This window comes from Rhea americana, unplaced genomic scaffold (assembly GCF_003343005.1).
Source record: "Rhea americana isolate MKP2758 unplaced genomic scaffold, rheAme1 scaffold_338, whole genome shotgun sequence".
In the NCBI taxonomy this organism is placed as follows: Eukaryota; Metazoa; Chordata; class Aves; order Rheiformes; family Rheidae; genus Rhea; species Rhea americana.
Window position 1 is genome coordinate 55,166 of NW_028186466.1, and position 144,179 is coordinate 199,344.

At 37.7% G+C, this 144,179-nt stretch overlaps 2 protein-coding genes across 4 annotated transcripts in view; one reads left to right on the top strand and one right to left on the bottom strand.

Annotated features, from left to right (window-relative positions):
• Window positions 1-42,079: 42,079 nt before the first annotated feature.
• Window positions 42,080-90,147, top strand: NTF3 (neurotrophin 3). 3 transcript variants are annotated; one of them, XM_085311280.1, is made up of 3 exons: window positions 42,080-42,273; window positions 83,906-84,386; window positions 89,036-90,147. In XM_085311280.1, the coding sequence occupies exon 3, from the start codon at window positions 89,057-89,059 to the stop codon at window positions 89,828-89,830; it is 774 nt and encodes a 257-aa protein (XP_085167406.1). In that variant the 5' UTR covers window positions 42,080-42,273; window positions 83,906-84,386; window positions 89,036-89,056; the 3' UTR covers window positions 89,831-90,147. The 3 variants fall into 3 exon arrangements, with proteins under 3 accessions (XP_085167406.1, XP_085167405.1, XP_085167407.1); XM_085311279.1 differs by lacking the exon at window positions 83,906-84,386; XM_085311281.1 differs by lacking the exons at window positions 42,080-42,273; window positions 83,906-84,386 and adding an exon at window positions 79,342-79,430.
• A 45,419-nt stretch (window positions 90,148-135,566) lies between these two features.
• ANO2 (anoctamin 2) overlaps window positions 135,567-144,179 on the bottom strand; it is a 181,839-nt gene continuing 173,226 nt past the window's right edge. Inside the window, 3 exon segments of the mRNA XM_085311278.1 lie at window positions 135,567-135,939; window positions 137,516-137,621; window positions 143,722-143,903. Coding sequence (XP_085167404.1) covers window positions 135,658-135,939; window positions 137,516-137,621; window positions 143,722-143,903 — 570 coding nt within the window. The 3' untranslated portion in view covers window positions 135,567-135,657.

A 144,179-nucleotide genomic window follows, 5' to 3' on the forward strand; every position in this document is an offset into this window, starting at 1 on the left:
GGAAAAGAAACATGAAAACTGAAATTTGCAATATAGCAAACCTCTTCAGAAAGAATAAAGGTTATCCCTGTATGATGGGATATTATGTACGGTATTACTGTATTATTCCTAGCGTGTGACAAATTGCCCTGCACACAGTTTACTGCTTCACCTTTCCTGTCAAACTGTCCTTAGTTTCCTCTCTACCTATTTCTGCCTTTTCAGAGGTGCAGCACCTAATCAAATAGCTTCTTGGTGCCTTTTGCTCATCTCTTTGGCATGCCAGTTCAGCATTCCTTTTCCTTAGACTTCAACCGACAACTTGTGCAGAACCATTTTTGAGCCCGTCATTCAAGGGAATTTGGAGAAGTGTGACACTTCAGTATATTGGATTCATCAGGAAAAAATAAATCTCTCTCCTTTACTGAAATTAAATGAAGATGTTGTTTATGAGATTCCAATCCAGTTCTTAAAAATACACTATTTAATAATTTATGACATTTCATACATTTTCCCCTACGTACAAATTTTTTACAAATCAACTTGAAAATTTATTTCCATCCAATATTTTTTCTTAGCTATTTAAAACTTGAAAATTTCTGAAAGATTTCAAGTTTTGCATTTTTCCCCATAGATACCCTTCTGTCAAATAAAGTCCAATAAGAACAGTTCCACTTTGTATTCATAGGATAGAGAGGAAACTAGAAAGGAAAATAAGATCACTGTGATTGAAGCTGTATTGTTTGAACCCCTCTGGCCATCCATTTACATTTTTATCCCAAATTGTCTTCTGTTATAACTAGGCTGAACAGACAAAATTGCCTAGACAACTATGTAAAGAGAAGGAGACAGGAGGTGGGGAGGGAAATCACTTAATCACTTGTGAATTACTTTTGCATTCTTTTGGCAAGTGTCAAGTGCCAAGTGCCTTGAGAGTGATGCTTCTACTATGTAAGGGACTTCTGAGGAAACCTAGCATTCTGGGTGACATTCACCTTTACTGCATACACCATTTTTAGTGTCTTGTCTTGTGGTCCTTGTGCGCTTCAAAAAACCATTCAATAAAGTAGAAATTTGGGATTTCTAAATAATTTATTACCAAGATACAAATGTTTAGTAGCCTACAGCAAGATGATCATAGGCACTAGTGTGGATTCTGTAAATATCGATCTCAAGATTCACAACAGCTAAACCACAAATCACCTATCATAAACATGGAATCGAGAACTTTGGCTGAATGAAGATTTTTTTGTATATTTTAATTCTTTGTAGCCAGAATTCTCAGAATACCATTTTAATAAATGGACAATGTGATTTCCTATTACAAAATTATTTGGAAGAAAAGCCTTCCTCTCAACTGTAGTCATGACAGCAACTAAGATCCTTAGAAAAAACCTTGGGAATTTCCTATATCAGTGGCATATTTTTTTCTACAGTTTGTTAATAAATTTCATCTAAATATCAGAAAAGTTACATTTTACATCTGCCCTTCAGAAGAGGGGATTGCAGAAAGAATAGTAAATCTGGTTAGTTCTTAAGAATTTGAATTTTTACTGTATACTAGAAGGTATTAGAAAACATTAGCCGAAAAGCAAATTCTTCTAATGTTTCTTTCAAATGTTCCATAAATTAATATATCTCAAGTAAAAATAATGTAAATACATAGCACCAAGCCTGTGATCTGACTTTTATTCCATACAACTGCTTTGGTGACTACTTTTAATAAAACATATATTTGCTGACATAGTAAATAAATACTTTATGAATGACCAGAAAGTGAATCAAGATGGACATCCTTTTTTTTTACTTATCTAAAGAAAATATAATATTCATTTTTCAACTAAAAAACTATGTTCTTTTTTTTTCCTAAAACCAAATGCTACTTCTTCATTACATACTGCTAAAAGAAATATTATTCATTGCTCCCTGAAACTCTTTTAAAAACTGTTTTCAGGACTCAGGGTTTTTTTATTATTAATTTTAATTTTTATGAAGACCTCAACATTTTTATGTCCCTCTCCAAAATAATAATTAAGAAAAAGAAGACATTTACAATATGTAAAGTCTCTAAAAGTCTCTCAAATGATTTTTATAGGAAGATCTGTGTCTGTCAAAATTTTGATTTGATGAGCACTATTCAGTCAGGCAGATTTGCATACCTCTAAACCCTATGAAGCCTGTATGGAGCTGTGTATATAACCTAAAGAATGGGATGTCAGATTTATTTTTAACATTTTAAAAAACTCCATAGATTTCCTTTTATACACTTTTCCTGTCTAATCCTTCTTTTCTGAATTAAAATATAGTTCCTTTTTATAAATACACTTAAGAAAAATTAATAACTGCACTTTCTAAGATTATTCAGACACACTTGTAGATTAAGATGAATTCTTTCCAAACTAGTGTTAAATTTTAACAGTGACCTTTCCCTCTAGGCTAGGCCTGGACATTGGATTGATTTCATTGACATTATTTTTAACTTAAAACAGTAGGAAGACAGAATTGGGTCTCTCTGTGCAACCATTCCACATAGTTATTATAACATATTATCCTGCAGTCTATTAGGTCAACAGCTATTGACTTAAGCAGAACACAGACAAAGAGATTCTTGCTGACTTGCAAGTTGTTGAGTGCTTTTATAAAGAGTGTGTGATACTACTTAATATAAAGGGAAACATGACAGCAAGAGAGATGGAAAAAATGCCAAAACTTATCATGTCAGAAGACTCATTCATTCATTCACTCATTCATGTTAACATTTAATAGATTTAATCATTTAACAGTGCTCTCCTGCTTCTGATTATTACTTGAAGACAATAAAAACAAAATAATGCACAGCTGATGGTTACTGTGTTTATTAGCTAAGCTAAATCTCGATTACACGAAATTGGTAATGAAACACAAAGGAGTGCTGCTTGAATGCTTTTACCAATCATTAGCTATTTTCTTGCTGTTTGCTTGCTGTTTCCATAGTTAATGAGATTACTGTCCTCTCACATTAACTTGTGGATATATTGGATATAATCAGATTCTACTGTGAATGTCCAGCAGCTTTGACTGGAAGTGAATTTTGTTCACTGCCCCAGATTCTCTTCTATACTTTTTCCCCAAGAAAGTTAGAGAAAAGTAGAGCCCCTTTTCTTTTGAGTAATTTCTTCCAGCTTACAGTCAGACTTGCCAGTGATATTTAAAAGGGGGAAAACTATACTTTAAAACCTAATGCCCCAAATTTATACAGATGAGTAGACTAATCCTCATGCAGAAATGGCCTTGCTCAATCCGAAAGCTTGGTTGAAGGTAATTAAAGGAAAAAAAGAGAATGTAATACTAACTCTATACAAGTATAGAAATCTCTCTGTAAACCTTATTCATCTAGTGAAAGGCAGAAGGAATGACAAATGTTGCAGTATATAGAATATAAATTATCTATAAAATTATATTGTTAGTGTGAATAGTGTTACATCATATATTGAGATTGAACCCTATCCCCTTTATTACAAAGGGTATGCTCGTGTTCATACAATAGCCAAGGTGAAGATTCTCTCATTACAAACTCCTGTTTTCATATTTTCACTTCTTTCTGGAGGAAACATGTTTAGGATGAAGTTTCTTGCAAAATCTCTGTCTGCAGCTTAAGGTGTAACCAATTTTCAATTTATTATGTGAAGTGAAAAAAATTTGGCTGTGATATTGTATATATCCTGAAAATTTTTAACTCTGATAGCTACAAGAACTTCTAATGTGGAAATATGGAACTGAAGTTATCTGTAGTTCTCACATGTTCTCTAATTGTAACCAGCCTGGAAAAAACATTGCTTGGATACCAAAAAGGTGCTGACCATTTAAGGGTTTATACCAGGTAGTCACAGTAGGAAATGTTATTAAGTGTGAGAGTTCTGTACTGGGATGAGAACAGTGTATTAAGAAGAGGAATTTCCCATTGACTTGAGTGAGAGAAACAAGGAGGAAGACTTTCTTGGATATGGATGTGTGAGGACCTGGGAGCAGGGAGCAGAATTTGGGTGCCAGAGTGCCTCTCCAGTGAAGGAAACAAAATGCAGTCATAATGTGGCAGGCACTTTATCCCTACCAAGAACCAAAACTTTTTACTCATGGCAGAATACTATTCCTATGCTAATGTGCAGTAAGGATGAAGGAAAGGGGGGGACATCCAGGCCCTCGTAAAAGATACCAAAGGAGAGATTTTCAATAGCTTGAAAGCCTGCAGTGACCCAGAAATCATTTAAGGCATTGGAGAAGGGAAATTCCTTCTTCACTCCCTTTGGGCAATGAAACAGCATTTAAAGGGAAATAGACCTAAGCTGCATGAGCCTTGAGCCAAAAGAGATACTACACACAAGTGTAAAAGTACAGTTATGAGCTGGCATACTCCACAACAGGTTGGCTGATCCATCCTTTCTTTGCCAGAAAGGTTGGAAGACAGTGAGGTTTCCTCCTGCAGCTGCAGTGCTGATCCTGAGGGCATGGCAAGGTCAGGCTGTCTGGTGGAGAGGGTACTCGGGAACCAGTACTCTTATCTTGCTGTAAAAGTGCAACCTTTACTCACTCCTCACGTTCAAGTACCAATGTATAAGTAAGGGCTAAACAATCATATTTTGTAAATGTATAATGTGAGCATTACATCACTTCTCAATTTGAACATGCTAGCAGTTCCTTTCCCTGTTCCCTAAACAGAGTTCTGTTGGAGTTGGTTTTTACAGTCTGAAGGACATCTCTTTTTTCTTTTGATCAAAATAAAAGATGAGATACTGTGGCCAAAGCTAACAACAAGGTCTTTGTGAGCTCAGTTTACACTTTACTTGCTTTTGACAAGTGAAAAGAGCTGTAGATCTTACCTAGAAAGCTTGCTCGAGATGAAAGATTTCTAAGAATAACATTACCCTCCAGCTCCCTCAGAGAGGTCTGGCTGCAGTATTCTCTGTAGGATGTAAAGTAAGCCTAGACAGCACCAAACAATCAGGGCTAATTGTGCTTCGTGTTGTATCAGGTCTCCAGCAGGATTTCTCTTCTCCAGAATTCAGAGGGCAGGTACTTAGAACTCACTGAGTTCTCATCAAGTGCAACTCACCAAGTGCATGGAAATGTGCCACTAATGTCCAGTGTTGCTGCTGTTGCTTCTCTGCCAAAAGCTACCTGTCTGGAGTTATGTTTGCATTCTGATTTGTGAAAAACTTCTGCCTGCAGCTGCCAAAAAGACTGGCAACTCATCTGAAATCACTCATTTGGATGAGAGATTTCAGGTGCCTGACAGTAAATATGGTCATGAGTCTTTCCATTTTGTTTAGGTATCATTTAGAAAGATTTGTTTTATATACACAGTATTTCATGTATTATGATCCCAAAGCTGGAGTTCCACATTTGCAACCGTTATTCAACTCTACACACAACTTGATCATTTTAAATATTTTTGTTTCTTTTGAGATAGAAGTTCTTTAGTTTTAATGTTAGCTCAGAATATTTCCAAGTTACTGGGAAATATAGATTTTTGTTTTCTTGAATTCTGCCAAAGAGACAAATGTTTGGGGGATGGGGCCCTATTTGGAATTCAGGCTAGTTTACTGGTGCTTTGCTTGAATTTGATATATCTAAGAATAAACACATAACTGACCACAAATACAAGCAACTCTATCTAAAAAGTAGCTCCAGCTGCGTGTTAAAAATTCTAGTGAGCAACAAAATGAACATATTCCAATGACAATGGCACCAAGGATCAGTTCAGTGATTTTAAACAAATAAGGAAGCCTGTGTGTCAACCTCAACAATACACTTGAGAGGAAAGATGTCTTTCATCTGCTAAAAAAGGGCAATTATATCAGACGACAACAGTTCTGGTAGTTGAAGATGACAATGGTGCACACAGCATTTGATGTTATACTAATACGCTTTAATCATTTTTTTGATTCTTTGTTTTGTCATTTCAGTTTCAACTGGGTGGGTAATCTAAGTTTCTAACATTAGTGACTGTATAAACTCACTTGAAATAAATCAGCATGGCCTTATTAACTTCAAAGCATCTAAGTTGATTTACATGAACTAAGGTGGTGGCCTAGGCTTTATTAATGAATCCATGTAACTATTCCTACATGTTTCTGACTGCCCATCTGTTACACACACAATAGCTTTCAAGACCCAGAACAAAAGTTTATTAAAAGTAACATGAAAAGAATTATTAACTTAAAGTTTGACTCTCAAAATGCTAACAGCTAAGTGTTCACCTTACTACCCCAAATAAAATCAAGGGAACTACATCAATTTAGAACACTAAAAAATCGGACCAGCAGCTGCCTCTCTCTTAAAAAGTTTTGATTATTTTTCCCCTGGAGGAATATCTCCATTATTTCTACTTCTTTCTTTAAATATAAATTCCTTGAGGACTGCAGAGTAGAGTTCTGTTTTTTGCAGAGTTTAAACTTTTATTCTTTTCTTCTTTTTTTGATTCAAAGTACAAAAGCTGAAGTGCTAAACTTTATGAGGCCTGTAATAGCTTCTTGGCCTGCAAAATAATAAGGAATAATAATAATTAATAATCATATAATACCAAGCACTGATGTCATACCTTTCATCTGAAGAAGTAAACCACTTTATAAACAGCAATGAATTAATATTGGAATGTTTTGCCACAGGAAAAAAAAAAAAAAAAAACGAAACAAGAAACCATCCCTCTGCTCCCCGCTGCTTCCTTGGCTCCAAAAAAGCAGTAATTCTGTGAGTGAAAATTATACTGCTTTTTAGTACTTATTTCTTAGCACTACTGGAAATTTGGATCATGCTGTTCCTTTACACAATGTTTCACTGTGCAAGCAGCCATGTGGTGTGGCCCAAGTAAATGTTGGGCCTCTGTAATCTTCTTTTCTTAGCTTTTCTGTTGTGCCACTGAATACAAAGGAGGATATGCAAATCTTTTATGCATTGATTTGTTATTGTTTTGTTTCTTCTTTACTGTTAGTTGCCTATCATTGAAAATAGCTATTCTTCCTTCTTTGCAATAATGTTTCCATACTGGAAGGCTGCTATTATATCTGCCTTTACTCCTCTCTAGACTTAATGTCCTCAGTTCTTTTGATCTTTCCTCACAGACAATGTCTTTTAGTTCTCTGATCATTCTTACTACTCTGCTCTGGACTTTTTCCAGTTGCTCCCTCGTCTTTCCTGAACATTGTAAATAGGATGAAGAATAACGGACTTCAGCTACAGGTGGAACATTAGCAATGTCTGGAACTTATACCATGTTAATCTACTCATGTTTTAGAGGTTTTCCCAGTCCAAAGTCAATCCTGCTCCTTTTGGAATCTTTTATCAAGTCATCAAAGCAAGAGGAATTTAAAACTGCATTTTCAAAGTCTTTCCTCCTGTAGGGAAAGTTAGATGGGATTTCTTATTTGCTGCTTTATATTATACCACATGCAATATGCAGATATCCAGGAAGGTTGGAATACAAACATCAGTGGTATAGAATTTTCCACTTACAAGTAAGGAGTGAGACCCTGACCCTCTTGCACAAATGCATTAGCTATATATAAACTAAAGAAGTCATTCAGACATTGACTGTCCATAGAAATGACAATGAAATGCTCTACAGGAAAAGAGACTACATATATTCTACCTAAATCATTTCCATCTAAAATATTTTCCACTATGTGAAGTTTTTTCTTCTCTGAAAACTGTTTACTTGTGACTTCTAGTACCTTTTTATTTCTAGTGTATGCATCCCAGGACTTCCTATTGGCCCAGAGACAGCCTCATATTCAGAAGTGCTTAGAATTCCTTCTAACTATGCAGAAACTTCCACATTTTCAGTAATAACTTCTGCTTTTGATTTCTTCTGCTGTTTTGTGCCTTGCACTAGATATGTTTGAACCTAGATTTCAAGACTAAGACCTACAATCAAGACTGCCATTAATTTCCACAAGAATAGTGGGTAGTGTTAACCGGAGAGTTGCTCATGAAAATGAATAAAATGTTCTTTTTTCCAATATTTAGAGGATTTTTGTTTGTGTAAAAGTATTATACAGATTTTTCTTGGCAGATATGACAAGAATCCACATAACCTGAGCTTGGAGATGTATCTATCCTTTTCCTTTGTGTGGTGATGATGAAAACATTAAGAAGATTTTAAGATACAAATTTAAGTGTTACCAGAACATATAAGTACTGCAAAGTGGCTTGTGTAAGAGAACAGAAAATGCTCTGGATAAGACAAAATAAAAATGAAAGTGTGTCTAAATAACCAACCTTAGCCACCCAGCCAGTTCTTTGTGAGGTAGGTTATTCCCTTCGGGTTTGCTGTCAGATCAGAAAATTCTAGCAGATTCCTGAGTTTCCACAAACTCTGATCAATTCATTAGAAAATCTTTGCCTCTTGACCGTCTCTGATCCCTGCCTTCTGCAGGTGTTTTTCCATGAAGCTCCTCCAACATAAAGCTCCTTCCCTGTATCTCATGGCACTGAAGATGACTGCCAGTCATACATGCCTCATGCTTTTCCTCAGGGATGCAAATTTCCTTCCTTTCCTCTGATCCAGAGTGCAGTAGCTAAGACAAACTGAGAAAGATCTGTCTTCTTACTGTCCAGCCTCAGTTTGTCAACACAGCAGGACATACAGCAAATGGATGAGCACAGAAACAAACCAGATACCATTTCACAAAAAAATTAAGCACAAATTTTGTGCAAGACTGGTTGTCAAAACCCTCAAATTATCATTTATCAGGAGTGATTGTTGAATATACTAATTTTTTTTTTTGAAAAAAATCCCCTCTAGTCTTAGTTAAAAGCACTCAGTGCCATGGCGTTGCAGTATAGACTTGGAAAGAGTTGAGGATTCAAACACTTGGTAACATATTTTGGGAATTGCTGGTTATGTACCATATGAAATCGTTAAAGACAATAAGGCTCAATATTTCTACAGAAATATTACTAGCATTGAATATCAACTACAGAATTCAGGAAAAGAAATGAGAATTGAATGCAGTGTTGCAAACCATTAAAGTAATCAGTCAACATAAGATCCATGTTTAATTATTGATGGGATGGAAAGGTGTAAGCACCTACAATCCAGCTGTATTTGTACAAAACACAGGAAGCAGAGTGACTCTGAATTCATTTTATGTGTAATATGAGCTGGATCCAATAGATGAAGCATCCAGGCCTTGATATTTTACCTCTGTTTGTGGTGAATAATAGTTTCCCTTAAGCACAGGGAAAGCTCTCCAGAAGGACAGTGAAAAAAATCCTCAGACTAAGTGGGAAAACTCCCGGAATTTATTAAGACACGACTCCAGACAAGTCTGAAATATCACCCAGTACCCAGAGATGATGTACCTGAATGAGGACTGCAAGTTAGCACCATAATAAGCTTGCTCTAAAATTTTTTTCTGATGCACATTTTGACCCCTATAAATCTTCACTTTCTTTCTACACAGTTAAAAGCTTCAGGAGGGCAGGAAAAACACATTACTGCTACTGCTTATAACCTGAATAAAGTCCTATTCTGGGCAAGATGAATGTATCAATTTCAGTCTTTTATGCTGAGGAAGATCTTGGAAACAAGTCTTTTGCTCTCTGGGCCAATGTGCTACTCACTCATCTAATATAAAAAGTGAGCCCCCATAGCATTCCCACTGCCTAATATCTGGACCCTAGCAGTGTTCTATTGGTGTCTGGATCCAGCCCACAGCAGCTCCAGGAGCGTGCAAAGCCAGTCATATACCTTGGAGGTATTTCAGATGTTTACACAATTTGGGATCTAGATATCTGCATCATAAGCACAGTAGAGCTGTGCTTTATCACAGCCAAATGAGGTTAGACAAATATATAGAAATGTCTCTGCTGAGACAACCTTTGTAAGCACAGAATATTTCACTTACATTTAACGGCAGTTTTGTTGCTCGTTCTGGCTCTGTGCCCCTAAAACACTCATCATGCCATGGAAGGAAAACTTCATTCCACCAGCCATCAATCAGATGTATGTTTGGAAATTTTTGTTTTTTGTTTTTGTTTTTGTTTTTCTTTTTCTTTTTTTCTTCCAAGAGCACCAAAGCCTACTCTTCAGGCAGCTTTGTTCATCTCTCCCTGAAGCAGTGAACATGGTCAGATTTAAAGTCAAATTTGTGTTGACTACACCATATCTATCAATAAAAAGCAGAATAATCATTGTCCAAACAGCTAGGGTCTTGAGCTGAGTAAAGACGAAAAGACAGCTTTGTAACTCCCCTCAAAATCTTCTTTAAGGCTCTTACTCAGCAAAGCACTGAAGCACATCAGCAGCTTCAGGGCTGTGACTGATCCCATTGGCTTCAGTGGGATTATTCAAGTGTTTAATTCCATGCATATCATTGAGTACTTTGTTGATTTGACTCTTAATTCCTCCTATGAATTTAAAGAGTTCACAAAATGACATTCTGAACTGGTGGGGAATGAAATGTACAAAATGTCTACCTTTCCATGATAGCAAAAGTAAAAAGCTTCATAAATAGATCATGGTGTCTCTGCAGCAATTTCTCCAATTTTTGTGTGTAATACATAGTTCTGTATGAGCAGTTGACTTGCTGGTTTTGTGCCAAACAAAACAAAACAAATAATAATAATTCTATTTTCCTCAACTTCCAAACACTTTTCTATATTTTCTCCCCTCTCCCTAAAAGTTCTCAAACCTGTTTACATGATGTAACTTTTAATCCCAAAGGAAATGATTAGGCTTGTACTTTGGATATTTATCCTTTCTAAAGTTTCAATTAAATTCATTTTTTAATGAAAAAAACATTCAGATCTGAAAAGCCAAAACATTTTCCATTAAGAAATCTCAACAATAAACTTTTTTTTTTCAAAATTGATATTATTTTTTTTCATTAGAAATAATTTATTATGTCTTTATTTCATTAAAATAAAAAAAATGTTTTTGTGTGCCTAGCCCTATTTCTAAGAGCTTATAATTTCTTTAATACCTAAATTTAGTATAAGCAATTATTTTATCCAATTTACACAGACCTTTAAAAAAACAAAAGCTTTTATGATTTTCCTTTTGTGACTGTTTTGATGGCTTTTTAGCATTTCATCTGCCACTTCAATCACTGAAATTCAATTATAACATTTTTCTTAAGATTATTTTTATCTCCTTACCTATCATTCATGGACATAGCCTTCTTCTGAATTTACAATGACATATAGGATTTTTTAAACTATAAAATTACTCAGTCTGCAAAATGCCATTAGCAGTACAGATACAGAACATGTTCTATCAGTTTTTTATGCATGAAGATGGTCTCATTCAGATGTTCATGCACATAACAGTTCATAGGCTTTGGCTTTTCATGAGCAATGCTTGCAAAATACTGTATTAATGCAAAGAACTAGGGGGGTTAATTTGGGAGGAAAGTGGATGACTAGTAAAGAGGTTGATTTATTAGAATGTTTAAGCAACTCCTAATCATTCAATAGTGAGCATGGCTTTCACAGTTTTATTCTAGTGGCAATGAGAGAGATTACTTCAAGGTAGATTGACAGATACAGAATTTATTATGCAATTATCTTGTCAAGAGAAGGAATTTAAAATGGTCTGAAAAATCAAGTTTTTTTCAGTTTTGCCCATAATTTTTCAAAACTTGTAAAACCATTGGATTACATTTTTAACTGATAAGATATTGGTACCTGATTTAGGAAGCCTAGTTTGGCTGGTGTTTAAGCAATTTTTACCCCAACATTGAAGATTCAGTTTTCTGTAATAGATATAAAACCCTTAAACTTTGAAAATTTGAGTCAACTCTACTTTTCTAGTTCTGTCATATTCCACCAAAAAAATAGTGAAAAAAATGCTTCTTATATTACTGTTCCCCCAGACTGTTCTCCATAGTCGAATAGTCATAGTAACCCTTATTGTACTGTATAAACTTGCTGCCCCATCTTACTCTGCCTCTCATGTGCGCGCATGCATACACATGCAAAGGCTTTTTATGCCACTGCGTACCTTTTCCATGTATTGTACACACTTCTGGTCACTGAACCTCAGCGGGAATTCCGTAGTTGTGGAGCAGACCTACAGAGGGCTAGCAACGTAGGCCAGAGAGATGGAATGGCTTCCAAAAAAAGGAAAGATTGGACAGGCTACATCTCTTCAGCTTGGAAAATAGATGTCAGAAGGAAACTACGATGAAGTAAGTAGTGAATGGTATGACAGATCTGGATAATAGTATGCTATGACAGATAAAGAAGTGAATGATGTGAATACGGTGTTTAGGTAATGATTGCYCTTATTTCTCATTGAAAAGAACTAGGGAATACCAGGGGGCAGGTTTTAAGCAAACAAACAAACAAAAAAGTATTTTTTAAGAAAAAACTAACTTATGTAACTCATTACCATAGAAGTTTATGTAAGCCATATACATAAATACACTTTAAAAATACATAGATAGTATATAAAAGTTGTGTTGAAAATATATGGACACAAAATTAGATTTAATTTTCTTTTTCAAAAATTCCATGACGTCATATGTGAAAATATCATATCAGATAAACTCTCCTCTCTGATCAGGTATCTGTCACCAGAGAATTTTGAAATTAGGTTAAGTCAACATGCATTAGAAAGACAGTTAATGTATTTTTATTGCAAGATAAAATTGTGATTCAGAAAATTGCTTCCTCAACAGATACATTTAATATTAACAGTGATATATCAGAAGTTAAGTCAACCATTTTATGGGCTATATCTTCTCAGGCGGTTAGCAAATAAATAAATAAATAAAATAGTGACCAGGAATGTCTCAAAGAATTAGGTTGTAGACTAAAAGACCTGAAGTTGGTTCAGAAGAAATGCTTAGTGTTACTATCTGGGGAAAAAAGAGAAAAATCCAAAAATCATGTTCCAAATAGAACAGGAGCTCAGTCTTCTACATGATTTTATTCTACATGTATTGTATTCTACAGGATAAGTGATGTGGCTGATTCACCACAGTGCTTTTTTTTTTTGAAAGACACAGGATAGGTGTAAATGCAGAGGAATCTAATAAGAGTATTTCAACTTCTGATCTAGAGATAAATGATTGGTATCTTCAGTATCATGGTACACAAATGATGCCACCAGGTGATTAAGGATAGTAAATTGGTCAGGCAAACCAAACAGTCTGGGCTTGCCTAAACAGAACTACTGTTTCTGGCTAATTGGTATTTAAGAAATATCTTCAGTATCTTCAGTATCATTCAGCATTTATGTCCCTGGAAAAATGCTGCTCCAAATAGATGTAGGTACAAAACTGAATGTGCAAAAATGGAAGGAAATTCAAGAAGCCTTCAAAAATAAGMGGAGAGATACTGAGATTGGCTCGTGCTATTTTGTGCTGTTAGCGTCATCACGCAAGCCATTTTGGACATGACTCACACCAGTACCGAGAATCTTATGCTGGTGTAAAACCAGTATCTTTCAGCTATGCTGGAAAAGAGGGAGATTTTCCAGGAACAGGAAGAAGACAGATGTAGAAGAATCTGGTTGCACATCATATTCTAGTTTTTATGATGGAGCTTAGCAGCAATCCTGAGAAGACCCCTGCAGTCAGTGCGTGTTAGAAATGGCCAAATGATTTAGGAAAAAGAAAAAAAATAACAGAACAAACATACAGAAAAGCAGTAATTCAGATTTCAAACCAAATTAAGCCCCCTTCAAAAAGTGCTTAAAATGTACCAAAAAGTCATAGAATCACAGATTTAGTAAGGTTGGAAGGGACCTCTGGAGATCATCTAATCCAAACTCCCTGCTCAAGCAGGGTCACCTAGAGCATGATCAACCTAGAGGGTTGCGTCCAGGCAGGCTTTGAGTATCTCCAGAGAAGGAGACTCCACAACCTCTCTGGGCAACCTCTTCCAGTGCTCTGTCACTCTCACAGTGAAGAAATTCCTCCTCATATTCAGGCAGAGCTTCCTGTGGTTCAGTTTGTGCCCATTAGCTCTTGACCCATCGCATGGGAAAACTGAAAAGAGTTTGGCCCCATCCACTTGACACCCTCCACTAAGGCATTTATAGACACCGATAAGATGCCCCCTCAGTCTTCTCTTCCCCAGGCTAAACAGGCCCAGCCCTCACAGCTGTTCCTCATAGGGCAGATGCTCCAGTTCTCTGATCATCCTCGTAGCCCTACAGCCGAACTCTCTGCAGTAGCTCCATGTCTCTCTCGTATTGGGGAGCCCAGAACTGGACACAGTACTYRAGATGARGCCTCASCAGGGCTGAGTAGAGGGGCAGGATCACCTCCCTCGACCTGCTGGCAACACTCTTCCTAATGCACCACACGAGACCACTGGCCTTCTTAGCCACAAGGGCACATTGCTGGCTCATAGTCAACCTGTCATCCACCAGCACTCCCAGGTCTTTCTCTGCAGAGCTGCTCTCCAGCAGGTCAGCCCTCAGCCTGTACTGGTGCCTAGGGTTATTTCTCCCTAAGTACAGGAATCTGCACTTGCCCTTGATGAACCTCAGGAGGTTTGTCTCCCACCTGACTCTCCAGCCTGTCCAGGTCTCTCTGACGGGCAGCACAGCCGTCAGGTGCATCAGCCACTCCTCGCAGCTTGGTATCTTCAGCAAACCTACTGAGGAGGCACTCTGTCCCTTCATCCAGGTCACTGATGAAAAAGTTGAACAAGATGGGACCCAGTGCTGAGCCCTGGGGCACTCCACTAGTCACAGGCCTCCAACTAGACCCTGCACCACTGAGGACGACCCTCTGAGCTCAGCCTTTCAGCCAGTTCTCAATCCACCTCTCTGTCCACTCGTCTAACCCACACTTCCTGAGCTTGCCTAGGCAGATGTTATGGAAGGCAGTGTCAAAAGCCTTGCTCAAGTCAAGGTACACATCGTCCACTGCTCTCTCCTCATCTACCCAGCCAGCCATCATAGAAGGCTATCAGATTGGTTGAGCAGGATTTCCCCTTGGTGAATCCATGCTGACTGCTCCCGATCACCTTCTCTTCCTCAATATGCTTGGAGATGGCATCCAGGAGGAGCTGTTCCATCACTTTTCTAGGGATGGAGGTGAGGATGACCGGTCTAGAGTTGCCTGGGTCCTGCTTCTTGCCCTTCTTGAAGACTGGAGTGACACTGGCTTTCTTCCAGTCCTCAGGCACCTCTCCTGTTCTCTGTGACCTTTCCAAGATGATGGAGAGTGGCCTGCCAACAACATCCACCAGCTCCCTCAGTACTCATGGGTGCATCCCTTCCGGGCCCATGGATTTGTGGATGTCAAGCTTGCCCAGAAGATCTCTAATCCTATCCTCCTCAACCAAAGGGAAGTCTTCCCTTCTCTGGACTTTCTTCCTCACGTCCAGGCTTCAGGATACATGAGGGCTGCCCTTAGCAGTGAAGACTGAAGCAAAGAAGGCATTCAGTAATTCTGCCTTCTCTATATCCTTCGTCACCAGGACAACTGCCCTATTCAGTAGTGGGCCCACATTTTCCCTAGTCCTCCTCTCGCTATTGATGTATTTGAAGAAACCCTTCCTGTTGTTCTTAACGTCCCTTGCCAGACTCAGTTCCAAACGGGCCTTAGACTTCCTCGCTGCATCTCTACATACTCTGACTGCATTCCTATAATTCTCTTGAGTAGCCTGTCCCTTCTTCCACGTTCTGTGTATTTTCTTCTTCTGTCTGAATTTGGTCACAACAAAATAAAACATGCCCACAGGCAATATATGAAGATGAAAAAGAGTTTAATATTTTTAATTTATATGAATAGCATTAGTGTTATAAATTATTTTCCAGGCTCTGATAATTATTCAGAGACTGTCTATTCAATTAACATTTATTTATCTATTTTGTCAGAGAGACCTCAGAACACAGTATATGAAAATTAGCAGAAATGTCCATTTCATGTGTGCAAAACATCCAAAACCTTATGAGCACATGCATAATTAATCTTTGTTCATACAACTAATCCTAAGGAGTTTTAGAGTATTACTCTAGGGAGTAAAATTAAGCCCTGTGTGTTTGGATGGGAGAAGAAATTTTTAAACATCCTGCACATAAGGCCATTGCTTATACCTATACTTAGGAAAATTACTTGTTTCATTTTTTTTTCTTAATGTACTCCAGCCGCACAGCATTTAGACACATTTACAAAACAACACTTATGTTCCTTTGCTGGTTGCAGAAATATTAGTATAMAACACTCTAGAGATAAACTAGATGGAGTTCAGAGGAAAAAAACAGTATTGATTGAGGGGGCTGGGAGAACGTGATGACAAAGATAAATAGCCTAAGTAAATGTTGACTAAGGTGGAGGGAATGTCTATCTAAATACACAGAATTTATCAAAATAAGCATAATTCAGGATGCTACAATGGAGTGAGAAGTTTCATAGAAAAGAATTCACCCAGTTTTTCATTTGTTTTGACTGTGTGAGAGAAAGTGACCCAGAAATAACCAAGCTCTTTCAGAGACACATTCTGGAAAAGTTCTTGTTTTCATGCTTTTTTGCTGAAATTTCCTTATAAACAACCTGAAAATATTTCTTTTAATTTAGAATTGAAACATTATTTTGTTTGTGACTGTTGACAAAGAATCTGTTTTAATAACTGAGTTCAGGTTATTTTCTCTCTTTTCTCTCTGTTTTATATTTTCTCACTTGCAATGTGGTTAGGGAGATGAGAACCTAAGACAAGGGAAAAGCTCCCAGAAAACAAATAAATAAATAAATTTCATGTTAAGAAAAATAGAAAAAAATATGTCCAATACCTACTAAGTGATACAGCAGCTCTACTGGATCCAATGCCTGACAAGCAGAGGGGAAAGGCTAAATGAGAAGACGACTGTAGCCGTCATATTTAGTCAGTGTCTGATACAAAGATCAGACTTACGTTATTCAGACCAGCACTGGATTTGTTCCTCATCATCAGCAGAAGAAGTTGCAACAGCAGCAAGTAGAGACTGACTCGAACTGCCATAGAAAACCATGATTTGACTCCTTTACTAGGCATAGTCCCATAAAATCTTTTCACTGGTCACTATTTTTGAGAATAGGTTGTTCACTGAAAATATGTGGTCCGGTAATAAAACAGGCAAGCCAGCATGCACAACAAAATTAAAAGCATGAAAATAAAATTATGTCTAAAATGTCACAATATTTTATTAGATAAAGTGTCTGCATTTTGGTTATAATAGCAGTATCTAACACATAAACCCTCTTTGTTAATATGTAATTTATGCAGAGGGAGTAACCAAATGTATCTCCAGCATGGTGCTCTCAGACACTCTCCTATGCCCACCCCCTTCCCATATGCCTAAATGAATCTTTACAACGCTAGAACTTCAGCTCTTATGTGGTAGGTGACAAGGTTAATGGAAAAATCAAAACCTGCTATGTGCCCAGAGCACATAGCAATGCCATTAGCCAAAAAAGTTCCCTCAGCTGCAGGTAAGCAATATTCGTTCAAGCCAGTAGGAATTCCACCCTGTGGCTGAAAGCCAGAATTTAATTATTCCCTGGGCAGCACCTTCCACAGGCCACCAGCTATATTGTATGGCAGTTTCATTAGGGCTTTGCAATGTTTACAGAGTATTTCATTACTTTCCTCTTTTGCACCCCCATTTTAAGATTTGTTTAATCATTTGTGTCTGTATCTCTAATGGAGATTAAGGTTTCAAAATGGGCTAGTAGCCAGAGATGTAAATGAAGGGCACAATATATTGCTTCCTGAAGGATGACATGGGTGAAGGGGGATGGAGAAGAGGAGAGAGGAGTTGGAGAAAGGAAGAGGGATAATATGTGGGAAAATATGTGTTCCTGAGATTCAGGCTAATTGAACATCAACAGAAGAAGATAGATGATCTGCTCGGGCAATTAGCAAGCTAAGCAATATTAATAAAAGACACTCTTAGAGGAGACCTTTAGTAGAGATAAAATGGCTCAGGTGAAGGAGCTGGTAAGGACAGCTGTGTAAGAGGGAAGTGAAATGCACAGAGCAGTCATTAATGCAAAACGGCTAGATTTGCAGCATTAGAACAAGTAAAGGGAAAGGTGATGTGTGATAAACAGGGTGGCCCTCTGAGCATCACTAGCATGCAGTTCAGGGGGACCCAGAGACAGAAGCAATTCCCAAAGTGCTGGGCCAAGGAACAGAGATAACAGTGGATTCATTGACAACAGGGAGCAGTTCTTCGTGGTGCGCTTAAGCTTGCTGTAGCCCACTAGCCACAGACGCAAATGACCAGCAGACACAAACGACCAGTCCTACAAGTAAAGAGAGGTCACAGATTGAAAGCTAGCTTCTGGACTATTTATTTTTTTGCTGTTTTTTTGTCCTTTTTTCTTTTTTTCTTTTTCTTTTTCTTTTTCTTTTTTTTTTTTTTTTTTTTCTTTTTTTTTTTTTTTTAGAACCATGGGACAAAGGATTGAAAGAGATTTTTCATCAATTCCTAACTGTTGCAATCTCAGGGAACATCATATAATCTTGGTAATAAACCCAAACAACGCTATCCTAAAAATTGCTTAGATTTTTGCCTCACATCCTCTTTGCTCCTACTGGAAGGTTGTTGTAAGAATCTCTCTGAAAATTTAGCAATGCTTTTCACATTTCCAACCTCAGTGTATTCCTATCTAGGTTATGCCCATCTGTTCTTGTGCTAATGTTTTCGTATAGTTTAGTCACTCTCCTCTCTCTCCTGAGTTTACTTAAATGCTTTTATCTGTTTGATTTAAGAGCATGTTATATAGTGGTTTTAACTGTCTTTTAGTTTGTTTTTAACTAGTCTGTACAATGCCCCAAGAGGTTTGGAAGGGGTTTCTGTTGTTATAATTCTACTATTATTATTCTTTATCCCACAAACCATTCCTCTGGTTAAAGGTACATAGAAGCAGCCCTGCCATGGTGAAAGTGCTCGGATCAGGTAATCAAATCCAGAATATTCTATTAACCAAGTCCCAATCCCATTTACAGCTGTGAAAATTCATAATTCAGATGGTATAGGACCCTAGAAAATTGGTACTGAGTGAAGAAATTAGCCCTAAAATTTAACAGTGTAGGGAAGATATTTTTGGTTTAGAGCTACTTCTTGGTCCAAGGAAAAAGTGTATACTGTTCAAATTACTATGGCTGTTATTCAAATATCATTGAAGTCAATGTAGAGTTAGCTTTCAACAGATATTTCCAGAAATAAAAAAGTTACTGGTTATACTCCTGTAATTGTTTAAAAATTTATATTAACTAAATAATATGCACATTTTTATTGGTTCAGACTACAAGAATGCCTGCCATTTTGTCTATCCTACATATTGCCACTGCTTTACCAAGCCTGCTTTGTACCAGAAGATAAACTGCCCCTTCTCTTCATCTACATAATGAAAAGCAATTCTTACACCTGGACCAGAATGACTATGTCTTTTACAGTGATAGTATCTAAACTAACAGCAGCACAATGGAAGGGCTTTATATACGAGAAGAATCATATCAATAAACTGTCTGTGAGACCGATGTCTTCCACTGAAGCAGTATAATAGTTCCCCCACACAATAAGTTTATGGTTGTCCTCTTGTTCTCCCTTTACTGCGACCCTAGTGGCTGATTCTGCTCCACTGAATTGGATTCTGTGTGAGCAGATAAGAGATGGATGCTAGTTTTCCAAGTACCAGTGTCTTTCTGTGTCCCTGCTTCTGAGCCAGTAGACAACATATGTGTCTAATTTATTTAATGAATGGAAGTCCAATTATAAGGCAGAGGAAATCTCTGAAGCATGAATTTATAGGCTCCCTGAGATCACTTCCCATATTGACAGTAATTAATGGGAGGAATTAATGTTATGGCAGCAGTAAAGGTACAAGGAAGAAGAATATACCTGTAGGTTTTCAGTGTCTCCTCCTGGGTGAAAGAGGGACCATACTGGACAGGGCTGAGGATGTCCCAACAACAGAAGAATCTCAGTTGACAGTGTACATATCGCCTTGAACCCAGGATGTTATGACAACTGAAATTGGGTAGAGAGGTAGTCAGTAAAACACAGCTCAGGTTGGAGGGCCTCCAATGGGTGCATGCAGCTGGGGATGTGTATGTGAGACATGGCTATGGGGTACCCTCTTACACCCCTTCTGGAAAACCTGCATGCATGACTACCTCTCTGAAATGCCTGCACACCAATGCACACAGCATGGGGAATAAACAGGAGGAACTGGAGATCTGCGTGCTGTCGCAGGGCCATGATCTCATTGCAATCACAGAGACCTGGTGGGATAGCATGCATGACTGGAATGCTGTCATGGATGGCTACGTGCTTTTTAGGAAAGGCAGGCCAGGAAGGTGAGGTGTTGGAGTTGCTTTTATGTGAGAGAGCAGCTGGAATACATTGAGCTCTGCCTAGGGGTGGAGGAGGAAGCAGTTGAGAGTTTATGAGTGAAGATCAAAGGGCAGGCTAACACAGGGGGACACTGTTGTGGGTGTCTACCACAGGCCACCTGATCAGGAAGAGAAAGTCGATGAGGCCTTCTACAGACAGCTGGAAGTAGCCTCATGATCACAGGCCCTGATTCTCATGGGAGACTTCCATCACCCTGATAACTGTTGGAAGGACAACACAGCTAGGCACGAACAGTCCAGTTCAGTTTCCTGCAGGAAAGAAGCAAGGCAACAAGCAGGATTGCAACCCTGGACTTCAGGGCAGTGGACTTTGGGCTCTTCAGAGAGCTAATTGATGGAATCTCATGGGTTAAGGCCCTAGAGAGAAGGGGGGTCCAGCAGAGCTGGCTAGTATTCAAGCACCACTTCCTCCAAGCTCAAGAGTAGTGCATCCAAGGAGATAGAAGTCCAGCAAAGGGGGCAGGAGACCTGCACGGATGAGCAAAGAGCTCCTGGCAAAATTCCAACAGAAGAGGAAAATATATAGAACATGGAAGAGGGGACAGGCTACTTGGGAGTGCAGTCAGAGTATGCAGAGATGCAGCGAGGAAGTCTAAGGCCCGTTTGGAACTGAGTCTGGCAAGGGACGTTAAGAACAACAGGAAGGGTTTCTTCAAATACATCAATAGCGAGAGGAGGACTAGGGAAAATGTGGGCCCACTACTGAATAGGGCAGTTGTCCTGGTGACGAAGGATATAGAGAAGGCAGAATTACTGAATGCCTTCTTTGCTTCAGTCTTCACTGCTAAGGGCAGCCCTCATGTATCCTGAAGCCTGGACGTGAGGAAGAAAGTCCAGAGAAGGGAAGACTTCCCTTTGGTTGAGGAGGATAGGATTAGAGATCTTCTGGGCAAGCTTGACATCCACAAATCCATGGGCCCGGAAGGGATGCACCCATGAGTACTGAGGGAGCTGGTGGATGTTGTTGGCAGGCCACTCTCCATCATCTTGGAAAGGTCACAGAGAACAGGAGAGGTGCCTGAGGACTGGAAGAAAGCCAGTGTCACTCCAGTCTTCAAGAAGGGCAAGAAGCAGGACCCAGGCAACTCTAGACCGGTCAKCCTCACCTCCATCCCTAGAAAAGTGATGGAACAGCTCCTCCTGGATGCCATCTCCAAGCATATTGAGGAAGAGAAGGTGATCGGGAGCAGTCAGCATGGATTCACCAAGGGGAAATCCTGCTCAACCAATCTGATAGCCTTCTATGATGGCTGGCTGGGTAGATGAGGAGAGAGCAGTGGACGATGTGTACCTTGACTTGAGCAAGGCTTTTGACACTGCCTTCCATAACATCTGCCTAGGCAAGCTCAGGAAGTGTGGGTTAGACGAGTGGACAGAGAGGTGGATTGAGAACTGGCTGAAAGGCTGAGCTCAGAGGGTCGTCCTCAGTGGTGCAGGGTCTAGTTGGAGGCCTGTGACTAGTGGAGTGCCCCAGGGCTCAGCACTGGGTCCCATCTTGTTCAACTTTTTCATCAGTGACCTGGATGAAGGGACAGAGTGCCTCCTCAGTAGGTTTGCTGAAGATACCAAGCTGCGAGGAGTGGCTGATGCACCTGACGGCTGTGCTGCCCGTCAGAGAGACCTGGACAGGCTGGAGAGTCAGGTGGGAGACAAACCTCCTGAGGTTCATCAAGGGCAAGTGCAGATTCCTGTACTTAGGGAGAAATAACCCTAGGCACCAGTACAGGCTGAGGGCTGACCTGCTGGAGAGCAGCTCTGCAGAGAAAGACCTGGGAGTGCTGGTGGATGACAGGTTGACTATGAGCCAGCAATGTGCCCTTGTGGCTAAGAAGGCCAGTGGTCTCGTGTGGTGCATTAGGAAGAGTGTTGCCAGCAGGTCGAGGGAGGTGATCCTGCCCCTCTACTCAGCCCTGGTGAGGCTTCATCTTGAGTACTGTGTCCAGTTCTGGGCTCCCCAATACGAGAGAGACATGGAGCTACTGCAGAGAGTTTGGCTGTAGGGCTACGAGGATGATCAGAGAACTGGAGCATCTGCCCTATGAGGAACAGCTGTGAGGGCTGGGCCTGTTTAGCCTGGGGAAGAGAAGACTGAGGGGGCATCTTATCGGTGTCTATAAATGCCTTAGTGGAGGGTGTCAAGTGGATGGGGCCAAACTCTTTTCAGTTTTCCCATGCGATGGGTCAAGAGCTAATGGGCACAAACTGAACCACAGGAAGCTCTGCCTGAATATGAGGAGGAATTTCTTCACTGTGAGAGTGACAGAGCACTGGAAGAGGTTGCCCAGAGAGGTTGTGGAGTCTCCTTCTCTGGAGATACTCAAAGCCTGCCTGGACGCAACCCTCTAGGTTGATCATGCTCTAGGTGACCCTGCTTGAGCAGGGAGTTTGGATTAGATGATCTCCAGAGGTCCCTTCCAACCTTACTAAATCTGTGATTCTGTAAAATATGGAAACTTGTATGAAAGGTCCAACATATTCTGACAACAGCTTGTCCCACAGTTTGGATATAACATGAAAAACTGAGTCTTAAAGGACAGAAGCTATACAGTGCAACTTTGTTCCCATTTTTGGCTTCATCTTGAATTACAAAATTGCAATGACTTCTTAGAAAGGAAAGCCTTTGCTTTCTACTAATATGCTGTAATATTCCTGGAAGGAAGCCAATGTGTTGATTTAAGAACCGTTTTAAAGTGCGAAGGACTGTGGTATTTCCAAGTTACAATGTCAGTTTGAGTCCTTCTGGTATGTGTGCCAAAGTCTTTCCATTGACAAGAATACCGTACATTAAGCGTATCATCCCTATGCTGGCACTCCACTCCTGTGTCAAAGGAATCTCATTTTTGTTACCCTTCATTCTTGGATCTCATTTCTCAGCCTTACAGAAAAAATTGCTATGGAAAGTCTCCTTCTTTTACACATTAGTATGAAATGAAAAATTCTCATATCTGACTTTATAGAGGCAATTATGCATGGAGAATTTTAATGCCACATTTTTTTTCAAAACCTGAATGGTAGTAAGTGTATGCAGATTGAAAGCATGATCTTGTTAAGTATTCATCAGTGCCACATATGAAGAATAAGCCCTGCAAAGATTTTTGTAAGTAAGCATAAGACCACATTAAAGTATCCTATTGAAAAGCAGTAGAAATTTTTTTTTTTGAGTATACAACTGATTTCTGAAAAACTTTCTGAGATAAATTTTGTTCATCTATAAGAACCAGCTACAACTTATTATTTCTATTGATACAACCAGTATTTAGACATCTGGTTAACCATCATGCATTTGTGGTTTCACGGGAATAAAAGGATAGTCCATATCAAGGCCTGACTGACTGAAATTCAAGCCCTTAGAAGAATAATATTACAGAATCACAGAGTGATTGAAGTTGAAAGGGACCTCTGGAGACTATCTAGTCCAATATTGCCACTCAAGTAGGGCCACCTAAAGCATGTTGCATAGGATTACATCCAGGTGGGTTTTGAATATCTCCAGAGAAGGAGATTCCACAACCTCTCTGGGCAACCTGTTCCAGTGCTCTGTCGTCCTCACAGTAAATAAGTTTTTCCTCATATTCAGATGGAACTTCCTGTGTTTCTGTTTGTGTCTGTTGCCTCTTGTCCTGTTGCATGGTACCACTGGAAAGAGTCCAACCCCATCCTGTTGACATCCTCCCTTCAGATGTTTGTAGACACTGACAAAATACCTGCRCAGTCTTCTCTTCTCCATGCTAAACAGGCCCAGCTCTTGCAGCGTTTCCTCAGGGGGCAGATGCTTCAGTCCCCTAAACGATCTTCATAGCCCCACGCTGGACTCTCTCCAGTAGCTCCAGTAGCTCTCTTGTATTGGGGAGCCCAGAACTGGACACAGCACTCCAGGTGTGGCCTCACTCTAGGGCTGAGAAGAGGGGCAGGATCACCTCACTCGACCTGCTGGCAACACTCTTCCTAATGAACCCTGGGAGACCATTGGCCTTCTTGGCACCTTGGCACCTTGCTGGCTCATAGTTAACTTCTTGACTACCAAGATTCTCAGATCTTTCTCCACAGACCTGCAGGTCCAGTAGGTCAGCCCCCAGCCTGTACTAGTGCGTAAGGTTAGTAAGGTTATTCCTCCATAAGTGCAGGACCCTGCACTTGCCTTTGTTGAACTTCATGAGGTTCCTCTCTGCTCAGCTCTCTAACCTTTATGGTAGCATAGTCATTATATTAGATATATTTTCAAATTATGTCAAGATTTCTAATCCTTGTCTATGATACTACTCCAAGATCAGTAATTATAGAAGAGAGGAAAAATTCTATCCTTTTTTAAACTAGATTTTTTCTTCCATTATTTCTTTTTAAAATAAATTTATATAGCTATGGGCAGAAAATAATTTTTTTCATTACTAACATCTCAATGTAAAAACAAAACAAAATTAAACTAAGCATTCTAGATATGAGGGAAGAAAAAGTCCAGATTTTTCATAATTAGAATGAGTCATAATACCCCCTAATTTCAATTTAGAGTGCTCCTCTGCAACATGGGAAACCTAGACCTGATACTTAAGCATCTCCCCCACTTCCAGAGACTGTTCTAATATACAGGCTATGGACTGCTTTGCATGTTCTGCATTGTTTTCACTGGATTCCTGTTATGGCCTTAAAGATGGTCACCAGTAAACTGCTATATTAATTATAAAAACTGAAGTCATTTGTCATATCTTACAATTTTAGACTTTGGCAATGATGAACTCATGTTTGAAGCTAGAGTGTGCAGTTATTAGACGAAGGCTTCTAGCATGCATACAGAAGCAACACTTGTTTCATTAGACACTTTCAATATTTTTTCTGCTAGATCATCATAGGTCTAAAAAAAATACAGGTCTCACAACTTAAGAGCAATGGAAATTCACAGAAACTTCATATTGATGTGAAATTATCAGATAGGTAGAAGTCTTTCGAGAAACTAGGACTAATAATCCTGTAAAAAGTAACAGCTTTATGACCCACTGGAAGCCCACAAATATATTTTGAAGTATGATGTTTATTTGCAGCTTGGCTTGTTCTGAGGTCTGAAAGATGAGATCTACTACAATCAACATAGTGATATTTCACCCCATAGTTGGCTGTGATTTTAGAATCATTCCCAAGGGATTATAATCTCTTATAACTGACATGCCTTTTTGTGTGGTGGTTTGGTTTTTGCTTTTGCTTAAAGTGAACAAACAAACAAAAAGTTTGGAGTGAAAAAGAATAAAGTAACCTGGAGCTCTGATGCCATTATAAAGGTACATCAGTAAGGCAGAGGTTATTTAAACAAGCTGAGCAAAGACACAGTTCTTGCTTAATTCCCAGTCTCCAGACTTTGAATCCTGGTCCAGTAATTTCAGGAAATTCTGTGATGGGACAAATAGTTTTATAAGATGATTAGTTATTCTATTGTCAGTTTTATTATGAGAGGGTTTTTTTAGAATATGAGGGCAGAATCTGATTTTACACTAGGTTTTGCGCAGACAGACTTAGACAAACTGATTTCAGATGATATGTAAAAGATAAACAATTCTAAACTACATTTAAACACCCATATGTCATATATACACATTGACATAGCTCATAGACAGAACTCTCTTCATTTTTGCTGTCTTTGTTGAGAGAGCTGGGAAATTCAGGCAACATTTTTTTTTAATACCTTACTCTTATTTTATAATTGACATAATAATATCCATTTTTCTTCCTTGTTAGATCTTTGAAGGATATTTTTTTTTAATTAAGAGACACAGTAAAGGCAAGAGCCTTCACTGCTGTAAAGCAAAATGGCCAATTTAAATGGAATGATGTTATTTTAGACTGACTGATGATCTATTCTGAAGTGTTTAGCATATGCTTTCTCCCTTTTGGCCAGTTATGGAAAAAATGAACACAACTAGATTTCTGCAATCACTTAATCTCGCAGAAAGGTAGCAGTTTTTGCTGAGAAAGAATACAAATATATATATTAAACATACATATATTTAATACATTCCTCAGGAATAGTTGCCTATTCACTTTCTGATTTAATTTTCTGAAAAATAATAGCAGGTGAATTTAATGAACCTGATTTGCAAAAATTTTCAGAGAAGTGAATTTTAAACTTCCATTCATTAAATATTCACTATAAGAATATTCACTAAATATTCTCAGTGTCAAACTTACTCGCAAAGTTCAGTTCACCCAATTTAGGAGATGGGGAAAAAAATTCCTGACTGATTTTGTAGCCAGGAAAAGCTATAGAACAACAAAGTTCAAAATCTGGGAACTTACATGTGCACAGAAAGGTGATGACGAATAACTTTGGAATGTCATTTTTCCAAACGTTCCTCAAGCATGATTTTCATCCAGTAATAAAACTGAAAAAAAAAAAAGCATATAATTTCAATTAACAGTCTTTATTTTGAAAGAAAAATAAGCTTTCTATAATGACTATCTCTGCCCTTGTGCCCTTATCTGTAGAGGTCCTAATCTTGATATCTGACACAATCTTTGAAGGTTAGGTCTCCACCATTTTTCAGGAGGGAGGAGTAGAAGCAATTTTTTCTAAATGAATGAAGCAAATTGCTTATAACCCATCAACTACATGGCGCATCCATGGAGAAATTCTGAGTTCGCTTTCCACACATTCACTGTTTCTACAATATGCCATATCTTAGGCTGTCCTAGAAACCCTGCAATCTCTCCAGAAGTAGTCACACTTTCTTGTCAGTAACATGGGTGAAAGTCTAGAAGACTATTTTGGAATTACCCTGGATTTAACTCTTGGTTTGGCATTGACTACCATGTGAAATGATCTTGTAGGATATTGAGTCTTGCTATTAAAATTAAAGGACTTAATTGTGATTTTACGCATACTATCTTTTCATTACCACATTTCCAATGATCTAATTGGACTTATTCTTGGTTTATGTCTATTAGAGATCTTTATGTGACCAGCTGAGTAAAGAGAACTTCTTGGAGGACTGGGCCTGTGGTTTGTTTATGAAACTCTGATATGGGGCTGCAAGGTTGGACCAGCAATTAAAGACTGCTCGCTTGTCTCACTTCCATTCTGCATGCCAACATCAACAGTAGAGTTTGCTTTCAGAATCAAATCTATAATTGAAAGTGGTCAATGACTTTAAGCAGAAGTCAATGAACAGGATTCCTGTCAGCTTCCAGACAGTATAGGCATTTTATTCCTTTTGATTCTAGATTAGCCAGATTACGCTTGTCTCTGGTGTTCAGAGCAGTTCTGAGATGCCACAGGAAACTGATGGGAATGTTTTCAGAGCTTTAGCACAGTCCTCAGAGGAAAAGGAAAGCTATCTACTCTGTATTATCTCCTTCCTTTGTTCTTCTCCAACACATTCCCAACTCTTCCCATCTCCTAATTTAATTCTACAACTGAATGACATACTACAACTTATTCCATTCATGTCCTCACTTCTAAAATTTGAATGCTTACATTTCCTTATCCATGCCAAATAAAAAAAAAATGAGATGCAATAAAGTACCTTCATTGCTTATGTTTTTGTGTGGTGGTGGTAGAGAAATAGCAATACTACAGGTAGACAAAATTAAGCAGAGTTTACTTTAATAACTATATATATATATATATGTATGTATGTATGTATTTGCATGTATATATATGTGTGTGTGTGAGAGAGAGAGAGAGAGAGAGAAAGACCGTCAAGTCCTATAGAGGCAGATGAATATTCTAATACACACAAATGTTTGTAGAGGGCTGTACAGCTCCTAGTTCTTCATCAGTGAAAGATGTTATGGGAATGGAAATGAACCTTTGAAAATCACCAGGCAATTTATATCCTATACTACTGATGGGTAAAGGAAGAAACGAGTGGTTACAGTAACAGTAGAAAGGAGCTCAGAGGCCAGCATGCTTGAAACTCAAAGGTGATAGAGACTGTATCCTTGCCTGCAATAAATCAATATTATCAGTTGTCCCATGTGACAGGACAAGAGCCAATGGGCAGAAATTGAAGCATAGGAAGTTCTGCCTGAATGTGATGGTGAATTTCCTCACTGTGAGAGTGATGGAGCACTGGAAGAGGTTGCCCAGAGAGGTTGTGGAGTCTCCTTCTCTGGAGATACTCAAAGCCTGCCTGGATGCAACCCTGTCTAACATGCTCTAGGTGACCCTGCTGAGCGGGGAGGTTGGACTAGTGGATCTCCAGAGGTCCCTTCCAACCTTACTGATTCTATGATGCTATGAATATGCTTTTCCTTAGATCAGCAGAACTTCTTTAATTCCATACTCTTCCTACAAAGTAATAAAGTGTTTCTTTGTAACTGTTTCCCAACAGAAATAGGGAAGAAAAGGTTGGCAGTATTTTATTTGGAGAACGCAAACCAAAAGGTGTAAATTTTATTGTTATGAATTCTTTTGGTTCCACTGAAGCCAAAGGAACAGCTGCTTACATCTGCTGCTGATCTAATATAGCTTAGCACCTTTCCAAAAACATATTAAAAATATTTGCTAATGTCTCCAAGTACTTGCTTGAGGTTTTGTTTTAATTAGATAGGAAAATAAAAACTCTGGGAAGATAAAGGGACTGGCTCAAAGGAACAGAATAGAATTCAAAGATAAAAAAAATGATAAAAGATAAAAAGATATAAAAAGAAAATAAATTAAGATTTAAGATTATAGGAGATACAAAAAAGGCAAACAGGAAAATTAGCCTGTGAGTATAATGAAACTAATTGAAAATTGCAAAATGCTAAGTTTAAAACATTTCCTAAATTTTGGAAGTGACCCAAAAAGGGATAAAAAATAAAAATATCTGAAAAAATGCATAAGAATTGTTACTATATGTAGCATTTCAAAAGACTAGATGCTTTTATAAAGATGATATTAATGCAATTTATTGATTAAATATTTTTATATTGATTGATTAAAGATGGTAATAAGGCAATTTATGATCTTATAAAGATGGTATTAATATCCAGAAGGATCTCAACAGGTTGGAGAAATGGGCAGAGAAGAAACTCACAACAAAGGGAACTGTCAAGTCCTGCACCTAGGGAGGATAACCTCATGTACCAGTACTGGCTACGTGCTGACCTGCTGGAAAGTAACTCCACAGAGAGAGACCTGGGGGTCCTGGTGGACAACAAGTTGACCATGAGCCTGCAGTGTGCCTTTGTGGCCAAGAAAGGCCAATGGTATCCTAGGCTGCATTAGGAAGAGCATTGTCAGCAGGTCAAAGGTGCTGATCCTCCCTAATCAAAGGAGGAGACCTATCACTGATGAGTCCACACAAGTGAGTGTTGTGTCCGGTTCTGGGCTTCCTCAGGACAAGGATAGCATAGATTTACTGGAAGAAGTCCAGTAAAGAGTTACTAAGATGATTAAGGGCCTGGAGCATCTCTCATATGAGGAAAGGCTGGGACAGCTGGATCTGTTCAGCCTGGAGAACAGAAGACTGAGGGGGGGATGTTATCAGTGTGTATAGATAGCTGAAGGGAGGATGTAAAAAGTGTGGGGCCAGACTTTTCTCAGTGGTGCCCAGCAATAGGATTAGAGCCAATAAGCACAAACTGAAACACAAGAAGCTCCATCCAAAAACAAGAAAACATTTCTTTACTGTGAGGGTGATTGAACACTGGAAGAAGTTGTCCAGAGAGGTTGTGGAGTGTCCATCCTTGGAGATAATCAAAACCTGACTGAGCACGGCCATGGGGAACATGTTCTATCTAGTCCTGTTTAAGCAGGGGGGTTAGACCAGATGATCACCAGAGCTCCCTTCCAGTCCCAACAATTCTGTGAATCAGTGATCCTGTAATTTGCTTCATGTTTTTGCAAAGGTAACAAAACACTATTCACCATTTCTCATGTGCATAATAAGAAACTAGAATAGCATTCTTAATGCTTTAAAGATTGTTCATAACTGAAGTTCTTATGCTAGAGGTATTTAATACTGTGAAATAAAAAAAGGGCCTATATGGGTGATAAAGCCAAAATACTGCTTTTTCATTTATATTTTTCATTTAATTTTCTAAGAAATATTGAAATATTGATAAACAAAATATATGGTTTTAATTTTTCAAAATAAACATATTTCTTTTCATCTTGGTTCAACACAAATCTCCCTCTACGCAAGACTTCTGTATGGTTTTTAGGGGTTGTACTTTAAAGTCTTACTGCCACCATTCTTTTGTAATACAGGTTAAACACTATCTCCTGTAATATATTTTGCTCCTCTGACTTATGTGACCAAAATTTTTTATACCTCAAGGTTAAATTCAATCCATCAAATAATGAATTTGGCCTATATAGAAGACTAAAATTATAAGATATTTAAACTACAGTTCCCAGGAATTTTGCAGAAGAAAAAGAGAGCCTGACTAGCATGAAGCTGCTCCTCAAATAATCATTTCTGCTTGAAAAATATTTCAATACAGTCAATACGAACCCAAGAAGAAGGTTTTACTTTTCTCCCCTCAGATGAGTATACAAAGAGTTTCAGGAAAATCGTAACCATCTGCTTAAAAAAAATATGATGTTTTCTACAGAAACGCAGAAAACTAGTCAAATGCATGAATCCCATTTGCATTTTGGTAGCATGAGGAAAAAAATACCTCCAGGTAAAACTTCCAGGTTTATCCATTATATGTTCTGCTGAATGTAAAACAATTTTATTCTCAGTAGGAATTAAACATTTTGACACTAACTTTGAAGCATAGGTTTCAGCACTGACTAAAACCTAATAAACAGACCATGTTACCTCTCTGCCAATCACAAAGCAGTTAAAGCAGTTAAAGTGTCAGTACGCAGAGTGGTCAATGGTCATAACACTGAAAGACTTCAATAATTGTATCTAGTGGAAGGAAAAGGACTGTTTGCTTGTCACGTTTTTCCTCTGACAGCCCAGGCAGGATGCTTCTCACCAGATCGGACACTCTCAACAGCAGATGATTAAGATGTTTACCTACCTCTCTGGGAGCTAAAGAGAGCCTTTCCACTGCTGCTCGTTATGTTGACCTCTAACATCAATTGTTAGTCTTGTCTTCTTTCTGTACAGCACTAGGGTGATATTAACAGGGGAGCTGTAGAAAAAGAAAAAAAAAAAGATGAATTGGGCTTTTTGAGGCAAAAGAATAAAGATGAAATATTTGTGCTTACTTCCTAGTGCTGTCCTGTGATTGCCAGAGATCTTCTGGCTGGGTTATCTCAGTTATGTCCATCCATTATGCAGGATGTCCACCACATAATCCATGTTTTGAAAGTCCCGGACATTTTGTATAAATCTTAGATATTTAGTTCTCAAGAGGAGACTTGCCATTGCTATTCTGCTCAGTCAAAAGAATCAATGTACAAGTTAATAGACCCTAATACCTTTCCCATTCAGATAAATAATAATATTCAGGGTAAGATTTGCTGCATTATTTGTATTGCTTTACACCAGAACAGAGTCAACAAAGGATGTTAATATTCTTATAAAAGCTATGTGGAAATATATTCACCAAAATACAATTTTTGCAATACGTAAATAAGTTAATATTGCAGTAACATGTCATTCTCATTCAAATTTTCCAGTTCTTCAGCTTGAAATGCTCATTGAACATCTTTTCAATATCTGATCCAGACTAATTTTACTGATAACCAATAATTTAGAGTGGATTTTGAAAACTGATCTTTTCGAGTACAAATGTTTCAAAAACTCAAGAAATCTTTTAAGTAGTGGTTTCAGGTTTTTTTTAGTCACATGCAAAACCATATTTTTTCTCTGAATTTTTTCCATATGTGCAAAATTATTTTATAAACTTATTTAAATAAAATACAGTAACAAATCTAAGATTTCTTTTGAAATCTTGGGAATTCTCAGCACCAACTGTGTGTTAGTAACCTAGGAGCAGTGGCAAAAGACTGTATTTTCAGGTCAGGGCTAGACTCTGGATGCATTTCTGAATATAGAGGACGGCTTTTCATTTCTAACTTTTAACAACTGGCCTGAGTAGAAGGTAATATGGATATTTCTAAAAAAGATTGTGCCTCAGGTCATTGTAGGAGAAGCAAATTCATGCCTCATCATCTTCATCTATTAATTTTGTAGCCTCAGTGTGCAAGAACAGAGCAATATCTGTGTTTCTATCAATTCCTCTGACGGTACTTATTTTCATGCTTTTAAGGAATGTTTATTTCTTCACTATCCCCTTCACTCTTTGCCTTCTTCCTCCTCCCTGCATATTATCACTGTACTTTACTTTTTCACACAAAACACAGAAACAGTCTTATGAAAGGGTAAGTGTGCACTAAGGGCTTGGTTGGGACCAAAGAGTCCCATATGCATGCAACACAAGAAAATGAAACTGTCTATAATTAGGAGATAGTGATAGTAGCCAACACACTGAGGAGTAGTCACAATGGGAGCCATTGTAGATCCAGCTCACTTGTGCTGGGGGATGAAAAAGAGACATGAATTGAATACATCCTGGAGATTTCAATCCAAGGCATTCATTACGTGCAGCCCTTTCCTGAACCTCTCCTCTCTGAAGCAGAATTGATAAACATGCGTTATTCCATACAGACACACTGAAAACACACAAACCACACAGCCCCACCCAGCACCTGGGCAGTAAAGACCTACTTTGTGTCTACTACACTTTAATAAGTGACCCAATGATAATTCCATAAAAGTTTTGAATGCTCCTCATTTTATTAAGCTGATTCAGAATACCATCCCTAGGAAAAACACCCTGAAGCATGGAAATTGTCCTTAAAGAGCTTAAGAAGGGACTGCAATAGAAGTGACATGTGGCATTTCTCTCACTGCAGAGTAAGGTATGTTGCATGGTTACTTTTTTCCAAGCAAAACAGTTACAACTTTCTGTAGGTATCACATCACAGCAAAAAAGCCAGTGAGTAGAGGGAGCACTTAAAACCATGTTGTATGCGAGGAAACGGTTTGCTTCTAGTTGGGCATTTTTAGGAGGACTTTCTGAAATTTACTCACTTGCTCTGTCAGAGCTCAGATCCATTGCCCTTTTAGATGCAGTTCATCATCTGTTTCCTTCCTGAGAGATTTAGGAAAATAGAGGTCTCATATGGGAGAAAGGGAAGACAGGGAAGAGTTGAGGGAAGATATCAAGAGATGATCAACAAAGTGCTTTCCTTCACACAAAGCTCATGAGAACTTAAACACTAATAACACTGAGTATGTGGAGTTTGGTATGGACATATTTAATCTTGAGATTATACATTTAACATTCTGGTCCCTGCCCAGAGATTTCACGTTCCATAACATATCAGAGATTCCTAGGATTTTGCCTTGTTTGGGGTTGATGGTATCTAAAAAGATTTGTCTCTATCAGTGGTATTCTGACTACATGAATTGACCTTGTTGCATGGACATTTTCTAATTTCAGAAGAACTAGCCATGCAAAAAATTTTTATTTGAGCTCTGGATGAGTATTTGGTGCTACTCACTTTGTATAGTTTAGGCAAGGGGGATGAAAATTTAGGGAGATTTGTACTTACACCATATAATGTCAAGAAAACTGTCCTCCATACCTTTAGTTTGCAATTAATCGTATATATTGCAAACCACTGCAAAATACAATGATGTCTTGCTTTACATCAAAAGTAAAGCCCTCAAGATGGAACCTGTCTTTATAAAACACCTTTGACTATCAAGAAAAGCCAACCACATTAGGGAATTGCCTTCAGAAGGAACTTCTCATCAAGGAGAAAAAGCATTGAATGAACACTAAACAAAGATGAAAAACAAACAGAGCAAGAGTATTAAACAGTACATTTGTGAAGTAAGCTCTTAACCATTGTAAAATCCCATGAAGTTTCCTTTTGTTACTTGTGTGAAAGAAAACTTGTATAACTCATGCATTAGGCTTTGCTACTCATGAACAATTATGTGACCGTGCCCATTCAGCTGTAATAAACACTCTCTGTTGTACTTTAATGAACATGTAGTTTCTCCATTTTCCTTCCCTGTAGGGCATTAACCTCAGCTAATGTTCTAGTTCTTGTGGTGTTCAATAGAGAAACGGCTCAACTGCACAACTGGAACGAGACACACGACAGATAACAAAACAAGTGAGCAGGGACCTTTTATACCATCATAGGCATGGGCTAAATATTGATGATATTTGGGAAGAGAGATTTGTCATGATGATGTAGGAGAACAATATTTGGCATGAGCTGCCTTAAACAGCAGAGAAGTGCTATTCAGAGTTGCAGCTAGGTTATAAACTTAAAAGGGGCATATACTGGATCCCTTACAGCCCAAAGCACAATAAGCTTCAACAGCCAATAGCATTATTAACCAAAAAGAATATACTGGATTTTTCCAGTTAGCCTCCTTCTTTCCCTCCCTCCTCCTATGATGAGAACTGAAGTGAAGAGCCTTGCAGTGCCATGCTATAAAACCTACAGACAGAGGAAATTGTCATTCTGAAATCCTAGACTTCTCTGCCATGTTCCCTTAAAAGCTGAAATTTCAAAACCTTCACCTCCTTTCAAACAGAAATGGAGAAGGATGGGTTTAGGGGCAAAATGGTTTGTCTGTTTCCTCTGTTAAAAGAAAGAGAAACGCTTGCCAGTGAGAAAAGGATTCTCTTTCTTAGAGTTCAGCTGAAGAAAGGCTCTGAGCATGAAAAAAGCCTGCTGCCTATGCTCACACAGCTCATCTTCTTCACTGTAAGCATAGTGTATCCTTGATCTGCCATCTTCATGCGTGTTTCACACACTATGTGCAGGACACCAGCTTGCACCTTGTCTGGGTATGGCACTCCATGAAACCTCCAGGCTTGAGCACCCTGTGTTGCAGTGCCAATCTGTAGCCAGGCAAGAGGCTGCACTTACAAGCTTGCTATCCCTGTGGAGAGCTAATCCAGCTTTGAAGGCAGGCTCTGAGCTTGTGGGTCATTACCTAAGCACATGCCACTTGTTGAATTGGGACTTTTGCAATAGTACATACCAACAAATTCACATTTGGGTCCCAACTGAAATCACTGCCTACATCTAACATTAATAACTAAGTATTCCCAGGACCCGAGTTCAACTGACAGAGAGCAGCCCACATCTGTATTTACGAAGAGTCAGCAAGGGGGGGGCTGTGTGCAAACTGCCTATCAAGAATAGTCCCTGAACTGCTCCAGCTGCCAAACTCTGCCTGAGAACTGCTGGAGAGAGCATTGTTCGACACAGGCCAAGTTCATGCCAAGGACTTGCTAACAGTTTACTAGTGCAGATAATCATGCTCAAATTTAAGTGCATAGTCTGAAGCACTAAATGTTTTGTTTAGAGAGCCTGAAGCAGTATTTAGGCAGCTAGACAAGTGCATTGCCTAAGTTTGGGAAATATCTTATTTTTAAAATGATAGGCCTAGTTTGATAGAGAGGACAATTTGGCCTAGAATTGCTTAAACCTTCTGCTTGTACATCTGCATTAACTCAAATGTGACTTGCAGTTTAAGATTGCTTGAAAGTTGATCCATGTCATGCTTGCTGCTCTGCCCCTCCTCCAGCAGATGCGATTTCACAGTATGCTTTTAGAGAGTTAAAAAGTAGAAGCTTGGCCAAATTGTCATCAGCATCCATTAGATAAAAAGTTTGAATCAAAATTGCTTTAATCCACATAAAAATGCCTTGAAGAATCAGAACCCACAATTATTAACCACTGAGTATACAAATGAATGCTGAGAAATGTCCCACTGACAACAAAAGCTGACTTCTGCTATTAAACACTCCACATCAGCTATACTTAGAATGACAAGTTCTTTTCTAGCAAACATAATCTCAGAAATATTAACTGATTTCTTAAATCAGTTAAGAAAAATGTCATTGCCCAAATACAGTTCCATTTTTACACTAACTTTTATTGCTACTTGTAAGTGTGCATATTAAAGGAAGTAAAGCTGTAGTGCGCTTACTTCTGGAATGTTTAATTATTTTTCCTTCCTTTCTCTTCTTTATTTCTTTTTTTTCAATTCCTTCCAGTAAACAAAATTGACAAATGAGAGGAATACCTACGTTTGGCCTCAGTATTAGGAATGTAAGCACATAAGTCAAGAACACATTTCCCTGTGGCTGGACCACTGTTGCATGTATTCCACAGAACTGTGCCTTTCATTTCAGTGCTGATCGAATTTAGCTAACACAGCTTATGCCATGCTGGCAAACTAGCAATACTCTGCGGCTCTTCACTTTGGAACTGCTTTGCTTAGAAATAGAATTTATTATTTTTTTAAAAAAGGCACTTTAAGAAAATGTATTTGACTTTTTCTTCATTCTTTCTGAATCTTCAGATACTATAGTTCCATTGGATTTCACACATAGAGGGATCAATTCAAGAACAAAAAAGAAAGTACTAAGGTTTGCCTGCCTGCTGTGGAAATTTTAATACGTGCTTTTTTTTTTAGCAAGCATCTCTGCCGTGTGTGGCAGTGGATTCCCCCAATGATAGTGATACAAACCAAGGCATGTTTATCTAGAAGAAATTTCCCAAGAGATTTCACTAGGGAGTTTTATTTCGAAAGCTAGGCTGGAGCACTGAGGACATGATGTTCCAGAAAACGTTATTTTTCAAGGAAGATACTAGTCACACAATCATGGAAAAGATGGGCTAGGAGAGATCACCTAGGCCTTTGCCTTTTCTCAGGGCAGGATTAGTTACAGCTCTCTCAGCCCTGACAGATTTGTTTAACTTGCCTGTGATGACCTTTGGTGAAGCAGACATCACAGTAGCCTAGGCAAGCTGTTCTGGAGCTTGTGTTCTGCACTTTTTCCTGGTATCTAACTTGAATCATTCTTGCTGCAACATAAATCTCTTAGTTCTTGTCCCCTTCACTCAGGATGTGAGTTCTTCGCTCTTATGCAGAAATCTTTTATGAGCTTTTAGTATTCATTCTTACCACTTTTCAAGTTCTCTTCTCTTTGGTAAACAACTCTAATTATTTCAGTCTTTTTTCATGGGTTATGTGTTAAACTCTCTTAAACATTCGATCATTGCCTCTGACATTTGCAGATTTTCTCTGACTGGCTCAGATCTTTCTTGAACTTGATCAGAACTGGCTCCAATATCCCAGCTGAGGTCTCACAGATTACTTCCTATGTCTTGCAGGCTATGCACCTTTATATAAGTCCCAGCATGAAATTTATTTTCCTCGCAACAAAATGACAATGTGATTCCCAATATCTTCTTGAGCACCTGGGATTGTTAAAAACTCAAGGTACTTCTTTCCACTTCCAAGGGAATTAGATAGTCCTGTCTAACTTCTTGTTGTAGCTTTAATGTGACATTCTTTTCTAGGCACTTCTGTAAGTAAGAAATGGATTTTTTTGCAGATAGTTATGCGAGTTCTATTCCACTAATTCAGTAATCATAACAGGTGAGTAGAGGCTAAAAGAAAACTTAATGTTACCACAAGTTTTTTGTTTGTTTGTTTCCAGAAACTGTGGCTATCATCAGCTAATCATGTTCTGCTGTAAAGTATCTTCACAATTCCTTCAATAAAGATTATCTCTGGAAAAATTAAATATCATCAGAAAAACAACAAATATTACAGAAGTCCAAAATGCATGCTAAGCTGATAAGTGATGTAACACATCAGTATACTGGAGAAGATTTGTAATGATCCATAACCCTATTGCCGAAACATAGTTGTATATTGGCTAGTATGAGTCCTCTCTTTTATACTACTTAGTAAGTAGGAGTACAGATCCTTAAATTTCATTAAACAAGGAAACTTAGAAATGAAGTGAAGCATTTGTAAAACATGTAAAATCTTTGGCTAAATGCTACTAAGTTTTGTTACGTGTGGTATGTTTCACTCAGGAAAGTGATAGTGACTCTACTCAATAGGTGCAAAATAGTCTTTTTAAATTAATAACATATTCAGAACCTTATTTAATTTCATTCTGGTAATTCTCATCCTGAAATCAGGCCTACTAATGTCAAGAAAATAAGTTTACAGGTGAACTGCACAGGAGGTAACTCCGCAAAGCATATTGCTTTCAGGAATAGATCTGAACAGTAATGACTTTCAGGGTGTGACCCTAATTCATGGTCCTTGTCCTGCATTTTTTCTATCCTGACTTTTGGGATATCTGGAGTTCTGAGTACAGTTTTTTTACTCTGTTATCTTTAATGACTCTATCCTGTTAACTGTTCCGAGCTGTTCTTATTATTTTAAGCATTTATTAGATTATTTTTAACAAAAGAGGAAGAACTGCAGAGGGCAATCTTTCAAGAAGTGTGTAGCAGAACCAAATTTGACCTAGTCTGTGCATCTTGCTTGGAATGTCTCTTTAATACTTATCATTTCTCTAGATTGGGTGCAACAGTGTAAGAGACGTGTGGAGTATGCCAACATGAGTGTACCTGATAACTCAAGCTCAGCACAGACACAATTATGCATGGAAGCCTAATGTCAATAAGGTTCCATTAATTCTGTCAGTTCTGAAATGGTGCCTTTGGTAGTTTTTTAATATTTAAATAAATCATTTTTAAATAGTCTTTTTTTCTTTTCCTGCCACTATTTCTGTCAATTAAAGAAATCCTCTGCTTGGATCCATTTTTACTTTTAACAAAAAATTCATACCACAGAAAATCTTCCCTGGCAATGCTGTCACATCCTTTATTAACTTGTTGAAGCTGGCATGCAAGTGATTTTGACATCTGAAAGGGGAACAGCCTCATAAATTGAAATTCTTCATCGGACAAAATGTTCAGAGGTAATGTAGCATGGGAAAACAGTCAGAAATCTATTGCTTTCATTTCTTTTTTGTCTTTACATCAAACTACCTTCTGATAAATGAWGGAACACATGGTTGGAAAGTGTTTCCATTGCCAGTAAATGCATTTATTGGTGTATCAAAACCACCATGGGTACAGTGCAAACTTGCTGAAATGCCTGTGGTATACCTACAGTATCTATTCAATACTTCGACCGCCAAGTGGAGCTGTTGCAAAAGCTAACGGTTAGTGGGCAAAATTAACTCCCTGCTTTTGTAACGACTTGAGATACATATTAAATCCGATAAAAATCTTCAGCCATTTACATGCTAACATGAATATCTTACCTATAAACACTGTATTTTATAAACATCAAAAGGCAATTAGAGTGGTATCTGTTAATATATACATAAAAATACCTGTGTTTAATATATATAAAATAAAACACATTTTGAAGTCTGATCAAGGGCTTAATTACTCAAAACAATGCCTAGCAGTTATTCCAGTCGAAATCCCCAGAAATTAATAATGACTTTCTACAATATGCTCAGAGCAGTACTACAAATTCTTCAAGATTGAACAGAGACTTGTTCAAAGTAATGCACTTTTACTGATATGTCAGAAATTCAGATCCAAGACCTTTTAATTTATTAAAGTAGACAAACAGTGCCAGTAATAAAAAATTTTCATGTGGCTGGCAAATGCTGTACTTCCCCAGAGGCAAGTAAAGGGTTAAATATCTGAAGGCAGCCCAGACTTTGCAGTTGCAAAGTTTCACCTTATTGAAAGAAGGTGATCTTCTGGGAGCTTTATGGTTTACCAGCAAAAAGTGAGAAACATTTTTAAAGTGAAAAAAAAAAAATTATACTCTATGCATCTAAAGATGTAAAAATATTTAGAAAAAAAAACAGTTTGGGAACAGCAGAGACATTTTTAGGAGAAAGCCTGGAAAACTGCAAGTATCAAACACGTCTCCATTTTCCATAGCTGTGAAAACACCCTGTCAACAATGATTTTTACAGTGTATACATATTTGGCAAGATAAAGGTGTCACATCTCAAATTACAAGGCATGCTGATTGCCTATGGACCCAGACACAAGTACAGGACAGAACTCCTTAACTCATGTGCAAGGCACGGCTCTAGTAGCTTTACCTCCCATCACAGGCAGCCAGTCCCTCTATGTCTAACATTTACTTGTGGCCTATGTATTTTCCTTCTTTTTGCTGGACTAGCTGCAACTGCAAAGTCTGGGCTGCCTTCAGATATTTAACCCTTTCCTTGCCTTTGGGGGAGTATAGCATTTGCCAGACACATGAAAATTTTCTATTACTGGCACTGTTTGTCTACTTCAGTAAATTAAAAGCTGAGTCATATTTTAGGCATTTCTCAGATCTGACTACAGCGTTGGTGGGGGAGGACAGGATTGAATTGTGATTCCCTCTTTTTTGCTAAAAAAGCTCAAGAAACAATGGAAGTTCTGCAGTCAGTCAAACCATAAAGGCTAGAAGGCTCTAGAGTTATCCAGAATTTAAAGTTTTTGGTGAATTTGCAGAGCAGGAAGATTTAGAATATTTTTAAGAGACAATGTTTGAAGATTACTCTTTTTCTTCTCTGTCTAGGCATTTAGATGGAATAAGCAACTTAGGTAGATTTACAAGGCAGGTACAATATGTGGAGTTCAAAGTTCCCTATAATGGGGTCATTTTATGGTTGAAAAAGATCAGATAAAGGACATTCATAACAAACAACACCAATCATATTTCAATCTACAATGGAAAATTTTTCAGTAAATCTGTGACAACTAACTAGGTCTATTAAATCTCTTAAATAAGATAGTACAATACTTTGACATCATGGGAGGGCTAGTCATCATTTCACAGGGAGAGGAAAGAGGAAAAGTTCTTTGGTTAAACAGCAAAAGAGAAAGCTTCATGAACTGGTAAAGGAAGTATTCTTTAAAGAAACAAGCTTGTGCCTTTTAAGATTTGAAATATTATACAATATTATACAATATTTTATGTGACCACTTTCTTGTGGTTATGACTTGCTCAATTATGCTTGAATCAAATAGAAATGAAGGATGACTTAAGCATGTAAATTTAGAGGGAGACTTGGAGGCATGCAGCTAAATTTATCAGCCATCTCTGTGAGTGATCATTCTAAATAAAAAGTTTGGAAACCAGTCACTGCTGGTTGCTGATGAACTTTCCATGTTTTTGGCACTTGCCATCCTTTTCTTAATGGACTAAACTCCAAATCAAAACAGGAGGAATATCTAACCACAAATCCATCCAAACATCTGTTCTTAAGAGTGACTGTTTCTCCCTACACTTATTTTTGTGTTATGGAGGAGGGGTGATTTGGTTAATGGAAATACTAACCCCCTCCCAAAAAGAAATCTGAACAAACAAACAAAAAAAGAGAAACCAGAGGGAGGGAGCAGAGGTTTATAACATACTAATCCTGTTTCTCTATTTCACCTGTTTTATATGTCCTATAATGACTTCTGAATATGGATAAGAATATCAACACATGCTGGCAAAGCGTGGTGTGTGCATGCATCTGTGTGAGTGTGCATGTGGAAGTCAGAGAGAGCATGGGGAAGAGAGAAAAGGAGAGAGAGAGAAGGAGAAGAACAGAGAAGGAGAAGGAGAAGGAGAATGGCTAGACCATTAGAGTGCAAATGCAGAGATATTCCTCCAGTAAAATATTGTCTTCTGAGAATCACAGTTCAGAAGAGATGGTTATGATTTAACAAAAGAATTCTCTCAAATGTTGCCTAGTGCTAACACTGTTCCTAATAATACGAAAAGATTTTTCCTGGAAGAAGGATAAAATTATCAATAGCATTAAAAAATGAAAATAGGTACATGATGGCTTTCTTTCGAGCACATAGGAGAAAAATGACCTTTATGACAGTTTTGTCATTTTCAGAAAAATGCCTCATTCTCTGAAATTCCCCAAGCAGGCAAGGTTATTGTAAATGGTAGGTAGGTAGGAAAAGTAGAGCGTGGCAACAAAGGGGTTAATCTGCAGAGCACAGAGCCATCTGGCTGAGCTGGTTTGTTATAATCGAGCAGATTATGTTCACGGGACTCAGAGTTTAAGGTTCCTCTCCCATAGAGCAACTCTGCACAGCCCAGGCAGACCAACTTTGGGACTTTGAATGAACATATTTACATCCACCTTTCTCTTCATGTCGACTTTTCTGGAAACATTCACACGGATGCCATGGTTACTCCTACCACGGTAAGGGAAATTTGACGTTTTCTAATAGGGTCTTAAGAGGGCGGAGAGGGGAGGGGGAGAGAGGGGTTCTTTAAAGAAGTATAATGGGGATGGGGGGGGTGTTGTAAGCAGTAGATCTATCCCAAATGTTACTGCCTTTCGCACTGTGCCTCCTCCTTCACCTAGCCCTGCTGCCCCATAGCTTTCTTTACTCCTGAGTTTCCTCTCTCCTTCTGCTCTACAAGCTGTTGTTAGGTCCCTGGCGGGGAAACAGCAAAGGAGAAATATGAGGTGCAAAAGGAATCTGATTTAAGAGGCAAAAGCAAAGAGACTCTTGATTATGTTTTAAGAGAGAAACCAGCAACTTCAGATACAACAAAAGGAGTTGCAAATCTTGAGCAGGGATTGTGAGAACCAACCTCAGCTTAAGTAGTATGCTCACCCTAAGGGCAAGTTAGAGCCCATGACAAGTGAAGTCCAAATTCCCAGTTACTAGACCTCACATGTCTCAGGTAACTAACTGAACTGGTAGGGTTTTTTTGTGCCAGACTCTGGAAACCCTATTCATGACCTTTGAATCAATCCTCATTTTCCTCAAACACAAATACTAAATTCTCTGGAAGCAACTGGAGATCAAAGGCTCCTCTGCACATCTGTGTCTAGGTGAAAAAGATACGTTCACTTTGTGCTAGAAAGGCAGGAAAACTATTCTTATGCTGCAATTTCCAGCATTTTCTAATTGTCTTCTAGGAATGCAGCACACGACTAATCAACACAGGCACACATAAAGAGGAAAATAGAAAGCTCTTTCTCATCTAAACAGCTGAAATGCAGCTTAAAGCGTCAGTTACTGGCAAGTCTTTATGGAGACACCAAACAGCTATTAGCCAAGAGGGGAAAAAGTCCTTGAATGGTTTAGATAGTTTTCTGATCAGTTCTTAATCCTTCATTAAAATAAACGGGAAAGATCTGTGTTGGTCCTATCTCTTGAACTATAAATATACAGTATCCGGACAGATGGATATTCTGGATTGAATAGGGCTGCTATGCATGCATTCTTTGATTCCTATATTGCAAAACCAGTTATTTAGAGAAGAGTGTGTAGGGGGAGGTGTATTTTTCTTTTCTTTTTAAATAGACAAGGATATGTGCTATATGGTCTGGTTGGTTGTTATGAGCTACAGTACAATTTCTGAGAATGCACTGGGCTCTTTGCTGCTAGGCTTGTGTGATTTGTTGTATGAGGCGTGCAAATGGTATGTAAAGTTTGCCTTTACATTGTGCCTTCAGGAAAATACCCAGACAAATAGGAGAGACATTCTCAGGAACTGAAATACCTGACCTGTGTAAGCGTGTAAGTAGAGGAGTGGTAGAAGAAACACCTATAAATAAGATGTCAAAAAAAAGGAAGATCTAATAATAATTTTTTTTTCCTTTGTGGAAAGACAGACAAAAGCAGCAGAGAAGGAAAGCAAGTTTGGCATGGTTCCAACTGCTTGTAGTAAAGAGACTGGTCACAGATACACATGTCAGTACCAGGAACTGCATGTGTGAGCATGATAGGGGGAGGGAAGCTAGGTACGATTGCAGCTGGATGAACCAAAATATGGGGAGAAGAGGATGTACTAGCAGGGCCAGAATGGGAGTGCTCTGTGTGGGAGGGTGCAGTATGTTGAAGTATGGGATACAGGTAGATTTTTTTTTCCAAGGAAGGAAGAATTAAATGATACATACAAAGATAGACATCAGAAATTAGGAGGGAAGATGCTACATGATGAAAATAAACTGCTTGTATCAAACGCTGTATATTTGGGTACTAAGGGCAAGTGAGCAATGCAAAGGTGGTCAGGATAAAAGGAATAATGCTGCAGGGCAACTGGAAAAAAAAGAGGATCTTTGTGGGTGGAAAGAAGTCTAGAAGCTCAAAGGGGGAAGTAACACACAGGAGGTATGGGGAAAAGGTGAAAACTGGAGGCTGATGAGGATAGAGATAGGAACATGCAAGGTTGCTAGGATCTGCAAGGGGGAGTTAGGGTATGCAGTGGGAGTAGGGGGAGATCAGTGAAAGCACAGGGCACACAGGATGTTTGGAGGAGGAATAAAAATGTGAGCTATTGTATATTTGGAGAAAGGTATGGAAAATAATGAGATACACAATGCTTGTGTGAGGTCTAAAAGAGATCTTCTAAATATCAAGAACTTGACAAGAGGTATTTGCAAGGAAGATGTTACTGTATGGAAGGAAAGGTCTGTGTTGTGGTGGAATACATGCCAAGGAGAGGAACAGGGAGGAAAAAACAAGCAAGATGTGAACTGAATGTGTGATGTAGGGGAAAGTGTATAGGGAGTCATAAAGGTATACAAGGAGGTAATAGTTGGGAGAAATTTCAGAGGAGGGTGGAAGCCTGCTAGAGCCCTGTAGATATTTGGTACCTGGTTATGAGGGAGAGGCAGAACTGAGGAGAAAGCTGTGTAAAGGTGCTGTAAGGAAATGCAAGATAATGATCATTATGTGGGCAGAGTGAACTGTGGCAGGTATATAAAGGTAGGTCTTGAGAAATATGAGAATGAGGAAAATCAAGGGATCTGAATGGCATGTGGACAAAATTAAGGCTGGATTTTGTGCAAAGATACATGGGAAAAATGTGATTTACAGGAAGTATGGGGCAAGACAGCTCAGGGTGAAGGAAATTTAGAGTTGTGCATGGCTTGTGCAGAGAGAACGGTCCAGAAGGGCAACAGTGGCTTGGCCAGAAGAAAGGATGTCTCGTTCTAGGTAGTTGGTATAGGAAGAACAGGAGGAAAAACAGGCAATATGATGCAGGGGCATCAGCTGAGGAAAACAAGAGGAAGTAAGAAATAGTATGAGGTGTGGGTGTGGGTGTGGGTGTCACAACACGTAGGTGAATAAAAAGAGGTGTGTCTTCTGTTAGTAGAATTGAGATGTGAGCTAAGGAGTTTGTGTTAGATACTGACTAAGTAAAGTAGCAAGAGAGAATGGTACAAATGTGTTAGCTGACTAAAGATATAAAGTAGTGGGAGGAAAAGGAATAAAACAGATTACTACTACCTGGAGGGCTTTTTAAGACACATAGTTGTAGCACAGTCAAAGTAAAGTGTGCAGTGTGAGGGGAGGTGAGTGAGTTAGGAGCTGTAGGTCATGAAGTGAAGTGAATGGGAATGATAGTTATGTTATGAGATGGGAGGAACTCAACATGGGTTGACACATGATGGTATGTGAGTAAGGAAGGTATACACCAGTTGTGCTTGTAAGGCCTGTGGAAGGGAAGGTGAAAGAAATGAAAAGTCATGACTAATAAGAAAGCATCGTGCAGAGCAGGCTCAAAGTAAATGAAGGAAGTGCAGGTAAGGATTATAGCCCTAGGTGTGGGGCTTGTAAGAATGAAAGTAGCTTATAGGGGAGGGAAGAGTGATAAAGAGTAGCAAAAGTGAATAAGGGTATAAGCTATCTGTGGTGATCTGCCTCGTGGTTTAAAGGAGGCTGCCTACAACTGCAGAAGGCCATATGCATGCAAGTGTACATGGAAGCAAGAGGGTAGATTGTGAGTTAACTGCAAGGGGGAATCACGTAGGAGGCAAGTGCATACAGTCAGTGAAGACAGGTGCGTTGATGTATGGGATGCTGTTGTCTATGAGTGGACTGGGTGTGTCTGGTAGGCATTGAGCTTACATGATTGGCAGAGTTGCAGAGTAGGACATGTGTTGAGAAAAATACAGCCAGGCTGCAGAAAGAAGCTGAAATCAATGAGTTGTGCGTAAGAGTATGGGTTGTGAAGGACGTACATCTATGTGGAAGTCTGAAATACATATACAGGAAGCTGTGCTGGTGTATAAAATGGCTATGGTAATGGAGAATTACGTAACCACTGCGTTTGTGGTACAACTCTCTGTGCTGAAAAAAGTTATGCAAGAACAAGAGAGGTAAATTTTGTGACTATTAAGAAGCAATGTTTGTGTTGAGAGGAGGGTAGGAAAAGATGACTAACTGAGAAAATGGTTTGATGTGTGGGTAGAGAAAGGATGGAACACATCCTAGATGTGTTTGTCTTCTGTGTGATGTATACAACAGAATGTACTTTAAAGACATAGCAATTTTTTTCCTGAAGAACTACAGAATAGTCCTAAGCAAATCCCATCATGTCTAGCTAAAATATTGCCACCAGCTTCATTTGGAGGCACAGCAATGCACCTTATTTTTACAGTTTACAGGGCTACTGGTAGTTAACAGGGCTACTGGCTAAGCAACAGCTAGGTTAAAGAAAACATAGGAAGTAATGATGCCAGTCAAAGGAAACATGAAAATACCAGCTTTCTCCATGACTGGAAGCTGGTTGAAGGCAGGAAACAGAATATATCTTGGGTGTGAGAGAGAAACAGTAAGGACGCCTTTCCCTTCAAAACATTCTCATATATTGACAACATCTGTTCTGAAATTGTCCAGTTGGCCTAGAGCCTTGGTGTCTTTTTAAGCACTGTCCTACATTGGGTAGAGAAATGCTTATTTACATTCACAGCGGATCAGAAGATTGTGACTAATCCTGTAAGACTTGCATCTGTCTGATACAGTCCAATCACACACAACCTCTCTACTTGAGCACTGCAAGCCTTTGGGCCCAGATCTTATGTAGCGTCAGTTACATAAAAGTTATGGTTTATTCAACAAAAGGATCAATTCTCACCAAAAAATATAGTGTCCAGTAAAATACTTAGCTAATAGACAGGTCATGCTTGCCCATTCATGGGCTATGTTAGGAATCTGTTGTCCTGCTTCATGCACTAATTCACCACTGTAAAGAATCGCATTCAAGATGTTGATCCAGCCTATTTTTCCAAACAGTGCTTGGAATTGCTTGTAGCCAGCAGAAAGCCCCTTTCCCCTGTTGTTGGCTTTCTTCCATGCCAGGTTACAGCCACTGGGATAGTGAAGCTCTTGTCCATGAGGGGGAGATGCGTGACCGCAGCAAGCAGGTCTGGCCTCTGGGATTTAGCAGCTGCCGTGGGCTCAGCTCACTGCTCCCAGCTCAGCCCAGGTCAATGCCCTCGCCTTCAACTTCTGTGCTGCTTCCTCAATGTTTAACTGCATGGAAAAAAAATCAAACTGAGTCATCAAACAGTCAGCTGGCTAGAAAAACAGAAATGAATTGATGAGTACAATTAGTGCTGGATGGTTGCAGAAAGGGGGATCAAAGCATTAGTGTCTGAGCCATGTTCAAATGTCAAGAATATGGAGTATTTATGTCAGTACTATGTCCTTTGTAGTCCTGATACAGCTAGTGAAATCTATCTGCAAAGATTGGAGCATTTAGGTTTCTCTGGGGACACTTGCTGGTGCTAGGGTATGTGCATTCCTCCCTGTGATAATTTGAGGTGGACAGTGGAAATCATAAGCATGTGGGTAGGGATGACAAAGGTAAATGGCAGCTGTTCCTGTGTGGGAGATGTGTACATCTGTCAGTGGGGGATGTGCGGATAAGCTGATTTTTGAAGGGACAGATGGGAAGTGCATACGAGGAGAGGAGTGGCAAGGGTGGATACAGAGGAGCTTCAAGGTTGTGAAGTGTTAGAGTGAATATACAGAGTGAGTCTGTAGGAGAAGAGGACTTCAAGATTGTACCTCCTTAGGAATTAAAAATATATACCATCCATCCAGTTAGGAGTCTCTTTCACGTGCTACATGTAGTCTGGTGCATGAGCAAGCTTATTGAGGTGGCCAGGGGCCCCCTGCCCTTTTAGCGAAGCAGGAATTTGAAAAGATGGGAACAAGAGTATTCTCTTCTCTTTGAATAGTCCCTTTACCTCTCCCGTACCTTGCACACCTCCCCTACACATGCACAAGAGGGGCCTTTTGCAGTCTGGCTTCTCAATTGTTTCTGAAAGTGTGGAAGTGTGTGATGAAGAAGCGTGCAAATGAGGACATTAATGTGTTGGGGCAGGGCAGATGTCTCTACCTGTTGAAATTAAGTTGATTGGTAGTCATCTGGAGCTTAGGAAAGTACCCTGTTGGTTGCATTTCAATGCACAAAGAAGAGACAGCAGTTAATTCCACATTTCCATCAGGCAGTGCTGGACAACCAGAGTGCATGACCGATTATTTTTGTGTCTGTATTTTAGAGGGAGTCATCACCTGCCTAGTCATTCAAATATACAGCTTGCATAAAACAAGTACCATTTATGTTATCTATTACACATCTGTACTGAGGTGGACATTGGGATGAAAAGGTTTTTGAAAGATTACATCCTGCTGAGTATGATTTGTGAGACTCCTCAAATATTTTCTGTGCTTTGCCTGTAGAAGAACAGTAATAAATATCATTTATTGTTTAGATGGTCATTTGTACCCTCCAGCAATAAATTCCTCTCTTTTGGGTTTACCCCTACTATAGCTTTTACATGGTTCATTTTACATTAGCTGAGTTTGCATGTGAGAAAATGTTGATTTAGTGAATTCAGAAATATTTATTTCCAAGCTATGCCCTACAATAACTCATCCAGATTTGCAAGAAGTCTAAATCAATATCTTCAGTTAACTGACACTTAACTAGAGAGCTACAGAATGAAAGTACTCCGTGGTCTGCATGAATTCTTAAAGGCTCATCTACACTTAGGAGTGTATTCAGGTTGTGAATGTGAATTTAAAACCCAACAGCTGCTTCTGAATAACTCTGTGGTTAGACAAGCTCTAAGATAGCATCCTCTCCTGCCTCAGCCATGAGGTGAATAAGCACACCCAGAAGACGAAAGCAGCCTTTATTCTGTTGAAATTCAATGGATTTGGAAGGTTTTTGGTTTCCATTCCAAACCAAGATCAGATGTTATGGTTTTCAGCTATGAAGTGTAGATCTCAAAAATCCACCAGAGACATTTGGACAATTTTACTAGTATACTATCTTTAAGGTCTACTTGTAGTACCACTAGATGCTGAGATCTGCGATAGTATAGTGTCAGAGATACGGGGATAGTGATAAAACTAATGCCTCAGGGGATTAAAATAGATAATATGTAGTCATCTGAGTCAAAAAAAAATGTTCCTTTGATGTGAAGACTACAGTAGAAATATCTAAGAAATGCTTTGGAAGAACATGGAAACATTCATGCCTGTCTGTGTGTCCTTCTTCTATCATTCCCCAGACTTCCCTATCCCTTCCTAGCATGTAAATGGTATACATAAAACCAAACTTTAAGGTTGACATAGAATGACCATTTTAGCAAAAGACAAATTTTATCCTGCTCCAGATCAGATAATAAAAGCATAGTTATTAGGAGGTTCATATAATTTCATGTGCTAGGGTCTTTCATAGATTTGTAAATGCAAAAGTTAGAAAAATGTTTTCAGTTCATTGTTTTGAGCTCCTGTAGTAAGTGCAAAACTATTTCTTTCACTCATTTCTCAAACAGTTTGCACAGACATATTTTAAGTGATTAATTTTTGAAATGAATGATGCAGATGCTTCAGTAATTTAATAAATTTCCAGGCAAGGATAGTTTTTCCCTACTGTTTATTGTATGTTCTTCCACTTAGATCCTCCTAGATCCTGAGCAACTCTTTTATTAACTAAACATGCAGGAACTGGAATACTTAAATACATGACACAAGATATCTCTCTTTGTTTAACCACATTCTTTGCCTTACAGAGTGCATTTGATTTTTTTTTCTTTATGCCTTTCTTCTATATTTTTAATCATGTATGTTTCAGTTTTCTGATTTCCCTTAATATCGTCCACATCTTTGTGGTACTGCAGCGTCCAAGACTAAAGGTGATCCAAAAGCAGGAAACCTTTTCCATCTCTTTATCTGATTACGTATTGTATTTGTACTTACCATTTGTAATTATACTACTTTTTTTTGCATTCTCTGTCTCTTCTCTTTCCTTCTTCCTTCACAATAAAAGAACCTCAATATCATATTATGTAATAAATCCACCACAATAAATTATTGCTTAAATCTAGCTAGCCTAGCTAATTTCCAATATTACTCCTTTTCAGCTTTCTCCTAGCCATTTAATATTGTTGCTTTGAGTTGATTTTTCCCCAATTTATTATCTTGCTCTTTTCCAATCTGAGTCTCCTATTTTCTGTCTATTTTTATAAGCACTTTCCATCCCTCTATGTAGCAACATTTTTTTTTCTATTCTTTCTAATCATTTGCAGCACATTCCTTCTCTACTGTTCTAATTCCAGACAGGTTTACTTCGTAACACTGTCTGATTGTCCACAGCTGAAAAGGGTGGTAGGTCACCAGACACTACTCCAGCATTAATAGTCTCCAGCAAGCTGTTTTTCCAGCTTACATTCAGTTCTGAGTCCACGGTTGTTTTGCAGTGTATATGGAAGGCAGGCATGTGTGGGACTTGGGTGTGCATGTGTATGTGTGAACTGGAGAGGAAGAGTCAACATGTGAGCATGCCATGAGAATAGTGCATCTATCACATTATTCCATATTCCTCTTTCTGGCCTTCCTAATGTTCTCTTTGCTCTCCCTTTAGGTAGTATAACACTGCCACCATTATGTCTCATTGTTGCATTGGCCAACTCATTACTCCTCTTGGAATTTTTCTCCAAACTTCTGCCTGCTTTCCTGTCAGAGATTCAGGCATCTTGTCATCACATTTGCAGTGCTGACTAACTCGTCCACCTCAGCTCTGCCACTCAGGCAAACTGTAGCTGCTTACATGCCAGTTTCCCTCAGAAATTGTTCCACCTAGGCCTTCCTGAACATAACTGAGAGGCCCCACAATTCACCCCACTTGCTTGTCCTTCACCTTCATCTCTCTTAAGCATCAGTTTCTTTTGTAACACTGGGAAACAAGTTGACATACACTTATGGAAGTGACTAGTAACTGCAAATAGTTTATACAATAATTTTGTCTATTCTAAGAAGGGAAATTCATTTAATTCTCCTTATGGGATTTTTTTTGGGGGGGGAGGAGGGGCTAACTAAGGTGTGATTCACAGCATGGAAGTTTAAAAGCCTCTTGTTCTTTAGACATCCAGTAAGAAAACCAGTGCCTCCAGAAAGCAGCACAAAACCTGTTACGTTGCAAACCTAAAGTTAGGTTGTGTGAGGACTTTCTTACATCTATATTTAACCACATCTTAACATGATTTTGACATCTTAGTTAGGGATGTGGTTGGAGTATCTGATTTTGTTGCACTTAGGCTTGTTCCGTCTTGAAAATAAGTTAGATGTATTCCTGAAAAGACTAATTTTTAACTGTTAGAGCCCACTTGAAAGAATAATATTCTGCTGGCAAAGACAATTAGAAAATTACAGGAGTTAGATTTCACATCAGTTGAATATTTGTTATTCAGGTTTCTCTTTTAATCAGCTTCAGTTGACTTCTAGACCCTCAAGACTTCGGACAAAATAAACATCTTAAAAAAAATCAAAAAAAAATCAAAAAATTGAGGAAAGGAAATTTTCATCTGTTGAGGGATGAATGCAAAGTAAAATTCTTAGGCAAGTGAGAACTTCAGTGTCACTAAAAAATCTCTTTGCACAGGGAACATCTAGCAGCACCATGGAAACATTGCAAAGTTGAAAGCAGCTGTAGTTAAAAACACTGTGATGTTAACACAGCTGAGGACTATCATGTTTTGCAACATGATGGTCCTAAACTCCAGAAAACAGAATCTTCAAAGATAGAGCTGACTTCTTTATTTAAAGTTAACTGGAGTTTTAGTATGTATACTAATAGAAGCAGAAGCATAATTAATCCAATACTAAGAGGATCTGAAAGTCCCACAAAATAGATTTTTACAAATATTTACAGCCCTGTGAATAAGAATGTGAATACTTACACTTTAAAAGTTTTTGTGTTAAAAAACAGTCACTCTTTCTGCTCAGGCTTGTTTGATGAGTACCAGCATTTGCCAAACACATCCTACACTTCTTGGAGTGACCTGCAAGGCATTTGCATATAAAGCAGGGCTCATAATAAAGGATGTTAGAGGTTGTTCTCTGGCCTGAGGTCTCATGGCACACTGTGCCATAGGCAAATAAGACCATCTGAAACTCTCCTCCCTCCCAGAACAGATACAGTAATATCCTATTTGCTTACTGGAAGTTGTCTGTGCACTGTAGTCCTCCCCAAACTGTTTGAAAGAACCATTAGAGTGCATGGGCCAAAACTTAGCAAAGGAGCATGCTTATAGCAGGTCTGTGCTTGATGCTGTATCCTAGCCCCGCTTTATTTATTAGTGTAGATGTCACTTGAAAGTCAGCCCTGATTATAATGGCAATGTGTGTGAGGAAGGTAGAAAAAGCCAGGATGAAGTAGTGTTGGTCTGGTTGCTTCTTTTAACAGATGTGATTTGCAACAGACAATTTTACTTAGTGAAAATCTTTTTGAGAGAGATGGCAAGTGTCTTACCACATCAGAACTCCTTTAGGAAGCATTGTCTTTATATTTCTTTCTTCCTGACTGAGTTCTATATATACCTAGAAAACATGTTGGATCTATCTGTTAGTACAAAAGATACTCATTAAGTGATTTGGAGAGACTTTTATTTTTCTGCAGAGAAGTTGCATTTTCTGTATTCGAAGCGTTTTTCTTTTTAAGTTAGAAGCACTCAAAACCCATATTTAATTTTTTATTCTGAAGAGTAGCAATTGCAGGCTCTAAGAAAAGCAGAACAAACTTTACTTCTACTACAAATTGATGGACTATTTCCATTAAAAACTCTACAACTAAAAAGAAAACCATCAAGAGTTAAATTTTATCTTGGGAAGCCAAAGCTGCTTTTCATATCTGCTAGATTAGGGAGCGGTCTTCATGATCTTAAACTTAAAAGAGTTTGCATTTTGAGGATACAGATTTTTTCTTTCAAGTCCAGTGGAATATTCTCACTTTTCTAATTTTTCTCATTTTCTGCCATTTCTCTTGTAGAATCTTTATTTACTGTCTATTTTACTCATCATCACCAATTTATTCTCATTTGTCTCATCCTTTTGAAATTAAAGCTGATAACTTTTCAATGTTTGCTGTCCTTTGAACCATCCTTAAGCAAATCTGATTTTTTTTATTTGTTCTTTGGTGAGTTAATCTACTTCTCTTAATCTTTCTGTAAGTTTCTGGTATGGATTGTGCCTTTACTGATCCAGTATATCCACTAAACTCTCTGCATTTATTCCTGATAAATGATTATGAATAAACAACAAATGAATAAAAATGATTCCGCACCAACATTGCAGAAGCAGGAGGCCTCAGCTAAGCAAGTGCTGAAATTCATCTGACAACAGGCCAAATTCTGACCTCAACTACATGCAGGCAATGCCACTGAAATCAATGAGACTGTAATCAAACCTTATATTTGCCTCTAGGTGTTCATTTTATCAAAATCTTGGAGGTGTCTCCGAAGTTTTGAAGTACATTGAATCATAGAAATCAGAGAGAGCAAGAGAATATGTTTGAATTAGATAATTGGCATATTTGATTGGAAAAATTGAAGAAAACCCATTTCTTTGCCAATTCTTCATAAACAAACGATTCCCCTGACACTGTCCATCTTCAACTAAGTCCCTTAGTTGAAGACATGAAATGAAGCTAAAAAAGTTGGCAAGTTTCCCACTTGCTCGAAACCTTAGTCTTTGTTGACCTGTATATTGAATGTCTAGAGAAAAGAATCAGCCATAATCTGGAAAATTGGTATCTGCAGGGACAAAACCAAAAATGTCTATTGAGTTGGAAAAACCCAGAGCATGACACTGTTCCCTCACAGGGTGCTGTGAAAGTTGCTGATGTTGCAAGGTCAAGTGGAGATTACTCAAAACTGGAAAATCAAAGCCAACAAAATCCATCATCTGATGAAGTATATTATCTCCTAATATGATCTGTGTTCCTAACAGTCCAACAGGCCAGGTAGCATACTGTTCAAAGCTCTATCATGTCTAATTTTCAATTCTTCAAGTCAACACATTCCACTAAGAATCTTCATAATGTCTCACATTCACATCCAGTGCTGCTCATTACTATAGTACTTGAGTTCTTTTCCATGTAAAAGTTCTTAGTAATAGCAGATTCCTGGGTGGTTTTAGGGTAGCCTGGCAAATGATGTCTTTAGACTACAATTTTGATTTCATTTTTTTCATTACTTAAATTCTAGAAGAACTTTTTTGTGATGATACTCCTTGGGGGAAAAGTGAAAGTAAAGAAGAGCATCACTGATGAAAATCTAATCCTTAGAATTAATAGAAATATATTAATAGACAATCTGTCCTTGGAGAACAACTCTTTTTCAACAAAAAAGGGCTCAGCAGCATTTCCCAAAGACAGCTAGGATATGCCTGTAGCCTGGCAGCAACTGGTAACAGAGATCCCCAAAGTAATTTCATACAAGCTGGCACGCCTACACAAGTCTCAAGGAGACTCTCTGTGATCCTCCAACACCTCCCAATGCTTCTGTATCAGAGTTTTCCTTCAGATAGTCCAATAAGTTTGATTATTTTATTTTTTATTCATAAATGGATCCTTAAAAATTTTGTTATTGTAATTGCTCTGTGAATTTTCTCCAGATTAGTTGCTTTTTTATTTATTTATTTTGGTAGCACAGGCCCTCTTATAGACTTCCCAGGAGCATCCAAAATGAGTTTTTCGTTACCTAGAAGGTTTGTATTGGTGATTTTGGTGTTTTTCTTTGTCTTTTCACATCCATTGGTTTCCACTACCCCTCTGCTGAATTTACTTGAAAAGTAAATTGCTAATTCTAGAGATAACTAACAAACAGAGGCCTAATTCTGATCTCACTTACATAGCAGAAACTTAATGGACCACCAGGTTGTTCCTCCTGGGTCATCAAAAATTTATACCAGAATCAAGACCTGAGAACTCTATATACAAACTATTGCAAATAACCCAGGGAGATGAGGTTGATTACTTCTATACAAAATCTTTTACTAATGTAGAAAGAAAATCTGGACTACTGAAATTTCATCTGAAATTCTGCTCTAATCTGGCTACTGCTAGATGGTATCAAGTGTTATCTAATTGCAAGTCTGATATTGCTTTTTTCTTTTTTCTATTTTTCTACTTTTCTTTTTTCCTTTTTTTTGCTTACTCCTTTTACAAACATGTGCATCGTGATGGCTTTTTCAATGTTTTCATCCATGGATTTCATGAGTTATCTCAGGAAAAACCTGAAAAAATGAAACTAGGCATTTTACATTTGACCTAAGGCAAATAATCATAGATGTCATTACTAGCCTTCCACAGGGATGTGATCCAGATTATAGGATTTGAAAAGAAGCTCAAAGATCCTTCTAAAAGTTACCATATGTTTTATCAATTTCATTTTTTTCTCCCTTTTTCTCATTGAAAAGGAATAGATGGAAATAGAAGTAAATTCTGCCATCTGGAGAGACTGGAAGATTAGTATGAAAAGAGCTAGATGTCAAGCTTGTTCAGCTACTAGCCGATGTTTGCCAAACACCAAAATCAAAATCTGGTTTCAACAAGGGCTGAATGAAGCTAAAAATAAATGATATTGGAAAAGCCTCTTCTCAGCATCTTCTTATCATTTAATTGTTCAGCTCACTATCCTGAAAACAAAGTAGTACTACTCAGAAAGTCAGAACAATCCATTTGAAGTTTAACCACTTATATCATGGGAAATTCTCTCTGCCTTGGTCTTTCCTATACTACATTTATCATTGCACTTTGGATTCTAGTTAGAGTACATTAGCCATGTCATAATTTTTAATATAATGCCAATTACAATTTTAATGGATAATTTGGATGTTTTGTTATAGCAAATTTTAATTAAAATCTTGCACCTATATGTCTTCTTTTAAGTGAGAAATCCATTCATAGCTTGCTCTTTCCCTGAATGGTGTCTCATCAACTAACTCTACTATTTTATGTTTTGAAAATTGGATTCTTTCTCTTTTTCCTTCTTTTTTGGCAAACGTTGAATTAACTTTTATGTCTCTACAGACCTATCTTTGTTCAGATACGATTGCACAGAAACAAGAAACTACTTAGGAAGAAATTATTTTCTGTGTCTATGTTTTGCCATTCGATTTACTAATACACTGTTTTTCATACTGTGTGTGTTTGTGTGCATGTGTGTGTGTGCATGCATACTGACTGTACACAGAACAACATTATAGATCTCATTACCTTTATCTGAATAGATTTTCTGTTTCCTCTTTACAAGGCGATTGTAAGAATTCACAATACTTTTGCTTTTAATCTTTCGACTGCATAAGCAGGTATCTTATTCTAAACTTTCTACTGAATGATGGATATTAGTGAGACTGGTAACACATAGGCAACATTTTTTTTCTGCAGAATACACAAAAAACTTTGTTCTGAGTTCTGGGAAGTGGCTCTTGTGTTGTGAATTTACTCTTTTAAACTTGTTTTGTGTGTGTATTTATCTTCCTACAACTAAGGTATTGCAGTTCTATATCCATTTGTCTCTACCTACTTCTCTGTAAAAAATTTAGTTTGTTATCTCTCACCTTAAATTCCAGGGATGACCTTGGAATAAAATGCCATCAATTATATAATGTTCCTAGAAATCTTTTCAAATGGTTTCCTGTCATTTCAAGTTACACTTTAACTTGTGCAAAAAAGCACAGATTGTAAGTCATAAAGGTTTAATTTGGATTCAAGGTAATTTTCCAGCTACTAGATATAGAATGGTATTTCCATTCAGTCAGTTCCTTAGTTTCTTGGTAAATACCCTCAGTCTTTTTATCACTTCCATTTGAAGAATAATTTGACTTCATGGTTGCAAAACAATTCTTTCTAAAAGCTGGAACTGTATCAGCTGATATTTTCTCCCATACATTATGTAATTCTTTGAGCTTCTTTAACAAGTTGACTTTGTCAAGTTGCCTTTTTGTCTTTTTGCCTTTTGTCATCATTCATTTCATTGAATACATTCCTTTTTAGGACTTACTTACTTCTCCTCATCTTAATATTCTGTATTGATCCAGTTAGGTCTGGGCCATGTGCAGCAGTTCCTGCACTATCCAAATTTGTGCAAATATCCATGAAATGTGGCTTGGTATTCATAGTTTGGCAGTTCTATGTAGGTCATCTGCCAAAAAGAGGCAGGAGCCTTATCAGAAGGAGACAGGAAATTCTCAAGCAAATTTGGAGTTACCTTTTGAGTTAGGAGTGTTGACAGCCACAGATCCCCTCTGTCTGGCAGCTATCAATTCCTCCCATTATGGTCACAGAGTAGATCTAAATGTCTTCAATTTTGGCTGGAGGAGAAGATATGTTCAAGATTTGGTTCCCCAGAGTCCAATCTAATTCTGCATTTCTGGTCCTGACTTAGATCCAAAAGTTCAAGGAGCATATTTCCTTGTTCCAGAAATCTCGGAGCAGCATCTGTTGCTCATGAAAGATTTTGACTCAGGATGGTAGAAATTTTGAAAAATAGCTGGCAAGATTGTGACATTGTCAAGTCATATATAAATTGAGTTCTCATCTATACTTTATCTACATCCAAAATACTGCTTAGGAAGTACTAGAGATGCTGCTGAAAGTTAGCAGGCTGTTTCCTCCTCAAGCGTCAGTGCTGTTTTCATCTTTTACTCATCCATGCATCACTAAGCGTACCAGATAATTAAATAGCTGTGATCAACCCTAATCATGAGGATACTCATATCTTTTTATTACTATCTTGTATGATTGCTTCAGCACCACACAATACAGACACTAGTAAGAATATGAACAGATAGAAGGTGAATAGTAGTTTTTCTTAAAGTGGAAAACATATTTGCCAACAATTTGCCACTAAATTATTCTGTCCCTACTGGTAGTTTCAGTTATTCCCACAGACTCAGCTCATAAATATTGGATGTTTGCCTAGCTGGGAAATTGCACTTTCATTTTCAACACCTGTTATGTGCTAGACTAGGACCAATTACCCTTCTCCAATGATGGGATACTCACTACTAGAATTGTTACACATGGTTGTTAAAAATGTGGTTAATTTATATCCCAGTTTTACATTTCTTGAAAGGTGACTTCAGTTTATTGATAATTTTGAAGTGTGATTGGGATTTCTACTCAATTTTGTTTTTTTGTACAACAAAATAACCATGGTCACATCTATCTCATGCAGACATAAAGATTTTACACTGTTTTATATAAACCCAAGTTCGGATTTTCTTGACCAATATCTCCTTCTACACCCACTCCTTCACAGTGTGCTTATTAATGGCTACTTTTCAATATAAAAGCAGTTGCATTTCTACAATGTTCGATGTATAAAGGGTATGAAGAATTCAGGAGTTCTACTGCGGTATTATGTAAACAGGATATTTTTGATATTTGTAATTATATGTGGTGGCACACACAATTATTTTTAGAAACTCTGAAACCAGCATTATATTTTGTTTGTTGAATCTCAGTACTAATTTCAGTAAGACAAATTCAGGGCTAAATCTATTCTGTGTCAGGCTGGCAAACCTGGATTTCTGCCCATACGCAATGTGGGTTCAGAAACAGTACAGTATCTTGGACTTTTCTTATACCAGGACAACTAAATATGCAAATGTAGAGCTATATCCCACTAGCCTTGTCAGAATACCCTGAAGTTCAGTGTCCCCTTAGTACCCTGCCCTATAAGTATATTATTCTCAGCCTCCTACTTACCTTAAGCCTGAGGGCAGCACAGGGGCCTTTGGTGACATGCTTTATAATTTTAGGATTTATTCAGTAATCTATTTCTTTATCTCACATTCAAACTGACTGGCTATTTTTATACATTTTTTAATACAAATGAAGTTGGTAACCACAAAATTAAGCTTTGTATTCTCTCCTCACTTTTATTCACTGCAAAGCATATCCTCTCACTTTTTTTTTTCTTCTGCCTATTTTTCACTTCCCAATGAGTTTACACAGACAATGAATCAGAAGTAGACATTTTCATAAAGTGAAATAACATCACAGCATCTCTGTTCAAGTTTTGTCACCTATTAATATAAATTTGCAAATACATACTTGTACATGAGATGCGCTTCTCTCTCCTTCTGTAATAGTCCTAGCATTCTCAAAAGGAAAAAGATCCCACCAAGGCAATCATACAGACTCATAAATGGACATGGAAAGAACACCATTCCTTTGCACTCAAACTCTTCCTTGTAAGTAAGCATCTGTTTATCTGCCCTGTTCTCAATGACCTCCAGTGATAAAAACATTTCCCAAGCAATCTGTTCCAATGTTACAGAATCTCTCACTGTTAGAAAGAGATCCTGCACCTGCTCTAATCCTGATCCTTGAACCAAGCCAACCTAACCCTACTGTAGTGTCATGGAAGAGGGTCAAAAATCTGTTCAAGCAATCTGAGCTCATCATCACTGTGGGAAACCTACATGGCAAGATCTATAACACATGAACTGTGACTTTTCTCATATAAAATAGCATGTCAATGCCATATACAAATGCCACTAAGCTATGAAGCAAGAAGATTGGATACAGGCTGCTAGTTGCAATCTCACATTCCTTTTCATAGACAGTCAAGAACAAATTCAGTTGCTTCAATGTCTAGAGTCATTTGAGATGCCTGAGATAGCCACACAAAGCTAGTATACATGATCCAGCCTATCGAAGACCCACGCTCTCCAAGAGCAGCATGCCTTATTGGAGGCTGTGCAGAATCCCCTTGGGTATCTCAAATGGCAGCAGACACCAAAATGTGGGCACCTGAAGCAAATCTTTAGCTCCTTGTGAGAATTACAAGGCAAATGCTTTTTACTATACTATCTACTATGTTGATGGAGTTTCTGAAAACATCTACCCCAGTTATCAGGTTTTCTTGGCTCACATCTTATCATTTTCCTCATGAAACAACCACTTAGAAACACAGGCATAAATATAATCCCTAGCCTGTAACCAACCTACATTAGTAGTAGGATTTGGGTAGAAAGATAACACAAGTCTACTGGGCAGACTAATATCTCTTCTGTGTATTATGATCTCTTTTACTCTCAATTGTGATGTTCAGCATATTTTTCAGGTTCCCATTTCAGCTTCTTCCCCATTTCTTAATGCTTCTTTAGTGTTAAGGTCCACAGCACTGTGCAAAGCCTCACTCATTAATTCTCATAGTTGCATCCTGTAGGCAGGACTCCTCATCCACATGGTACAATTGTGGAAAACAGAGACACAGAGTTAAAATTACCGAAGAGTGCAGCAACGGAAGATTCCTGAACTCAGTAGATTTGCTGCTGCAGCCTTCAAGAAGTATGGATCTTGTTTACAGCTGGCAGTAGAATAAAGATGAAAGTGCAGTTTCCTGCCTCCTAGATGGATTGAAATAAACCTTGCAGTGCACTGGACTAGGAGAGTACATAAGCAGCAGGAGTCATCTCAGTGGAGGTTGGGCGGCATATAAATTTTACTGTGGCCATCTCAACAGTAACACATTTATCTGCTGTGTTCATTCCTCCAGATTATGCTAAAGGTTATCACTATTCTAGCTTTTACACTAGTTTCAAACATTTACCCAAAAATCATCAGAGATATGGTACTGTACTTTTTCTTGGAACTTTTGTACATTTACTGTCTTGCATGACACATATCTATATTATTACTGGATATTGATAAGAATAAAGAAGGAAATATTTAACAGACATAAACAAGCACTATACTTAGCATGTGATTTATAAGTTTAAAATGGAGTCCAAATGCTAGTGCTGGGAGCTTTGTAAAATTAATATGCAGCAATATGTTCTGCATCACCACTAAAAAATGAAAAATTAAACATTACTTCCATTTGCTTAATTACAATGAATATCTTAAATAGCTTATGAATTACTAAGATGTATTTTCATGACAAACTAAAAATAAAATAAAATTAAATTAAATTAAAAAAGAAAAAACCTACAAGAAAAATTAAGTGTGTTTGCTTCACAAGAATTTTCTAGTCAGAGACCAGCATGTGCTTACACCATCTCAATGGAGTCTGGTCCAAGACAAGACAAAACAAAGCATTGCAGTATACACAAAAGCAAATGAGTTCACTGGGAAAGTCTCTTGCAGGTCAGTCCTGGAAGGCAAAGGAGATGATTTCCATTTTCATCCATCTCCAAAATAATCACTTGGGAGCATTTCAGAAGGTTAGATTAAGTGGTTTCACTAGAAGAGGAAAGCAATAGGAATACTTTCCAATGTCAAACTTCAGCATGTGACAGGTAAAACTGGTGCATTTTATGCAGAATGGGAATAAGGCAGAGGAAGGGGAGTTTTCATATAAAAGAAGAGAATAAACAAAAAGAAGTTCCCTTCAGAACAAACAAAAATAAAATTTTGTAAATAGTCTTAAATGAAAACCACATAGCCACACTCAAAGGAAAGATAATGGAAAAGTTCCTATGGACTTCAGTGGATTTGCAAGTTATATTAAACTTTTAGGGCCAGTAGAGAAGCTTATGGATAGGCTGCTGACATTTGGCTAGAAGGGTATCCAATTCTGTTCACTTTATTCTATGAATAACACCATTAATTAATCATATACCTATGGGGTCACTACCCCACATGGCCTGTGCMATGGAAGAACCTAGGCAGGCTTTGCAGTGGTGAGAGTTCTAGTTCCTCTCCCCTTCACAATCATTGTGAAGGAGAAGCAGAGATAGAAAGCAAAATATTATTGTTAAATCATTGGTGATAGAAATCAAGAGGGAGAATAAGCAATGCTAGCTGGTGAAGTTATGGTGCTTGAGGAAATATGAAGAATTGCTGAGACGGAGTGCTTACAGAAAAAATCCTACAGCTCATATTTGTATTGTGTATTTATAAAGTCCTGGAACTTAATTTTATAGGGTTTCTGATGAATGGCTGTGCTGCATTTCAGCTCCAAGTATATTGAACTTACTGTAATGGAACTGAGCAAGAAATACGCTAGCCAAATATGAACACTTCTACTGGACTATGATTTAAAGATAGTTTATTGCTTAAAGGCACTGCTGTGGGGCCCTGCTTATTGTACAAGCAGAGTTCACATCCAACAGAGGGTCTCCCAGAAGCCTTCTTAAAATCAGTGTCAGAGGTATTTTTGTCTCAGATACCTACATGGCACATGAGATAAAGAACAAGGAAAAAAGCTGTGCTTTCTCCATCACTTTTACATAAAAATAGGTGCAGCTCCTGTTGATGTATATATTTTCCTAATTATGTATTTATGTCACTTTAATGACAGTATCTTCTAGGATCATGGTCAAATGCTCAATTTTCTTATGCGGGTGTTGTATGTCAAGTGCTCCCACACTATGCTATTTCAGATTAGTGGTGTTTCTTCCACACTTTAAAAGAAGACATCTGTGATTATGGCTGGCAAATGACGACTTAATTGTTGACTCTCATAATAATATAGTAAAAAGCAGTCTCATTCTGTTGAGATGGGAGTCACTTAGTTAAAATCAGTTCTTATGGCTATTATGGTTTGTGAGGCAAATATTGATGCCCGTAATCTCCAAGTGTGCCAACTGTAGTCAATGAAAGTGTGTGTGTGTGTATATATATATATATATATACATATATATATCATAATTCAAAAAAAAGTATGAGAAAAATGAAGATTTGCCAACATGGAGAGAAAGTTCCACAGTCCCTTGGGTTGTCATCTTCCCAGGTAATGCAGCCTTCAGCTGCAGATTCAGCTGTAAGATGGACACAATGGCAAAATATTTTAGAAGGTGCAAACTCTCTCCAATTCCAAAGCTGATATGTGACAGCCCTTCTTGCCACAATTACGTCTCATAAAAATAGAACAAACTATTGATAACCATTGTTGATAATACAAATCTATAGAAAACATCAGTAACATTTATACTCCCTGTAAAAGTGTAGGAATTAAGGTAGCTGAATCTGTTTCATCTCTGTTTTAACCTTTCTAAACTTTTAATATATGCAAAGTATGAATATGAAGCTATCTGCAAAATTTGGAAACAGTCAGACTCCTTCTCTTAAAAGAATAGTCTCTTCTTTCACATACAAATAACAACGTAAAAAGCCCCCACACAGCCCACCCCACAGGAAATCTTGGAAAGCTGAATTTGCAACTAAAAATTGATACTGAAGAATTGTTTCTAACAAAGATTTTCTCTTTTGGTAGTTTGGCTTTGTATTTTTTAAAACAATAAACAATTGCAATGATGCTAGTTTATTAAATAGCCCCAGTCCAAAAAATATGGAGGTATATATTGCTGAAATTCATTTAATTACACTTCTGCAACATAATGACCTTGACATGAAGATAAGGCTTAGTCTGTTTTTAATGAAAATGTTACTAGTTGGTATGACTGCTTGCATTTGGATGAATGTCCTTTATTGTTAAGTCTGAAGTATTATACACAGGTAATTAGCACGATGCATTTAGGGCAGGATTATATATTTGGGTGGAGGCTGGTTTGGGGCTGTTTTTTTGTACCGGATTTCTTCAGTACACATCTTTAATTATTTTTACTTAGCTCTTATTTTCTTTGAGTTTTAAAACGGGATTGTGGTTACTTTTTTGATTCAGCACTGCTTTGAAAGATAACTGTTTGAAGTGACATACTTTTTTTAAGAAAACTTCCATTTGTGTCTGTTGAACTCCCTAGTTTCTAGGAAGTTCAAATGACAGCACTTCCCTTTCTGTGCCACTCTCTCTATTGCATTGCTATGAGGGTTTAATCACAACTGAGTTGAGCAAATAAGACTGTGATTTGTTTTTTCAAAAGTCCCTGGAACACGTTTGAAGGGTGCAAAGTGAGTCAGCCACCAGTCAGACATAGCAGCAGACAGTAAAGCTCCAAAAAGAGTGAATTTGCCATTTTAATGTGAGAACACTGGGGGGGGGGAGGAAAAAAAAGGAAAAGAAAAAGAAAAAGAAAAGAAAAGAAAAAAGAAAAAAAAAAGGATGTTAATTATGGGAAAAAAAAGGAAAGGAAAAGAAGTCAACTATATTCTATATTCATATATATCAATCAAGATTTTAGATTCAGGTACATCCTCAGCCTTCCCATGCTTCCAAAGTAGGAATGTTGTGAGGTAGCATATTTGAAAGTACCAGCAATCACTGTTGAGCCTAAGGATTTGGATAAATGTGGTATACAGGAGACCATTTGCAGAACTACACACTGGGTATTTTAACTTATTCACAAATGCGTGATCCTTGCCATCTTGGATGTAGTCATGTCTGGGAGCACCATGGCCGAAAAGGGTGGAAGAGCCATGGGTGACCACACTCTTCAATTCCTAGAAATAGTATCTTTTTGACAGGATACTTACAAGAATGATGTAAAGAGATGACAGTCTTCATTGTTTGGCATAGCTGTAAGTATTGTGGATTTAGAGGATAAACTCTGGTCTCTAGTATCCTGACATACAGTATGTAAAGGATTATGGAATACCAAGGGAATCATGTACTTTCATCCTGACTCATTAAGTAATTTTAAGTTATTCCCAAAGCTTTCCACAGTGTTCTCACAGCTTTATCAGCTCTACTCTATCTCATTGAAAGCAGACAAAAAGAGTCCTATTGACTTCTTTTGGAGCTGGACTTGTATTGAAATGTGCTACATACAGTATGTACAGATATTTAATCAGAAGTCTGAAAATAACTAAAAGCATATCAACAAAGTACATGGACACACATGAGTTGCAATTCTTTTTGCATAAATTGTATGCATGTTATGATTCATGATTTTGGCCACGAGATTATAAAGTAACCATCCCTGGAACAGACATAGAGATGATTAAGAAAAGGGCAGAATCACATTTTAAAATTATATTATGCATTCTGTGTGACAAGAGAACAGGGACAGTCTACCTTTGGGACCAGTGAGTTATGACCACTGAACACTATTAATTCTTGTGATCCATTGTTACACGTTCATTTTTTATGATTATTTCTTTTTTTCTCTATAAATACATTTTAACTCTAGTGACTACTGCTTTTGTGTTTTATCTAATAAAATTAGTGTGAAAACCAGAGTACATTCCAGTGCTTCTATAGTCAAGAAACTGATTTGCTTTTTGTAGAAAAAAAACATCAGCAGAAAGTAGTTCCTCAAAAATTTCACTTGCTATATCTCACAGTGCTATGGCTTATTTAGGTGAGGAATATCATACCAGATTCTGCTTTTTATCAACTGCACATTCCAGGAAAGCTGCATCTTTGTCAGACAACATAGTAGAAGGACTTGTGAAGATGTCAGATGTAGACTGTAGAGACAGAGCACTCATTAATATTTCTCAAATACTGTTCTTTTTAAAAGCGTTAAGCCATTTTTCAAAGGCTGCCATAGGACAGGGACTCTGAAATTACTGTTACTTGCCAGAGCCTTAGAGAGCTCTTTGGTAATCCATTCTGAGATCTATAAAGTCACCAAAATGCTTCTGGCAACTGAAGGAGGGAATATCTTTAGATAAGTTTGAAAATCCTATTTACAATGCAAGTTCCTCCTGTTTCCATATACAATGATTCACTGAAAAGATAAAAATTTGCATTCTTTCTTGGACTCAGATTTTAACTAAGTCATCATTGTGGGGTTACCTAAGTAAGGTAGGAGCATATTCACAAGGAAATTTCACTGTTATTGTTATGGTCACCACAACAATTTTCAAGAGCAAAAAGGAGTTAATACATATTGTTTTTGTGAATGATCTTGTAAATACCTATTTAGAAATAAGAAGATCACATTTTCATGCAGCTGAAATTGATTTTGTACTACCTTATACAAAACTGTGTATAAATATAGAACTGTGATCAAAAAGTAAGATGTCTAGATAAATTTCTTTAGCAAAGAAGTCTGTATCATGGTTTATATAAACAAGCCCAAATATGATCTACTACTTCATGAGCAAAACACTGATTGTAAGGGTTTTCTCAGTTAGCAACTCACTGGGGTGGGTGAGTGAATTCACGCCTTTCACAGACATTGTTCAGGCTACCCACAGACCACCTGACCACTGTCTACATCAATCAGGAGTCTACGAGCTTTACACATAGTAGTATCATTTATAGCGATATTAATATAAACCTTTGTTATAGATAGACAGGGCCTACAAACATAGTGGCTACCAATAAGCTAGCTTGCCTTGTTTTTATTTCTAAGTTTTTGTGATATAAATGAGTGAAATGGGTAATTGAGACATATATCTAAATACACGTTTGCCCATATATGAATAAATCCTGTGAAACCTGGATGTAAGAGCTGGCTCCATCTTCCACAGCAATTTTTACTGCAAATATAGTCTCTTAATCTTCACACTGTGTTTAACCACAATATCCTTGAGAGAAAGCTAAGTAGTACTACTATTCCTGTATTTCACAGGTAGAAAAAGAGCTTTAGAAATCTGCATTCTTACTTTACCTCAGAATCACTAAATCTGCACTAGTTACTCAAAGTCAAAACTGCAGAGAAGGCAAACAAAAAAGGGGTACTTCCGTGGTACCCCTAAGAGACAACTTCAGCAAATATATCTCAGACTAAAACTAACCAGCTTTATCTACACTGCAGTATTACACTGCAGCAGCCAAATGCACATCATCTAAATTACAGGAAAAAAAATGAGAGAGAGAAAAAAAAAAAAAAGTTAATTTTAGCAGCATAAACAAGCTCTTAATGGCTTTCCCAAACTTATAAAGGGAATTCTCAGGGGAGCTAGGAACTGAACACAGGTTAGTGATCTTAACCACTAGCCACTTCTTTCTGACTATCTGAACACTGAGAAGAAATCCTGCAAAATTTCTGTGAACTGCCATCTATCAAGTGGGCTCAGTAATACTTGAAGTCCTGATCCCTTGGAAAGCCACAGAGATCCAGCATGATTCTGGAGCCCAGTTCTGACAGACTGAAGTGTTTATTTGCAACATTTTTATAAGACTTTATGAAAAGTCAAATTTTAAATTTATTGTACATTATTCAGTCAGTTTTGTTAGATTTTTGATTGTTATTCCAGTTGCATTTGGAAGCCTTCCTCAGGGCCTGGCCTTGCTGTCCTAAGGCCGTGTGAGACTCAGCTTTTCTAAGTCCTGGTGAATGAGACCCCACAGACTTCATCATGTAAGGGGAGAGGAAGTGGGGACATGCTTCTGGCATTTGAGGTTGGCAGGCAACCAAGAGGCTCTGGGATTGTCTGATGGGCACACATCCAGTCAGGAGAGGGGCCATAGCAATAAGCTGCAGCTGAAAATAAAATCTTCTGGTGGGGCTGCTTTCACATACAGCCGTGTGAAGTGAAATACTCAGCTGCAACACAGGCAAAGGATGCTCCTCCTGCTCGATGACCTCAGTTAATCCAGCATGGAGGTTCACAAAGCAGGAGAGAAGCCACAATGATCTTCTGCAAAGACAGGAGATTTGGCTGACTCTGCTCGGCAAAAGTAGGAGTCTCACACTTAGTGTGCAAGATTAGAGAGTACTCACGTACAGACACAAAGTAAGATATCAGTCATCATCCCACAGAACTCAGAATCTGAGGGAAAAGATTCAGCACATGGCTTAAGAAAATAAAGTGGGGTAGGAGAGAGGCTGATGAGAGAAGAAGGAATATTTTAGCAGGCTGGGTGTTTAATTCACATTTAATTCACAGACATATCCTTAGGCAGTCAATAGCAGCAAACACAACAGTAAGCTGTACCTGTAAGTATACATATTTTTAATACTCAAACCGTAAAGAGTGAAGACCGCTTGGAGAAGAGCAAAGATGGGTAGAAGGGAGGAGAGAAGGGAGTTTTTCACATTTCTCATGAAAAAATAAAGTTGTCAATCAGACCTGTTGAAAAAGTCAAGTGAATTTTTTTCACTTGAACTTTTATCAAACCATAAACCAGTTCCTGAATCATGTGTGCTGCTGGTTAAGGTTCTTTCTTACCTGGATGACACTACTTGTTTCCCAGAGCACTGGAGTATTTTCTTATTGCTTACTGTGAATATAATTAGGTATTTCTTCTTAATAGTGTTAATGATATTTAAGAAAGTTAGTCTAACTGAAGTTCCTGGAGTTTTACCACTGAACCACTTGATACTTTCTTATCTATTCTGGTATTTACATTAGGACAGCTGTCATTTCTCTGATTTTCCTGATAATTAGGAGCCAGTTTCTTAAAAAAGATGCAAACCACATCAATGCTACTAAACTATACTACAGAAGATCTAGCCACCTAGACAAAATGTAGATGCTTTTAGTTAGATAAAAAGACCTTCTGAGGCTTTTAAACACTCGTCCATCACTTCTGTTTCTAGTTCGTCTCATTTTACCATAATGATATTATTCTTAAGCCCTTTGACTTGCTAGTATCTAGCAATCAGGTGAGACTCTCAATTTCTAATAACAATCACACCATGCATCTCACTCCTACTAATTTCCTGAAGATTTGGCTGGAAATTTTTGGAAAGAGCATTTTGAATCAGAAAAGTCCAGTCAATTAAATTCAAATTGTGTGGAAGGACAGCCTCAGTTTTATCAACTCTTAATTTCAAACAATTGGACAATATGTGTTTCTTAACATTTATTTATTTATTTATTTTTAAGTTCAAGTCAAGTAAGCTATTTTGATCTGTTGAACTCAAAATATTTTCAAATGGTCAGCTTCTAAATTTTTTGACATTGAGTCATGCTCTTTCTGGCCAAATTCCTGACTTCTAACTCTTCGATACTCCCTCAGTTTTGGGGATGCCTCTCCTCTAAATTTAAAAACATATTTCAAAAGAGCCATTTCACTTCCTCTTTATGGTTGACACATGCCCCAGTGATTTAAAGCAGTTTTGATCTTTTGCAAACCCAAGACATAGCTTTAAGAAGAAGTTATCACCTGCTTTGTTTGTTTTTTTATACATTTAATCTTATTTCCTTCACAATATACAATTTACTCAATATAGGGTCTTATACTGTCCTCATCAGCAAAATACGTGTCTGCATTTTCTTTTGATAATTTTTTTTTTAATACTTTGTTTTTCAAGTGCATATTATATTCTTTTCTATGTTAAAGAAGACAGGTCAGAGAGGTAAGCTTTCTTCTGGGCATAAACTAGTGCCTGGTAGGTTCCTGTGCTCCACACAGAGAAGTCAGCTTTGCAGTAGACCTTTCTAGTGTGACTCGAGAGGATTTCTCAGCTTGTCCTTCATGAGGGACTTTAAATCAAATGACCTATAGAAACAAATCAAGGTGATAGTATAGAACAGAATGTCCAAATAGCCATTTGTGCAGGGCTTACTATATAGTATGTTTATTAAACAATTCAAGCTGAAACAAAAATGCTAAAGCAAAGTCCAAGTCACTGTCCTGGCATGCAGCATTTAAAACTCAGATTTTCATGCAAACTTTTGCTCCTAGATCTTTAGCTGTGCCATAACACCAGTTTGCATTCAAGTGTACGGTATAAAGTATGCATATAAACATTATAGAAGCAGTGCATTTGAGATCACTTTAGAAGGGATGTTAGACTGCCTCTCTTTCCCTACCAGAAGTCCAATAGGTAACTAAGATCTGAACACCAATTTCTTCTATAGGCACTAAATAAAACCATCCCGACATTTCAGAGATGTAACTATGCAATACGTCAAGAGACAGAGTAAAGGAATATACCTCAGCTGTTCCCTGTTAATTTGCTTCATTTTGTGTGTCAAATCCTGACCTTCTTTACCCATCTGGACTACCTTTTTCAGGAACTTACCTAAAGTCAGAAAATACTTGCTTAACAAAAGGGGCAAAGGGCTCCATATTTTGCAGCTCCTAGCTCTCCCTTTGGAAGCCATTCTAAAGTGATGGCACAGAGGAACTTTTTCTACTTTTCTGCACTGGGCGTTGTTGGAGTAGGCATCTGGAGGAGCTATGGCTGTGGCAGAGAGAGTGAAGTAACAGTTGTGTGCTACAGAGATTCCATGGCTACAACAGCTGTAATGGGGCATAAAACAAAAGTGCTTTTTCATGTCTTAGCAAATATAACACATCTCACTCAATTTTTGGCAGTCTTGACTTTTTAGGAGATCGAATAATACAATCAGAAGATAGTAATCTGCAGAAAACCAGATTTTATTATTTGTGCAGTTTGACTTTTTAGGAGATCGAATAATACAATCAGAAGATAGTAATCTGCAGAAAACCAGACTTTATTATTTGTGCTATTCGGGGACTGACATGTTTTCCTTGCAGACTGATTTCAGTTGTTCTAGAGCTAAACACATAAGCTGGCCTAAACCCAGAAACTGCTCTGGCTATCACTTATATAGGTTCTGTGCCATCCAACTCTCTGTCCCGTCACAAGTCTCCTATGGGGCTTGGGCAGGTCAGCTGGTCTCTATGTTAGTTTTTCACCTGCAAAACAGGAATTGGAACATGGTTCTGCTTCATGGGAATATTATGAATGTAATTACTATAAAGATAAGGAGTCGCACATATTACAAGGTTGAGGGGAACAAAAAGCTGACTGGCTGGCTCTGCTCAAAACTCTCTAATGTGAGGATAGCATATGGTAAGAAAAAGGATTTTTCCATCAAGGTCCTTTCCCAAGAATAAGTCATAGCAACCTAAGAACTTAGCAGTAGTATATCTGTGTAAGTGCCATACAAGTATAGCTAGTCTGACAGAGATTTTTATTAAAAAAAAAAAAAAAAAAGAGAGAGAGAGAGAGAGAGAAGAAGAAGAATAAGAAAAGCTCTGCAGACAAAATTCTTACGTAGATCTGGCCTGGCACTACTGCTGAAAGTTTGCCAAGCTGACTCATATTAGCCTAGTACTCCTTGTGGGCAACCACAAGGGAAATGGTTGTACTTTGTATGGATATAGCTACCTCACCCAGGCTAAGTAATCTCAAAGAATGATTTTTTTTTTTTTTTTTTTTTTTTTTTTTTTTTTTTTTTGTCAGGACATGGTCACAGATATTCACAAAGTATTCTACTCATATGGCTGTGTCAATGGCAAAAAGTAGTGCAGACTCTGACTGATTCTGCAATAAAACAGTGTGCTTCTGAAATAGATTCAGTGCAAATTTCATGGGTGAATTGCTGGAATTTTTCTAGATGATCCATCTTAAAACTGTTCGTTTGGTCTTGTTTCCCTGTGTAAAACAAGCATAAGCTAAATTGACAATAAACAATTTAAAAGAGTGAGAAGACAGAACAGTATTGTGGCAGGAATATAGCTTTGAATAATTGAAGAATATGAATATTGGAAGAAAAGAATCAAAAGGAGGGAAGGTTGTTCTCTCATTCAGTGCATTAACACATCTGGAGTTTTCCCTCAGTCTAACCAGCGTAAGTGAGAGACAGATGAAGCACAAGGAGTTTCAGGAGTCCACAGTGAGAACTGTTGAATTAGCTAATGGTTACACTTAAAAGTTTGGGCAATTTTCAAGTATGTATCTTTATTTCTTAAACAGAAGCCTGAGGGGAAGACACAAATAAAGTGATGCTTGCGAAGATGTTAAACGCAATTTATTACGAGGAAAATCTTATCACAGGGAATTTCTGCCCAGAAAGAAAATTATGTTGCATGCAAAGCATAGAAAATTAGTTTGGGAGCCACTGTTAATCAAAAAAAAATGTCCTCTTTGGCCTCTACTCTGGGGAAAACAAGTGAGAAAAAAGAAGGTAATAGGCTTCTGTGTTGCGTTATTTTTAAAAATGCACTCAAATGAAAGCAAGTAGTGTAATAATGAACTAAGTCAGAGAGCACTGTTCAATTAGTGGTAAAACCTATGGACATTTATGACAGCAACATTTACAAAGAAAGACTTGATTGGGCTTATTATTATGAAAAAGGAGGAAAAGATCTGGTAAATGCCATTTATAAAACAAGAAGGTCTGATCAAACTGATCCAGATTAGCCCTTCACATCAGTAAGACCTTAAAACTAGGTCACATGGATAAAAGGACAATTTAGTCTAAACTGTATCATACAAAGACTATTTGACATATGGAACGTGTTACCCTGAGGAGTAAGAAAAGCAAGGAGCATGTATATTTTCAAGAGAGAAAAAGACAGGAACTACATAAGGAAATTTCCAACCAGAGGAGCTTCAAAAGGAATTACTTTTTTTTTTTTTTTTTTTTTTAAGGAAAAAAAATAGCCAATCATTATCGGGAATCTGAAGGAAAATTACAATGAGCATTACGTCTTCTTGGTCTTGCCCCTTTTCTAACTATGAAGTTTGTGGGATTTAGCTTGTTTTGTTTTCATTAGAAGAACTGCATTTTTGTTTTTCTAGAGCAAAAAGTACAAGAAGTAATAAAATGTTAATAGCTATGTATTTCCTTTCAGTATTTAATGGCTAAAGATCAAATCTTAAAATCTTTGTTCTTTTTAGTCTCTCTTTTGGTTTCTTTGGAGGTTTTATTAGAGTGGGGATTTTTTTAGTACCAAATGGGCATGTAACTTCTTTTTGTATATCTGGGAAAATATACTATTCTGAAAATGTTTTCATGGCTTAGACTGTGTATAATAAAGCAGTAGCAGGGTAACTGTCAGAGCCAATTGTCAGAAGAGACCATGAGACACTCTGTGAGAGCACTGCTGTTCTTATCCTGCTGAACATAAGCTCCTTGCATAAGTTCTTACTCAAAAAAACATAGAAGTTTGGCTGACAGGTATCTCAGATACTGCCTCCTGCATAACACATCGGCTAACAAGGTATAGCATTTATTTATTTATTTATTGTATGTAAAGTTCTATTCTCAAATGCAACATTCTAAGACAGATGCAAGAACTAAAGTGAAAAGAGACTAGCACAAACAGGCCAAAAGTACAACTGCTCCTCTGAACTCCTTCAGTCTCTAAAAACAATCAGATTTCAATCATACCCCCAGAATCACTGAATTCATAGTGAGGCAGATCTGCCTAGCACAAATCAGTCTGTGCACTGGAAAGGATTTATATTTGGTGCAAGAGATTAAAATCTCTTAACACAGCTGAGGGCTTTTGGAACTGAAACTGTAAGAAATACTTTGAAATTGAATCCAAAAGTTTAATTTCAAAACATGAATCTAAGACCTTATTGTAGTATGAAAATCTATTTTTAGTTAAGAATTAATAAAAGAAAATGACAAGTAAACTGTCTTCTCACATATACTTCTATTGTTTTTAAGAGTCAGGTAACATAGCTTTCAAAAATTCTACATACGTATTTATGTAATGAAACTCTCTTTTATGCCACCAAGAATTGCTTAGTAGGAAGAAGGCAGTGAAATTACAATATATTCTTGAGGAATTATGCCTAATTTTTAACGTATTTATTTCATTAGAGTGTACACAAACTAGCCTCATTTCTTGCTTATTTTCTTCCTTTCAAACATCTGTAAAACATACAAACCAGTAAAAGAGATGACTCCAAGTTTCAAAGTGGAGACTCACATTTTCTCCAAATTTAAGCAAAATCAAATAATTTGGACAATTGCAGATCTTAATTTAAGCTTGTTAATTGAACAAAGAGAAGAGAACAAGAAGACTGAGCTGCTTTTACCAGCTCAGTGTCCAGAAATTTCCATGTGCTTCATTTCTTCACTTTTTAAACAGATATGAAATGGAAAGATCTTCCAAACACAGAATCACTTTTTTTCTCACTTAACACCAAGGTAGTACCAATCAAGTCAATCGAGATATTTTAAGTCTAAATAAGTAATTTGAATCGGAACATACTGCATTGTTTCTTAAATTCCTGTAGTTTATTTGGAAACACGTTGATTGTGAGCATTAACACCTGACCCATTCCCTATTGAGTTTACTCATAATAACTTACCAACACTAACATCAGCCTAACAGAAAATTGAGCCAGATCAGATGCTATGCCAGATTATGACCTCAGTTTTATGCAAGTCAGTCTACAGTCACTTGCTTTCTGTGTGACTGAAAGCAGAATTTTGCCTGTGAGCTTTAATTTTTAAGAGTTTTATATGCACACTTGTCTCCAAGTATAATAGTATTTAATAATTCAAAATTGGAATAAGTGCTCTTTAAAAATTTTCCTTAATTTCTAGCAGTCCCCAAATATGTCTCTTATCTTTTCTAAAAAAAACTACAGCACAGCATTTCCTTGTAATTCCAATCTCTAGACAGGCACTTGAGTCCTGCAGTCCACATGATCTCAATCCTCCAGCCTGCCATGTTCTTTTCAGTTTTCCACTCATCTATATCTTAATTCAAGCCATATGGAAAGATTGAAATCACGAACTCTACCTGCATAGAGGGGTGTTCAGAAGAATGGCGGAAAAGGTCTTCATTAGATGGTGGAGAAAGAAATTTCTGAGGCTTGACGTGCTTTCAATCCAGAAATGAAAGTTTAAGGGTGAAGATGAGAGGATAGGAAAGAAAAGGAGTGTGTGTATATGCTTTAGAATTTCTCCTGGAGGACACAGGAGATATTTTTCTGAGTATACGCAGTGCTAGCTGCAGCAAAAAGTTTTCTTACATGAGAGAAAGCCCTACTCTTGCTTGTACCTCAGTAAAGCTCTATGTGTTCCCACTGTCAAACAGGCCTGAGAACTTATTATCCCCATTGCATCCAGTTATCTCAAGATGTTGACTGGCCTCTTGCCTTTAGCAAGGAGTTTCCCATATGTCTGCCTCCCAAAAGTTCCTAAGGATGTGATCTTTGTGCTTTTGCACTGGGCTCCCTTCCATATTTTCCAGGAATGAATTGAGATCAGGTTAGGAAGATGCTGGTCTTTCACAGGTTTCAGTGAACAGGCTCCTCTAGTTTTCTACCACTAGTAATATCCTGCAGCATTTTAACATGGGCCTTTCACTCTGAAACTGTACAGAATATATTTGTTGGGTTAAGCTCCACCACACATTGATAGGGTCAGTATTTAGTCAGACAGCAGTGTAACAGAGACAGAGAAGTCTCTCTCCTCCTCCCTTCAACAACTTCACCCCATAACTTTTCAAGTTCAGCCTGCTCATTGTAATTCTGCTCACCCAATACTCCCTGCTGGCAGGAAGCGGGTGGAGCAGGAGTGTTAAGGGAAGAAAAGTGCAGAGAGTGCTAGGTTCACCTCCCTCTCCTTTCTTGCTAGCCGAAGTAGCTGGCTGGGACCATGGGAGAGTAAACTACTCCACAGGAGGGGGAAGAAAAAAAAAAGATAAAAAAAGATGAAGTAATTGACTTGTAGTAGAGCAGAGGGAGTCTGTGTGGATATATTCTGTGCTCTGCTCCTGGGGAGATGCAGCTGTGCACCTCCTCTTGTACAGGCTATGCTGTAAGATTACACTGTCATCCAAAGTAAGTATCCCTAATTCTCCCACTTCCTGAAGCACATTTGGCTCCTTTTTAATCAGGGATTTCTACTGTGCAAGTTGAAGTCTAGGACCAGGCTCCTCCTATATGCAAAAAAATCTCTCTTGATTATTTTACTGGTGCCTGGGGAAAACTACTGAATGGTTACAGTCAATTTTCCCTGACATGTTTCTTTAGGATCAGCTAGGCTGATCCTAAATTATTCTTAATTCTTCAAGGCACCTGAGATCTATATAATCCAGCCATAGACACCTTTAACAATGTTTTCCAGATCCTTTTCTCTCCCTCAGCTTGCTTCCATATTATTTCTGACTTTACTAGAAAAAGAAACATTTCCTTTGCTACTGTGTCATTGAGAAGAAGTATACCACTTCTGATTTTGACCAGTTAACTCAGCGGACTTTGCTTGGGCAAGAAAGGGGGTTATGGGCAGGGGAGTGCTGAAAGGAGTCAAAAGGAAGAAGAAGTTGGTCCAGTGGGTAAGACCAGCCAGAGCCTAGACCTCATTGCCTTCTTGCATGACCTTGCACTTGCATGACCTTGGACAAGTCACTTAGCCTGGCTGCACTTTAGTTTCTAAAATTGTGAAACAGTGGTAATAGCACTTGCCAACCAAAGCCATTCCCAAATATGAAGCAGCTTCATGCTGTGGTGTTTCCATGCGTACAATGAGAGTGCTGACATCCATCTTCCTTTACCCTCAGTTAGCTCTCAGGCACTCGTAACATCCATGTTGCACCAGACTATGTGTGTCCAAGTCTGATTTCTTGCCTCTAAGAGGAATGTATACCTGATCCCTCACAGAAGAATAAACTCTTCCACCAGTGCTCCATAACCTATATCTAATGTGCAAGTCAATTATGCAATGAAGCAGCTAAACCTTGTGATGATCAGATGTCAACAGGATTCCTTCAGGAAATGTATAAGGCATGTTTATGACAGGACATCAATGAAAGTCTGTTCAAAACATTACTTTTTCTGCTTCCTAGTTCCCATATTTTGAGTATTGTTTCATTCCCGTCCTTCTGTATTTGAGATATATTTTGTAATCAGAATGTCTTCAGTAGAAAGAAATTTCCTAGTCCTAGTCCCATAAATCTGGCTGATAAGGAGAGGTAAATCCAAATTTTAAGCCAGCTGCTGTACATTTCATTTGACTCCTTCCCATGCCCAGTTTAAAATTTTGTTTTTTCCATCAAATTTCTGGATATCATATGCCCAGCAAGAAGCAGCATGTGCTAAAATATTTCCACTTCTAAAATTCTGCTTTCAAAGATTTTTGGCAAGAAGAAGGAAGGAGGCATTTTGTATCAACAGCAAAATGGCATCTAGATTGAAAGATAAGAAAAAGTAGCATGGTTTCCATAAAGGAAGGCATTTTTCAGATGAGACTTGGGCCTGCCATAGGTGCAGCAGTTGCCTTAGCACCGCAGGAGGATGCAGAGGTCATGCTTTGAGTTCAGAAGGGAGAGCTCAATTTTGCAAATTAGCAGACACTTTGGACACAATTTAGGAGAGCATTCAACCATGAGAAAAACACATGAGCAATTACTATATTTTGTGTAGCAACTCACAAACTTAAAAGATACACACTTTGCTAGACTGGAACCATAATACTGACATCATTCTTTAGCCTTAACATCTAAATAGAGCCAAACTCACAGCAAAATATTAACTAAGAGTTAAAATTAAAAAACTTTCATGTCTCAAGGAGAACTATGTACTGGAAATGTTACCTGCATGAACACTGATGAACTGGAGGATTCAGTAGAAAAAGTTCCACTGTAGGCAACTTTTTAAAGGGGAAGTAATACAGAATGGCTAGACTTACCGGAGCAGCCCTTACCCTCAGGACAGACCTGCATGTAAACAGTTTATTACAAAGTAATGTCAGGTAGAATGTAGTAGGATGACTTTCTTCTCTCAGTAGGCATTTTTTTTTCAAGATTCAGGTGCAATGGGAAGAAGCACAATGGTCTTTCAAGGGCACCATGATTTCATTTGTGAGCTCTCATATGCCACCACAATACAGTGATCTAACTGTGCATGTGTGAGCTTATCTAGGATAACCATTGTGATTTCACAATGTAAAACTGGGCAAGGGTGTATAGAGAGATGATCTGTTTTATTAGATCTATTTGGTTTGTCAAAATGGACAAGCTTTTAGGCATACAAGCTCTTTTTAGTCTAGCATATTTTGTGCAATGAAACAAATTTCTTTACAACTCCTATGAAACACTTACTTCTAACTAGTTTATCAGAAATACAAGACTGGTTTTCCCTGTGAAGGACATTAAAAATATTATTTTAAGCTGGTTAAGAGCAAGCTACTGCATCCATGCAATGACTGTGGAGGAGATATCAGTTATATACTGCAATGCTCATTTCTTGTAATGGTCTTGATGCAAACAACTGAGCTGCATACTACATACAGGACAAAATAAGGATCAAAAGGTAACTGTCTGAAGTCACACTGTTGTTTCCCCCTATTTACTATGTAAAAGCTTTTTCCAGTTCAGGCTGCATTCAATGAGATGGTAGTTTTAAAGTATTTGAATCAGGCCTAGAGTCCTGTCTCTGAGAATTCCTGCTTCACAGCTTTTGCATCTAAAATTTTGCACTTGCATGTCTAACAAGACTTTTCTATTTGGAGGTTTGTAAACCTTTGAGGAGCAGGGAGAGGCAATTCAGAGAGTGAACTTTGATTCACAAAGTGGCCAAGGATGTATTTCTGTATGACTTTAAAGAAACCAGGAGTCATGGGAGTTTGCAAAGCAAACACAGGTGCAGTTTTGGATGAAATGAAATGGAGCTTCCTCACAAAGCCTCTTGTGCAATACTTAATCACAGTCACAGTCCCACAAAGCATACCAAGGGTGGCAATGCATTGCTTGTGAAGGTGCAAGTAGGCTCATACTCAGCATTTGAGAGGAATTCTCAGCAGATGGTATCTTAAAGTTTCCACTAGGCTTTTGAGTGGGCAGTGCAGCACTAATAGTATTCCTAATCTACAGGGAAACATCTGTATCCATGGGTTGCAGTACAGCTGTCAGAAAAACAAAGAACATGCTCTCTTATCAACAGATGCATCTCAGGTTCTCTTCAGGATTTTTTATTCAAATCAAATAATATTCATTTCATTTATAATTAGCATTTCTTTTTATTGTCATTCTGTTTCACTGCAAATGTGAGGTTTGTCTGTATCCATAAACTAGATTGAAGGGGTTATGTTTTTTCATAGTGAGGCTCTAATATTTTTCAAGCTGTAACTCTTGTTTTACTCTGTTTGCTTGATTGATTTCAGTGTTTTATTTCACTTTGGAAAAGAAAAAAAATGGGAAATATGAAAAAAGGCAGAATTTCTAAAAGAAAAATAAACATTCTGCTTTCAGTATAAAATCCAACAAAAGATTCATTTTGAAATTGGCACTTTGAAACAATTTTCCTTTTGAGTTTCTTAACATCAGAAAATCTAAAACTAGTTTTTAAAAAATCTCTCAAATTTGTCCTACAAAATTTCATTTTTAATTAAAATGGATTGTCCAGTGGAAATGAAAATTAAAAAAAAAAAAAAAAAACTACTTCAGAGAGTGTCTAGCAGGCTGCTAATTCATAGCATAATGGGAGAGGGGCAAAAATCTAATAATCTGCGTGTTAACTATTGTTTCCCTTTCCCTCCAGCCACTAAATCACACAAAACCCACTGCTGCTAGCTGTAAGCTAAAACAAATGCAGTATCTCTAGAATAAGACCAATTCTTACTTTGGCATTTTAAAATGGAACAATAAGGGAAATTCATTATAAATGTGAAGCACATCAAGTCTTCCAATGGTTTCCCTTCTTCTCTTCAGAAGATTACACTAAAATACAGATCATGTCTCTAATCTATGAAGAAGACAAGTTTGCATCACTCAGAGTCGTGGGGAGGTGAAAGAAATGAGTTTTGTCTGGAAGACTGCTCTCAACATTAGTTACAGAGCACGTAAGTCTTCAAACCATTTCTCAGATGAAAATAAGAGGAACTGTAACTATTGCCTGACCTTAATACAAAATGATTAATCAGCCCTGGTTGAGACAAAGTTGACTTGAAAGGTTGATGAATCTTCAAATTATTTTAAAAAAGAAAATACTTGGATGGAATTTCAGGGCTGTAACAAAACCTGAAACCAGGCCTCTTTGGAGTGTCTTTGAGCTGATTACAAATATCTTGAAAGACTGAAAACTGTTTTTAATGATCAACGTAACTTCCTTTTCCTTAATTTAATCCCATTTTTCCTCATCGCACTCCTTTGCCCCGCCTTAAAGTGGATGCTCTCTTTCACCAATGCTTACGCTTTCTAGATCTTCGTATTGGGTTTGCCGTCATGCCCCTTTTGTCAGCTCACAGCAAATAATTGCATTTTCTCAAAGGTTGATTTTACAAACTTTCTATTTATTTTTACTGCTCTTCTCTAATTTTCCTTTAATATGACAATACCTTCTGACTATCAAGCAGCTTTCTGATCTTTCTGCTATGTTAGAAAGAGGGACAATCTCTTCCTAGCTCTGCAATGAAATACTTCTATATGTACATTTATTAAATACTGGGCGTTTCCAAAGTTTTAGATCATTCCCAGGTCTGATCAAGCATTACTCCTTTTAAAATTTCACTTTCCCTCTGCAAATCATTGCTTAAGATTATTATTCCCTCACCATGCTATCTTGTAATAGTTTGACTCTCACTTTGTAATTTTCTGCCAATATTTTATAATGTCTCCATATCCCCAGCAGAGACTGTGTTTCTCTTTGCTCACTGCTGTTTGCATCCCCTCCCAATTCAGCTGTAAATGCAGTTTCTTTGCTGCTTGACCCTGCTGCTATTAACAATCAGTAATGAAAAGATTAACTAACAGATAAACAATAGATCATCTATTGATTAGAACCAGCAGCTTAGCTGTGGTGCTTTCCATTCTTCTGTTTGCAAATGACAACAGGAAAAAAAAAAGAAGAGGAAATAAAAAGGCAAAAGCAAAACTATGAGCAAATCTTGTTTTTGTAAAATTACCACAGGTCTAGTCAAGTCCCTTGAATTTACTATTTTATCTTTGGAAATGCCTTTTAGATTTCTCATTAATTTGGGCTACTTTCAGAGCTATGCAGTGAATGATATGTAGAGATATTTTGGCTTTGTGTAAATTGTTTAGCCCAACTATGGCAATAGCTCTTTGCTACAGTGAAGGTGTAGCTGATCACTCAGTTCAAATGGATTGGTTTCATTTCCTTTCATTTCATGCTTATCACTGATGGATCAAACTTCCACAGAGCATTCCACCTGGTCTCGTCTGATGCAGACAGTGCAACATGGAAACCCTGTTTCAGTTCCCACACTTTCGGCAAAACACCTATACAATCTTGCAAAGTCATCTGACTTCTTTGTACCTCGGTCTCTGCCCTTTAAAAGGGAAGGAATAGAATCCCTCCTACTTTGTATAAACCAAGCTAAATGCTTCCCAGTGCTGGAAAAGCAGTGACATGAGAATGTTACAAGATAACAAAGGATGGTTTATACTGGCAACATTTATGGAAATATATTGGTTAAGAGGCCTCCTTGTTTTCTAAACAGACAGGTATCTCCCACACAGCATGCAGGTCATGATACTGGATGGCTGTCATGCCTTGTGTGGTGAGAGGAAATCCAGTTTTGCAACCAAGACCAACAACTTGAGGGGGAAAAAAAGGATGTCAAAGTAAATATCTAGGATAGCAAAGCCCCAACAGCATTCTGTGGAGTTCCTTATTTTGCAGATGTAGAAATTAAGGAACAGAGATGATTTGTCTAAACTCTTCTCACAAATCAGAGAAATCAGGATCCCAGCCCCTGAAACAGTTACCACAGATTAATTAGCTGGCTGACTGATGCGCATTTACACCATGGCAATGTTCTTGGCAGAGGCAGACAGGTGCAAATATCCTATTGCAGAAATATTGGTGAGGAACAAAATTAAAATAGAAAAAGAGCTAATTGTGACTGAGGAAAGCCTTCTTACTCCTGCATTTGATTACAGAGCTGGGGTTGTGGCTACTGCAGTTGATATTGTACTGGACATTATTAATTGCTAAGTCCCTCAGTGGGATTGCTACAGGATTCTGGGGAATGTCAGATGCCTCCAGGGGTTTTCCAGTGCCCTGAACTCCCAACTCAGTGGTCAGTGGTGGGGAATGAAGGTGCAGGGCCAAAACCTAATAGAATTAGCTTTGCAAAAGGTGTGAGAAGCAGATACTGTTCCAACTAGTGAAGTAAGCACTGAGGAACTGCTCCTGACCTTTCTGCTGAAAATAGGCAGGTATGTGTAAGGCAATCACATTTAGATTGCTGAAAAGATATACTAATGGGGAGATCAAATGTAGACACAACATACCATTACAAATGGTGGGGTCTGAAGTGAGCTGACAGTCACTGCAGCTCCATATAGTGTGTTTAAGTGTACAGGAAACAGTTTACTCCTAGCAGCCAAAGCATTATTGCAAAACTGTTCTCCAGAAAGATGTTACTGATTAGAAAAGCTTTCCTCAACAGCTAGAAGGGTCATGATAATGACTGTAATCACGAACAGTGATGTTAAATCATTCAGAGTGGATGAGATTTTTGTGCTTGGATATAAAACCAACTTGCTGTGCGATGATTAGTCAGTCATTGAGAGAGGAAAAGGAAATGTCTATGAGTCAGTAGACTGAGTTCCATTTCCTTAAGAATATGTAACTTTCACTGGAGATTAATGGGGCTCAGCAGTCAGATGTGTTGTCTCCTTTGAAAATGGCTTTGAGTAAGACATGATTAAAAGAAGCTGATCTGCTATGTGGACTTGAAACTCCTGTGGTCCCCTCAGGTATGGTGTGTATCCACACTCCCCAGCCCATCTGCAGGAGGAGTGTATGAGTTTCAAATTCTTTCACTTCAATTTACAACTGGGTCAGCCCTGAGGATGGGAGGGTTAGTGCTTAAAGCTGCCATAATGCAGTCCCACTTCATTTTGTCTTTGAATTCTTAGGCTTCTGCATGGGTCTGGCTGTGTTCAGCTTTAGATTCAATATGTATGTGTTGAAATTGCTGTATCTTAAGAAGTGGAAATGTTCAGGAAGGTCATTACATCTCTTGGGGGCAAACAGCACTCTGCAGCAATCTCTCTTAATAAATTCTTCTACAACACATATTGTACAAATAGTCAATTAGTATTCTGAAATATAATGTGGATTTTCATGTGCCATTATTTCATACTCCACTCCACTATATTCACCTGAATACCTAGAATATTTTCTTTGTCCTGTACCTTTCACTGTGTCCTAAAGAACAGAAGAAACTGCATTTCTTCTCAACAAAGTTGATGAGGGATGAGGGAATCAATAGGACATTCTGCTACTTGTTGCTTTGTGTGGATTTGTGAAAACAGTGCTTAGCAAGCAATGAGAATAATTACACTGTGTTCTTTGGCAAAAGCCTGAATAAGCTATCAGCTACCATAAATGATCATTAACTCCTTGGTCTGAAGAACAAAAGCCATTCTTAAATTTTCACAAAATGTCAAATATTTCAAGCTGACTAACATAAATTACGTTGGGTATTTCTGTGCTGAATGTAAAATTTACCAGTCACTTTTGCTTCTACTCCAGTTCCTCTTAGCAATGACTTAAAAGTAAAATCTTAAGCACTGTCTCACAGTACTAGGATTTCATTATTTTCATAGAACATATTACATGACACTTTGCTCTTTAGCTGTGTAATGTATTCAGAGAGTGATCAAAATAGTTGATGTAATATAGTTCTAAAAATAGTCACCACAAAATACACAAAATTCTCCAATACTGTGTAAAGGTCTGTGAGGTCTGAAAAGTGTGAAAAGTGACTTGCCAGAGTCTATTGGGGATTTCATTTCTTTATGGAAGCTCTAGGTAAGGATATTTACTTCTCCTAAATGTAGGCCTTACATGAGACATCTTGACTAGACATTAATACCCTGCCAACACTACTGTGACAGGAAGGAATATAAACCATTAAAATAGAGTAAACCTAAGCTACAGTTGAAAAATCAATGGAACAAAAGACTTTATAGTACATTAGCTTTTCTTTTCTATGGTGTTTGTTTCTACTTGTTGTGCCACAAGTGTTAGTGACCTCTAAGTTAAACTTGTTTAGTGCAAATTAATAGCCTGCTCTATTCTACCAGGAACTCTTGATTTTCCTACTACAGTATGTCGTCTTGTTCTGAAAATTCTTTAGACCATTCATTATGCTTATGTCTCTTAGTTCTACTTTTTCCTCCTTATAAGCTCTTCTTTACCTTTATTTATTTTAGTCATCCTTGAAAACCACTATGCAAAATCCACTATGCAAAAAATCTACTATAAAAAAAAAAAAACTTGAAAAGATTAACGTTTCTTGCTACGTTGATGTCATGTGCTTTTCTAAATTTCACACAACAGTGTTTCCCAACCACATTGAATGGTTGATTTGAGAACTATGTGCCCCCATTCTTCAATCACTTCTAGCAAGAGCTTAGCAGCAGCTCAAAGCATCATCAATACGTCCAAAATATCTAGAAGGCCATACAGTATAACATAGAGAAAAAAATGCAAAGCAGAACTGACCCAAAGCTTCTCAGCAGCCTAGGCAAAACACCTCCCTGGACCATATCGACAGCCATTGCTGAACTTCAATCACATGGAATAGGAAAGGAGTCACGAGATGCACGAGGATAGAGGCAAAAAAAAAGCAGCATGGATATGCCAGCGGGAAGATTAAATTAGGCTACAGATGCGCACCCTAGGCAGCTGCCTACTCTTTTTGTGGTAGGTCAACAAGGGATCCATTTGGGCATGAATTCCAAGCAAGTGCTGCATAAATACTACTGGATCCACCCTGAGATATCTTAACTGTTCGACTACTATGTGATATTTGGGCCAGGTATGTAGTAGATACTGCACAGTAAGATGATTATACTAATTCAAGTAAATGTGTTGTTATATAGCTATTAATTAAATAATGCTTTATTTAATTTATACCAATATACTGAAGATTCTTACTGTAATGGCAACTAGCCTATGTGTCACAACTGACATGTCAGCTCATGAAAACAGGAACTGAGCTCAGATACCACCATTAGTATTCCCAGCACAATCAGCAATGTCAGGCACCAGTCACTCACTGATTAAGGTTGTCTATATTCAGATGTAATAACTCTACTTCAGCTGTTACTGTACCATGAAGCATGCTGCTGGCCTGAGCTCTTATTCTGAGGTCACCATGGAAATGTTTGCCTATGTAATGTACCTAGGCCCAAATATAGTAATCTACTCTGTACTTTATGTAGGACTTTAAATAGCACTGTGTCCATTCTAGGATCTTTCATCATACCTACTTGACTGGAAAACCTTTTTTTATGGGCATTCCTCAGAGACACAGGGATGTACATATGGAAAACTTAAAGAAGAACTTCAAAGAATGAGAAAATCTCATTGTGTTCAAATAATTAGAAAATATTTGGCATGAACAAAGTCTATCTGAAATGAATCATCTTATTTTCAAGAATTTTTAATAAAAGAATAAAAAAATAAAAAAATAATAATAATATTTTTAATAAAAAAATTAAAAAATTGATGTGAAGGAGTAAATTTTCAGGGCATTTTTATGCCATTCAACAAATGGTTGGAGAAGTAGCAATGCTACATGTGCTGGAACAGCTTCTGCTGAAGTCCATACAAGTCCACACTCAGCCTCAGGTCCAATAGCCTCAGCCCAAGCCTTAGGGCACTCTTCAAATAGGTAGGATACCTCTGATCAAATCTTGACTCTGAAATCAGCAAGGGAATGAATGTAAGTATCCTCTATGGATACTTTATTCATTGGGCTGTAATAAATAAGCACCATTTCTGTTCTGTGAAAGGTGTTGTGTACATTTTTAAGCAAGTCCAGAAATATCAAAATGATTTGCTTTGAAAATATCAAAACAAACCATTCTGATATTTTCCAGTTTTCTCTTTTTGTATTTATTTATTTACTTTTGTTTGATGAAAAATTTGGTACACCTCTTACAAATTATCATCAATTCAGGCTGGAACAGAGTTCCATTTTGAGCAAAGAGCCATTTTTTACATACAAAATTGTTCAGCCCTACAAATCAATACATTTTCCAGATGTCTTGTGTTCTGAATAGAGCTAAAACCACTAATCAGCTACATTTTCCCAGTAAACTACATTTCTTCTGTCTAGATTACTGCCTTAGGCATCTTTTGAGGTACTAGACTTCATGGGCAGTGTAACCATTTTAACTCATGGGCAGATGTTTCTGAATGTGTGACTTATGAAGTACCTAAGTGAACTATATTGAACAAACTCTCTGAAAACTGTAGTCTCTTTCATCAAATATTTACATTTTCATTTCAAATTGTGTACTCCAAAATATTTCAGAAAAAATAAAATACTAGTTCTAAAACATTCTGACTTTTGCAGTAAGTAATTTTCCAAGGCTAAACTAAACTACATGTCACATTTCAGAACAGTTTAACACTTCTCCCCCCAAATCTGTAAGAAATTTTACTTTAGATTCAGCAAAATATTTTTTAACATTTGTGATGGTTCAGACCCATGTGTGAAAAATCATTTATTCTCACTGCTACCATTTTGAGGTCCCTAAATCTTCCTTTCTGTGTGCAGTAGGGCATTAGAAAGAGTCTGYAGAAACTTTAATATTAATTTTCCCACCTCATGACCTGCTCCAGCTTGTGTGTTTTGCTAGTGCCACTTAGTTTTGAAACTAAGCAGTCCAGTGATTATATGATTATATGCAGTTGCATTTTGGCATGAATTACACTTTCAGCGTCTGAAGTGAGCATTGTCAGAGCTTTGCTCACCATCCTATCAACTTTTGTGTCATACAAGGTTAGCTCTTCTGAGTGCTGTAGGAAATCTGATGAATGACATCTGTTATATTTTTGCTGTTCTTAAAAGTAAATAATTTACTGAAGGGAGACCAAATTATGCAAGAAGAAGTCTATTTTATACAATGCAGTTTGGGCACTGAGATCCAAATTAACATTTATTGAGGTATGACAGTAACTGTATGACAATTCAAAATCTTATTTATTTTTTTTTTTCCAAAGCATAACTTTACTGCAAGCAGCAGTGTAGATTTAGGTGAACTCATACTGTAACAAACTGAGAATGGAGAAAACACATTTCTTGTCCATAAAAGGACAGATCACACATCCACAGAGGGTAGCTCTGATTTTGCTGCAGTTCGAAACTATGAAGTGGGAGCTCACTGTTGCTAAAAGGAGCTTTGCTTAGAGTTGATAAAGGATTCTCCAATAAAACTTCTTTTTTTTTTTAATTTTTTTGCTGTGTGTGTTTGTATTGTTTTCCATCTTAAATGGAAAAATGGTGATTTCTTGAAGTGGCAGATTTTCTCTTTAAGAGGTCTGGTTATTCAGCAATTTCTTCTAGGAAAAAAACAGACACACAGAATATTATTAGCAGGTCAAGGGAGGTGATCCTTCCCCTTTAGTCAGCACTGGTAAGACACATCTAGAGTACTGTATCCAGTTCTGGGCTACCCAGTGCAAGAGAGAGATGTGAAGCTATTGGAGTGAATCCAACAAAGGGCCAAACAGCTGATTAAGAGGTTGGAGCATCTCCTATGTGGAGATTTGGGATTGTTGAGCCTGAAGAAGAGAAGAGTTGAGGGGCATCTTAGCATCTTATCAATGTGTATAAATATTTGATGGAGGAAGTAAAAAAGAGAGAGTCAGACTCTTCTCAGGGGTATCTTGTGACAGGACAGAGGTAATGACCATAAATTGAAATACAGGAAATGTGACTGAAACGTCAGAAACTCCCCTCCTGTTTTTATTTTATTTTATATTTTATTTTATTTTATTTTATTGTCTCCAAATCCAAGTGGACATTGCCCTGAGCAAGCTGCTTTAATTGACCCTGCTTTGAGCAGAGGGTTTGGACTATACAGTCTCCAGAGATCCCTTCCAATATCAACTATTTTGTGATTCGGTAAACATACGTCTCCTTAGGGACTCATCTGCAGTGCAGGAGAATGAAGGTCAAGGCTGTTTTGAATCAATGGAAGCAGTACTTCAGCCAGGGTTTCCCATATTGCATAAGTGCTGTAATCACGAGTTCAGTATTTACCCCTCTAACCCACTACTTCTGCAGTGATTTAATTACAGTTGGTCTGCTTGTAAATAAATCATTTATCTCCGTGATTTAGTATGTTACAATGAAAACTAATTTCATTTACTTATGAGCACACATACAAAATACACAAGAAACCACAGGGAAAACACAGTTCTCAACTACACAAGCAGGATGACAGAAAAGTTGAACTGGAAATAGTAAACGATGTCCTTGAAGATGTCCAGAAGCTAGAATTATGAGGATGCTATGCGAATCTGTAGAGATCAGAGCAGGACAAAGAATAGTACAGAGAAGAAGTCAACTTTTAGGTCCATATTTTCCAAAGTTGTGGTTTTGACTTCATTTTTACCTGCTTGAACAAGACTGTTCAGTTTCAGAGGGGATGAGTCATACATCTGTCCTTGAATAGTCTAAATTCAGTCAGTTCTGTTCCACTTCATATATGAGCAATGAAGAAACTTCATGCAAAAAAAACCCCAAAATCAAAACCAAAAAGAAAACCAAAAACAAAACCGCACAAACACCACCACCAACGAACAGGCCCCAAGTCTGCAAACAAGAAGTACGAAATGCTCTGTGGATACATCTGAACTTCACTCTTGCATTACAGAGGCTTAATCATTGCTTTCCAAAGTTCATAATATATTAAAAAAAAAAAATGCTGCTTGACTCTCCCTTTTTTCTCCAAGAATATTTTTCCCTTATAGTGCTGGATAGAGCTATGGAAACACGATATTATTTCTTAGGTATATATTGATGCTCTCATATAAAAGTTAAACGCAGGTCAGTCCTTATGAAAACAAAATATGTTGTAACTTATCTAAATGGATTTTTAGCATTTTATATTAAAAATATTATTATTCAGGTTACTTGTTCAAAGTGGATATTTAGAGGGTGGGAATTTTGTGGATCTATGAGATCTCAACAAATTGACAGCACTTTGCTAACTGCATAGAACTTTTAATTTTACTCCAGTAGAGAGTCTGTTATTCTGCATAATCTCATTGCTGTTTTGAGCCTAAACTACTGTACTAAATAGGCTTTGTAAAAGTGACTTGGTCTCTAACTGATGCCATAAGCTGATCACACTTTCCAAAGAAGTAACAACCTACCTCTGTAGGGCAAGGACCTAAGCAGGATATTTGCCACTATACACGGAAAGAAGAAAAGTGAAGTCATCCTGGAAAGTGCATGAAATTTAGATGAAACTGATTGAAAAAAATATTGAATAGTTACATTCATTATAAATATTATCTTAAAAGGAACACAAAACCTAACTGAGTCTACAAATTGCCTAAGGTACATATAAAACAAGCCAAAAACAGAGAGCAGAATTTTTGTGTTTACAGCATCTAATAAACATCTTTATTTAATTGGCTTTATGTTAACTTTCTACTTCTTTCCAGATCTTACAGGTGAACAAGGTGATGTCCTTCTTGTTTTATGTGATATTTCTTGCTTATCTTCGTGGCATCCAATCAACCAACATGGATCAAAGAAGTTTGCCAGAAGATTCAATAAATTCTCTCATTATTAGACTTATTCAGGCAGACATTTTGAAAAACAAGCTTTCGAAGCAGATGGTAGATATTAAGGAAAACCATCATAACACAAATCAGAAAGCAGAGGCTCAGCAGGACATGGATGGAGTTGAAAATGTGAAATCAGACTTCCAGCCAGTTATCCCAGTGGATACAGACCTCTTAAGGCAGCAGAGACGCTACAATTCTCCCCGGGTCCTCCTGAGTGACAACACACCATTGGAGCCCCCACCATTGTATCTCATGGAGGATTATATTGGAAGTTCAGTGGTTGTGAACAGAACCTCCCGGAGGAAAAGGTATGCGGAGCACAAGAGCCACCGAGGGGAATATTCTGTTTGTGACAGTGAGAGTTTGTGGGTCACGGACAAATCCTCTGCTATTGACATTAGAGGACACCAGGTAACTGTGCTGGGAGAAATTAAAACGGGCAATTCCCCAGTTAAACAATACTTCTATGAAACAAGGTGTAAAGAAGCCAAGCCTGTAAAAAATGGCTGCCGAGGCATCGATGATAAGCACTGGAACTCCCAATGCAAGACTTCCCAAACTTATGTTAGAGCACTGACTTCAGAAAACAATAAACTAGTAGGCTGGAGATGGATCAGAATAGACACCTCCTGTGTGTGTGCATTATCAAGAAAAATGGGAAGAACATAAATCTGCATCTCTTTGCTATATAAATTATTACTTTAAATTATGATATGCATGTAGCATATAAATGTTTATATTGTTTTATATATTATAAGTTGACCTTATTTATTAAACTTCAGCAAATCTACAGTATATAAGCTTTCTCTCTCAATAAATAAGAACATGTGCCTCTGCTGTGGGCAGCTCCAGTTTTATTAGACTATGTTTATGACATTGCTTGTCGGCAGCATACCATAACCTTACTGTAAAATCTGTGTAAAATCAGTATTCTTTTCAGTATTGTCAAACCAGTGGCTGTCATTTAGTAAACTTGTTAAAAATCAGATCAGTATCAAGAGTTGTGTACATATTTATAACTCACACTCTATATATTCACATCTAATTGGATGTAGCGTCAATGCCTCATCTTCAAAACAAAAATGAACCAAAATATACTTTGTAGCCTACCAATGTTTCAAGCATCAAGTAGACATAAAATACAGTTTTTGTACATTATGCCAGTTTTGTCATTAATATGACCATTTTTTTCCTCTGTTAGCATTCCAGAATGACTGCTAGTAATCTAGCAACTTTGTTTATCTTTTATTATAACTGTTTTTATGCTGCCAATTCCTCTTACAAATAATACAAAAAAGATCTAAAATATTTGTAACAGAATCTTACTGAAGCCAAGAACAATCTAAATGGATCATTAATATAATACATAAAAGATGATTTCTTCAGAATATACTATTTATTGTGATCAACCTCTTCCTCCTCACAGTAATCTATCATATTCTGCTTTCATTGTTATATCATTCCTCTCTTTCTGAGTTTTTACATTAGAAACAAAGCTGATGATGTCTTAGCATTAAAGGAGCCCTTGGCTTCAGATTTGTAGTAAAGAAAGACATGATATCCTGGAATAGATATCAAAGCCATACACCTGCACAAAGCTGCTGTTCTGCTCAACAACTCATTACTGATTTTTTTCACAGAAGGAAAGTTGTGTAGAACTACTCGACAAACCTGGTCCCTTTCACAGGAACATAAAATAATATAGCTTTCTGAGCAGTATTGTGGTTAAAATACAGTTAGTCCATAGTAATAATGTTCTTCAATCATATAGACGAGTTTTTACCTGGAAGAAACAAACGTACTAGCATATACTTTAAATGATTCTTTGTATTGTCATGTAGCTGTCCTAGGAACAGAATAATTACACTACCCCAAAAGATGGTCTACTATACAGCAGGTATATCATGCCCTGGATAAGATCCCACTCCCATTAAAGTTAATGAGTGTTTTGTCATGGATATCAACAGAATTAGGCGAGACCACATATGTCATCTATGTCTAGCTAGATCTTAACTCACAATCAGGACTGGAAAATACCACCTACTTGAAAATCATTGCAGCTGTAGTGGTCTTAAGTTTCTAAATGATGGCTTTCACCATTGTAGTGTGTTCAGCACTGGAAGTGAAAACAAGAGCAGAGCACCAAAAAGCATGGTGGTAGGATGCCATTATTTATATAGTTTTTATTACTGGAGAATCATCTTTAAAACTGCAACAGATCATCAGAGGCAGCAAATTGTGTTGTCTCACAGTTTCAGGAGAGCATTACACCTTTATGGGGGGTAGTCACTAGAGAAATGGACCAGGTTGTTCAGAAGGCCATGCACAAGAATAGCAGAAACTCTGAAAGTAGGGAATGGACCAGATAGGTATCAGTCTGCAGGCGAGGCCATATACAAAGGTTTTGAGAAACTTGTCAGTTTTGAACAGAAGGTCAAGGTGTTTACCTCACAGGAAATGTCATCACCTTGGACAACTAAATCCTAACTTTACCTCAAGCAGTAATAACTTTAGAGATTCAATACTAAGGAAACTCTTAAAACGAAAGAGATGATGTAATATAAAAATTCAGTATCCAAAGGATAACCGCTACCCATTCATTTTTCTGCTTTGGGGAGGTAGCCTATTTTTCAGGGGATATTTCCCTTTTTTTTTWAAAAAAAAAAAATAAAAAAAGTTAAAAAGCCAGTTTTGCATCCTGAACTCCCAAATAAAGATCATTTTTCAGGTGCTGTAAGTAATTGAGAACAGATATTGTCATGGATTATTAAATTTAGAGATCTCCATGCTTCAGTGTGCCAATAGGTCCAGATCTATATGAGAAGAGGAAGTAAGAACACTAACTGAGCTTGTTTAGACATTATTGTTTACTGATCATAAATCCCTTTACCTAGTGACTTAAGTGTTCCTAGAACTGTGGATGCCACACTTGTTTACATGACTATCAATCCAGAGAAATTCTATGGAAGTTGAGGAAGAAAATGTAGATTCATAGCAATGTAAATAACATTAAAGTCTTTCTGAATGCCTTTATTTCTGCTCACTGAAAATGAAAGGAAATTCATTCTGTATACATTCAAAGAAAGCAATTTTTCATTTTCCACTGTAACAGGAACTGGACTTTAACTCTTAACTTTACCAATGCATCAAGTATTTTACAAGTGGCCAGTGAAAATGTAGTGGACTAAATATAATACCGATCATCTGAAACATATTAAAAGAGAAAGAAAAATGGTTCATAAGTTTATTAGATTGTCTGCCTCTTATCCACCTCAGTATAAGAATGAACAGAAGTGCTAGCTTTAGGATATGATCCAATTCCCTCTAATTGAAAAATTCTCACCAACTTTGGTGAAAACTAGATCAGAAAAATCTGCAGATCTCAACCAGAGAGCTGAGCAATTGCACACATCAATTATGCATTCTTGTAAATCCTGTGTACACATAAGATGCTGTATAATTTTGTAACAAGTTTGTAAACAAAGCTTGTAATAAATTTATCAAGGTCTAATTCTCTTTTCAGTGTAGTCAGGGACAGTTTTGTTGTCAACTTTGATGGCAGCACAATGAATTCAGAATCTAACCTCTTTGTATGTATTATGTACAACTAAGCAAAATATTCAGCTCACAAAACTAGTCAAATCTGAATAATTTAAAACTTACTCCTGCTGGCAACTCAGATGCTCTGTTAATAAAATTCTGCCAATAGATCATTAAAAAGACACATTTTATTTAGCTTTTCTCCCAAACAACTAGATGCTTTTCTGAAGTTGCCTGTCTTTGTCAAACTGTATTTTCTCCTTTTTTTTTCCAAGTATTTTTACAGTCCATTTAGTTACAGTAAAAAATGCTCCACTGAGGTTTTGGGAAACCATCTGCATTTATTTTATCACCTTTGAACATGTGTTCAGGAATGAAGTCTGTCTAGTGAGTTTACTGCTACCAAGAGATTTGTGCTGCTGCACCAGGAAGAAACTTTGACTTTACAGAGTGTGTGCTCAAAACCACTCTGCTCATACTCAGTTATTTCAATGCTTTAGCAGTCAGAGTCTTTCACTCAACTATAAAATACCAAACAGGAAACAAGTTTGATTAGGAGTTCCAAAATTAAAATTTAATGATAATGACCTGCTATTTTTGACCTTTCAGCAAATGCATTTGCACGGCAAAGTAAAATGCATAACCATTCATTTTGGTTAATAGAAACATTGTGGCAAAATCAATGGGATTCTGTGTTCTCCACACTTGGTGTGTGTATGCAATTCATCATGCATGTGGGGTGGGGAGGGGGGTGAGGCAGGAGGAGGAGAGAATAACAAGCACTACAGATTGTGAAAAGTAAAGAGCTGTGCTTCGTGTTAGAGTATTTTTAAAGTATGGAGGGCTTGTTCTCCTCAATGGTTTGCCTGTATTTTGTTACAGCAGATGGCAGAATGACCAAGCAAACACAGATGTGGTGCAAAAAAGTCAAGTAACATAAGGATAATTAAATCTTCCCTGTGAGTGCTTACTATTCACTACTGCTGTAGGTCCACTGAGTTGTTTTATGCAGGTTATTGCAGAGTTCAGTAGTGACATTCCCCATTACATTATTACACTAACTTCTGTGGTAGAAAAATGACTTTTTTTCCTGAAAATTTAAATTCATGAGCGGGACAATTTTCTATTTATGAATTTTACTATATGTGAATCATTAGCTTTTTAGTGCCTCAAATGAAAATGTAGACTTCTTTGTTATACTTCTGAGCTTTGAAGCCAGTGACACCTGAAAGCCATATTTTTATGGGGCTGGCCTTGTGATGTTATAAGCTTGTATTTCTGGACACTTTTAACGGACGGTTTGGTTTTTGAGTCATTAGCTACACAATTAGGTGAGATCATAAGCAGCTTCTCCAAACTGCACCTAAGAATTAACGTTGGGCACAGCAGTCATGGAGCAAAAAGACAAAGAGAGTGAGTGAGAACTAGGCTATCTTTACATCCATCTTCCCACCTCTCCTACTCTGTTTTCATCTTGAGCTGAGAGCTACTTGGTCATAGTCAAGGATTGTTTTCTGCATACCCAAGGGAAGAGATGCAGAGCAAGATAGGCTTTCAACAAAAGGATTGTGAATGCTTCTCGGTTCACAGCTCCTGACTACTGGAAAATGGTAGCATAAGAGTCAGAGGCAGATTAGGGCATTTCAAGTGCAGGAGAAATGGCCCTGAGGAGTAGAGGAGGGTTCTGCTTGCACAGTATGTGCCTAGCTTTGTCCATAGACTTCTTATCTGAATCTAAATAAACCTTTTATCCCAGTCCATTCTCCTAGATTATGATAGTCTGAACTGAGAAACATAGTGCCTGGCTTCAAAGGCAACCCATCTCTTTTAACATAAGGAGAAAAAAGGGCAACAGACTGCAGACCTTTGCATCCTTCTGTGAAAGAGTACTGTAATCTCAGCCTGTTGGTTGCTCTCTCAACAGAGGGCTATTGGTACTATTTACCTATGTCACAAGAAGGAGAGGGGGTAAGTGATAGACCAACTCCATTATTTGCAAGTTATATTAAGACACTTTGACAGAAAGCACTAGTATTTCCAGGGGAGGCTGCTTGTGAAGAAGATAGGATGTTCTTTTTTTCTAAGCAAAAGTATTTTCAGGGCAGATGGGAGAAAAGAAAGTAGTTGCTGAATGGAGGGGAGAGGCTGTGCAGTGGCAAGCATAATCCCTGAATTTATACCCTAGAGGAAAAAAAAATTCCCTAGAAGAAAATGCTTCCATTCTGCAAACAGTAAGATCTCAGTGACCACTGTCACACTATCTATTCTGTGATATCAAAAATGTCTGTGTTTGAAGTCTAGAGGATGCAGAAACAGTCAGACTGGAGAGCTGAAAGTTAGAAAAAGTGGAATGAGCAGGGTAATAATTATTACACTGGTTCCTTGAAACTCCTTAGACTCCTCAGACACATAAAATAGCCTGTATAGCCACCACGAACAAAGGCCATCTCAGGATCTGACTCAGAGGTACACATTCCCCTGGTCAATAATCTTTAGCCATTTTGGATCCCTGAGACTCAGCCTCAGGATATGATGCTTTCCCAAGGCAGGGGTAAAGGTGAAGAAACCCCTTCTCCCAACATAATCAGATAACAGGCAACTATGCAAAAGGGAGTTCTCATGGGAACAGCCTTGCCTCAAGATCCCATAGCATTTTGGTGTGGGTATTTTTTTTTTTTTCAGGAAAGGGGAAGAGACACGTTCCTGAGAAAGGCCTGCTACATGCAGTTTTCTCAGACTGGAGAAAAGGATGCTGAGAACATAAATTACATTGAAAGAGGAAGATTTTCCTTTAGCAGCTTTTTTCAGTAACCTATCTTCCCTTCAGATTTCCTTTTACCAAGCTGGCAGTCCGTTATAAAAATAAGTGTGAAGTTTTATGACTTGGACCTTGCTATGGAGAATCTTTATGTAAGAGTGGGAAAGAGAAGTGCCACAGTATAATGACAGAATTTGAGAAGAGCAGCACTTTCTGTGGATCCTTCCTCTCTTTTTATGAATCTAATGAAGATAGGAGCATGTCAGTGGCATAAAAATGGAGAGTGACATGGTATAGTTATGCTGTACGCTTCCACATTCCTAACAGCCAGGCAAGGAGAGCAGGAGGTCATCTCCATCATATGAGATTGCTCCTGGGACAGGTCCTTAAGCTATCCCCATGCTTTGTTCTAGGAAAGAAATATCTATGTTGGAATTTTGCAAGTGAAATTTAAGAATTATCATAGGAACTCTGCAATGGCTTGGCTGTGGCTCACAGAAAATGAAGGATTAAAGAGTGGGTTTTTTTAACAATATTTACACTTCAGTATTTTCAATTGCATCTAGAACCTGCAGAATAAGTCCACCTGAAGAGTGAAAAATATTTAAGTCATCCATATAATTTTAAGGTGAAACCACAGTCTTCTCTCTGCCCTCACTCTCCCCCCCACCCCCAACCCCAATATGTAACTCTGTTCTGAGCTCACACAGGTTTAATGTTTGACTGCTGCAGGTTTAGTTCCAGTTCCTACTGAAGCACTAAAGCCTGGAATCATGTGTGTGACATTTTAAAGCAGGTGGCACGCTTTCTACTTGATCTGACTCTTAGTTTCTGTATACTATGTAGCTGCTGCTTGTAGAGCTACATGATGAATATCAATTGAATTATATAATTTAAGGGATTACAGGGGGGCCTACACTTTTACACTGTAGCAGCTTTAAACTATGCTTGCCCTACATGAAGAAAATACTGTTAGTACTCAGATTTATTCAATGCAGTTTACCAGGTAAACCCAGAGACCTTCTGTGGCCCCAACTGACTATGACTAAATATACTCCACTGAGAACCACTACATATAACAATTAAGAACCTGTCTCATTCACAATTCCCTTCACTTCTTACTTCAAATGTAACTTCAAATGGGGCCTTTTTCTTTTTCTTTTTCTCTTTCTTTTTTTTTCTTTCTTTCTTTTTTTTTTTTTTGCTTGAAGAAATGACGAGTTATAAAAAAGAGCTAAGCTCGTAAGTGTTTCTGCCATTCAGAATTGAATTCTGAAATCTGCAACTACTGCCAGCACAAAAAATACTGGAAATTAAGACTAAAGTGTGCACGCTAAAAACGAGGCATCCTTCTGAGCATTTGCGTAAACATTCCTTACTTCACATCTTTGTTTTCTCAAGAATCTTTTAGTAAACAAATATAATCAACATAACTTTTACTACATTAGAAATAATCCAAAACTGCAATTTGAAATAAATTGAAATGATTCATTCTAGATAAAAATCACATTCTTAATTGTTTAACCATTAGGAGCCTTGAGTAATGTGAATAAAAACTTGCTTGACTAGATTTGCAAATTAGGGCATACAGCTTGACTTTGTGGGCTTGGAAAAATTCTTTGAGATTTCTTTCTTTGTTTGTTATTCCATAAAATTTTCATTAGCATCAAATTCTTTTACGGTACCTAAAAATTATCTGAAATGGCTGCTTCTGTCAGCCCTATTGTCATTATTCCCTTAAATGTTTATTAAATATTCAGTTGATTGTTTTACTCTATGAGAAGGGTAGTGCAGGCTCTAGAGGTGAAGAAATACAGCGCAGGAGATATAAATACACCAAATAGCACAGAAGCTGATAACAAGACATTCACTGGAAAGCTGAAACTAGAGTTTAGCAAGGACAATGATAAGACAGGAGCAGAAGCTGAGTAAAAGATAGTTAAAACGTTTTGTAATCTTGAGAGAAGAAAATCAACTGACCTTTGATAATAGCAGTAGTTCGTGTATATATATATATATATATTTCATAAAGTTCATCACTCCCTGATTATTGCCTTGTAAAACTCATTGTCTTACACTGAAAGCAAAATAACAGCTTGAGCTGAAGTTCTGCTATCATGGAGATTTTAATGCTTAAAACATTTAGTGGGTTTCTGCTTATGATCAGGGTAACCACTCCTAACAAATTCCTCACTTAACCTGTAATCCCACTCTGTCCGTCTGGCTGTGGGAGTGGTTTATAGATTTATTCTTCAAAAAATATGCAGTTAAGATTTACTGAGCACCATTTCCATAGTTCAAGCTGCATTTAAGTGGATTTAGTTAACTCAGCTTGCTTGCCTAGGTCTTGATCCAAAATAGCACTTAAGCATATGCTCAGTTTTAAATACAAGGATTGTTGTGTTGAAGCTGTGTTAAAGCTAAACACATGCTCAAATTCTTTTCTGGAGCAGGGCAATAGTAAGGTTCCTTAGTAATTTTATTCCTGGAAATAATAATGATTCACAGGAAAAAAAAAGAAAAGAAAACAAAAAAAAAAGAATAAGAATATGAGCAATCCTAGCAGTTGCCATCTCGTAAGTATTACTTAAAACTCGTGGGGGGAGAGGGGGAAGAAAGAACAAATAATCTATAAGACTTGATCTAAGATCCATGGGAGTCAGTAAAAAGATTCATAAATTTCCAGCAGGTCCTGGATCATATGCTTAATAATTGAACTATGATCAATAAAATACCATGGATTTACACAAGGAAGGAAAGAAATAACCAAATAAAATCAATCATTTTTTTAATCAATCAATCATTTATTTTTTAAAATCAAATGATAAAACTAGAAGATAAAATAATATCTAGAGTGCACTAAAGCACTTTGGCAGTACTTCATAAATTCTTATTTGAGAAAGTCATTGAAAAAGACTTGGATAGGAATGCAGTCACCTGGACTGGGAGCTTGGGGAAAGGAATATAAATAAGATGTAAAGATGTAAACTGGGAATGTGCTGAACCAAGAAGTAGAAGTCATTCAGTGGATAACTGCAGAAACAGCTTTAAACCTGGGGTAAAATCATCAAGATTATCTCAGTGACTTAGGTGCCCACATCCCTAAAAAAACCTTTTGATTTTTCTGGATTTGTCTCCAGTGTCCCTAGTATCCCCTCTCCAAGACTTAATCTAGTTGCAACAACAAGATCCTAAGCCCTTCTGACTTTCTGTTAGATGACTTCAGTAATTTATAGAAGATTTAAAATAGACACATGAAAAGCTGAGGGATTCCTCCAGCATATAGACTCCTTAGCCAGCATCTGGGCTAAAAGGGCTCTTGGCATGGAAGTCACATATCTATCTGCATAGCAAGTGACCTAAGAGTAGGGTTACCTCGAGCAAAGATGAACATGTTTTTTCCTCTCATTTTATTTTGCAGAATGTCCATTGTACACAAAATGGAATGCACACAATGATACTTGTACATGATACTTGTATCAGCCGCTTACAAATAAAGAAGCTAAATGCAAAAGCAGGTCATGTTTTCTTGCTTTGTCACTTCTACTAGTAACTGAACCCAGTACTGTCTTACACTCAGAGTCCAAATGTTTATTACATCCTCTATCAGAAGTAAGTGCCCCTATAGCCTGAGTGGCAGAGAGTAAGACACACATCTGTAGTTTGACCACCCTAGTTCACATTCATCAGCACTTTGCTTCAACATGCCTGACTAGGTGCTAAGGGCCAGGGCACAGACATGTCATGGTAGGCTGCCATTCATGTGAAAAGTCTAATCCTTCTAGATGGAATTGCAGCAGGCCCAAAGCAGCCTGACAAAGAAAGGTATGATCTGTGCAACACGACCTCCCTGCCATCCTAGTTTCATGGGAGAAGTCCAAAGAAAATGATCTAAAGCAAATGTAGGGATCCTTAAATTCTGCTATTGCAAGCAGAGGAGGCCTTGCAAATGTACCCTAGAAATGCACTGTTGCATGATGCCATCTATATTAAAAATAGTTACATTTTGCTCTTTCTCTCTGCTCTTCAAAAGACTCCAGAAATCTTGGCCAGGTCAAGGAAAGTGGCAAGGACTAAGAAGCACCAGGCCAGCATTTTGACTAAATGCAAAAGAATGCAGCCTTTTTTCTGAGCTTGGTTCCTGCTCAGCCACAGTTCTTGATGGCTGCTGAGAGTGGAACAGYGACTGTTGAGGTATCTACTGTTTAGAAGCAGGCAGGCAGATTATTTTTAATAGGGCACTTTGGAGTCCTCTCAACATAGTGCAAAACAGATAGCACAGACACAATTTTAATGGTACAAAATAGAGAAAACAGGCAAAGACACTTCTTAAACTTGAAACACAGTATTTGAGCAGAATCATGACAAGAGGTCCTGGGAGATTCAATGTTCTTGTCAACAGAGGAGACTAAATACAGAGAGAAGTGGATGAACTAGTGTTCACCCTCTGTGACCAGCTATGTAATCTGGCCAGTGCTCCAGATGCTTAATTTTTTTTGTGATAATGAAAGTACTTAGAATATTTCTTTCCTACATCTTCCTGTATGACTCCTGCCTGCATTTTGACTTTAAATGCATAATTTAACTCCCAAGTTAAATGAACATCTTCCACTGTGGAGATCCAAAGGTGCTAAAAAAAAAGACTAGTAGCTGTCACTGAAGCTGACAAACTGCTGTTAAGATGCCATGAGCACTTGCTTTCACATTTCTCTCCCTTCTTCAGCTGATTTCTGGTTCTGAATGGAAGCATCCCTGCTCTGACTGTCTTGGAGCAGCTAGGCAACTGTCGTAACTGATACAGTAAAGCCTACAATATCATATGATATCTAGCAAACAAGCAAGTTACTATGTTAGACACAAGAATCTACTTATTTTCCAATTTTCTTTTCTAAATGGAAATTAAACAGTAGGGAACTACTTAAGGTAAACCAGATTACTCTTCCTTTTATTGTCCCACTGAAAACTAGTAGAAGTAAAAAAATAAAATAAAATAAAATGACTCTAAGAAAAAAATCTATTGATGTTCTCAGTGAAAAGAACACTTTGTACCAGCAATGCCACTGCCTGACTGAAACCCAAACCTCCTGAAACTAAAAGGTTTTATTATATCAGCACCAAGATATTAATTGAAGCCACATTTCCTTCTTCATTTTTTCTTTTTCTTATTTATAGCTAAAATATCCAGCCCTGTAGGTAGAATGTGCCACTCAGTCTCTCGCAGATGTTTTAATGGGATAGATTTTATAAGTCTTCCTATTATGCAAGTAGGCATGTATCTACATAGTAAACTAAAATAGCAGTGTTCCCATTACATGGGATAATGATATATCCACTTATGTAACTGGACTTAGCTATCTATTGCAAGAACAAAGTATGTAACTCCATCTCATACTGTATATATGCCCAGACACACTCCCTGATACGCACATGGATTTCTCTAATATAGCCAAAACTAAAGTCATCACACAAGGGGACAGCCTGCATTTTGCCAAAGGAGGCATACAGTGGAGAGAAGCAGCAAAGTCTTAGGCAAAAAGGGAGGGAACATGCTGTAGTCCTCCAAACTAATTAATTAGTCTATCACCTACATGTGAGCAACTCTAAGGAAAGGTCACTGAAAGAGATCGTGGGACGAAATATTTGGCCAGCTGGGAACAGCTTGTATGTTGCAGGCTGGGTATCCCTGTCTTAGGAAGTGATGTATTTACATTACAGACCATTAAATAGAGGGACAAGACAAGGATGTATTCCTTTTCCATCATCATCACAACCTGATTTGCAAATAACATTGCTTGCTTTACAGCTCAGCTTGCAAGGACAGAATAGAAGCACGAACTATGTCAGAGGAGAAAGGAGATAAGGCTTATTCTGGGAGATTTTTGGCACTCCCAATGCCAAGTACTCCGAAACTATGAATGTGGTCCATAAAGTAATGAAGTTTTCTTAAAATAGTAAAAGATATATTTTTTTCTCATGCATATTTATGAATTTTTATATGTATATATATATTAATACTCTTCTGGCCTTGATGCTAGAGGCTGCCCGTGTGCTGGCTGTGAAATGTTTTACAGATCTGCTGTACTCTGCTCTTTCAAAAGCCTCCAGAAATCTTGGCCAGGTCAAGCAAAGTGGCAAGGACTGAGAAGCACCAGGCCAGCATTTTGACTGAATGCATTCCAAGAAGAGAAGCTTCCAGGTGTTTTCAGCACAAAAAATGGGCTCTAAAAACAAGGTTGTCAACACTGACAAGAAATGAAAGCGATGAGATAATGTACGGAAGAGATGGAAAGCCCATGGAAATCAGCTTCAAACAATGTGAGAAAAAGAGAGAGAGAGAGAGAGAGAGAGGAATAGACAACCTCTTCAAACACTTGATAGAAGGAACAAAATGACTGTCTTCAAATAAAAATGGGCAGTTTGTAATAGAGATGATGAATTGGATACAATGCAGACAACCACTTCTGGGCTGGGCAGGAGACTGGACAAACTAGCAAGCAGATTGACTAACATTAAGGAATAGTGGAGGCCAAGAAGCTCAAGGCCACCCATGCAGATCAGACGAAGAAGCACTAATGGCAAAGACGTTTTGCAAGTTAAAAAAAAAAAAAAAATGATTCCTTAATCTGGGAACACAGAGCTGTAAAATAACAGCTGTACTTCAAGGCAGAACAAAGTATCCTTCAGTGGTGAATGAAAGGTGACTGAACAGAAAGACACTGTCTGCTTTATCAAAAATAGGCTCTGAGAGACCGTAAGCCAGGACCACTTTATGCAGAGAAAGGCACAGTCACATTCCACTGAGATGGCAAGATGGCTCAGTTCTGCAGACAAGCACAGCAATCTTCAAAGGAACAGTGAAATATTAGACATTTTAAAAGGATTTCCCACTATATTCATGTTGTTCCCATAATACAAGCCAAGAAGTAGGAAGGCAGAACATCAAAACACACTTGCATGGACTTGGAAACAGACATCTCTTCTGTAGCAGATAAAGCTCTCTGTTGCCGATAAAGGCAAGATTTGGACTACAAGTCCATGGAAAAAGCTTCCTACAACACCTGTGCCAAAGTCATGATGATGAGAAAGCAGTCTTCATCGCTGATTGCGATTGAAGTAACAAATAAAATCAGCAGGACAGTTGAATGTGTGTGAAAGAACACTCCAGCTCTGTCCCCACATCTACCTGACTGGTCTCAATGCTATGAGAACATCTGACCCTACAGTTTAAGACTGCTATGATTGTAGTCAACTATCAAATGTAGAACATAGGTGCAAAAATATGATTCAGACTAATTAAACAGAACTCACATATGCACTTTGAATCCTGAGTACATTGATGTAATACAGGCAAGATGCTGTAATAGGTGTTGGAAGAAGTTATGCATTATTCATGTTAGTGACACCTTTGCTTGATAATTAAAATTGATGACCACTGGAAGTCCCACAGAAGAACCACGAGTCATAAGATATTGTCGCCTCGCAAACTTGGGAGCTGACAACACTTTTTGCACTTCCCTATGCTTTCCCTTCAACCATCACACTTTGTAACAGCACAAGACACAGTCACTGATATCACTTGCCTTTTTGCACTTTTCTTTCTGCCAGTTCAATGTTCCCCACCATCATAGCTCCAACTACTATTCAATTTTTAACAAATGAAAAACAATGAGAACTTGCACAGATTTTCGTCTTAGTCTTATCGGGTATTCCAGATTCACCTGCAAAGCTTGGAAGACTTGCGAGGCATAGTGAGACTATCATCTGCAGTGAAACTGCTGACTGCTTTACCACCTACTAGCTGCTACTCACATACTTCCTGGGGAGAAGGTGCTGGCATGCAGAAAGAGAAGGGTGGTTTGCTGAGTTTACTTATGAATTTCCTGCAGGCTAAGAGCATCCATATGAGAAGCCAGCACAGACTCATTCCTTCCTCGTCATACATACAAGCCTTTCGGTTCAGTTATTAAAAGTTAAATTTATGATAGAACTCAGACTCCCATCTGCCTTTTCAAACATTTTCTTTATTTATTTTTTCAGTATTATTATTCCAGAATTATTACTATTCCAGTGTCATTATTATTCCACTATCATTCTCTACTACTCTTCAAGAATGTGTTCAAAGGCATTCAGCAGCGTCCAGATTTGAACTTCATACAATGTGATATGTATCCAGGCTAGAAGCATCTCTTGATCTTATTTAGTGCATCAGATAATGCATGAACTGCACCCATTGATATCTGCTGGAGATGTAGCATATGTTTTAGCTACCCTGTCTCTTATCACCTTCAGCTGCTACCTCTCCTTTTTATTTTAAATTCAAGAATACTACAAAGCAGCTAGAAGTGAGTGAAATCTACTCACGTAATGAACAAGACACTTGTCTTGCACCTGTTTTAAGTATTTTCCAATGACAGTGCTGCACTGGGCTGCCTTGGAGAGAGAAACAAAAATATTACTTGCAATTACAAGGTTACAAGGGAAAGAGGCTAAGGAAGACTGTTTAATCAAAGTAATCTGGCAAAGTGCTAATACTGGAACAGATCCTGCTCTWCACTACTGGCTAGAGAATAGACACAATTTTTCAAGGGTATGGACATTCTTTTAATACTAGTAAATAATGTGTTACAGCATTCTCACCACTATAAGACACAAAAGAAAAGTCAGACTTACCGCTGGATGAACCTTCTTTAATTACGTGTGAGATGCAGGCATAAAGAGGAGAGAGCTGTGGAAAAATGTAACAGGTACTAACCAGCTACGAGACAGAACGGGCACCAAGCAGTCAGCAGTGTGCAAAATGGCTATGGTGAAGACTGGAGCAGTTCGGCTCTGTAAAACTTAAAGGGCCAGATTTATACAAGCACATCCAGGAAAAGCCTGTGTAGGAGCATAATTCCCCACTGGGAGAAGGCAGGCCCCAGTCCTGGAAATATTTAAGCATGTCCTTAACTCTAAGCATATGAGTATTTCTATTGACTTCCATGCATATATTTCTGTACAAATAATAAGGCATGTGTATAAAACTGTCTGCAGGACTCTGTCTGCTGAAATGCAGAAGGTTACCCAGGAAGATGATGCTCTAGCTTGGTGCTTATTGCAACTATAACAGCAGGAATGTCATATGATCACAGTAACTTCTCCCTCTAGTGAAATACTTTGATCTCACCAAGGAGAGAATGTTAAAATGCATTCTAATGCTCTCAAAAAAAAATGATAATAAAGAATTGCCTAAAAAACTCTCAAACTGTTGCAAAAAATTAGATACAGATTAGATAAACTATTGTTTATTTATTCACTCTTAATATTTCTAATTTATTCAGTGTAATATCTKTAATAGGCCCTAAATTAATCAAAGCAATACAAGACTTCTTTGGACTAGTCAAAGTAAGTGAAAGCAACCTCTACTGCTGATTTACATCTCCCCTCAACTCCCCTCCCCTATAAATGGATCACAGAAATGCATTCTGTAGAGTTTCAATATCTTTGAAGGAAGACCAAAAACACTTCACTGACAGCACAAGTCTCTTCACAGGCTTGCTGTTGGTAAAGTGGTTTTATGCATACCCAGTCTCTGCTTCATTTTTCTACTCTTTGTAAAATAAATTGCAACCTGCAGCATTCACTGACTTTCATGGATTAAAAGTATTTTAAATGTTAATACTTGATCTTACAATGACCTAAGTGGGAAGAAGACTTTCAAATGCAAAAGTTGACAAAGTTGAAGCTTAATTCAAGTATACCTGGCACAGTAAGCTGAGAAACCTACAGCCTGTGTGGTATGCCCAGCCTATTCTGCACTGTGAGGACACCCTAAACAGCAGATATCATAAACTACAAGGATATCTGAGGTTTCCTTTCAGGAATACCAGGTAGTGTTATGGGGCCACCACTTTAGAACATTCAGTAGACTGTTCTAGCCAACAAATTCATATTCATGTTTACTCTGAAGTGGTCTGTCTGCACAGCCACATAGATGCAGCCATGGGATTGCTGATGGATTTTATGTGCCTTTATTAAATAATACAAGTACTTAAATATTGACCGAACTGCAGCTTTGATTTTTTGCATATTGTTCCTTGTAACTAAAATCTGATCTTAACAGTTTCCCCAATGTGTAATTTTCTTCCTGACCATTGAATTTACTCTGTACTCTGCTCAGGTTCCTACAAATACGAAATCAATATTAAAGTCTATTGGAAGTATTTATTTTACTTTGTAAAACTTCATTAAACTCATATCACCAAATAAAACCAATGTGCAATATCCCCGACTTCCACAGAATCCATAAACCACTCATCTTTGATCGCCTTCAGACATAAAAGCTATGACCTTCTTGAACTTCTTAGCACCAGAGGAATTGCTCTGCAAGTTTCATTTGCTGCAATGTGCTTCAAGGAAGCATGGTGATTTTTTTTCCTACTAATTGAAATGTCCTGAAATTGTGTGAGGCTCATTCTGTTAATACTTATACCACAAGCTTGTATTATTTCACAGTCATCCTAAAGCAGATGATACCAGAATCCTGTCCCCTGTGCTTAGCAAATCCCAATAGTTTCCACTTTGCATTTTGTGTATTTGTATGGATTGTAGCTTTTTTACAGTGTACTATTAGCATGATTGATTAAATGTTATTAACGTGTCATGAACTGTTGCCAGATGTAACTTAAAATTGAATTATTGATGAGTATCTGGGCCTGAGTCTGCTTTTTCTTATGCTCATTTCACTTAGGAGTAGCAACTGTGAAGTCAAAGTGCACAGAGGCAAGATTAGAATGGGGCCACAGGCTAAAAGTTACACTCCAGGGACAGCTCTGAAGTTATCAGAGGTGAAATGGGGGACACTGAACACACGGCAGTTGAAACCTGAATTTTGCCTTTAATATTATGCAATACAAATATTACTAATAGAGTAAGACTTAAAGTATTCTGTAATTAATCAACATGATTAGAGTTATCATCTCACAACTTCTTAACAACAGAAATCAAAATAATCTCTTAAAGGGACTTCTTCATACCCTGCTATTAAAACAAAGGTTCTTCCTGAGGCATTAATATAAGGTGGAATATTTTACCATACAGGGATAAGAAAATTAGACAGAAAATATTTTAATACTTATGTCTCTGGGTGAAGTAGCAGATAAATAGGACTAAGAAACTTCAGATTTCTCAATCTTTTTCTTTCTGAGCCAGATTGCCCTTTCCAGAGACATACTCCTAAAAAAAGATTAGGTACCAAAAGATTTATTAGCTGAGGAGAGAAAAATATTTAAAACATTTCTTCATTGCTTTAACATGAAGCAATTCAGAATGTGTGTGTGTTCCTAGACATGAAGACAGAATAAGATTCTTCTATAGTGTCGTTATGTTTTGATACAACAAATCACTTTATAGCTGGGTTTGGTTTAGCTGTTTAAAGACTGGATTTGTGCTGCTCTGGATATACGTAGATGTAAGAATTTGGCTAAGTAAGCATATACATTTTTGCTATATTGGAGCTTAAAAATTCATATATTTCAGGATTCCAATGAGTGTTTTGGGGAACTATACTCTTCTGCTGACTTTCTACAGTCAGCGAATTGTCAAGCAGTGTTCTATTCAAAACTGGAAGTGCTGTTTAGCAGGCAATTGTCTGGCGGTTATTTTAGATTACATTAAATTGTCTGCTCACTATCATCATTTCCAAAGATAAAAAAAAGTTTTTGTGACAACTCCTGGCTGTAATGTAGCATGACAAGAAGGGAAATAAAGTTGTTGGCAGCCAAAACTGGTTATATTTGCAAAAGGAAAAGTAAGGAAGCAAAAAAAGTAGCTCTGATGGAGAAAGAAAGAGAGAGACTATAGAAGTGATTTCCTGTCTAGTAAAGACAATAGGCACTTGCTTCAGAAAGCAGAGCAGACAACAGCAGGACAAATGTTTCCAGTGGTTCTCACAGAACTGGAACACAGAGTTTTCTTTGGCAAATAAATTAGCTGCAAGAGCCAAATGTCTTCAGAAACAGCTTATCCTCTTGTAGCTGTCTTTTGCTTAAGCTCTCTAAAAAAGCATCTGTAAAGTGCTGTGAAGCATGAAGCCATTCCAAATGCAATCGGTTAGATAAGGCAGTATCCACACCAGTTTAGCCACTTGTTCTAAATAACATAGTAATTGAAAAGTCTCTGAAGAAGAAACTTCAGGCTTCCTACTGTATGACAAGAGGTCACAGATTAGGTTCTTACTTGGGCCAAGTGATTTAGTAAGAGTTTGGCCAGGATTTGGAAACCAAATGCAAAATTCTGTTGATAGGTCTGAAGGGCTGATCCCAAATCCCCTATACAAAATTAGAACATAGTTCTGCTGCTGCACACTCTTTCTTCTCTCTGCATCCCAGAAAGCACTGAGCGCAAAACTAGAGGCTATTTGGTAGGGAGTTTCCCCACTTCTTTTCTGTATCTGAAGATTAACGGGAGGAGGGAAGAGGCTGAAGAACAAGAAAAATAAATCCATAGTCTTCGACAAGTAAGTATTTTTCATCAAAAACGCTTCAAAATTCACAGTTAGTCTCATTTTAAATCATTTCCTTACAGGGCAATGATTTGATGGAAAAGGAAATTCTCAGGGGATACTGGCTTATAACAGCAAATTAATGACTGGCATGCAGCTTGTACATGGTTGTTTCTAATCTTCCTTGGCAGCTACCAGCAATACTAGCCATTAGGAAAATTCAAGTCTAGTTAAAGTTTGGATAGAGTTTGCCAACTGAGCACTAGCCTCCCGGCTGCCAGGTCTTATCATCTTCTGAAAGTTGACAAAAAGTCACAGTTTTAGAGTAAATAAAACCTTTTATTTTTGTACGTTTTATCTAAATGAAGAAAGGTACCTGAAATAAATAAATAAATAAATATACTGGGATGTCTTTACAATGGCCTAAATGTACTAAATCCTAATGGATCAGCATGTGTTCTATTTAACTGCATGTGGAAGTATAATTTCAAGAGCACAACTAAAAAAAAAAGGAAGTCATCTGAACTAAGAGGCTCAGGTCCCACTTATGCAAAGACTTACACATGTACTCAACTTCGTGAAGTGCAAAAACAGTTCATGGTGACACTATTTGCAGGTTTCTACCTGAAATGGAACTGCTGAAAGAACAGTTTGTATTTTGATATACAAAAGAGAAACATTTTCCTTTTTTCTTTTTTTTTTAATTGTGAGGAATCTTGCAGTTCCATAATGAGTAGAAAAAGTAACAAATAACAGATAGGAAAGAAATAGTCCATTTGTTATCACAAGTATTATAATGGAGAACTGTGATATTTTGAATCTGTTTTCTTTCTTCTCCTTTGTCCTAGCACTATCCATTTTTATGATGAGAAAAGTTTTCAAAAATGAGATAAAGTGATTTATTCACTCTTTAGAGAGAGAAGTCCATGATAACTATGTTATTTATTGTAAAGGGCSTAAAAATTCACCTGGAATGATTTATTTTGATTTACTTCAATTTAAACGTGCCTAGCATTTCATGGGCAAGCAACAATGGTATCCTCGTTGCCTCAGAGAGAGCAGGGAGCTAGCTCAAGATGAAGGGATTACTCCCTCATCACACCTCAGAAGACCACATGCTTCCGTCTTCTCAGCATGTGCACTTTTATCAGAGAAGAAATGTGTTCCCACTCTGCATATTCTAACTTTCACCACTTCAGTCTGATTTCCTTCCCCCCTCCCTCGAGGGACTTATAAAACAATCATGACAATAATCATATGTAAGTATTGTTTTTGGATGCCTCTGTTTCCAAACTATGACACTGCTTTGGTAGATAATATAGTTTAATGAGAATGATTCCCCTGTAACATCATTGTGGTCAGATTTATTTATTCAGCACAGAAAAACAGTGTTCAGCTCTTTCTCACTGTGCGTAGAACTGCCAAAACTGTTCCAAAAATAACAGAGGTCAAAATGACCTATATGTGCTACATTCTCAAGGAAAAGAGATTCTGTCAAGGCTTTCAGTAAATGACCTGCTTAATACCCTACATATTCTACCCCTTGAAAATTAAGGTAAAGTCTGAAAAGAAGCAATTGAGTATGCACATCTTAGATCATGAGGCCAGTTCCAGATAACAGGGAAGTCAATGGAGAGACTCGACTCCCTGTGAGTTAATAAGGTCTGGATCAAGCCTCAAGCCAAGAAAGAGTACAAAGTATTGCCGTACTACTTCCTCTGTTCTGGTGGCCGAGGTTGAGAGATGATATGAGACGTTCTTCAGGGCTTTTGATTTTCCTACTCTATTAAACAGGCCATATTTGGACATAGAAAACAGTCCTATTTAGAGCATTTTGTAAACTATGTTAGTTATAGGCAATTTTTTTCTCACTGCCTATATATAGTTATCCACAATGCTGCTATTGACAGATATTTAGCACAATGACTTAGATATTTCTTCGAGCTTATGATGTCCAGAAGCAGAGAAAATGTCTGTGTTTCTTATTCTTCTCGCAAACCTTCCACTGATCTCAGTATTGGCTACTCGTTTAGAGGGGTCTTTTTTCTGATCTATAGCAGTCAGTCTTATGTTCAGTAGGTAGTGGTAAGTAAAATGACTTGTCTGAAGACACCAGCTTACTGGCAGATCCCGCTGCAGAATTACAGCCTCCAGAATCCTACTCTTTTGCTTCTTAAAAAGAACCCAAGTATTATCTAAATACCTGCAGTACAGGCTCTGGAAATCTCTTGTGAACATCTGATTTTTCTCCATTTGGTTACTTTACTGAGTTATCCTGCTTTTTGATGCTTACAATGCACAGACTTGGAATTAACTTTGTCCTCTGTCTTCTGTGAAAATACATGAAGTCCATGAAGGAGTAACCAAAGTATATGAAAAATGTAACTCATTCCATTTGACTAAACAAGAAACATTTCATGTGAAGCATTGAAGAATTCACAAGAAAAAGAGAGGACAGGGACATACAAGAGCCGTGAAACTGCCATGGAAGTCATGTACCTGCTTCCGTTTTCATCCAGTAACTCATAAAGTAGAGCTTTCAGCCAGGATGTGAAAAACAAGGGTTTAATACTCCTCTTCCCACTCCAAAAGCATCTCACAGGAAGGTTCACATCCATCAGGCTGCAAAGCAGTGGAGGGGTGGGGCACTGGAGGGAGAGTATTGCTTCTCTTCTCAATTCTGTATAAATAAACACTGGATAGAAGACTTATTTATACAAAATAGAATGTTGTCAACAGAGTCACAGTCTTTTTGCCTGATTGTAGCCCAGAGTATTGGAGTGTTTTATATCAGTCTATATCCTGAGGTATATAGATGAGAAACATCTCCTCAGGCAGTGATTTAACTGATTTTTTTAATGCCCTATGCTCTGGGTAAATACCCCAAGTGCTAAACTTACCATACCTATACCTGCAGAAAAATGGTGCATCTGAACTCCTGTCATTCTCCTGTACCTGATCTGCTTTTCATTCCCACATTTCCTCAAGTCTCTGAAGTTCAGTCTTTTCTCTGAATGCCACCTGAATTTGTTGAATACTGCAGGGATTATGGAATTGCATTATTCATTCAATTTACTATATTAAAAAACAAGAATCAAGTCATTTGAAGACTTATATGTAAAAGTTAATTGCATTAACAAGAGGATATGTGCTAGGATAAAAACCTCCTGAACCAGTAAAGTAAGAATTTTGTCTATGGCGGTCTACAATGATGGGAAGCTCTGTTCCCCACACGCAGAAGTCCAGCTGTGGCAAGCCCCTTTAAGGCACAATGCTAGATGGTTTTGTTTCTTACTAATTTGTCTCTGCGTGTTTGCATGTGGAAGGAACGTCAGAATCTGTGATTTCCTCTCTTGCCTAACTCTGGAATAGATTTAGATTTACTTAAGGACACACTGCCCAATTTGAAAAAGATTATTTGAGTTAAATTTTGTCAAGGTGCCCAGAGTCTTTCAGAGCAGTGGATATTGGGAGGAAGGGGGAGAAAGCAGGAGGACACCGTTATTTATGCTTACACTCACAGCTCATTTCTGCCATACCTCTCACATTTTTTGTGTCTAAAATGGGTCATTGGTATGTCTCCTTTTTTCTTGCATTAACTCAGATGATTAGCAAGTGAGGCTCTTTCTCTATCAAAGGTATCAGTAGCCTTATAGTAAAGCCCTGCCAAAATAATTGTGTTCATCCTTTTTACTACATTCATCCATGTGTGTCATCCATGTCCAGGTAGACTTATACTGGTTCTTCAGGCTGAACATGAGCCACACTCTATATCCTTCTTAGTGAAAAGTGTGATAACTTCTCCATCACTCTGAGCACATCAGATGGAATTGGAGGATGACACTGCAGGATTTGGTCTCCTCAGCTCACTTGCCTGCACAAAAATAACAACTTTCACCTTGCTTTGAAATGTCATTTTTCTTGGACTGAAAGCATGTTAAACAGTGATGAGAAGTGTGTATGCTCATGGAGGATTGCAGCATTAATTGTAAAGACCTTTAATTTAACTTACCTGTGAATGCATACCCTCTAAATGAATACTTCTCTTAATCTTGCTGCTAAAGGTTGCTCTTGAGAAATATCCTTTGCTCCTGTGCTTGTCCACCAATTGAGAATCAGAAATATTTTCACCAGTTTTCATCTACATTGCAGCATCAACCAACCAGAGTAGATTCTTATCTAATACTGCATCCACATTCATGTAGAGTGAAACCCCAAATCAGAGCACTTTAAGCATACTAATAGTCACATTGATGGGAATGGCTGAATCATAGCAGTGTTCCTTGGGTACGCTGGTCAGAAAAAGTGAAGACGATGAAACCACACTTACTTGTAGCAAAGGCTGAATATGAACCTCTAGCCACCTTGAAGAAACAACAGTGAATCATCCTGGAATCCCAGCCACTCAATGCATTGGAACAAGGAGAAGATGTCCATCTCAGTCATCAGTGGCAGGTAATGTTCTAGGAAGGGAGCTGGTCTAGTTTTAAGTGTTTCCTCAGTGGGAGCACCATCTTGACTAGACTGCTTCTTCTTACATCCCCTGCAGATGTCTGTGGGCCTGCCTGGTGGGCAGTATGGGGAGCTCAGTTAAGTTTAAAGGAAGCTTTTAAACAATACTGCTCTGTGCTCCAGTCCAGTTAACCATGCAGCTGCACAATCAGTTGCACCATCTTATCTGAAGGGAGAAGAGTTGTTTGAGCCTTTGCTCAAGCCTTGAGAATTGCTGTTGCCAGAAGAAATCTCTGTGGAATCATGGTCTCAGGAAGAACAATTCCTTGGAAACCATACTTCTCTGAACTTACTTTCCACTGGGAGCTGGAGAAAGCAGAACCCTGCCTCAGCGTCTCACAAAACAAAGTATTCAGTATTAAAATTATAAAGGCCTGTTATTCAGTTAGTTATTCAGAAAGATATTCAAGCCTGTTTACATCCAGCCAGCTCTTGTAAAATCACTTGAATGTCTCATCCTCGCTGATCGTTTCTTTCCAGGTAAGAAGGAAGTTTGAGGAGCACGCCCCCTGTTTTTTTCTCCCTGAAGAAGACCCCTACAGAAAGACAACAGGCTCTCTCATGTCTCCTATAACTTGTCCAGGTCCACAGGATCTTCATACAGGAACAATCCAGCATTTCATAATCACTAAGGAAAAAAATCAGTACTGGAGCAATATTTCATTCCTGCATTCTATAAATCATACTGGAGACACATCAGCTCACCACCACTGGAAGCTCATGCTTCCAGTGGAAAAGGAGAAGCAATAGTGAGAATACTAGGGTTGGACTTGGGGCACTRAAGTTCTAATACAGAAGTAACAAGATGGCTGACTTTGACCAAGTCAAGTTTAATTTCTATCTCTCAGTTTTCCCATTTGTGAAATGAGAATAAGATGTATAATCAAGTAGCACAATGTTAGAATTGGCATTGCTATGCAACTACTGGCAATGGAGATTGGTAGGCTTCATTGGCTGATTCCTTGGAAGCCAATTTTCCCCAGAAAGAAGAAACAAGTGAAAGAAGAAACTCCAGCTACATTCTACTGGGTAGCTCAGTGACACTAAGAAATTGTTATGCACTAAGAAGGGCTGCAACTTTGGACAGGATTTTAAAAAAGGATGAAAGCAGGAACAGCCCCATGGAAATACAAATGACATCCGTTCAGAATTAGTTCTGCCCCTTTTATCTTTACAAGTCAAGCTGAACTCCAACCTTTGGATTCTCTCAGGGCATTAGCTTTTCATTATGAATAAATGGCTGATCACATCATGACAGACAAATGATCGGCAGCAGGAGGGTTTACCAACATACCATGCACTCCCACAGTGACTGAGGGGGAAGTCTAATGAGCAAATAACCTGCTGCAACTTTCTACCATATTTCCTGTAATTGAGAAGTAATTGAGAAGTCTTCTGTACTTTGTCTGGAATGCAAATGCCTGTCAGTCATGGGGTCATAAATAGGATTAGGGTCTGTTTTTGGAAAGGCAAGCAACTAGACTTAGATGCACAGTTGAAAATACAGATGTTTTCTTGCTGTCTGGCTGCTAGACAGTCTAATCTCCAAATCTGTTTAAACAGGTTAGGCTACTAGTTCTTCCTTCAGGCCCCAGTCTTGCAGTAGGAGTCTGCAGTACAGACTCCTACTAATTTTTGCCGATGCAATCTTGCAAGATCCAAGCCTTAAAATCTCTTTTTGAGATATAGAGCATGTAGGTGACTCTTCAGTCACTGTCAAAATGTTCTCCAGTGTCTAGTGTGTATTGAGACTTTTTTTATTATAAAGAGATTTGTTTCAGACCATTGCACAAAAAGGATTTAAACTATTATCTCTCCATATGGAGATTCGCTGAGTAACCTACCTAAAGTTACTGTGAGAAACCTGGTAAAATAATATAGCCTTCTGAGACCTCTAACTTCCTCTGTTCCAATTATTGCTGCTGTGTGTAACAGAAATGTCTGAATAATTAATGTTCACTAATCTTTACTTAGATTTTTTGCAGCAACAGTCAATGCATTCATTTCACTACTACAGTTGCAAAAAGCAAATAACATCTCTAGAAAAGCTGATTAAGAAAAAGAAAAATTTTTTGTTTGTTTTTAACAGAAGGTTTTATTATCAGGGTTGAATCAACAGCTGAACTTCTTGTGCAGATACCATGAACTTGACATAACTTTGATAAAAGTATCATGTCCACTTATGGCAAGTGACAGGCTCTACCTCATAGCTTTGCTGCTCTTGTAGATCCCAACCAGGATGAGGGCTGGTGAGGCATTTCATAAGCACACAGAAGCAATCCTTCCTCTGAAAAGCTCTTCAGATCTAAATAGCCAGGATGCAAAATGTATAGAATGAGAGCTGGTGAGGTGAAAGTACTTCCTCAAGGTCATGCAGGAGATCAGTGACCAAACCAGGAATAAAACCTTCACCTCCCACGCCTCACTGCTGTGTTCTATTTTTTTTTTCAGTAGAATGGAGTAAGTGTTGCAGCTTATTGTTTCATCCAAGGCAAATTCCACTGGATTTCTCCATAATGGATAGAGAGAGAGCATGTATTCACTTCAGTCAGTCTACAAAATGCTATAAAACCCTTGCATGCAATGCAGCTGAGTAGAAAACCTCTCATTTCAGTTACTTATTCAGGATATRTAAACCAGATGCGAGTATCTCTTACAAGATTAAATGTACACTAGACCAGAAAGGGGCAAGCACCAAAATCATCAAGAGTAATGATATGAGAGAGAGGTTATTTTGTTCCATTCAGTCATGTTAAGGCCACAAAAGGCTCCTCAGAGATAAGGGGATATGGTCAGTGCCTTGACATACTGGCACATTAATTACAGCTAGAACAAAGGGCAGGACCCGAAAGCACAGGCCAGGGTAGAGGCCTGTTATCTTCATAACATAACATAACAAGAAGTTATGAAGATAAGGCCACGACATCATTCAGCAAAGATGTGCTTAACTGGGCTGTTCATGTCTCTTGCTAATTTGGGTCTGATGCTGGTGCAGACAAGACTCTGCCTCTTTGGGAGTATCATTGGGAAGTGATCATACCTAAATGCACCCTTTAAGATTCTTCATATTTTATCCTTATCATAGGACACAGCTGTCCAGAAAAAGGTTTGACAGGAATAGTTCACTGTGCTGAATTGTGTTCCAGGATTCTAAGCTTAATGCCTGGATCTAAGTCATAGTCAATCTTTCTCTCTTTCACACACATGTGTCATTTACAGTAAAAAAAAAGATGTTCTTCCTAACTGCTGGCCCTACTTGTGGATTTGATTTACAGACAATATATCACTCTCAGCACAAATTCATATTTTTTACGTAAAACATCTCTAACAAGAATGTTGAATTGGCAGATGAAAGGGAAGGTAGGTATTACCATAAAATCCTTTTGTTTTCCCCTACTACATTTTGTATTTTCAGAGGCAAAACTTAGAATTTTGGAATTTGAAACATTTGGAAGAGTCTTATATTGGGACAAAGAAGAAATTGATTGTCTTCATTTCTCCCCTTCATATTGGATTTTCCAATCTTTGATATAGCATTATTCGTATTGTCTTCAAGAATGGCAATATTTTGATCTGTAGCTAAGTTAAAAATTCTATCAAGGCTCATTTAGTTTAATGTGATGTTTCTCTCCCTTCCTCTAACATTACATTATTGTTTTCTGTCTAAGCAACATCCTGCAGCACTGCTGTGCAGGGAAAAGGAACTTCTAAATTAGTGTAGCACATATAGTACTTTGTAAAGGGAGTTTTACTAGCAATGAGACTTCTAGGTGTTTCCAGGACAAAACTGGCAGCAATGAGATTTAAGACATGTTCATAATTATTCTTGTTTTGCTAGTAGCAGAGTGGGATTGATGTATAGTTTCCTCAGACAGTTGAAAAGAGGTTTTGAGAAATGCCACAAGATGGGCAGCAGGTCAGATCCAGCCACAGCCACGGTCCTAGAGTTCTCTGATTCTCATTGCCAGATTCTCAGATTCTCAGTTCCAAAACCTCAACATTTCCATTCCCCCAGCCACACTCCCACAACCACAAAGAAACTGAAAGTACTGAACAAACAAAGTAGTTTGTTCTGCTGAAACACAACATTTGCCCCCAGGATTAGGAGATCTGTTGAATAAAGAGATGTCATTTTTGTTCGGTCACTTTGTGACAACAGTAATGCCCTATGATAATGGTCAGCAGATTTATAAAAATATTTTGATGCCTGAAGACACAGGTAGAATTAGCTAATAATATCAAGTTGTCTAAGATCCAATGCCATATAAGGCATAGTCCTGTATCTTTGAATACCTGAATAAGCTGAGACATTTGACTTCTTGACAAAAAAAGAAAATAAATTTTGGTCCTCTCTGGTCACCAATCTTGCACGGTGCTGCGGTTCCTAAATGAGAAAATGCTCTCATAGGACCTTTAACCTTTGAGTTTCCCCTTATTTATGCAGTATCTGCCTATAAGCTTTTTCCTGTTATTTTTTCCCTGATTTTGCTGTGGCCGGTGTCATTTCTTCATCAATGCCTGTGCATCAGTGAACTCATTGCCCTGCTGTACAGTGACTGAAACCCCAAGGGCAGGCATGTACTCACAAGCTTCTCAGATAACTACTCTCCTGCCAGGGTGGCTGTTGTCTGAGGCAATGAACTTGAACAGTCTTTTCAATTTTTGCTTCATTCTCTGTACTGATGCAGTGGAGTAGCAGCAGCCTTAATGTGGTATCTCTTTCTCCATCCAAATATCTTCTGAGCTCAGACTCAGAAGGTGCTTATAAATATTCATTATTTTGTAGCTGTGAGCAGGACTGACTCCACTCAGAAGTCAATAAATTGCTGAGACTGCAAAATGGCTATTGTGTTCCCTCTTGCTCTGCCTGTGCTGGAGCCCTGGAAAGCCAGGCTGGTGGCTGCTACAGCTGCCAAGAAAGTGATGAGATGTATAGGACAGCAGTAACTACTGTGGGAGAATTAGCCCCACACAGAAATTCCAAGGGGCATCAGGCCTGGAAAGTCCTTTCCTTTTGCTTGCTCACAGCTCCTTCATTCCTTCACCTCTATCTTTTCCTATAGCAGAAGCAGCCATACTGTAAGGCAGTAAAATTCAGTTTTGTGCAAAATGGCCAAGAAACTGCRCTTCATGGACAGGAAAAGTGGAGCAAAAGTAGAGATGCAGGTCTCAGTTCGGTTGCCCTATGTACATGTCTCCCCAAGTCTCAAAATGTAGCCCATTTCACCCCCAGCTATCTTTATGGAAAAGCACAGGTCTCTTATAGGTCTTGTGTTAAATCAGACAGTCCCATGCAGAAGTGTCCAATAGCCCAGGACATCCAGGGAGGAGATGTATGTGGGCAGCTGAACTGAGTCTCAAGTAACTTGTCTCAGTTTTTATAGCAGCTGAAGTGTGAAATTGTGCTTCCAGTGCCAACGTCTGTCATACACACTGATCAAAACATAAGCCCCGGAGAAAGGTTTATTTTGAAAAGATGGTTTATTTATTTATGTCAGATAGACAATGGAAAAAAAATGACTCAATTATCAAGAGGGATGGACCAAGGCAGAAAAAAAGTGGTGACCGTCAATAAAGCTGTGTCGTGAAAGGACACAAAGGAAAATAGAAGGAGTATGAAGGGAAGGACAAAGGGAATTTTCATAATTTATATATTTGATAGAAACAGGACCTAGGGGGAATGCAGTTCTTTCAGGAGTATTGTATATGTGCACATGAATTATCCGTACCAACAGACTGGCAAATAATAAATAAACTAAATTGTCAAAGGACTGAAGGTAACATAGACCTCACTGTGTTTCCTGGCCTCCAGGCATGTATTTTCAAAATCAGAAATGTTGCTTGATACCAGCCCTGCCTGACGGTGGACTTAGTTCAAAGCCTATGGAATCTTTTCTTTTCTTCAGGCTTTTCTGAGCTGAAGATAGAATGAGTGCTGTGTTTACAGGTTTCCTACCTGCAAACTCCCAAACACTTACTCATGCTTTAGGAGTAACTGGGATATCAGTGTCAACAATGACACTGATACTCAAGAACAGCAGGAGCACCTTCAAGGAGCAGAATTATCTTGGAAGAGTATTAGGTGAAACATTCTCTGGCGTATTAGGGACATGGAGAAAATTTTTCTGTCATCAGATATACCAGTTCAGGATAGTAATCAATTTGGGGCTGTACAATCATTTTAGAGAACCTATGCAATTATTTTGGAAAGAAATCATTCCTTATAGAAGAAAAGTCCATAGAAAAATCACAAAGCATCTCCTTCACTGTATCATATTTTTCCAGTGACTGAATGTAAGGAAAAGAGGGAGGACAGGTCATAGACTGATTCTGTTATGACATGATTTCTTTCTAGTCTCTGTAGTTAGGGAAAACAAATTTTATTATATTGAAGAAGCACATTGTTTGTGCTGCTAATGCAAAACATGTTTTTTTAGCGGATTTTTTTTCCCTAGGATAGTTCAGGCCCCTGCCTCAGCTTCTTAACTTCTAATGAGCTCTCTGATTTGTGCCACTGTTCATTAATAAAYGTGATAGTAGAGCACAGAGCTGACATGGTCTGTTGCTCCCACTAAGTGATTTAATTTGGAGTTAGCTTGGATACCTCTGCATGGCAGTGTACTGTGCAGTTTTACCTACAGTTTCCTATGCAAAACCTTTTTTTTTTTTTAATTTGTCGCTGCTTCTTGGATGTGAAGTCATGGTATGGACTCTGTTTCAGTTGTGATCACAATGTGATCACCAACATCACTGCTGTCAGTGAGCAAATAAAAAATCATCCCGAAGAGTAGATATATGGACTTCATTCACTCAAGAATCTCCACTTCCCTGACCCTAAGATATAAATACTAAAGACTTAATGTGTAAGTAGTTTTGAAGTAGGCTGAATGAGCTCATGACAGCTAAAGCAAGCAGATAGAAAGTACAATGTTCTGTAGAGACAAGCTTTATAGAAGGGTGTAGAGGGGTAAAGATGTTGGAAAATCACAAATATAAGATCATTCTAATTATCTACCAGGCAGGGGGATCAGTTTGATTGTTAAAAAAAAAAAAAAAAAAAAAAAAAAAAAAGTTCTGCATGTCTTACATCTAAGATAGCACATTTTGTGTAGCACTCACAAAATTTCCTATATAGAAGTCCATTGGATATACAGTTAATCACTTTCAAATGGATGGAAACTGGGTGAAGCACTGCAAGTAATTGACAAAAGTAGGTCTGGCACAGTTTCGAGCTGAGAAGAAGCATGTAACGAGCTATCACAAAGGAATCAGTATTCAATTCAGGCTTATTAATTTTCTGATTAATTAATTATAACATTAATATTATCTGCACACTTAGTTTGAAGCTAGATTTTGATTTTGGCTGCAGTGTTTAACGTATTTTACTATGGAATAGAAAGTGGATATAAATGAAGCATGTATATTCTGATTTTTCAGGAGTTACTATCAGCTGTTTTTGTTATAGTAGGACCTGGAGTTTCTGTACAGAGTTGATGATAGTGTTTTCCATTTCCATTTCCAAGTGTTTCCATATTGCAACAGCTTCTTCACTACAGTGAAATCACACAACCTTTTCTTTCAAAAAAAAGTTAATTGCATACATCCTACTAAGTAGTTTTAAATAACATACTGACTTGACTTGCTCAGTTACAGCATGAGGAAACCCATATTCAAATGTTTGCTTTCCTATTCTCTGTATGGATGTCCTCCTGACAAGTTAAGGGGCTTGTTGCTTCTGCTAGGTGCTATAGGTGACTAAGCATGGTTTACATGAAAGAGACTCTCTCCTGTGAAGAGTCATAGCAGACTTTTGAACAGGGTCTCGTCTCAGAAAAGAGAGCTAAGCTGCAAGCTGTTAGCTCCTCTAGAGCGAACAGCCTGCTTCCACCCCACCTCTCCTCATTTCCATTCCTGACCTGRTTCCATTTCATCAAAACAGAAACATTTCCCAGGAAGGGAAAGGAAAGTAGAGGCACCCTTTGTCCTTAAAAATCTTCAAAGTTGCATAAGTAGAACAGGCTGAAGAAAAGAGGAATATGGATTCCTTCAGGTCAGCAATACTGAGGATAGTCTACAGCTCTTCCCAGAACTGTTGCACTGTCCTTTCTTTTCTTTTTCTCCCTTCTGGCTGCCTGCAGTGTTCACTGATATCTGGTAAACTTAGAACAGCTTAAAAGATCCAGCCAGTTCTGTATCATTCCACATTCAATCTTTCTAATAATGTCTCAAACTTTGTAGAAGTGGTTTTCCTTCCTATTGCCATGAAGCACTTTAGTAAACTAGAAGCCAAAGGTCTTTTTCTTTTATACAAGTGGACCACAAAGGCATATTCTATCTGGGTAATTTGCCTGGGTCCTGATGCATCTGTTCYCCATTTTTATATAGTTCTTTATCACTACAGTTCTGTACTTATTTTACCAGTGACTGTCACATATTCTAGCCACCTGGCACCTGTTTTCCTCCTTAATTTCAACTTGGGTCACTTTACATAGCTAATAATCTGCATGTATCTGTGGGAGGCTGGTGATTGTGGGTGGCTTGAGAGCAAGGCTGTAACTCAGGAGGAGAAAATCTTGCAGTTGTTTGGAGGATGGAAGGGTAAGCCTTGATACAGCATCAAAGAGGACAGCTTTGAATGGAAACTCAACTTCTCATTTTAAATACTCCTTTGAACTGGAGAACGAAATGCAGAGCCCATTACTAAGAATAGCCTTTTTTTAAGTTCCAAAGAAATCTATTTCTGCTCAAGTATGATATCTCCTTCACTTTTAATATTGAAAATTATTTATATCATAAAAAAGAAAAGATTCAGGAAGAAGGGGAAACTGATCGCACTGAAATTTGTTCCACTACTGTTTTAGCCCTTTCATTTCAGCTCTATACCATACCCTAAGTTGTTTACTGTGATGATTTAGATCAGATCACTTTTGAAGTGAAAGTCTGCATTGTCCTTATTTACTGCTTTTTGGCTCACATCACAAAGTGATCTCAGAGTACATGGACAGAGTCTGTTTAGGTGAAACTCAACTAAAAGATGCATCCAGAACTATGCCCAAAGTGCTCCAATCACTTTTAGGCATTCAGCCCACAGAACCAGACTGCAACTTGTCTGAGTAAGTCACCTTTCAAATATGTGTAACGTGGACACATGGGTCTCAGCTCACACTTTTTCCCTCTACTAATCTGCTTGTGCGGTCTGTACTGATTGCTCTTGTAGGCATAGGTAATGTGACCCTCCATTCTTGCTTTTGTAAGGCAGAACTTTTTAACATATTCATAACATCACAAACTTAATATAGCATCTCAGGGCTTTGCATGGCTTAATCAATAGCTTATGGAATTGAATTCAAACTTTCTATAAGAAGTCACACATATCCTGCAGCAAGACATGAAAAATTTAAAATTACAAAAGAAAAAAGTTGAAAGTAGCCTAGCTAGAAAAATTTACTATAGAAATAACTAGATCAATATGCTAGTACTAATTAAATCTATATATCAATAACAGCATTCAAATGTTTAAAATATGTTTTAATATTACAAAATTGGCCAACTTTTGTGGTATCTGAATGTATTGCATGACCATATTGTCAAAATGTTGAAAATATAATGTGTAATAAATTAGCACTCCCTTCACAAACATTTATGAGTATGTGATGCCCATTTTTTCTCAATGCTCTAGTGTATAGTGCTTAGTATTTTAAGAAAATGTGATGGTTAATTGAAAAAAAGATATTTTGTCCATATGGCCTGGAACAAAGTTTTGCATAAAGAGAAGACTGAATTGTTTGGAAACAACAGATGGCTGTGTTTTAAAGATGCAGAGATGAAAGCTAGGATAAACAGTGCTAAACATCAGTAGTAACATATAATAGAGTTAGTTCACTCACAGCTGGGGATTTAGTTCTACTGTAATTCTATGGGATGGACATGTGGCCAAAACTGCGATTCTTTCAAAAAGCAATAGGAGGAAGGTGGGCTACCTGAGATCTTCTAGTGGTCAGAAACAGTCTTCCAGCATTTAATTTCAATAGAATCACAAATGGCTGTAAATAATGTTCCCAGAACATTTTACGGGTGTAGAAAAGAGTCTATACCATCAGTATCAAAGCCTAACCTGTTTCTATTATCTATTTATTTAAAATCCTAGGAGAAACATTTATAAAAGAGGACAGGGATGGGAAAGGTAAATGTAGCATTAAAAGATTCAAAAGCATATGATGACTTTGTTATATAGTAAATAAATATATAACCTGCCCAATCCTTTTACACATGCTACAATCATGCATTTGTCCATGGCTAGTTATGATGCAATGTAATGCATTTGGCATGCATTTAGCTATGATTAAAAGGCCTAAGTTTTTGGCATATGGAGATGAGTGTGAATTCAAGTGATAYCACCCGTAGCACATGGAGAACTGGTCCAAATTTTTGCAGCAAGTTATGCAGACTTTGAAAGCAGACTCTGAGCCAGCTTAAGGACTAAATAATGTTTCACTCCCTTAATGTAATGCTCAGCAATATTTGCGAAACATTGTTTGTGCAATACATAAGATTTTAGTCGGGGAAACTCTGAAGGTAGAAAAGGAGATAATTCACATTTTACAATTGTCTCTTATCATTTGTATTTATTTCTGGAGATAAGAGAGAAATGGAGGGGAAAGAAAGGAAAAAAGGAACACAAGACAAATCAAACTAAAGGATCTGAGATAAAGACAAGACACTTATCTGGTTTAAATTTTCATAATAGCATTTAGAATAGCAGACACCTTTCAATTGCCACAGGCTAAAGAGGTGACCTATACAGTACTTTCTGTCACGAATATCAAAGAGTTTTAAATTATACATAGTATATCTGCATAGAAAATGTAGCTTGAGAAACAGAGCAAAGACTTGTAGGAATATATTAAGAGAATGAGGGGGGAAGGAGAAATAAGATCATCAGTTGCTCTCAAAACACCTATGTACAGAGTCTAAGATGGGACAATACTGCCAGCCTTACAGCAGAGCCGATGACAAAAACTGACCTTTCTTCTTGTACATAAAAGTTAAGCTTCTCCAGGCAAGAGCTCTTTCCATAAACAGTGTTGCCCGCAGAGTGCCACATAACTCCACTATTAGGTCCATTTAGAAATGTCCATTTCTGCTGGTGAAGCAAATATTCTCTACCTCTTTTGCTCTGATGCACCAATACCAGGAGCCTGGAGCTAACACTATGCAGATGTGCAAAGGAGAAAAGCAAAATCTTTATGTGCTCTTTTGTGCTTCATACTAGTAATGCAAGATAGCTTTGTTTCTGCTTCAGTCCAGAAGTACGAGACTCAAAGATCTTCTGTGTCTCAACATTTCTAGGAATTTTAATTTATCATTTAGGTTTAAGTCTCAAGAACCAACTACTTCTATCTGTAGACATGAATCATTAAAATACATGCCACCACTGTCATAGCCGGATGCTTGAATTCAATCACAGCAGAAGATCTGTTCCCATTCTTATTTTTAAGTACAAAATGACTTTTTTCTGATAATATGCAAGTTGGTGCAGTTACAGGTTTATACAATAGTCATATGATTATCATTAATACCTTTCGGTGTTTATATTAAGATAAATTGTCTTAAAATGCACTGTTTCCTCTACATACTTTTTCTCCATCAGAGATTAGGCTTTGAAGATGTTTTAACTCTTTTTATCATTAACATTCACTAGATTTCTATTTAACAATATTTATTTTAATTTTCTGGATGCACAATATAAGCTTTTTTGATCATTATGACATTTTAATAATGACTTTTATTATTTTGTTGCTCTTGACCCTCATCCCAGCTTCATGTAGCTTTATGTCTCATATTAATCACAGAAACCACAGATACACACACAGATATACTAAATAMCTTTCCTGAACAGTAGTGTTAGGAAATCCAATAATAGTAAAAATTTGCTGTGAAATCAGTAAAAGTTACATTTTAATAGAAATGCATCTAGAAAAGCATAAAGAAATGCATATATTTTAATAGAAAAGCTGATGTTTTTCCTAGCACAATGCTGGAATATGGTCTGTTCTTCATTTTATAGAACTCAGTATGTGCCATACAGGTATTTTGCATACTTAGATTGCTTGTTCACTTTGGATTTAGTTTTATGTAAGTTACAGACCTGGAATAGAGTTCAAAATTAATTGAAGTTACCTTGAGTCAATGTAAAAATGGAGCAGAAACAGATGGGGAGTGAGTCTCAGCAGTTACACAGAGAATGGGATCTGGATTTTCTTATCAGATTTTTGAGTCAGTCTTCTCTCACCTCTGCTGTGTTTATGCAGCTTATTTATGCTGGTGTTTGAAAGAGAACAGGTAGTCATTGAAAAGGTGTGTCTGGTGTGCGTATCCATGATGATGTGCTAAGAAAACAAAGTTGCTTTCAGCATATACATGTTTTAAGACACTTAGGAGCTTTTGGAATGAAACCCAGTAGGCTTTAGGCAAATCTTGTTAGCAACATCTTCAGAGAATCTGTTGGGCTGCCTGGATGGTTTGAGGAGCAAGACTGTGACTAGTAGATCTCCTTGGGATCAGATTAGAGATGATAATTACATCTCTATTTAAAAAGAAGAGAAAATTCTCCAGCGAACACAACCTTGTCAGGAAAAYCGAAAAGTCTAAAAGTCTTACATAGACTCAAAGAGCCTTTTCCTCTTCTAAACAAGTGAAATCACTTGTGAGCCCTTTGGACTATATCTCCTTTTAGCCACTATCTGTGTAATTCATTCAAAAGAGCAACCAGACTGGTCTCATCTGTCATATTGTATGGGCCAAACCAAACGAAAGTATTTCCCTCAACTCATCCCAAGAAAAACATTCACACATGCTGTTTATTTTGATTTTCTCAAAAATGACTTTTATCTTACATTTTAACTAGAAATTCCTTTAAATTTGCTCTTCTGATTCTCTTTCCCCTTGACATCTCTTGATTAGACCTGGTGAATAATTCATAGGGAATTATTTATTTAACAAATACCACACTTTTCTAACACAAACTGGCCACATCATGTTTCCCCCTCCCTTTTTTCAAGTTGGCATTAATTAAAAATTATTTACAGACTTATTCAGAGCAGAATCTTTGTTCTGTAGCCTTGCCTTTGTGCTTCTTCAAGATGTGTCATCAGTGTTTTGCTGGGAAGTGTCATATAATCACAAGATAATGGTGCCCAAATGACTGACATGATTAACTAACCAACAAACTGGAACCGAAAACATGCAAGACCAGGAATACAGTCTTCATTCTTCTACAGATATAGACTAATCAATGTTTAAGAGTCAGATATTTATCTGTCTGTTCTTCATACAAGTCTAGTGCTCATTGTTTTGATTTCTCAGTCTTGTCTGAGAGGTACTGAAAAGGTCCTGCACAGCCTGGGACTATCTCTATAGATTTGTTTTTCCTTCTAGTGGCAGCCAACAGCTGCAAACTGCTGAAGATAACCTATGCGAACACAGTTGCCTCTCTCCCTCACTCTCCTCCTACTGTGTGGATTGTGGGGCACCGTCTGTTCTACCAGGGCTTAGAGGCAGCCTTGCAGTCAAGCAACAGCGCTGCTTTTCCACTTCTAAACCTACAGATTGAAAGGAGATTAGCATCCATGTAATACTTTTTCTTGGATATTCTGAAAATTATTTTTAAAAGAAATTGAACACAAATTTCTATGTAGTTTTCAAAAGAAAATGCTCTGCTTAGTTTTGACAAAGAAAAGGGGAGAACTCAGGAAATGAAAGAGATGTGAAGCTGGAAAGTGAAGTGAAACTAGCTGCTGTTGTCAAAAGACTTCTGTGGAAATCATACGGAAAATACTAGGTAGTAGGGCTGGTCAAGTAAGACTTAGGGATGACCATATAGAACAAAGTCTTAATTTTAGGAGCTAATGAAGAAGCAAGAAAAAGAGGGGCAGCAATCACCTGAGCCAGGAAGAGGAAGGATATTCTCTGGCTCACTACTAGCATGGGAAAGGAGCTGCACTCACAGATGTTCCCTTTTTCTTAAGTTTAGCTCAGTGTCACAAACTTCCTGGGCCAATGACAGGACACAGGCCTCACGGACGTTGCTGGCTGTGTGCCTGAGGCTTCTGTGATAAATAGGACTTGCTGAAAATTCTCATTGATTTGAGTGTTCATTTTTCTTCATTTATTTTCACCAAAACAAGATTATTTTTCCTAAAAGATGTTAACTTTGTGAACAAAGAGCTAAGTATTTTATCCAAAGTATAAAGCCTGTGTTATTTTGGTTCTAAGGTGCTATGATATCTTGCAGGACTTGCAACTCAGCTGCCTTGTTCTTGGCTAAGACTCTACCCATGTTTTCTATAGCACGTAAGTTAGTATGACTAGTTTGTAAACAAGGTAACAAAGTCTCTATCCAACACATAAAACTAGATTCAGAAGAAAGAGACAGTGAAAAATAAAAGATTTCAGATCATAGGAGTTATGTAAAGCTTGCCTTATTCAGCACTTCTTTACAGCATTAGCTTTTATTGAAGGATTAAGCTGTCCTAAACTCCATTAAAGTCAAGAGAATAATAAATCAGTTAAAACTAATCTGTTTTCTTGGCTTTGGAAAAAATCTCAAGTGATTAGTTTTCTTCATCTACTAAGCCAGTTCCAGGGAAAAGCTCCTGTCAGTATCAGTTATGTGAAAAGGATTTCTGACTGAACTCGAATCCATYGGTAGTTTTTGAAGTACTTTCCTTGCTGATAGTTTGAGGTGTGCTTTAGGAATGTGTGTGCATTTCGTGTCCTACCTCATGAACATGTCCACCTCCTCTGAGCACCCTTGGTATGTGGTATAATTTTTTTCTGCTTTCTTGCTCCATCTACTGGAACCAGTTCAACAGGTCATTTGAATGAATAAATAATATAATGGATATATTTATTAATTCTTTGGTTTATATATATATATATATATATATATTATATACACAGTTGTTAATCCAGTCTTTACAGCTGATTTATTTTGGTTTTATTATCAAGTGAATATTTTGTAAACTAAATCTCCTCTTTTCAGGCTTGTAATCAGAGTCCTGGTACTATGAGCACTCTTTGAGGTTCACAGGTTCACATTCTTATGACCTTCAATGTTTCCAAATTGTTATGAAAATATGTTGTTTCTTAAAAGACTAGAATGTAGTAGAATAGAATTATCCTCCCAATATTAACAGAAAGGTGCTTGGGGGGGTTAGTTAGCTAACATTTGAATTGCACTTTGAAATTATAAATTGCTATCGAATTCATAAGATACATACATATTATGATATAAATGCAGAGAGAAATCCCTTATAGTTCTAAATTCAGATTCTGTGAGTCATATATAGCATTTTTAAAAATAAAGTTGTAAAACAGATAAGAGAAGATAAAATATTAGATACAAGTGGAAAGTTTACACCGTACATCTAAGACTCAGGATAACTTCATTGCCACATTTGTCTGTCCCTTCTTTAAAGGAATGTCTACTGGAAACATTTTTGGAAAATAATACTGTTAAAGAATGAGCTTGGTAGGATAAATCTGTCTTTGTGACAAAGTCAGGTAGAAAATGCTATAAGTTCTTCCTGTATTTGAGTAATTAAAGCTTCCATATTTTTTGTCTTGAATTTCTGCTGCCCTTTGTGTACAAAATTCAGCAGAGTAGTCAGGAGTCCCTAAAGAAACAGACTTCACCTCATAGAACAGATTTAGATAAGGTTGTGATTGCCTCTTGTGATTTCCCTTTAGTCAGAGAACAGTTTGTTTCCTGAGGTATGAATTTCAAGTGAAGCTGTTAAAAATTGTGAAATATCGGTATCTTTCTGACGGCTCATCTAACTTTAGCATTAGTAGCTCAGTCAATGGAAGAATAGCAGTTTATTCAGAGTGGACCAAGATGTTTTATGTAATAAAATTTAGAAGTACTAGCACTAGCAACTCTTCTCCTCTGATCCTGTTGTGATAGTCAGATCTCTAGTAAGAGACCTGTTTTTTGTACCTACATTTGCTACATTTGGTTGCAATTTGCACTCAGTGTTGTTTGGATGTAACACCTAGCAGTTTACTCCCTGATCAAAGGTGTGCTGAAGTCAGAAGAAAGACTTCCATGAGTTCTAGTGAGCTTTGAATCAGAGGTGGTCTTGTCTCATGTGACCACATTAGAGATAGACTAGAGATAGAAAGTAATCACTTTACTCCTTAAAATTGTATCTGTAGAACTAGGACATCAGTGAAAATAGCTTAGAAAATGCAGTACATGTGAACAGAAGAGCCATTGTAAGTGACTTTCTTAAGAACAAATAAAGTTGCAGGACTGGGCTGACATGTAGTCTGAATATGYACATAAATAAAAAGTTATCATTAGGTGAGTAAGTGTGAATAAAGTGCATTATCAAGTTGTCTCAGAAGTTGTTAAAGAATCTGATTAATTTTAACAATTCCATTGGTAGTGTGAAAAGGCAACAAAGCAGTCTGTTAGTTAGTGCAATCATTAATAATTTAATATTTGATTAATAATTAATTATCTCATAGTTTTACAGATAGTGGTTTAAAGATGGAAACCATAGGGAATATTCAGGACTTTAGTAGCACTGAGGGATTTAGGAATAGTTGGAACACATTCAGAAAATAACTAAAGTGAAATCTTCAGTAGCACAGAGGACACACAGCAGCTATACTCATTTTTTCACTAAGAACACATTTCAGTMTTATTATCTAATGACCTTTCACATGAACTATGTATCAATGTCCATTACTAGATAAGAACTAGAAGTTCAAGCCCTTCTCCTGCTTCCAAACCTCTAAAAGCAATAAGCGTGGTCAAGCTTCACACATCAGATGTACTGCTTTTCTCCATCTTTGCCTTCCTGCTGGTATATCTGAAAACCTTGTACTACTGGATAGGTGAGATGTCTTAAACAATACGTGATACAGAGGAAACTACTTACAGGAATAGGTTGCAAACAAAACTAGTTTGTATTTTCTTCACAAAAGAAAAAGAACTGGACCAGACGAGGAATAAGAAGACCATCTGTGCCTGATTAAGAGTGAGACTGCATAACAGCAACAGATGTTATGTTATTATCGTCAGAAGAGTTTATTGCTAATAGTGGTAAATATTGTGGATGTTGAGTTGGGTATTTCCAAGCAGTAATTTTACAGGCATACTTCCACATAGGCTACTCTTTTCTTCTGGGACTACATTTCATCATTTCTGAGTGTCATGCAAGGTCAGATTACATAAGAGGTCTAGATAGCAACATTTTCTACATATTTAGAATGCTGAAGACTGAAAATCTAATGTTACCCATCACAAAAAGGCATCTGTACCTCTGCTAGTGGTGATGATTAAAATGTCTCCATGAAGAACACATGACAGAAATGGCTAACATTCCTACTGCTTCATTTACTTCTTGAAAGCCTTCTTTAAAGTCACAGAAACCCACTGTAAAAGGGATTTCATGCAGCTGCAGGGATTGGGCAGATTCTCTAGCCAAATGGTGACTAAACACATGGAATGATTGAGGAGCAATCTCTGCCAAATTATTTTCCTGAATAATTTCTGAAGGCTACCTTGAACTGCCCTGTACCAATAGTCCAAAAAAAGAAGTTGTGGTGAAAGGAACAACATCTTCTTTCAACTAACCATAAGCTTCTGCTGGCCACAAACAGTGGGTGGCAGGTATCCACTACATTGCCTAATTCCAATTAGGAAGAGTGCTTGCAGCAGGTCAAAGGAGGTGATCCTGCCGCTCCACTCAGCCCTGGTGAGGCCTCATCTCAAGTACTGTGTCCAGTTCTGGGCTCCCCAGGACAAGAGAGACATGGAACTACTGGAGAGAGTCCAGTATAGGGCTACAAAGATGATCAGAGGGCTGGAGCATCTGCCCTACAAGGAAAGGCTGCAAGAGCTGGGCCTATTTAGCCTGGGGAAGCCAAGACTGAGGCGGGGGGATCTTATTAATGTGTGTAAGTACCTGAAGGGAGGGTGTCAAGGGGATGGGGCTAAATTCTTTTCAGTTGTCCCATGCAAAAGGATGAGAGGCAAAGGGCACAAACTGAACCAGAGGAAGTTCTGCCTGAATATGAGAAGGAATTTCTTCACTGTGAGAGTGACAGAACACTGGAAGAGGTTGCCCAGAGAGGTTGTGGAGTCTCCTTCTCTGGAGATATTCAAAGCCTGCCTGGATGCAACCCTGTCTAACATGCTCTAGGTGACCCTGCTTGAGCAGGGGGAGTTGGACTAGATAATCTCCAGAGGTCCCTTCCAACCTTACTGATTCTATGATTCTATGAATGTATATAAGCCTCAGTTCACCCTTCTATTTTGTTGCTTTCTATTATCACTGTTTTGGTTAGAGGAGGAATTATGTACATTCCTATTGACGCCACTAAACATGAAGTCTAAATTGTAGATTCATTTTTTTATCACTGTAGTACTCTGTGTGATCTTAGCTCCTAACTCAGGAAGAGAGTTGKTTTTTTGTTTGTTTGTTTCTTTTGTTTTAGTTGGGGTTTTATTTACTTTAGAGCCGAATCAGTTAGAAGGGCTACACAATTCTGAACTAAATGTTCAGGAATATCCATGCAAAATTTCATTCACCCAGACCCTATGTACTGTAAAACTCAGGTGTCACTATCCTAGCATTGTCAATTTTCGTTCATTTCTTCTCTGCTTATTGCTTTCCTCTCTTCTGCAGAGATTTTAGCTCATTTTAATTCCTAAGGCAGGGAATCACAATATCTCACAGGTTTTATTACTGCTTTGTGTCTCTACTTGCATCCCTCCTCTCTKYTTCCCTAGAGAGAGCTTTCCATGTACATCTCTTGAAATGGTCATTCTCTGTTTCTGAAGCAGCAGTTATGGTAAGGAGACACTTCGTGGGTAGACTTACAAGTATCTGCTGATAAAAAGAGGATCAGATAATGTCTTGCTTTGTGAGAAAGACATAAGTTAGAAACTGGAAATAAATGAAGGCCCAATCAGTGATCTACAATTACAGGAGCTGACGGGAAGCAGTATCAAGAGAAGCCAGAGGTTACCATAGAAATAGAACAGTATATGCAGTCCTCAGGGACTTTACTTAAGTACGAAACTTGCGAGATTCTCAATGAATGAAACTCTCAAGTTTAAGAGAAAAATAGAAACCATATCACAGATAAAGATAACTGAGCTGTCTGTCCTGTTTGTGATATCATGGTAGATCTAATCAGAATGCCAGCTGTGATTGCTACTGTGCCTCTTTCCCAGCCTTGTTTGGGTGAGATATATAACCCTCAGGAGAACTTTCAGAGCATCAGTGTACTTCTGTCTGCTTCTCTAATTCCTATTGCTAGGAAATCTAGAAATGCATTATCATTTGAACCCAGAGCAAGCATTTAAGTTGCTTGTTATGGTAATTCTATGCAACAGCAGCCCAATACACTCAACTTTGGCTAACATTTTTCTGAATACTCTTGAATATCTCTCTCTCAAAAAAAAGGTACTTCCTAGGTGTAGATGGGTCCAAAATAGTTCTCATCTTAGCAGTATGGAGGAAGAGCCTAAACTGAGAACAGTGGCACTGGATCATGGATGTACATGATTTGTAAGAATAATAATTGTACTTGATTTATAACATATGCAGGTTTCATGTGCTCACATGCTTGTAATTTCTGTGATGGACTTTTGCACACTAGCCGCTAGTCAYTGGAGCTCTTTACAAGTCTTTCCTGTCCCCTTTATTTGTTTGTAAGGTAATTAAGATCAGAGTTGGTAGGGCAGCAGGCACTCCACCAAATTGTACTCCATGCTTTGAACAGTAAGCCCTAGTAAAAAGTCATCTATCATTCTGGGTGTCACACTGGGGTCCCCATCAAACTTGGATTTCAAGAGTATGCTCTCCCCTTTCCCCCCAAACTGATCATTTATGAAATGGTATTTATTCTAGAGTCTTGAAATTTAGGGTATCTACAGTCACCATTCATGCTTAGAAAGAGAGCCGCAGCCTATATTTGCACTTCAACTAACTCAATACCAGATGATGAGTATGTGATCCAGCTTACTGTCTTTAGCAAATGTTCAGTTCCAAATTGCAGCCCCAGAAGAATGCATTTCAGTAAGTTGTGTGAAGACTGAGGTCATAATGAAAAACGCTATTCAATTATTAAACTTCAGGAAACACAAAAGCTTTGAGAATGTGGTTTTTAAGGCAAGATTTTTAAATCAGTAGAAGTTATTTATTCTAATATTAGGATGTTCTTTTGCTTTAGTTTCCTCACATAGCTCTAGCTACAGTCTAGGAGCTCACTAATCTAGTGACTTTTTGTAAAATGTCTGAGAGGTACAGATCATCTGAATATGCTTAATCTAGCAACTAATTGGAAGAGAGGGTGCCACMCAACCTGTAAATGTCTTCCTAAACCCATTTCTGTATACACTCCCACATATCTGGAAAAAGAATATAAGCCTTGTGGTAGTCAAAAGGCTGGAAGGATTGATATTTCTGCTGTTTGGAGCAACAACTTTTCTCCTCATCAGAAGTATTTTCTTGTGAATAAAATTAATTGCATTGCAGTCAATTGTAGATGTAAATCACAAGCTCCAAACTCCCAGATCCTCCACCAGAACACTATCTAGTGTAAATAAGGGAAAAGTTGCCATTAATATCAACTGCCTTAATGTATTAGACCTTGAAATCCCGGACAGGGGTTGTTAGTCTTCTGAAAAATAAAATATCTGACTTTGACTATTTATTTTAGAAGAGATATATTGTCCTGTTCAGATGTTAACCTTAGAATGGGGAAAGAAAAGTTTGTATCTCAATTCTGGTATGGATTTCCAGAAGGGACCAAATTTTTAAAAAAATATTAAAGCAAATAGCAAAATTAAAACAAAACAAGCATAATTAGTTGAGAATTTGGCAGTCAGTTATTTTTTTAGCCATGCAAACATCTTCAACATTCTGACTGTTGTGGTTAGATTTCAATTCCTGGACTTCTGCAATCTAAAGCCAAGGTTCACAGACTAAAACAGTCATCTGGACTTCCTCTACAGTTCAGGGGAACAGAAAGATGTCCCCMGAGGTGATTCTAAACACCTGCCTCGGACAGCAATGTTAGGACTGGACAAAGAGCTGTCTGCAGGTGACTTTTTTGCCTTACTGAATGCAGAGGGAATTTGATTTTAAATAGTTATATTTACGTAATAGGAATCCCATCCTCAAACATTTCCAAGATTCAAAAACCTGAATTTTGTGCCTTAAAAGTTACTGTTCATGTGACTGTGAGGTTTTTATACTATGACAAAATTTAAATTGTTCTTAATAAGAACATTTCCAATGATTTTCTTGTCAAACTGAATCAAATAAACATACGAAATATACACATAGCCAATACTTTGTAAATCAATACTCTATGATGTCAGGAGTTTTTCAAATAGCACATTTTAGACACTGCATATAAGGAAAGGAAAAATATTGCTATAATATGTATTTTTGCACACTTACAAACTATATTTTTGTCTTTAGTATATAAAATTGAACTGATAGTTGCCAATCTCCCCACCAAATTCACCAGAAAATGCTTTTTCAGAGGGGGAGCAGAACTCCTTCTGAATTCACGTAAAATGTAGCAAATAAATTTTGATAGGGAAAAAAAGGAAATATTTGGAGAGGTCAGACTTTCATTTCAGCAAAGTTAAACAATCTCAGTTTTATTTAAGTTGATTTTTCATTTCAAATTTGATCTATTATATAAAAGGGATTAATAAACCTAAATGAAAATTTAAAAATGAAGCTCTAAAATGAAACCATTAATTTCAACTTATTTTGTGATAGTTCTCCCATCTTCATTTTCCTTTTTAGGCATTAAATAAAAAAAAATCTCTCATCAAATTACCATGAGTTGTCATAGCAAAAGAACTTTCCATCAAAAAGAACAATGAAGCTTCAGGACTATATAAAATAACATAATGTTTTAAAGAATAATCAAATTATATAAAACACCTGTAACCGAAGCACTTTTTTTGGTATATGTTTTTGATGATTTTGAAAGTATTGTTAAGAACTGATAAAATCAAAAGACATTCTTTTGTCTGAATTCTGAATTTCAAATTGGAATAGAGTCAGACTCCCCAGTAAAAAAAATAGGTTTTTAAAGAAAGTTTTATTGCGTTTGTAACTGAATAAAGTTACTCATTAGATGCATATAAATGAAAGCATAAGTAGTGAATATCTTTCAACGAAAAAACTTCTACAAAATATTTTGCAGCAAATGAACAACACTTCTGCTATTTTGCATGCAATGTACATGAAGATGTCACAAGATTTACAGGGCTTGATTCCATTCTCACTTTTCAATTTCACACTGGTGCTAGTTTAATGGAGTGATTCTTCTTCACGTTGGCTGTATTCCCAGTTTAAGTGAGAGGAGAATTAAACATAGTGCTTTTTCTTTTCTTTTCTTTTTTTTTTTTTTTCGGGACAATGAATAATGATGAGCTTTGCTAGTTTTATCATCCTTATTTCATTCTGATGTATATTTTCTAGCCTCTCTACTCATTAGCACACTCATTCAGGCTCCTGACTAAGCAACAGACAATATATCAATATATCTATAGATGAAAGTGCTCAGTGATTTTCAATTCCTCCTGTTTCCACAGTTCTGTGCCCTTAACAGCAGTCCTGCACTCTCTACAGCAACAGCACCAAATGGCAGTGTACATAAGGAAGGCACAAGGACTCTTTAACATCCCACCTGTTTATAAGCTAGACTGCAGCTACAAGCCGTCATCATGCTTCGGGCACACTTCGTTGATGTCAGTCAGATCTGCCAAACGATGGAAGTTGTGGTAATAGCGTCCCTTCTCTTCCTCATTTCCCACAGGGTGTCTGCAGGAATAGGGCCCACAGCTGGCCCTACCACTCTTAGGCTGCAAGAGCAAGGAGAATACCTATGTGCCTACCCAACTCACATGCATCACCATGAGGACCAGTCCCTGCCACAGGATAGCTTGCAATGGCAAACTCTGAAAAGGTTGCATCCCAGACAGCATATCAAATGTTATGGAGAAACTTGCATATGGAGCTCCTAAGAAAGCAAAAGATCCTCTCCTTTTAGCTCCCTATCCGTTCCTTGACTGTCCTGGCTCCAGTTTCAGAATCACATCATTCAGTAAATGGATATTGCAGACATAAGTGTATTACATTATCTTTCCCTAAAAAGTCACACTTCTGTGTGCTGTGAGCTAAAGGAGGCAAGGCTGCCTTTCTGACTTCGACTAAACTGGCAGAAACTGGCAGCTCGGATCCTTTGGCCTTTTGTTCCACTTTGGTGTCTGTGCTTGTCACGTGTGATAAAGCTTTCAATCAGCTTCAGCTTTTCATGCTCYTCCTTCAGGAAGAAGTCAACAAGTATACTTTTCTCCTTTTTGATTTGTTCACTGATGTCCTTGGGGATGTCAGGAATCATCCAGTCAACCAAAACACTGAGGAACATCACTAAATTCTGCAAACGGAACAAGAGAAGGGGACAAGAACAGAAGAATCCAAAATACTCAGACTAGAACAAAATCAAACCTTTGCTATGGAACAGTGAGGCAGGTATCAAACAAATTTTGCTGAAGATGCCTAATGTTAAGCAGCTAAGTAAGGCCTTACTTCAGGAAACCACTTACACTTTTGCTTCATCCTGCCTCAGCAAGGTGACTGAATTAAACATGTGCTTCAGTTAGGTCTAAAACAGAAATGGGCTTAGATTCATCAGATGCATCATTGCCTAAGTGGCTAAAACAACCCTGTTCTTTACAGTCTTTCAAAGTTGCTCAAACAGCATCAAATTTGTTGAACTGAGTTCAAAACTATATGGGCAACATTATTGAAAGCATCCCCCAACACAGTCATGTGTTTCCAACATGACCTGAGTAGACAGCAGACAAACTTTCATGGTCATTCTGTCCTCTCACGGTCATTCTGTCCTCAAATCCTTCTGTCTGTGAGCAGTAGGATTTGAGTACACTATTACAGCGTGCAAACCAGAATCACAAAYCTCAAATGTCATGGCCACTACAGGTGATGGGCCTATAACACAGAAGTAGGAAAAACAATGGGCAGAGAGTTTTGCCTGTTTATGAAGTCTATAGATAAATTATGCATTCAGGTTTCTATTATGAAGAGACTCTTTTGAAGATTGCTGTGTTGTGTAATGGCTCAAAGTGTGTGAGAAATTTAGTTGACAAGGCTACTAGCACAAACRCTCCATTCCTGTCTGAGACAATAGAGCTCATTAACCGGGGAATATACTCCAGCAGAACAACAGGCATGTTCTTTGAAGCCCAGCATATCCAGTTGTCTTCAAATAATTTGCAGGCATTAGTGGAAATTTACTTAAGATAGAAGGAAGAGGGCAATATAAACCAAACAAGACTCAAAGACATACTTAGGGACTATTCAGCAGGTGACAAGAAAAGATAGGCAGATTTTGATATTAGGAGCAGGCCCATTTTAGCTGTGGAGGTAACCAAGATCAGGGAGAAGAGCGGAATGTTTCTGTCATTCAGAAGCTGCCATGGGAACAAAGCCATCACCAACGAATTCTCCATATTCAGGGGAAGGGGTTGTAGAAAGTAAACAGGGAAAGATTTTGGAATATTTATTAACTGTTACAATTTATTCCTTACTTTAGATAAAGAGCAGTATTTCCTGAGCCTATGTAGCAGTTGTCTCTCTTACATGTGACACTTCTGAGGGTATAAATGCTGAGAGAGTTCACTTAACTGAAATATTTAAGAGGCTGGAATCTTTTGGGTATCAGTACTAGTGCAAGGGGTTAAGGCAGGCTGTGGAGCTTCCATTTCATGAAGGAAGATTAAATCTGTGCTTTAGGAAGTGTGCCACAGTGCTCCAGAGGAAGAATCTGTGCTGCACCCTACTGACACTGCAGAAGGCCCAATAGGTTGGGTTATTAAGTTGAGTGTATGAAAACAGAAAAGTCCTATTGGACATGAATTCCTTTGACACATGCATTTCAATTAACTTATTATGACATTTCTGTGACTGAAATTGCAATAGCTCAACAGACTTACCTGAAATAGAATAACAAAAGCCAAGCGAGCAGATAAGACTGCCCAGTATTGTTTAGAAAACTCATATGGGTTTTGGGACCAAGGTGGTTCTCTGTAATCTTTAAACCTGTCAATGAAGACAGCTCAGTTAGCAATCTCTTCCTGCACTAATTGCTTTGATTAACTTAACTCTCTAGTAGTAGTAGTCAAATCTAAACAGATCCTCCAGATGTTTATACATCATACCATACGAAATACAACTTCAGAATTAGATAAGGGCTATTTTGAATAAATTTAGTAAGTTAATCCAGGTTTTCACAGCTGTAACCAAAATCAGAACATTGTTCTAATGTTGGAAATTTCAAGACTTTTCTGGATTTATGAATAATTTCTTTTTTGTTAATGTTAAATTGGTCTCAGTGAACACAGAATAAACTGTTGAAATTAAAGATTATCTAAGGCATTTTCAGTCCAAACGAGATAACCATGCAGTTATCCCACCTGAACTGAGATTAATTTAGGGAGTAATTAAGTCCACATAAGGTCTGAATCACTCTCTGGAGGTTCCTGTCTCTCTCCATAAACAATAGAGGGAGCCAAGAGAAATGCTCTTCCAACGTAAAGCTTTACATGGGATAAAACAGAGCCTTAGTGGTTTGGTGCAAAGACTAATGCTTTTAGTATTATCATCAATCATTTGGAAGTAAACAGCAAGCAAATAAAAGTCACAGATGCTCCTCAACTGGAAAGGTTTGCAAATAGCAGGAAATACAGACAGCAGTAAGAAATACAGAAAGAAAACACAATCAGAATAATTTGAGGAAATGGATAATTAAAACAGTTGAAGGCTCTTGAAAGAATAATGTTTGAAAAAAAATGCAATGAAAAGAGCCTGGAGTTCACAGTGCCCAGCAAGCTCATAGAAGTTTGAAAAATGGTAGCAGCATAGTATGACTTGTGTATGTATAAACAAAAGGCAAAATGGGAGGTACTAGCTCTTCAATAAACTGAAGGCAGTTCAGCAAGGCAATCAACGATCTGAGGAGACTAATTCACCAGAAGAGATTAGAGAAGAGCATATATATTTCTCCACTCTAGTTAAGTAACAGCCACAGTTGGCCATGATAACCATAAACAAATTGTGCCCCTAGAACTGAAAAGGATAATTTAGTGTTGTTCACAGTGTTTGACTAGGAGCAATGGGGTGAAATWAACAAAGGGAAAATCTGTTTTGAATACCATGAAACCCTTCCTGACAGTAAGATTCATTAGATTGTGGAAAAGCCTCTGTTGGGGAATAACGGAAGAGGTTCGTATATAAAACCTGTCAGTTTCAGTTTGCAGGTGCTCTTACCAAAATTACCTTCAGGTTCTGTCCACGTGGGCTTACACTTTGAATAATGCATTCACAAAAAACCTAGAATCACAGGAAATTCGATCTGAAACACTGGACAAAATTCCAAAGCTTCACCTTTTGGAGACAAAGTACACAGGACACAGTCCTATGATGGCAGGGAGAACCAGGAGGATAAAATAGCTTTAAATCAGGTCTTTTCTAACTCAATGGAAGAAATACTTGCACTGTGATACAGACCATATTTTTGTCATGTTCAGCAGTGCACACAAAGCAGCTAAGCTCTCTTTTCTATCTTACACAGGTTCCTATTTGATCCTATGCTGTTCCTGTACTTTAAGATTTCTCCTTCAGTACCTATCTGAACAACACAGACTCCTACTTATTGCTCAGATCTGAGTATAAGGGTTGCAGCCAGGGCCAGAATCAGAACCAGTTCCATTTAATTCAATCCATGTTAATATCTAAGTCAGGGAAAACTACTGAGCTTGCTGAGGATTGTGTCTAGCATGATAAATCAGTCCCAGCCTTGACATTCAGCCTAGATTCATCTGGAAGGGTTACCAACTGYCCTGAGATTTTCCTTAAAGGTACTATGATCATATAAAGCAAGTGTTCTGCTTAAGCATCTTATGCTTATACCTTATGCTTAAGGTATGCTTCATGTAAGCAAGTACCTTATGGTTAACGATGATATTATCAGAGATACAAACAAGGTAGCTGGGCCTCCTCTCCACCTCTCTTTTTGATTATGCTGTAGTACATGAGACTTTAAAGTGAAATAATCCAAGCCTTTTCTAGTCACTTCACTCTACAAGTACCTTCTTAAAAGAAAAAAAAGAAAAAAAAATCTCCTCAATTCCAGAACCCTCCAATTATTGACACTTAAAATATGATTCAGCAGATATACTAGGAAGAGTAAACAGTTGGTGCTCCAAAGACTATTGTATTGCAGGCATAGAAAGCCTTTCTAATTCCACTAAAAACAGACAAGAGTATGAAGTAGTCAATATGGTTTAAGAATAGAGTATAGAAAAATTCTAAGGGGAAAACCAAAAATGCACACTGAAAACAGAAAATTGCTGGGGAAGTTAAATAAGGATGGGTGGAAAGAATTGGTCAGAGAAAGTTTATCTACAGTCAAATAGTTAAGATAAATACATAATTATATTTAAGAATTATATCAGATATGCAAAAAGAAATGCTAGTAGAAAAATAAAAATGTGTAAGTAAATAGAATCATGAATAAGTCTAAATGAGTCGATCTATTTAATTTCTTTTTTAAGTTGGTCATTCAGAAGAAGTTGAGGAAACCATGAACGAATCACTATGAAGTTGTGCTTCAGAAATGCTGTATAGCTGGAGAAATATAAGAATTGCTGGGAGAAAGAAAAGAGAATCCATGACTGATCACTGGGTACAGATGAGAAGGATCCCAGGGCATTAAGAAAATTAATTAATTCAAGATACTTTATAAATTTGCTGAATATGAAAACAGAGTTATGTTAAGGGAAAAGTCCCTTTAATGATTTCCTATCTGCTGCCTTTTTCTTTTCAATGTGATCACCATGCTTTCGTGCACTCCATTATCATATCAGATTATAAAGATTAAAAGGACTAAACCAATAAAAACGTCACATAATTAGGAAGGTTTGCTTTTAATTTGCCTTCAGCTACACAGCTACATTTTGCTCTAAAAACATCATTACAACTAATGCTGTGCACCAGACTGGCGGTACAGCAATGTTTATTTGGAAGTAGTGTCAAAGAGTTCACAGCACTGTAGAAAGTGCTGCTCAAAATATTTAAAGAATGCATTCTGGATGTTCAGTGGGAGAGTTGTTTCTGGCTTTTTATGGTTATTTTTAAGATACCTTAATCTCTGGCAATGCCCGTAAACAGTAAAATTCAGGCTTATTGTAACCACATTTATCTCCAGAGGTCACAGAAATCTAAGAATAAGAGAGGTCAGCTTGTTCCCAACATATTTGCCAGAAACAGAAAAGCAGATTTTTTTTTTCTTCCCAGCTTGAGGGACAGTGTTTGTTGCCTGCCTCTTGGGAGATGAGCTAGATACCCCATGTTTTATCACAGTCATAGTTCTGGCCAAAGTAGTGACTTTGGTAGGATTTAAATAAGGCAAATGTTAACCAAAAACAGTTAATGTGCTTGCTGACATCTTCTCATAATCATTTCCTGATAAGTGAATAGAAATGCTCTCATGGCTGTTTTTCATTCAGAGTAGTACATGATCAAACATCTAATATGTTTCTTGTTTGCAATCTTTTTTTCCCTCAGTAGCATGGACATAATATTCTCAGACAGGGACCACTTTTAAACTTATGGTGGATTATTGCATTCTCCCTGTATTTTGGTTCTGTTGAATCCACGCTAATCTGAGTGCTGTGCAGCATTATTTTGCCTGAGTGATTTTCTTTTTCTTTAGCTGCTTAAAAGTTAGGAATCTGCTCTAGTATTCGTCTAGGCCTCCCCTGTAGTTGAGGTAAGAAGGTAGGCACGTCTCACAGGCAATTTGAAGCTAAGTGTCTGAACTTGAGGGCCAGATTTCTCTCTACATTTACTCTGCTTCCAGTGCCTGCAGAAGGACTTGAGATATATCATTTTGATAGGTTAAAAGTAGGTAAGATAAATACCATCTGCTCAAAATCTGGGGAAATTTAGGTATGGTTAACATTTTCTTATACAGGAGCAGGACATAACTGTGCACAGACTAAACTGAATAGTGCCAACTTAAAGATTTTTGGGGGAAATTATAACATTATGTTGAACATTTTCTGTAAGCTGGGTTTTTTATTTGTAGGCTTGATTGAAAATCTTCTATCTAACTAGTTTACAATATTGTCATTTCAGTAAAGCTGGTTATTTCCTAAGATACTCGGAACAGGGAAACAATGGTTTTGTGGAAGATAGGTACGTACTTAGGTACACTTAGAAATGTGCAGTTATTCAGAAACAAAGAAAAGGTGTTTGGCTACTTCAAGAATCTAACTATAGTGTAATGTGTAATCCCTTAAATAATCAGTGAGGAGAGATGGAATGCTTTTTAGGGTAATTCATAGCACTTAAATTAGAAGCCTAATTCCACTGTGAATTTCTCTTGCTGTTTTTAAGTGGCTGCTTATTTCTAAATTAATTTATTTTTAAAATAGAAAAATCAGTACCATACATTTAAAAGGAATTCAATTATGTGTGGGGGTTTTTTAAAATCAAAATTCTTGATTCATTTTAAATGTTATCCTTCTCCAACAATTTGCTCCTCAAAGATTTTGGGACGTAAGTATGTATTCTAACCATCTTTAGTTACTAGCTTTCCTTGTCATGATGAAAGCTGCTCTTACAGATTTATAGAAAAGAGGAAAAGGTATAACTGAGTGGTAACCATAAAAAAAAACTCCAGCTGCATTAGTATATTACATCTGTATATACTCTCTAAATGCAGAGCTTTTTAAAAAGTATCTCTGAATGGCAGTTATGATGAAACATAGGCATCACTGGAATTAATAATGAAGAAATCTACTTGTTTATTCAATGCAGATTTATCAAGGACAGTGTATTTAGGTGGATAGGAGGGAAAAATTCTGGGGCTCTAACCAGAAAATGTACAGTAACTAACAATATTTTCTGTCAGTATTTATTGAATACTGACTCAATAAACCACTATTTCAAGGCCAACCTGATGCAGAGAGGCGTAAGACTGTCACCTCTAAGATTTGTATTGTCGTCCTGCTTTGCTTGGCAACTGGTTTTGTGCTCTTTGGCTCTGATACTGAGAGAATATAGTGACAGATTTCCAGCACCTCACCAAATCTTGGCCCCCTAGCCAAAATGATCTAAAAGTGATAGTGCACAAGGAAAGCAGAAGCCCCTGGACCTGAGCTTGAGAATGGAGACTGGGAAAGACTGACGTTAAACTAGATGTAGAGAAATGGTAGGTTTAGATYGTCAATATCAGGAACACAAAATCAAAAACCATGGCAGGTATCCAAAAAAACAGTGGACATACACAAACACGTTATATTTCAAAATAAAGGAGGCAAATTAAGGACCTTTGTTTAGTAGAAAATGCATAAATAAAATCTCGCCTTATAAAGAAATTGGAAGAACAATTTATGCAACAATCTCTCTCTTGTTGATGCAGAGACTATGCTCAGTGTGATTTCAAGCAAGTCTAAAAGTCAAGTGAAGCAGGCTGTTGGGTACAACCTTGATCAGAAGGGTTTGGTTATGTACAGCCTTGGGCTCTTTCAATTGCATATATTTCTATGAAAATCCATGTTAGTGATTTCTCGTGCCAACTGGACCTATTCAATAGGTATCTACACCCCGGGATTTTCTGCTTTTTGCTGAGAGGCAGTGAGCTGGACTTTTAGGACAATTTAAAAGAAAATTCAGCCTTGTACCCACCTGGCTGAAAAGATGAAGCTGAAATATGGGGCATGTAGAGGGGGAAGGGTGCAGATTTTAAAGATGGTSAGCATATATTGAAAACTCAGTCTCATTAAGTAACCACTGAACTTAGTAAAGAGAAAGAAAGCCAAATTCTAACTAGTGGGACTCCATTTTTAAAACTGAATTCTGCTCAAATTGTTCTTTACAAAAGTTTTATCTTCCAGGACAGAAAACATTTATATTTGAGTCTTTGTTTAATTTTTTTATTTTATCTTTTAAGGCACTGAAAATAAAACYCTTCTAAGAACATCCTAATATAGTAAGAACATTCTAAAAGCTCTACTCTTAAAACCACATTTTTAATGGCACAAATACTATCATTTCCCACTTGGAAAATTTTTGTTTGACAAAAGACCCAAAGAATTTATTTCACCTCTACAAAATCCCATTCGAATTACTTTACCTGCAGAATAAAACATCCTGTGCAAATGGGGAGTTTTCTGGCTGTGTTCCAGCCTTGAGATGACTGACATTGAAGTAGGAGAGCGTGTGATTGATGAAGCCATGCATGGTTCCATTTTGACTGTATGCATATTGATACATAAGACGTGGAATGAAATCAGATGTGACGGAAATTACAAAAGCCTGAAGGGGGAAAAAAATTCTGTGAATCTATGCTTCATGTGTTTCAGATTAACTTAATTCAAGTGTTAATTTTCATGTTCAAGTAAATTTAGAAAAAGTGATGAAGCAAGGGTTAAATAGCTGAACTCTAGAATATAGAGTTTTATAAGCGTAAATAACCTGCTCTATCCCCAGGGGAAGCTTGTAGTTAGGCAGGTGGATCACTTCTGAGAGCATAGAATAAGAAAAGCAATTAAAGCATTTATATTTTCCAACTGCTTCCCTCTCTGGAACCAC